Here is a 142,456-nt window from a genome sequence, read left to right as displayed (position 1 = left end):
AAACTGATTGTTTTTTAGTGCTTGTGCTATGCTTCAATGGCATCGTATTCAGTGCTTTTTTCCTAGAAAAAGCGGTGCCGGAACTCAAGTCTGATGATTCCTCATAGGGGCGAGGGTGTTCGGTTGTAATGCCCCGGTCCCAGTGCTGCTGCGGGACCGGCAGCGTTTTAAAGGGAAAAAAGGCCCTGGAACTCCATTCCGGTGTGGTCCACCAGAAAAAAGCCCTGACTGTATTTCTGTTGTACATAAGGGCCCTCAATCTGCACCGCTGAGCAGAACCCCAAGTATAGTGCCGCTGATTTCAGGGACGCTTCTCTGTGACCGATGGGCCTTTGATGTGATTCTCCTCTTGCTCAGAGATCAGACAGGAATAGTTCCATTAGGTCACAAGTACCAGAGAGGTAGCTGTATTAGTCTGTATGTATGAATACAATGAGAAGTCCTGTGGCACCCTATAGGCCAACCGATTTATGAGAGCAGAAGCTTTTGTGGGCAAAGGCCCACTTCATTAGATGCTCTCATAAATCGGTTGGCCTATAAGGTGCCACAGGACTTCTCACTGTTTTTCCATTAGGGCAGTGAGGTGCAGCTGGGTTCAAGTACATGATCAGGGCACCCTTTAAAAGGCATAGCACTGGCAATCAGCAGAGCAGGGCTCTATTTCTGGGTGTTCACCAAGTGTCCTGTATGACTAGGGTGAGCGAAAGCCCAAAGACAGATGTGAATGGGGATTGTGTGCTCAACAGCTATTAAAACAAGAATCAGACCTTAAATTGGACAACCTCATTTGATTCCTGGTGGTTTATTCAGTCCCTCTTGACATAGTCATGGCTGGGATGACTTAGGTGGGGTTGATCCTGCTTCAGGCAGGGGGCTGGACTAGATGACCTCCTGAGGTCTCTTCCAGCCCTAGGATTCTACGATTCTATGCCCAGCGTCCCAGACAGGTCGGAAGGCTGGGACCTTCGCCTCTGTGTCCGGGCACACTCGCTTCTGAGCTAGGGATTATGTTACTCTGCAGCAAGACCCCTTCTGAGCAGGGACACGGCAACTCTTCCACCCTGCAGAAGCAGGGATGCAAAAGGGGATTGGGTCCATTTGAGACAGTTCACTCCAGCTGAAAGCGCCATTGTCCAGAACCCTCCTGCTGTATTTTCATCCAAGGCACCTGAACCCAAGAGAGGATTAAATAGCTTTTTTAAAATCCCTTCCAATTTTCCAGCATGTTAACCCAGCGCTTATGTACCTGCTTTCTCCAGGCAACATCATCACTCATTCCTTCACAGACCAGACACGCTCCCTCTCCGCTGCCTCTCTCATTGCCTGTCTAGTGTAAACTGAGGCTACCTGCCCCGCTTGGTTAACTCACTTAATGAGACTCAGCTGCATCTTCACAGACCCAGACCAATTACAAAGCCTGGCTGAGAGACCGTTGGGACTTCAGAACAAGTTGCGAGGCAAATACTCTATGCCCTGTAGCTGCTAAAAGCTGCCAGACAACCCCACAGAGAGGGCCCTGGGATGGAGACTGCCCCATGGGGGATGAGGATGACCACTGGAAGCATTGGTTTCCGAGGATTTCCCCTGGAGGTTTTATGGAGCTCCTCTCATTTACGCAGTTTTGAAACTGAAGAAGAAAGGTAACAAGTAGCGCAAAGCTAACGGGAAGCAGGCAAACTGCATACGAAAAGAATCCTGATTCAAGCACTTATCAAGCAGGAGGGCCCACAATGTACAGCTGCACTTTGGGCCCTTACTCTCCTCACCTGGACTAGAACTGCCACTGAGTGGCCGAAGCAGAGCTAACGTGACCAGCAGTACATCTGCAAAGTGGTGGAGGGGGATTTAACCACAGTATCCCCTACCAAGCTAAATCTCCACAAAGCTCATTGCAAAGCCAAAGCCAGCCCTACAGCCGGATGCCAGGGCATCCCCAGGAAAGCTGAGCTGGAGAGAGGCCCCTGTGGTCTCCCCGGTGAGCCAAGCCAGGTTGCAGGGCTAAAGCCCATCACAACGCGCTGGACGGAAAGTGAACGTGAGGCACACGGCTAAATCCTCTCAGGCCACTTTGGGCCCTGGGGCAAATTGGGAGTAAAGCCCAGCTCCCTGTCCCTAGAAGGGGCAGGCCAAGGGAAGGAGGAGTGAGCCCTTAGTATGGCTCATGCTCCCTCCTTCCCTCAGAGCTGTGCAGAGAGGTGTTTCAAAGGGGCCCAGGGCTCTGGCTCTGGTCAAAGTAGCAGCAGCAGCGGCTGGAGCTCCAGGCTCCATGGAGATACCGGGCCCCTGTGGAACTACCCCTTTGGTCCCCGACACCCCCAGTTGCTGGGCCTGCCGACAAATAATTATCCTAATGAAATAAAAAGGCAAACACAGACCTGGACCTCTCGCGGGGAGGGGGAACTAGCTGGAACTGTTGTCTGCAAGTTCAATGTCAAAGGAGACACATTTCCCTGCTAACCGCTGTTTGCTGCTGTCAACTGGCAGCTCCAGAAATTGCTGAGAAGAGACAAGGAGATGTCAAGGAGGTGCTTTGCATCTCCGTTCCCCTTCATCTCCCGGAGAGCTGGAGGTGCACACCCTGCTCAGGATTGGCTGGCAGGGGGACAGGACTGGGAAGGTGGTGGTCAGTCCGCCCCACAAGCTGTGTGCTTGGCTGGCCGGCCACCCAGGAGAGGTTCAGGTGCCACTCAGCTGAGCAGAGTGTCCGCAGCCACATGCAGCTGGCAGCCTGTGGTTCTCCTGGTGGCGCACATCTGCCCAGGCATTGGTGCACATAAACGAGAGGGAACATCGGTGGCCCATGTGTGAGGCAGGGGACTGTGCATCTCTGCTAGCACCAGCCTGGGCAGGTTTGCATACCAACGTAAATGGCACATTGCTACAGTCCTTTGTTCTACCTGCCTGCACCATTCCAGCAGCAGGAGCAAGACGAACGCTTGCAAGCACCCTGGGCCAGGGGAAGTGAAATGTACGGCCCAGGGCTCATCACTCATATGTCACCAGTTCAAATCCAGCTGGGGAGGGGGTCACAGTGCAGAGCTGTTCCTGTTCACTCAGTGCATTGTGTGAAATGAGTTTGACAGGCCTCTTCCTAGTGCTCAGGCACTGACACCCTAGCAAAGGGGTTGTGTGTCTCTCAGCAAAGGGGCCAGAGGGACAGAATCCCCCATTTATCTTACAGATGGCCAGCGATGAGGCAGACTGGCGTGGGGTCAGTTGCACTTGCACTAGACACACTGATGTCAGGCTCCGGGACAGTCAACTCTTTCCTCAGCATCCGAAAGGTCCTTGTTTCTTTCTCCCCCTCCAGCCAGCCCCTGGCTATGCTGCTCTCTGCTGTTTCACTGTCTGGCCTGTCCACAAGCAGCAGCACAGGCAGCGTGCAAGCTGCAAGCCTGTGCCAACAGTTCCCAGCACGTCTCCTCGGATGGATTTGGCCTCTCCGTGTGCAGCGAACGTCCCTGAACAGACTGCAGTTTAGATGCTCCCACTCGTACAGCCTCTAGGCGAGCCCCTCAACTGACCCCAAAGAGCTGACACCAGAGCTGTGACTGGCCAAGTGAATCACGCAGAGTTGTCGGTGTCCCGTGATTTCCTGCCACAAGTACCTGCGTGAATTGGATGCTGCAACACCACTGGGTAAGAGCCAACAGCCCAGGATGTTGCGGGAGGTGAGGGGACAGAGCGCAGCCACAGCAAACGCCTTCAAAAGTTCAATGGCAGGACGGGGGCGGGAACCTGGGGGCTGGCTTACGGCTGAGCCCTGCCCTGGCTGCTGTGCAGAGCCCCACCAGCTTCCGAAAAGCACAGAGGAGGCTGCACTGCAGACAGCTACAACGACCCCAGAGCACAGGAGCTCATGAAATTCGCCCTCTTCCAGAACACACTCCAGCAGAGACGATGGGGGCGGGATTCTGGGCCGGGGAAAGGAGGAGGAGGGACACCAGCCACATGCCCCTCCTGTAGTCACTCCCCCCTCCGGCCCCTGCTCTGTCCTTGCCCCACCCTCCCCCACCTATTCCTGCAGAAGCACGGCACTGCTTTCCCACCCGCCCTTCCCCTGGCAGGCGCCACTCAGGCATGTGCCGCTCTGGACGTCGGGGATGGGCACTGCCCTGCGCTCACCAAAGTGGGGTGACAATGACAGTGAGTGCAGGACCCTTCTCGGGGGGGCTGCATGTGACCCCCCCCCAACCCTGTGCACCCTCACATCGCCTCTGCTGTCTAGGCCGAGGGTGATCTATATTGGCAAGGTCCCAATTTCATTGATTGAGGTCCCGACCTCAGAGGAAATAATTGAAGCCAAATGGTAACCGGCTCTCTAGTTGAGTTTGTCGGCAAAGCTGTTTGTGCAAGAACCCCCACAAAGGGGAAGAGCCGGGACCCCCCAGACGCGGGACATGGCTCCCTCCGTGAGCAGACAGCAAGGGCAGCGTCCGGTTGGGCCAGGACAATGGGCTGTGCCTTGAATGAGATTGCTTCTCTTAAGAATCACACAGAAAAGAGGCAATCACCAGGCAGGTGACCAGGGCTGGCTGGAAGTGCTCCCTTCCCCTGTCCGGGCCTGCCCCACCCTGAGCCTCCCACCTTCCAGGCACCCCAATCTGTATGGGACAGTGCCGGCCGGTCCCCTTCTTCGGGGAGAATGGGGAAAGTGCAGTCTGGTGCATTCTTCACTCTAAGTGCAGTAGGCAGACAAAGCCGGACTGACCCCACTGGGGGGGAGGGGAAGGGGGCATGCTACCCTCCCCGGTTGTGCCCGCTGGTGCTGTAGCAGCCATAGCGAGGTTCTTACTGCAGCAGCGTGGGGCCAGGTGAGACATGAGGGCCAGGGCAGGCTTCAAACCGATCCCCTCCTCCCCAGCCCCAGCCCCAGCCCAGAACAACGCTTCCAATGAACAACAAAAATTAACTGAGTGAGGGAGCTGCGTGATGCCGGGGACATCTCCCAGAGAGTAAATTATAAAGATTCAGGGCTCTGAAGCGTCAGAAGGTCCAGACTTGACCCACATCTTAACCACTGCTGCTCGACGCTCTGCAAGCCCGTCTCTGAGAGACAGGCAGGGCATTGGCCCATTTTAACCTTGCCCCTTTGTAACTCACCCATCCCAGGGGAGAGCCCTGTTCACTCTCCCAAGCACAGGAGCAGCTCCGTCCAGCCCTGCCTGCCATTTTTCCAGCTTTAGTAAGCAGGAGCCACAAGCCACAGCCCAGGTAGGAGCACATACTTCAGGCCCACCTGTTCCAGCAGGGTCCCTTTAATAAGCACCATTCATTCTTCCCCTCCCGAGACACCCCCCATCCCCCCCACCGGCATCAATGGAATAGCACAGGCGGCCGCTGGCCCTGAGCCTCGCTGAAGCAACTGCTAAAAAGCTCAATGAAGTAGTAAATAAAACCATCAAGGCCCTGCTGTCGCAGTGTCACATCCCAAGAGCAGCCTCACGTTATTTACTCATCAGTGCCTCGCTGGGCATTTCGACAGAGGCGGACGATTTGTTTCCTGTCATGGAACTACTGAGGCTTCCCTTTTGACTGGTGATGACAGTTACATAGAATCATACAATCCTAGGCCTGGAAGGGACCTCAGGAGGTCATCGAGTCCAGGAACCTGCCTAAAGCAGGACCAACCCCAAATACATCATCCCAGCCATGGCCTTGTCAAGCCGGGACTTAAAAACCTCTAGGGATGGAAATTCCATCACCTCTCTAGGTAACACATTCCAGTGCTTCCCCACCCTCCTGGGGAAAGTTTTTCCTAATATCCAACCTACCCCTCTCCTGCTATAACTTGAGACCATTGCTCCTTTTTCTGCCATCTGACACCACTGAGAACAGCCTCTCTTCATCCTCTCTAGAGCCCTCCTTTCAGGAAGTTGAAGGCTGCTATCAAATCACCCCTCAGTCTTCTTTTCTGCAAGCTAAACAAGCCCAGATCCCTCAGCCTCTCCTCATAGGTCAACCTCACTTCTTTGATTGGCTCCCACTTGCTTTTGTCTGGAAAGTGTAACTTAGAGAGAGGCAGATTTACTCGAGGGAATTAGATGTGGAGACCTTGGGGAGCTCAGGCAGACCTGCCCACAGTCTGCCACCACGGGATAAACACCAAAACCACGTGATGAATCACAGCCTAAAACCAGTTCAGTGAAGCGCTCGTGTGCCTCTAGGCTTTTCTTCCATGATTATCATGGGATGTGTAAACGGGGTGGGGGGGTGACGACAACATGGGATGTGTAAGGATTCTATTCCCCTGTGGTGCCTCAGTTTCCCTAGGCACACTATCAGTGCAGACAGGTGAAGAGAGTTTGGGGCTGATGACTTCTCACACATAGGCCACTAGATAACACCTTTCTTCCCCAGGAAACAGGACAAAGAAGGGAGGAGAGGCCTGGCTGGTTTGATGTGGAACTGGGCAGCTGGAGAGGGAGGAAGGAGAGCCAGGGCCCCCACTAGGGGACCCCTCCCCAAAATGGATTGTACTCTGCTCCTGTGCTGACAAGTCTGGGCCATGCTGCATCCCCCACCAACTATTAAACCTTCTGTCCTACCTGCTGAATGAGTCACATCTGATTGCCGATGGGTGGTGCCGGGCCTGGTGATCCCCACACTCCATGACGGGGGGCACTTATCAAGGTCACAAAACCAAATTCATTTGAACTCCTGCATCTACTTGTATTGCTGGCTTCATTAAGTGCAGGGAACTTACACATGCACCTAACGTTAAGCATTTATTTATAATACGCTTTGGAGACTTGGGGGTATAGTTTAGAATCATAGAAGAGTAGGACTGGAAGGGACCTCAAGAGGCCATCGAGTCCAGCCCCCTGCCCTCATGGCAGGACCAAGCACTTTCTAGACCATCTCTGAAAGCCATCTATCTAACCTCTCCATAAATAGCTCCAGTGATGGAGATTCTACCACCTCCCTCGGCAATTCGTTCCAGTGTTTGATCACCCTGACAGTTAGGAACTTTTTCCTAATGTCCAACCTGAACCTCCCCTGCTGCAATTTCAGTCCATTGCCTCTTGTTCTATCCTCAGAGGCAAGGAAGAACAAGTTCCCTCCCTCTGCCTTATGACACCCTTTTAAATACCTGAAAACTGCTATCATGTCCCCCCTCAATCTTCTCTTTTCCAAACTAAACAAGCCCAGTTCTTTCAGCCTTTCTTCATAGGTCATGTTCTCTAGACCTTTGATCATTCTCGTTGCTCTCCTCTGGACCCTCTCCAATTTCTCCACATCCTTCCTGAACTGCGGTGCCCAGAACTGGACACAATACTCCAGCTGAGGCCTAACCAGCGCAGAGTAGAGCGGGAGAATGACTTCTCGGGTCTTTTTCACGACACACCTGTTAATGCATCCTAGAATCATGTTTGCCTTTTTCGCAACAGCATCACACTGTTGACTCATATTTAGCTTGTGGTCCACTAACCCCCAGATCCCTTTCTGCTGTACTCATTCCTAGGCAGTCCTTTCCCATTCTGTATGTGTGACACTGATTGTTTCTTCCTAAGTGGAGCACTTTGCATTTGTCCTTATTGAACTTCATCCCGTTTACCTCAGCCCATTTCTCCAGTTTATCCAGATCCTTTTGAATTATGACCCTATCCTCCAAAGAAGTTGCAACCCCTCCCAGCTTGGTATCATCTGCAAACTTAATAAGTGTACCTTCTTTGTCAATATCTAAATCGTTAATGAAGATATTGAACAGAACCGGTCCCAAAACAGACCCCTGCGGAACCCCACTAGTTATACCAGAGCCAGAGCGCACATTCTCACACACTGCCCACCAAGCCCTGGATTACACTTCAAGGCTATGTCTACACTAGAGAGGTTTGCTGACAAAACCCAAGGAGCGTCCACATTCCCAAGGCATTCTGTCGACAGCGAACCTACAGAACACGGCCCTTCTGTCAACAGCGTTCTGCTGCTCCTCTGTGAGGCAGAGAACCTCTGACAGAATGGGCCAAGGAATCAAAAAAATTAGGCACCATTGAGGACCGCTCTTCTGAAAAAAGGGCCCACCGAGCATCTGCTTTCATCGTTTTCTTTTTACAAAACTTTCCAAAGGCGGCAATCTGCCTGAAACGTGAGTGGGAGGATCTGGCGCGCCTTTTGAAAGCACTCTTCCCCTTTACTTTCCAAAGAACGCTTTTTGTGTGTAGAAGCAACCGCTGGGTATTTCAAAAGACCTTGCGAGTGTAGACGCAGCCTAAATGGGTACCCAGACCAGCGCTTGCCTTTTTTATTTAAAAAAAAAAAACGACTCCCCTATCCCCGGGAAAACCGACAGCACAGAAACTCTGCAAGTGTGGACACAGAAGCAGTTGTATCAGAGTAGCTTTCCAACCACCCAGTCATTGTACCCTTAGCCATGCCCTCCTGCCTGGCCTGCCCAATCGCACCATCGAGAAACGCTGAGAATGAATCGCCGAGAATAACATTTGCACCAAAGGAGGAGGATCAGACAGTCAGTCTTTGGTGAGGACCAAACTGAAGCAGCAGCACTGACAGCAGCCACAGGTCCTGGGGCAACATAGGATGGCTGGAGGCCCAGCTTCACACCTCCAAAGAGGTGGGGTCAAAGGCATTCAGCTCTCAGCGCTCCCTACCCTATTCCTTCGCAGCCAGAGCAGTGCAACTGTGGCATTTCAAAGGAGCCCAGAGCTGCCAAAATAGAAGTACTAGCGGGAGTTCCAGGCCCCTTTGAAAGGCTGGGCCCTGGACTGACTACTTCTCTGTCACTGGGCCTGTGTATCTGGTATGTTCCTAGATCTGCAAACACCTGGCTCGGTTTAGGGGATTTTGCTTAGTTTTATTTTTCCCCACTCCTTAAAGAAAAAAAAAAAAAAAAAAAAAAAAAAATCACAGAATCATACAATTGGAAGGCTGACCGAGACCTGCAGAGGTCATCATGCATATATTTCTATGCACACACAGGGCTGTTTGCAGGATTTTAGAATCACTAATTGAGCTAGCTGAAATAATGTTCCAAAGTTGGATATTTTGATTTGCTCGGGTTAAAAAAAGAAAAAAAAAATTGCTGCTTTTGAGCGGCATAGAGTGATTCAAGGATTTCCAAAATTCAAAATGTCAATAATTGCGTTAAAACCCAGCTCTACTTGCACAGTCTGTGCAGGGCCCCTCTCTCCTCTCCTCAACATCCTTATACGCAGGCACACGCTCCCCACTGAGAATCAGGGATTCCCTGTTTGACGGTGCTGTGCTCCCAGGAGCTGTTAAGCTAACAGAGCTTCGCGCTGCTGCAGCTTCCTTTGGAGAGGAGCAATTGATTTTACCAGCGCCCTCTTCTTCCACTCCAAACGACGCGCACCACGACGAAGAGAACCTGGTGTTTGCAGCAGAGCAACACCGAGCCAACATGTCAACATTCTGTGTTTTTCCAAACAACATCCCCTTAACAGACTGCCTAGAGGGGAGACACGACAATGCTGCGGGGGCTGAAGATTTTATTACCGTAACCCTTCGATTTAATGGGCTAATTGGAGGGAAGGGGCATCCGTTAATGCCCAAAGTCCGTTCTAGCCGAATGGTTACGTTGTGTGATGATGCACTGACCTTCCCAGCCCATCACACACTCCTGTGCTCTGCCCCCCCATCCCTTTCCCCCTTGTGCCCCATTCTTCCCCTCGCACCTCCATCTCCCAGTTACCAGGAGAGTTCTAGTTCTAGTTCTAGTTCTAGTGTTCTAGAATTCGCTTACCACGCCTCCTTTAAGAGCCACGTTTGCTGAATTCACACCCAGCCCCACTTGCAAAGCAATGCCAGAGGCTACCAAATCAGAGCAAAGCCAAACACCAAACAACGTGTCAAGCTCAGTGACAGCCAACCTTCTCAATCAGTGTAATGTAGAAACGAACTGTGCACATTCAGCAGAAAGTTGAGCTCGCGGTGAAGGTCAGTTATTAAAATGCACATTCATTGACTGTTTAAAAGCCACAGCCTCAAAGGTTTGATCTGCATGGCCAGCTCCTGGATTTCTGTTACACCAGTGTAAAAATCAGGAGTGGGTTTAGCTGCTTTAAGGGGGATCATTCCCCTAATTTACACGGAAGTAACCAAGATCAGAGCTTGGTCACAGGAGATTATGAATAAAACTGAATGTTATAAAGCTGCCTGCTCTGCCAAGTCATTGCATGCTAAAAGCAGAATTAAAAGATGATCAATCATAAAAGCCACCCTGATTAGAATTCAACAGATCAAGCCAAAGTGAGTGCAGGGAATTCAAGTAGAAAATAAAAAAGAGAGGAGAGAAGGTAATAAAGAGAAGACCCAGAGACCTGCATCAAACACAGCTTTTAAATGATTTGACCAGAGGGGAAGGAGAGAGGGAGAGGGATTTAGAAGGCACGGAAGGAGGAGACAGGATTTCTAGACCCTGCAGCAGAGTTCGCCTCACCTTCTAACCTCCCATAAAACATTTAGACTCAAACACTGAATGATGGGCATGCAGGGAGTTGTCGAGAGGCAGCTTGAAGAGGGCTAAAAATCTAGCCCAGGCCCTTTCCTCTGGGGGTAAGAGAGACTGATGCACCACCACTGAAATCCATGCAAGAAAGACGCTGCTGTGCTGGCGGCACTGGACTTGGACTCTGGAGATGAGAGTTCTGTTCCCACCTCTGCCACAGATTCTCCAGTGCAACCCCAATTCAGTCTTCTCGGGCCAGAATCCAACACACGGACTCCTGCCAACAGCAGGCGCCTGGTTCATGCAGCCAGCAGCTCAGTTCCACATTTGTAAACTCCAGCAGGGGTGTGCAAAGTGGGAGGGTGTGAAATTCCCTAAGGTGGGCACAGCACGATCAGCCGCTGGGTCTCAGGCTCATTCAGAATGTTGAAATATTATTGGGTTTATGTATTTGCATTCACTTTTCCTCTACCGATTAATAAAGTTTTACATTTCACACACTTAGTTCCTTACACTGCTGAAAGGGTTTTTTTCTTCCCCCCACATGAACATAACCAAAATTTCCATCTGTTTAGATTACACTGGACAAGCTGGGGGAACCCTGCAAACTGCAGGGCTGAAAAGCGGGACCCGATGTAAACAGTTTGTTCACCCATGAAACAAAGGATCCCCATGATCCTTTCACCAATGTCCTTCCTCCAGCAGGTGCAGCACACCTGAGCCCCAGCCTCTGTGCAGGTCTGGGAGCATCACGGTCAGAGAAATAATTATTGTGCAATTCTCAGAGCACGTGGTGTTTGGAGGTGGGCTGGCAGCATTCAAGCTGTACTGCTTTCCAACCCTGAATGGTGGGTCTTCCTAGTGGTACTGAATGTGCCCGAGAGATGATAACTACATCCACCTTCTCCCAGTTCTGGCAGGATTTCCCCTTTGACCTCCCGTAATCTGTCATTTGCTCCCAACCTTTTCAGTAACACAGCACGTTTCCATGAGACAGACAATCCCACGGCACACCCACTGAATCAGCTGAATTGATTGCTCATCAACATCAGATTTACTTACATTTACTGTGGTTACCGTCTTATTAGAGAGGTTTGCGACACAGCTGTGCATGTAACAAGCTAAATAAGGATCAGATGAATTCAGGTTTCAAAGCCACCACAGAATACGCTGCCTTAGACAGCGAGTGCAGACACGTTTTCAAAACCTGCTCAATGCCGTGCCAGGGATGCTGAGTAAACAAGTAACCACTGGAAGCAGGATCCCCTCCCCACCAGCCCACTGGAGCCAGGACACGGCATTTAAACCACATCCCAGCACCAACAGGCTCCCGCCCTCCCTTCCCTCACCCCTGCCACAGCAGGGAGAGGGGGCAGGCTCCCTGCCAGCTCAGTTGAGAGCAGCTACCTCCCAGCGCGAACAGGGTCCTGCGAGGTTGGCATTTCCCCTCAGGGTGGCTCTGCTGCCTTGGTGCTTGAGTCTCAGTGGGCACAGGCGACGTCTATCCCCTCCACCCCACAGCGGCTCTGGAAAGAGCCACAGTGAGGGGAAATTGACAAAATTTCATGGCACACTTGGACAGTTCTCTTGGCACATGGGTTGAAAGCCACTGATCTATAGATTTAAAAAAAAACCAAAAACTCAACCATCTACTCCATAGAGTAGTGAGTGGCTCTTCCAATTTATGCGTGTCATTTGCAGCACCAGGAAAACATGAGAGCCATGGTCTGCACACAGCATTACTTGTGTGTATCACTGTAAACAAACAGGTTGCCATGATTCCTCAGAATGTGGCCGGGGGCGGGGAAACTGTCCTCCAACTTCTATTTGGATTGATTTCCAGATGAAGAGCGCATCACTGGTCTTGACCTGCGGGCAAATACTGGGCGCGGCACTGGAGCAGTTCTTTTTGTGGGCTGTGCCGAGAGCCACTGGTCCAAACAGCCAATCCTGCATATAAGGGGAACCATGTCAAGCCAGGGTATGCTGCAGTGCCCCCCACACCCCTATGGCGGCGGCAGCAGCAGTAAGGAGGCTGAAATCTCCGCCGTGGGCAGTGAAGAATGCTCTGTAAAACAGTCGAAGATGCATGGGGCTGCACCCTTACAGGCACATATCACAGCTAGCACCAGTCACGATTTGAAGCTAACGGAACAACGTTTGTTTCCGCCAGCCGAGAGTCTGGTCCGTGACGGGTCAGAACAAACACGGGTGTGTTCCCCACCCAAGCCTGTTCTGTGGAGCTAAAACAAAGTGAAGCTATGTCAGGGTTTGCCATTTGCACTCTTTGTTCAGAATCGAGCTCCACGGGGCTGCGGCCTGAGTGAGATCTCTTGGTCCTGCGACAGTAGAAATCTGATCAATAAAGCACCCCCCTTCGACCCGTGGACTGGGCCAGATCTCCAAACCAGAGCCTCCTATTCTTTTAGCACGCGCACACAGGACGATCATGCACCTCCAGTGGCCGAGAGATGCTGCTGGTTATTTAGATAAGGCAGCAAGTGCACCATGCAGGTGCAGCTGACTATGAAAGAGCTGCAGGTAGCAGAGTCCTTTCAGATTGAAGAGCAGTGCACAGAGAATGACGCCCGGCCGCCACTTGGCAAAATGTGCCGGGGGGATTCATCCACCAGACGAGCACACCACGTCCCCGCACGCATACCCGGCGCGTCCTGCACAAGTGGGACGTGACTATGCTGCACTTGCAGCCACAGGGGACCGGGTGCGAGTGCGTCACATGGGGAAGAGCAGACCACAGCTGCCGTGCAAAGCCTCTCAAAACATTGCAGGCTCTCCCCTTCCCACTACAACTACGGCCGAGGGGCCAGGGCTGGCTTTCTGTGGAGAGAGCGACATACAGCTCGTTGAGACTGCCCCCAACAGCCTGCCCTGCCATCTGGCAGATGCATTAGCCAGGGTCAACTGCCTGCTAACAGGGCCATTTGTCACCCGTTGTCCCCGCCGCCCAGGCCCAATGCATTCAGCAAGGGAGGTAGGGCTGTAATGCAGGCGGCCCTGGCAGCATGCCTTGCTCCGACTGCACAGAGATGCCAGGGCCAAGCTCGCTTCCTCAGGATGAGACAGCTGCAGGCTTTCCTGTCCAGGCAGAGCCACACAAGGATGTTTATTCAGGCTGAGGGTCTGTCTAGGTCAGCAGCTCTCCACCCATTTACTGCTGTGGGCCGCACATGCAGCTCCGGGTGTTACATGGGCTGCAGCCCCACAAAATAGATACAGGTTAAACCTCTCCAGTCCATCACCCTGGCAAGCTGACCAGTACCAAATTAGAGAATTTGCCAGAAGACGAGAGATCAGTATTGTCTAGCAGCATTACCAACACTACCACTCTTAGAAGACCCTAAGGGGTAAATTGCAGCTCAATAACAGCACAGAGCACTGAGAGCCCGGGCTGGTGGCTGGAAACAAACTTTATGGGACTGCAGGAAACTTGGCCTTACCCATGACAAGTGGTCATCCGGCTGACTAAAACCATGCCGGATTACAGATGTTGCTGGACTGGAGAGGTTCAACCTGTAGAGCCATGAGGATCGCACACAGGCTGCACACCAATCAGGCTGCCAGCAGCCTCCAGGCTGAGAACACTTGTTCTAGGTGGCACCAGCACTGTCCTTGGCCAGACCAGACGGGGAGGCCAAGGTCAATCTAAGAAGAGGGCCACAAGGTCATGAGAAGCTATTGAGCGACAGCAGCTTCAATCAGCCACACTGTCCCTCTGCCATGGTCTGGAGCAACAGCCAGAGCCAGGGCTCAGCAGGGAGGAGACAGCACTAGAAGCTGCAGAAGACACGTCAGATTCTCTTCCTCTCTTCTCCCACCCTCTTCTGCATCGCTCCCTCCTCTCCCCACACTTCCCTTCCTCTTCCATCACCCTCCTTTGCTCCCTCCCTCACTGTCCGTGCCACTGCACTGCCCCCGATTCCCTGTCCCACTCCACCCTCACCTGCTCTCACAGACCCTCCGTCACCCCAGTCTCGTCTCGCCCAGCTCTCCCGCCCTCCCTGACTGCGAGGGCACCGCAGCTGTGAAACACAATGAGGCTGAGAATTGTCTAATTCAATCTCTTCACTTTGTTCGGCGGGGACTACACCTGCCTGCCACTCCTGGCCTCCAGCCTTCAGGCAAAGCCCATCAGTTCAGGAAAGCCATTTATCATCTTTACAGCCGATTCAGAAGACGGCTCTGAAACGAACCACCCTGCCAACTGGCTGGAGCCTCAGCCAGTGCTCATCAGGAGGGTTCCATGGAAGCCAGACAGCTGTAACCTCTAGCTCTTACTCATAGATAGCAAGTGCTTTACAAAGGCCGTATCATCGCCCCTTGCAGACACAGATGCAACTCGCCTGGGGCAGAGCCAGAAACAGCCCCCAGGTTTCCCACATAGCTCTGCTCACTAGCCCAGTGGTTCCCATCCTTTCCAGTAACACAGCACACTTCAACAAGACAAAAGATTCCACGGCACACCCACTTTTTTCAGCTGAAGCGATTGCTCATAAAAGTCACATTCACTTCAGTTTACTATGGTTACAGTCTTACTAAAGAGGTCTGCCACATAACAGTGCATACAACAAGCTAAACAAGGATCAGATGGATTCAAGATCCCCCACAGAAAACCCCGTCTTAGACAGCGAGCACAGACACATTTTCAAAATCTGCTGAAAGCCATGCTGGGGATGTTGAGTAAACGAGTAACCATTGAAAGCAGGATCCCCTCCCTGCCAACCCCGTGGAGCCAAGACATGGCATTTAAATCACGGCCCAGCAGGGAGGTGGGGTGGGCCCCCCGCCAGCTCGGTCAGACCCGGAAGCAGCATTTCAGCTGCCTCCTGGCACGAATGAGGTCCCCTGGAGTTAGCATTTCCCTGCACAGTGGCTCTGCAAAGAGGCACCGTGAGAGGAAATTGACAAAATTTCGTGGCACACTTGGACAGGTCTCATGGTACACTGGCTGAAAAAAATCACTGCGCTAGCCCACACTGCCTCAGCCCTGCCGGTTTGCACCCTCTGACAGCTGGCCAATGGGCACTGATTCTGTAGGCCGCTCCACACGCTTGCAGTCCCCATGGATTTCAGCATGAGTGGGAGGACCAGAGATGAAAACCTTGCCTTGTATTTTCACTGCTGTGTTCATCAGCCTTGGTTTTATTAGCATGAATGAAAAGAGGCAGCTGCAGGCCAAGAGCAGAAATGGAAGCTATTCATTCAGACGGGGCTGGGGGAGGGGAAGAGCGACTTCTTTTAATTTGTAAAGAAAAGAAAATGTTCGGAAATTGTCCCCCCACGGCACAGTTCTTGAGTAAAAGTCACTGGAGTCTTATAGGAAATTATTAGCTGTTCTCCCAAGAGGAGCCGGATATTAAAAAAGATGAGCCTTGGTCAAGTTATTGGTTTTTTTCTTGCTACCAAGATCCCCAAAGAAAATGAGGGTTCATTTACATATCCAGCCACCCAGCACTAGCCCTGCACCAATTAACCATCAGTCCTGACCCGAGAGAGAGACCAGGAAACAAACAGGTAGAGAGAGAACTGAAGTAAAATAACGTTTCCTTCCCATTTTTCTGCCTCCCAGTTTTACCGCCTGTGCTGCTGCATACCTGTCCCATGAGCAATACAGCCTGGATACGCATGTGGTACTTCTTTATGCCAGCTGCAGCCAACCTGTGGAACTCACTGCTGGGGGATGTTGGGAAGGCCAAGACTATAAGAGGATTCAAACAAGAGCTAGATGAATATGTGGAGCATAGGTCCATCAATGGCTATTAGCCAAGACGGCAAGCTAAGTGATGCTGGAACCAGACAACAGTAGATGATGGATCACTCCCTGTTCTGTTCATTCCCTTAGAAGCACCTGGTATTGTCCATGGTCAGAAGACAGGACATTGGGTCAGATGGACCATGAGAATGGCCATGTGGGGTCAAACCAATGTATTAAATCTGGGACTTGAATATGTTGTTTTGAGTTCTGGAAGGTGAAGGGGGCAGGTTTAGAATCAGCTGGACAAAGTGGTGAAACCAAGGGGAAGTTTTCCTGAAGGCCTAGGAGCTCTCTGGCTCAGTCATGTTCATAGTTGCAAGGTAATCACCTGAACACTAAACTTCAACTGCTTGTGAGATACTCCAGTAGCAGTAGCTGGCTAGAGGGCCTCGCCACTGGGCCCTCTTCTACCCCCTTGAAGAACCAACTCTTTGGGACGGGAACTTTCAGAAGCAGAGCTGATCCCAAGTCACAGGGAGTCTTGCAGATGGCATATGGCCCACCTGAGCACCACCGGTGGCTGGCAGACCCCTGCCCCTTGTGCCTCTCGCATACCAAGTCACTGGAGCCACACACTTCCTTAGCCTCCCACCTCACTCCCAGCGCACCACAAATCACCTGATTCGCACTCTTCCCCCCCCGCCCCCCGAGCTGCAATGCCACCAATCAGCTGTTCGCTGGGATCCAGCTCCAGAAGGGAGGGGCAGAAGCAAGGACAAAGCCCAAATCAGGTGACTCACATGCTCCAAAGTGCTGGGAGGGAGGGACACGGACAGGTAAACAAGGGGCACTGGTGTGTGAGAAGTGCATGGAGGGGTGGTGGGGGGGGACAAGTGGAACCCTGGTGGGCTGTGGGCTGCTGCAACCCACTGAGGTGATGGGAAGCCTCACACAGCCCACCCACTATTTGTGGTTGCCTGACCCTGGTCTAGGGTTTGACTTAGGCCAGAACCACATACAACGAAGAAGCTGAATAACCTAATAAAGGCTTTTAGCAGCTCAACACTCCCTGCTTGGTCCTAGAGCATATTCACACTTCTCATCCCCAAGCCTGACGGTTGCTGGCCAAGGGCAGCCCCCATTTGCCAGAGCAATCCCCATACGAAGGGAGCTGCTCTGACCCAGCCGTCAGAAAGTGGGACTTCTCCCAGCCACCCCTCCCCAGCAAGGGAATTAGTTGTGTCGGCTCTAGCTTGGCTACTCCCCAAAGACAGTCTATGTATTAAAGGTGGCAAATAAACATTCGCGACATAGCCTAGGAGAGCTGCAATTTCCCTTCCTCCTGCCACACATACAGCCACACATCGTGCCTGCCTGAGAGCTGCATTGTGCTCAAGACAGATGGTCCCATCAGGTCACAATTCCTGTGGACTCAGAATTTATGTCTGAAGCCAGAAATAAATCAAATGCATTTTAAGAGGAGCAGAAATGTATATCAAGAACTAAATCTCAGCGAGGCCCAGAGAAATCACTTAGCTGCCTGCTGGGGTTTGCAGGAGGCCCCGGTACCATGTGCTAGCCTATGCCGGCAGGAAGTCGGGAGAATAGCTGCTGTGGGTAAAACAATGAGAAGTCCTACAGTACCTTATAGACTAACAGATTTATTGGAGCATAAACTTTTGTGGGAACAGACCCGCATTGTCAGACGCATGTGACAAAGTGGGTCTTTGAAAATGAAAGCTTATGCACCAATAAATCTGTTAGTCTATCAGGTACTGCAGGATTTCTCGTTGGTTTTGCAGATACAGGTTAACACAGCTACTCCTCTGACACTTGCTATGGGAAAAAGAATGAAGCAGACAGGGCTCATCACTGCAATCTTACCCAAATTCAGCAAGGGAGCACAACCACGTATCACAGGCTCTGGCTATCATGCCCCTGTGAACTCAGATGCAGCTGCTGATTTCAGACCCAAGCCTGATCCCAGAGCCAGCTGCCAGTGGGGACACCTCAGCTGCCCCTATCCACTCACTCTGGAAAATCTGTTCCCATGCAAAACCAGTCTACGTGCTGGTGAAGCCTTCTATGGAACTTAGTCCATGCCTTGGTTGGCTTTGTGCTCTGTGGTCAGGTCTATTTTCTGCTCTTTGAGACTCACCATCCTGCCTAACTCTCCTGCTTCTGGACTCTACAACTCAGGGTTCTCCTGCTCCCTCACCCCATCTCCTCACAGCACCAAGCCCCTTCTCTCTAACTTCCTCTCTGTCACCTCTCCCCACAACTCCTCTCTGCTGCTTGAATTGAGTCACGGAAAAACACACTGCTGTATTTCACACAAAGGAAGAGATACACATATACAAATAAATTGTAGTGTACTGTGCTGAGACAGGGCTTTAAATCATTAAGCTCCTGTTCATACACATCTTATGGCATCGTTTTTAAATGGTAGGAGCATGTCTCCAGATTTATGGGCCTCGTTAAGGTCTAATTTACATTAAAAAACCCAAGCACAGAGCATTCTTTATACCCTGGAGGTAAGACAGTCACAAAGAGGACACCTAATAAATTAAGAATGTTTGGATAAAACTTATATCAAAACTCTTACATATGCTAATTAGATGAAAGACTATAATTATGAGCTGAATTGTGTACTCACAGCAGGGGCTCTATGCAATAAGCGATAGACTGTTGCAACGTCCTTGAAGCCTGAACATATTGTGAGACTTTAGTTTCTCATAAATCTCTCTCTGCAAATTGTTTAACACCTACAGAGAACAGGGATGTGTGTCCTGTGGTTTGCATAAAATTTCATCTTTAGCGGGATCACCCCTCCCTGAAGGCACCTCTCTCACCTTGTAAATGACACTGATAGAAACAGATCAGTTTGGTAACTTTTATGGGAATGGTACTTCTGCCAATGCTGGGGAAGCACAAAACTCTCTGACTCTCTCTCTCCTACCCGACCTTCTCACCCAACACCAATTTTTAAATACCGGGGGGAGGGATTTAATTTGGTTATACAAAGCTGGGGGGCAATAGTGTTTGTGTAAACAGCATACCGTGGGGAGACTGCACTTCACAAACACGTACTGCCAACAAAAGCTATTCCCAGAGCTGTTCAATTCACAGGTCGCTGTCCATGGTGCTGAAAGATCAATCCCCGCCAACTCTGAATTAAACCAAAGTCTCCACGCGTGGTGTAGAATAATAAAGGCCTGATGTCACACTGTGGAGCAGGTTGGGCTTGTGATTACACCACTTGCCTAAAGGCATAGGAGGCTCTGCCACATAATTCATGGAGTGAGCTTGGCTCGGTCACCTATCTTTTGATGCTAATTTTGATAAGAGTTAGGAACCTAGACACTGCTGAGAATCTAGACTGGGATCAGAAACCTCTGGCATGGGTGCCAAGAGTGACATGTGAGCCAATTTTTCATCGGCACTCGAGGCCGGAGCTCAGCCCTGCCTCTCCTCCCCAATGCAGCTGGGAGCTTGATGGAAGACATGCTGCTTGTGGATTGACAAATGACCAGCCGAGGCCACCAACCACCACCTAAATGGTAAAGCTCTGCGTCTTTATTTAATTTATTAATGAAGCTGCTGTAAGTAGGACTATTAGTGACTTGAAAAAGTATCACCAGCACTCACACAAGCCAGAGAGGTTAAAGGGTCAAATTTCAGCACTCTGCCTTGGAAAGGTTGCTGACCCATGGTCTGTACCTTCATCTCTCTGCCCCTCAGCTCTGTGCAAAGGGGATGATGATTTTGTGCTTCCTAGAAGATCAGTTCTTTAAAGGACCATGGAAAATAAATGTAACCCCACCCCCCGTCAATAGTGCTGAGGTTTTAGTCTTGCCTGCGTGAACCAGAAGCAAGGCCACTTAAGGTAAAATTACTCTGTGTTTACAGAGCATGACAAATAAGCGGCCTATAGTAACGGGCCAAACAGAGATTAATGATTTGTATTACAATGCCACACAGGCGCACCAAGCTTCTATCACTCTGTAACACTCAGTCTCTGCCAAAGCAAACTTAAACCTTAGAGCAGAAGATGATCAAGGGGAGAGGCACACAGAGGTGGAGTGATGAACCCAAGCTCAGCTGCAGAGCTGGGACTAGAATGCTTGTCCCTCAACTCCTGCCTCAGCACCTGTGCCACAGGACCATGCTGCTTTTGCAGCCTTAAATTTAGCCTCTCAGCGCTTAGGTGACAAAATAACGCATGGCCCCACAGGAGAACTGACTTAATTCCTGCCCATGGTCTGCTCAATCTTATAGCCTTGGGCCGAGCGCTTATTCTCGAGAACTTGGAAGCCCTGAAACAGTCACTGGATTATTTTAATGCAGCTGGAGAGTACGGCCTGCTTAAAGCTCTGCTTCTAGTGTTGCTGACGAGCTTTTATTAGTACTATAAATAGTAAGGTTATTTAACAACATCAAATAAAATCGGATGCATTAGCCCATTACCTGGAGTTAACAAAGCAAAAGGAAGTTATTTTCTTTAAAAATATATATATGCTGAGCTTGTGGTATTATCACAAACCCTTTCTCCCCTCCCTGTGGTTCTACTGATAGAGACAGTCAGCAGTTTCTCTTTATGCAGATCAATACAACTTTCAAATGTGACCACGAGTGCCATTATTGCTTCAGTTACAGAACCAACCGTCACTTATTGCAACCTGACCCTTTATTAAAAAGCACCATGCCCGTTGCCCATTTTAAATGATGCCCAGGGGAAATCATTAATGCACTAATTTAAATCAATCTAAAGTGCATTTGCCTAATGACACGAGAGTTGTAAATAATCTATAAATGGTTAATTTATGAGAAGGCTACACCAGATTTTTGTTTGTTTTCTTAATTGGCTTTTCCTGGTGTACGTTATTTTCAAGCTTCAGACCCCAAACCTTTAGGTGAGAAGACATTAAACCCCCTTAAACAGGGGCCTCTGGAGAGCAAAACAAATGTTTCATGACCATTTTAATGGGAGGGTTTCTGTATCCAGCCTGCTACTTAGAGGAAGTCATTGGAAAAAAGGAGTGTTTTGTGAATCTCTCTGCACATTTTTAGCCTAAGCTGATTTCAGTTACATCCATAGTTATTTGATGCACTTCCCTCTCAGGCAGAAAGTTAACATGAGGCCTGTATGCAGCATATTTCCCACTCAAGACCTATTTTGAGGTGTCAAACAGGCCTAGATCTCTGTGCCAGGAAGGGGTGGGGACCACCAGCTCTTGTAAATTTTAGAGTGGCAGAGTTTCCACAGAAAATGAAAATTTCAAAGTTCTGATCTAGGATCCCAACTGCGACTTCTAGACTGGTGCAGGGAAGCTGTTTTACATGCACAATCTCTCTAATTTGAAGAGAGCCGTTTCTGTCGGGAAGGTCTCCAAAGCCTGGCCCTTTATAACTAGCCCATGTTGTTGTGTCCAAGTGTCTGATGCATCATAGTCCTTCAGTCTTGTCTTGCTCACACATGCATGCCAGAATTGCTTGTGCACTCATCCAAGCTGTCCAGTTGTAACTAAGCAACACAGCTCAGACTGGGAGTATTTATAGCCATATGAGGAGCAAAAATAAAAAAAATAAATTAAATAAAATAAAAAACACGGAAGCCTGAACAGCCAAGATGTGGGAGGAGACGGTGGCCTTCTCTTGGCTAGTCCACACCGTGAAAGAGAGGCAACAGCCACAGAACAAAATTTGTTGCAAATTGTCTGCTTGGCTCAGCTTCTGGTAAGAATACGCGTGCAGTCAGGTATGAGAGCTGAGGCTTTCAGTATTCTGGATGGGAAGGGAGGGCAGCACAATAATTCAATTTTCACTGTAATTAGAAACATTCAGCACATTATGAAACACAGGGTGCTCTGGCTATTGATTCTGTCTCATTATGTGCTTTCGAAGGGGACAAGAAGGGCAGGCTCTAGCCAGACAGCTGGACAACTAGCAGACCCAGCTGGGCTAGTCTGATTTGGGCCTAGAAGATAGATGGCTATAGTGCCTCAAGTTAGAAGCCTCAGACCCTAATTATGGACTGACAAAGCAGGGCAACTTTCAGGAGCACCCAGGACTCTGCAGATCCCTGTGAGGTTAAGCTCAGAGCCTCTCAACTCCTGGAGATGGACTTCTACTATGGGGCATCCACTGTTTCTATTCCACAGAGGTTCTCTCACCACAGGTGCAGCTGAGAATCATCTACCAGGGCAGTGAGCAAAGGGGCACACATGAACTGTTATTTCCCATCCTCTCCAAGAGGGAGAATTGGGTATTCAGGATAAGGGCTGGGGTTGCTCTTCCAAATCTTGCATGCTGCCCTGTGTTTTTGCTAGAGAACGTAAGGTCAAAAAAAAGAGCATCTTGCCCCTAGTGTTAAAAGTAGGGAGGTTTTTGATGACCCTAGATCTTGGCAGAGTTCATCCCCTAGTCTCAGACCAGCCAATGAGAGAACTCAACCCCCTGCACAGACAAGCTTTACCCTGATGGCAAGAAGGTCCATGGTGTCAGAGGAGCAGTACAGTAGATGGGACTACATACCGCCACACAATTATTCAACGTCAGAGCCTATGAATGCAAGATCACTGTTGCGGGTGCTGACCAAGACTTCTTTGTTCCTCTTCACACCCTCTCTCCAGCTAGTTTTGGGTCAGTACTGAGGGGAAAGAGGGACAGAGATATGTACGGCCACAAAGCCCTCACTAAGGAGGCCTCGTGTTTGAAAAAGAATTCAAGCTCTTTCCCACATTGTGTTGTCCAAAGGATCCGAGTTTGCTGTTCCCAGCAGCTCATTCAACAGGTCAGAATCTGCTCTCCACTCCCCTGGTAGAAATGCAGAATCACTCCAGGAGGATGCTCCAGATTCACTCCAGTTTCCCTGTGCTACAGTGGGCATCTCAGCTCTCCATGTGTGACACGAGTAATCACTTCCCCACCTTTTCTCCAGCTGGTCAACACCAGATCTGAGCCAAAGCCCAGAGAAGTCAATGGAGATTGCCATTAATTTCAGCAAAGTCTGGATCAGCGCTTTAGACTGTAAGCTCTTTGGGGGCAGGAATGGTCTCTTGTTGTGTTTTCATACAACACCCAACTTGAATGACATCTCTAAGAACATAAGAGCATAAAAACCACCAGACTGGGTCAGACCAAGGTCCATCTACCTCAGTGTTCTGTCCCCCTAACAGTGGCCAATGCTGGGCACCCCAGAGGGAATGAACAGATCAGGCAATCACCAAGTCAACCTTTCCCCGTGACCCATTCCCAGCTTCTGACAGAGGCCAACACCCATTGATGGGCCTATCCTCCATAAATTTATCGACATCCTCTGGCAAGAAGTTCCACGGGGTGACTGTGTTGTGTGAAGAAATACTTCCTTGTGTTGGTTTTAAACCCGCTGCCTACTAATTTCATTTGGTGGCCCCCAGTTTGTGTGTTAGGGAAGCAAGTAACTAACTTTTCATTATTTCCTTTCTCCATACCAGTTGTGATTTTATAGACCTGGGCACCCCTGCAATAAACACCTGAAATCTGAATCCATCCTCTCTGACTTAAGCATCACTCAGACGTTATTCATGGACAGACCAACAAAGCCCCCTGAGCTGTAGGCACATCTCCTGGGGCGGGGGGGGCGGGGAGAAAAACACAGAGCAACTTTAGTTCCTTAGATGCTAAGTCTCAGTATGTCCTAGGTATAGCCTGTTGAGAAGGCAGGTTCTGCAGGGTGGTTTGGAAAGCACTTTTTACACATTTCTTTTCCCTGGTCCTGAGCAGAATGCCTGTAAATCAGCCCAGCCTCATCTGCCAGCCAAGGATATGACCCCCAGATTTCTTTTCGCTAGCAGCTCCTGATGATGCTCTGGCAGGTCAGATGATGGATGTTATATAGTTAAAAGAAAAATTGCCAGTTGAATACCGGCCCTGGTCCCCTAGAGAAACCAATCCAGCCAGAAAAATCCTGCCTGCTGACAGGCTAATATTTTAAGTTAGGTTTAATAGGCTTCCCTGCCTTGGTGTGTAATGCCGTATCACTGGCCCAGCCTGGTCAGTGCTCTATCCAGGAGAGCAAGGGAAGGCTGGTTTCCACCTGCCACTGGTCTCCTGCCACCCAAGTCACTCCAGCATGTAGTCAGTCTCGTATGAGATCTTAGCCCCACCTGTTTGGGGCACTTCAGTCTCAGTTTAAGAAGAAACATGCTCATGGGGAGGGGGGAACCCCAACATGCTCATATCAGCCACTCCCCAAACCAGCAGGAGGAATAGGGGGTTGTGCGGGTGGGGAGTGGACAAATCATGGCCAGAGGTGCTGGAAGTAGGGAAGTGAACGGAGTACCCCAGCACCCCCTGACAAGTGGTTTCTATCACATCCAAGGCTTGCAGTTTGGCTGAATGGCTCTCATCACCCCACTACAAAAAACTGTTCCAGAGTCCCAGTCACACCTCCTCAGTTAGGTAACTCCCAAACACCCCCAACTGTCACTTGATTGCCATAGGGCCAGACCTCGAAGGCCACTGAAGTGCTTACGCTGTTCTCAGGTAACGTTTGGATGCAGCCCCTCGTTAACACTCCAGAACGAGCCTGTACCTAGTTATGGCTGGTCAGAAGCAGAGACTTCTAAGCCCAGTTAAACCTGTTTATATCCCAGCGACACTGTGCAGAGCTGAGCAGAGAGCCTGGGCGAGGGCTGATTCCACAGGGACGTTGCCAGCTAAACCATGTGCGCGCACACACACACACACACAGACACACACACACACACACTTAAAGTGATGCAAACCATTCAACACCTGTGGCTCACGGACTGAGTCTGCCTCCCAGAACTCCTTCCCTCCGCACTCCACCACACCGTGAGGTTTCACGTTAGGATTCAGGGTCTTAAATCCAGCATTACTTCAGCTCCGTTTCTGCTCCCCCTTGAGGTCAGTTCTCAACCCCTCCTCATCAGCGGCATAGGATCAAGCCCCTAACAAATATCAAAGCCAGCAAGGCATTTGCATTCTGTCCATGCACTGACCCAACCCGCAGAGAGAGGCCCTCCCAGCCCCACTGACCCAAGGAGGCGGGAGAACGGAGAGTCCCATTTGCGATGCAGTTAGTGATGGGCTCCTGTCCATCCCAAGGGGGGAAAAGCATCTCCGCGTCACAGCCCCTCCACAGAGCTGGCCCTGCCTTCCGCCTCCCATGTTCACACGGCTGGACCTGCAGACAGACCAGCCTGCCACAGACCAGCAGGCTGAGTGGCTTGTCACGCCCTGAGGTTTCCCAGCTCTGACTTCAGCGTGACCGACAGACGTCCCCTCCGAGCCAGAGCCCAGCTCCATCACAGGGAGCCCACCCAGCTCCGGGCTCTGGCAGCAGACCCCGCGTCTTCACCAGCTCCCACTTTTTCATGCTGACTTCAGTGAAGCGCCTCCTGGGGCAAGCGAGAGGAGAATCAGCCCCCTGGACTTGCACCCCTGCTCTATTTGGCCCCGCACACCTAGTTTCATGCAACAACGGAAACGGTTAGAGACCAGAAGGGCAGCTGACTTATCTCCCTCCCATCTCTGCTCCACGACCCTCCCTCCTCTCACTCCTTCCTCCTCAATCTTCCAGCCCTGCCTCCCCATCATGCTGCGCGGAGAGACGACAGGGTAACTAACAGCCTGTCGCAGAGGCAGGTGCATGGCTGGTACCAGGGGGCTCTATCGTGGCCTGCCCCTCGGCGGCGTGAGCGGCCTTTGCTTAGTCTCCAGGAGCGAGCGACGGTTTGATGTTTATTTTTCCTGGTGCTTGTTGAGAGGGAGAGGGGAAAGAAGAGACTCATCACCATCCATCATGAGCTTCATTGTTTAGTAATAAGATGTATTACCCCCTTGCAGCAAAATAACATTCCAGCCAGCGGCCCCATTTGTTACCATCGAGCTGCCTGGGACAGCTGTTCGTGTCAGTTCTGTAAATACGCTGTGCGCCGGAACGACAGCGCCTTTTAGAGCGCTAATAAATAGGGTGCGCGTGCTGGTGGGGGCGGGGGGCGACTCCGGCCGCCGCGCAGCTGCCTGGGGTCTTCACTCGGGCAGTGCCAAGCGCTCAGAGGGGACGTCTCTGGGAGGAGATGGGCACACTTGGGGCTGACCAGGCCCCTCACTGAGTCCCCTTTGACCGAGCCCCTAACCTCAGCTGGGGACAAGCAGTCGGAGCTCCCAGGGCTCTGCTGAGACTTCACCTCTCCAGGCCTCCGTCTTCCCCACATAGCGACAGGGTCTGAGCTTGCTGGGAGCGTGCCGCTGCCAGTGCCCCCGAACCTGCTTGCAGAGCCCGGGGCTGTCGTTGCTACATTAGGGTGGAGGATGTGTTGCAGCGAGGTGTTGTGTTGGCCCTTGAGCCCCCATGGCTTGGTGCCCAGCAGCACAGGGTTCCTGAATTCCCCCAACAAGGTGAAAGCTGGGTGCTCACCCTCCTCCCCTGCCTGCCCCCTTGGGGGCACATCACTTTTCAGCCCCTTCGCGCCCCCTGAAGGCTCATGTGCCCAGGGACAGGGGAGGGGCAGGCATGGCGGAAGAGTTCTGCCCACATGGTTTGCCCTCATTTCCATCAGCTCGTGCCAAGAGGAGAGACTGTGATCCAAGACCAAAGCCTCCTTTCACCTGCCCCCTGTAAATCACAAGAGTCTCCCCAGGCCTGGGAGGAGCCACAAGCCAACCGGGACAGCCAAAGCACACACAGGAGGGTGGGGGCAAAATCATGACTCTCATTCATTTGGGCACTGGGAACAGAGTCAGAGCAGCCTGTTCCCATTCACAGAGCAGAGGACATAACAACCTAAGGTGACCATCCATCCTGTTTTGGCTGGGACAGCCCTGTATTTCAGGTGCTAGGAAGGCATCCCAATTTATTTTAAACAAAGGGGGTAATTGCCCCATATTTAGCTGCTGCTTGGCTCCTGGCTCCCTGCGGCTTGGGGGAGCTGGAAGCCACATCAGCACAACTGCCGCCTGGCTCCCCAAAGCTTGGGGATGCCAGGAACCTCCCTGGCAGGGCTGCAGTCCCATTCCCAGCACACCAAGGCATGGGGCAGCCGGGAACATCACCCCCCCGCCTCGCCTCGGGGCAGCCACCGCCTGAGTAAGCTAACCATCCATCCCATTCTGGACAGGACAGTTGTATTTCAGAAGCCAGGGAGGCACCCGCGGAGTGGCCTCTATTTGGCCTAGGGAGATATGGTCACCCTAGAACAGCCAGACTGGGTCAGACCAAAGGTCCTTCTAGCCCAGGATCCTGTCTCATGCAAGTGGCTAACGACAGGCATCCCAGAGGATGGGACAAAACAGGGAATCACTAAGTGATCCCTCTCCTGTCGCTCATTCCCAGCTTCTGAGAAAGGAAGCCTTGGGACACCATTCCTGCCTGTCCTGGCTAATAGCCATCAATGGAGCCAACCTCCACCAACGTATCTAGTTCTTTTTAAACCCTCTTAAAATCCTGGTCTTCACAACACCCTCTGGCCAGGAGTTCCACAGGCTGACTGTGCGCTGCGTGAAGAAAAACTCCCTTTTGTTTTAAACCTGCTACCTATTCATTTCATTTGGTGACCTCTAGTTCTTGCGTTAAGGGAACACGTGAATAACTTTTCCTTGTTTACTTTCTCCACACCAGTCCGGATTTTATAGCCCTTCATCATATCCCCACTTAGTCTCCTCTTTTCCAAGCTCAACAGTCCTGGCCTTTGTAGTTTCTCCATTTGCCACTCCTTGCGGAGAAGCCGCTGACCATCAGCTCTCTCAGCAAGGGGCGTTGAACGACCTGGGGTGGGAACGGGATGGGATGGGAAAGGAAATGAGGCAGAAGCGTGACGGAGAATTCACTCCTGCTTGGCGTACTGCAGGCTGGGGCGGCAGGCAGCTCCCGCTGGCTGGTTCAGTGCTGGAACGCGCTGCAGGAAACAGCCACCAGCTCTTACAATAGGTCTGGCGTTGGCACACCCTGGCAGCTGGAACAGAGTCCTGCCAACACAGCGTCAGGGACAAGCCCCATTTCCTTCTGCAGCTGGGCGTGAAACGAGCGGTGACAAACAGCCAAGCTGCTCCAGCCATGCAGACTTGGCTTTTAAGATCACATTATGGCCTCGAAACAGCGCAACGTACCATCAGAAGCCAACGCTTTCCCCCAGCTCAGAGGAGGAGGGGCGAGCGTATATCCACCTCAGCTGCCGTCCTGATAGGTTGGTGCTATTACACCCCTGTACAGGGCATCAGTCACCTGAATATCACCTCCTTGTGGCCAGGTGTGGTGCAGCAGCTGTCTCCCCATCTGCTTACTTGCTCAGTGACTGCAGTGGTCTCTTCCCACCACGTGGCCCTCTGGCCTGGTCACCCTTTCAACTAGGGTCCCAACTTCTACGGGCAGGAGAAGGAATTTTGCCATTGATTTCAACAAGAGCTGGCTCTAGCCCTGCAGGAGGCTGCTTTGTGGCCAGCAGGTTCTCTCTCTGGAATCAGCTGCTACAGAACAGAACTGCAGGTATAACTGTTTCCACCCTGACCTTCAGCAGAGTATCACAGCCTGGTATCCACCTCAGACAATGCTGTCCAGTCCAGCAAGGGTCAAAAAGAGAGAGGCTGCCCCTAGTTCAGAGACAGCAGGCTCGCTCCTTGTTCTCAAAATAGTCTGTCACTGACATTCCCGTACAGAATAAATCCAAGGCTCAAATGCCTGGAGATTGTCCCAGCCCACCTTCTCAGCTCTTCTGCCTTCAGCACAGTCTGTTATCACAGTATTTCCAGCCAGGCACAGAAGTGCTGGGATCCATGCAGGGAAATCTGTTCCCACATGATTCCCCAGATCAGAGCTGGAAGGTGGAGGGCTGCCTAGTCCACAAAGCATAGGAAGCTCCAAGTAGCTACGAGACCTGCCCTGTACTAGTGCAGAGACGTGCTGGAATTTACAAAGGCTTCTCCAGGGGATTTCACTGAGATCCCTCTGAGGAGCAAACAGCCATTAACACAGCATCGTCCTTGCCAGGTTTCGTTTGTTTCTCTGCTGGAAAAAAGTCACACAAGCTGCACCAGCCACAGAGGTCCTGTCTTTGCACTCCATGACCAACCAGCAGAGCTTATTGCTGCTTTCCTATGCTGTCACCAGGAGCAACAAGGGGCACTTTTTTCTCCTTGTGCGGTTTGCAGGTGCTCAGAGGGGCCTGGGTCCTGCTCTCACTTGCGCTGTGCAGAAGAGACGGAACTCAGAGCCTGACAGTGACTCCCTAAGAGCTTACGACCTCTCCACCTGCCTCAGCCGTCCCGGGCTACCAGCGGCATTGCTGCCGCCACCGCCTTCCCTGACGAGGGCAGCACGTTGCCCATCACAGAGACTCCGGAGGCACAGCCTAGCATCGGGGCAAAGCAGCCGTGCTGCTGACCCTTCACAGACAAGCAGGGACAATCAGAGACCTCAGAAGATGATCTCGTCCAGCCCCCTGCTCAGAGCAGGGCCGACCCTTCCCAAGAGCCACCTCCCACTTCCCTTTCACCCTCCCTACTGCAGAATCCAACTGGCCCTGCTCCTGCAGCTGCATTTCACTGGCAGATTAAGCCCCGATCCCGCCCCCCCCGCCCATGCATCATTGTGGATCACTTTGGGATCCTGCCTGGGAGGCGTGCTACGGCCGTCCTCTCCAAAAGCAGCAGTGCACCCTGAGCCCTCCTCACTCACTGCCACTCAAGGAACCCTTGGAGGACTCCACAGCACAAGCTAAAGGCCCTGCAGATCTACCCCAGGGTTTACTGGATCTATTACTTATCCTCTCTCCGATTGGTTTTTCCCTGGCACCAGGACAGTTGAGCTCAGGGGTGGCCAGCCTGCAGCTCTGAGTGATGAAATGTGGCTCCCACTCAGCGCTGCAGGCCATGAGCGCCTTCCGCACACCGCACCCACGCTCCAGTTCTTGGCGTGAGCAGCACGTGGCAGCGGTTCCAGTGAGCCCCAGGCATTGGGTTAGGGCCAGGAGCGCTCGGGGTGCCTGGCTCTGGGGAAGGGTGTGGGATTTTGCTAGAGCGGTGGGGAGGGGGACGGGTGATGCCCAGCTCTGGAGGAGGGGAGGGCACTGAGCCATGTAATAGAGATTTATTTTTATCTATCAATATATTATATAGACACAGTCAATTGCATATCTCTGCATAGAAAACAAATCTATAATACGTGGCTCTTTGCATTCTGCTCAGGCCTATTTTGACTTAGTCTCTCACTGGTGGCCACTCCAGGCTCAGCCAACAATGTCGCAGCAGCTGGCCTTGCTGCCCCTGCCCGCTGCGTGCAGCGCCATGCCGGGCATTTCTGCGCTTTGCTGGAAGAACAATAAGCTGCCTGCAGCTTCAGACAAAAATAGAGCCAGGCATGCTGGACTGGCACTCGAATGTGTTGCAAACCCTCCAAGTTTCCCTACATTGCCTGCCAACTACGCCCCAACCACCCAAACCCACGTCCTTCACCCTTTCGTAGCCAAAGGCTCCCGCGCATGCAGGACAGCCGGAGAACAAACCCAAGGGATGAAAATGGAGAATTATCAGGGCAAGGTGCCCTCGACGCACCCCAGAGCCTTCTTGCTCTCCATTCAAAAGCTGTTTGTGCCACTGAGCTGCATCATCTCGGCAGCGACAAACTGCCAGGGAAAGAAAGAAAGTGACTCATCCTTTTGGACTGACCTTGGTGTCAGTTGTGAAAGGGAGCAGGTGCTTTGTGACTTACTCCGACACGGCTCACAAGCCACCCAGGGCTGTCTGAGACCCCACGACTGGCTGAATCAGTAGCTACTTGATGATAATTGTCAGCCGCTCTACCTGCCAACTCCAATGACTTCCCACCCCTGCGCCATAGGGTCCTGTGGGCGTAGGGAGCACAGAAGCGGGGTAGCACGCACCCACCCACAGATCCCCTACAGAGCTTGTGTACAGGTTTGGCTGCAGGGGATGATTACTGGAAAAAGTGGGCAAGTGAAGGAGGGACAGTAGGGTGAAGGGAAGGGTGAAGGGAAGAGTCATGGCTACTTTGGAGTGCTCATCATGAACCGCATGACGACCGGGAGCAGCGGGAGCCTGAGTGTCACCACTCTGTACGTCTCTGCACAACACGTGCGAATGCTGGGAGAAGAGCAAGAGGGCAGGGTGGAGGAGCTGGGAGAGGGACAGGGAGGGAGTTGGGCCCAATTCCATTCACAGGCACATTGCTGTCAGTTTGAATTAACCAGCAGAGTGAAACCATCTTCCCAGAGGGGGAATTCGCCCCTACCTGGAGAGCTGTCTTTGACCCCTTTCCCAGAGAGCAAACTGCGGGGCCCTCCCCAGGCTCCCGCTCCATCCAGCTGGGGTCCCCAGACGCACTCCACATTGACCAAGATCCCACTGAGCCCCGAGCCTGGCACTTGGCATGTGGCCTCCAGCAGCCCCCGTCCCTCCCGCCTTTGACAAACCAGAGTCTGCTCCAAGTTCCACCAGCATCTCTCACCCTCTCTAAGAGCCTCACTCCAGACTGACACCACTAAGATCACAGTCAGTCTGTCAGGGTTCCCGCTAATTTTTTCCATCCACGGGCAGAATACTTTGTTATGTGCACCCAGGCATGTGGGGCTGTGCATCACCAACAGATACACACGTTGCCCACTGCGGGCTCTCTGCTCACCAGCTGAGGGGCACCTGAACGTCTCCTGGACAGCCGCCCAAGCACTCAGCTTACAGGCAACGCTGGTCGCTGGACACAAGGGCTGTGCAGAGAAATCAGGAGTCCCCAGGGACCATTAAACGTGTCCCCTCCAGCTTCCTTCCAGCTCCATTCCCATCTGCGCCAGCACTGACTGCTGGACAAGCCCCTCCCAAGGAGGCAAAGCCAACAGCCCCGCAGCTGGTTACTGGGAGGAGCTGACAAAGGCTGGATGAAAACCAACGGAAGGGCCGGGCCCTGGATACAAATAAAGCATTTTGGGTGGTTCTCTGAAAGGATCCAAAGGAGGCCACGCTGCTCCCCTGGCTGTACTGGGAACAGACTAAGATTATTCAAAGCCACGGGAGCAGCAGCCCTGGACAATTGGTTTTTGGCCCCACGCTGGCTCTGGGCTGGGGTGAGAATTAACTAGTTTGATAGCGCACAGGGCATTGCTAGCCAGAGGGCCACCAGCGGGGGCTGTGCGCACAGAGCAGTTACAGATCCAGGTGTAAATTTCCAAGGCGCAGCTTCTTAGACGCACAAAGCAGGAACCCAGTTGCCCTGATGCAGGCAAGAGTCAGCTGGCAACGCTGCCACCACCACGCATTCTAAAAGACTGGCAGGCCCTGGCAAAGGACAAGCTCGCCAACTTCTCTGCAACTCAGCTGCTTCCGCCACCGTCACACAGTCATAGAAGGGACCTCAGGAGGTCAGAGACCAGCCCCCTTCCTGAGCTCACGCCAAAGGGATTCAAACTATGGCATGAGCCCAAACACCTCCAGTGCAACTCACCAATTCCTGGGCCAGCAGAGGTTCCCCATGTCAGTGCGGACATACCTCCGAGGCGCCCTCGTACTCTGACAACAGTTTGCTCCTAACCCATCGTCTCCCCGACAGCCCAGCACTCTGCCGCCTCCCTCAGTGAGTTGCCAGGGGCTCCTATTTAGTTTCATGGCACCAGGAGCTTTGATTAACGCAATAGCCACAACTGCCGGAGGCCTGGAGAGACTGCTGAGCCCAGCAGGTCCTGCTGGCTGCCAAGAGCTGCCTTTCCATAAGGGAAGCACGTAAAGCTCCGGAGACCATGGCACACCCGTGGCCGTGCCATTCCGCACTACACTCGAGGTCCCTATACTGTGCAGTAAGCAAACCCCAAGTCAGTGGCTCTCAGGGATGTCCCTGCTGGGGGTGGTGCCCTACACGGCCCAGCACGGGCACTTCCCCACGCCCCAGTGCGGAGCAGCTGCCTGGAAGCGGGGGATGAGGGGGCAGGCATCATGGGACGTCCTTTACTGCAGCGGTGCCGGGGCTGAGAGAGTTGGCAGAGGCGGGAGGGAGGTGCAGGCTGGAGGAGCAGCAGGCGGGTGCCCTGCCTGCCAGAGAGAAGAGGCAAAATGCTGCTCGTCTCCAGCCACCCACAGCGCACCTGCCCCTGCTCCCATCCTCCAGCCCCACAAACACCACTTGGTGAGCAGAGCGGGGGGCCTAGCCCTGAGGCGGCAGCTGGGGGATGGGCTGGAGGGTGCCGGAGTGCCCCCACTGAACCTGTGGAGGTGTGAGGGGGGGATGGGGGCTGCCGGAGCCCCTCCACTGAGCCTGTGGGGAGGAGGAAGGTAATGGGGGCAGCTGGAGCTCATAAGCAGCACACAGCTGCACAGGGCACAGTGAAATTAGCAGCACTGACCTGCCCTATCCAGCTGTATGTTTTGGATATGGGCAGGGACAGCCCTGCTCTGCTCTCAGCCTTTCCAGATGACTGGACTTCTTCCAGGAGGCTGATGTCTCCTGCGGACACTCAGGCTGCACCCCACTTACCAAATCAGACCTGGAAACGCAGAGGCACAGTTGCTGGAAAGTTGCTGACTCTCTCTTTTACCCCAGCCTGTAAATCTAAAAATCAACCAACCGGAGCATAAATATTGTTTACACATTTCAGTGTACGGTCTACAGAGCAGCAGAAACACACCGTGTGAAATGCTGGTTTGTACAGACATCGCTCCCGCTTTTTATGCGGCCTGTTGTAAAATGAGACAGATCTCTAGATAAGCTGATGTGCCCCTGGGAAGACCTCTGGGCACCCCCAGGCATATACTTACGCCTGGTTGAGAACCACTGATCTAAATCCTCCATCTCTCCCCATGCAGCAGGCCTGAAAGTCTACAGCAGCTTCGGGTATGTTTTAAGGAAACAGAGGTTGTTCTTGAATTAGAGATGAGAATGAATAACTCAAATCACCAGTGCACAGGCCTGCTGGTATTTAAGGCTGCTCGAATCCATTTGGCCTACGCGGCCCCCTACATTTATAATGTTCAGCCAGCTGCAGAATTAAGACTTGTTTTAAGCAACTTTTCAGGGAGGAGTTTACAGCTTGGAGAAGAGGGCAGGTGGGGGCACGACGCAAGGTCAGGGAGGTGGTTTGGTGTTGCAAGAGGAGGATAATTAACTGAGGATAAAATGAATCAACGGTGAACTGGCTAATAATCATACAACACTAGAACTGCAAAGGACCTCAAGAGGTCACAGAGTCCAGTACCCCGCCCTCATGGCAGGACAAACACCAAAATCCCTGGATTTTGCTCCTCTCAGAGCCACTATTTTCAAGCCACCTGCAGGCTCAGCCGGGCTTCCGTCCCACTCGATCCACATGTGGAAGATTTTCTGGCTGGCCTTGGGGGTACACAGCCTAGGCTGGGGAATGCAATCCTGCAGCAAGAGGTAGATTTTGCACCTTCAGAAGCAGGAATCAAAGGAGCCCTGCTTATGTTTCCATACCCAGAGAGCAGCCTCGCTATGGGCATGCTTGAAATGGAAGGAAGACAGTAAAACTGCAGAGTTTCAGCACATTCCAAAGGGAGTCACAGTTCTGAGGGTCTTCTGTAACCAGTCCCACTGATGGGAGTGGGAGGCCACAGGGGGCAATTGCCCAGGGGCCCAGTCTATTTAAAAGGGCCCAGGCCCCCCGAGTCTTTCCTGCAGCAGCCACAAACCTCACAGCATCCTTTTAAATCACTCAGGTGGGCCACAGACACAAGCAGAGCTCCACTTCGGGGAGCCTAGCCCCTGGCCTCACTCCTTCCACCAGCACCCTCTATGGCCAGACTTGTGAGACACCCCCCGCCTCCCCCACAACCAGAGCCTCCCCTTCCAGCCCCAGCCTGCTCTGGGGAAAAGCACATACTGCTGGGCTGGGCCTGGGGAAGGAAGAGACAACATAGCTGCAGTTGGCTTGGGGCTCCTGAAAGCAGGTGGAGGACAGGGCTGACTATGGGGAGAGGCTGCTCCAGGTGGAGGGCAGAGGCTGAAGCTGGCCCAGGGGGTTCTCCAGGCAATTGAGGAGTGGGGCTGCAGCTGGACAGGGTGGAGGGATTCACAGGGTTTCATTGGGAACAGGAGGTCGGGGCTCCAGGGATGGGCAGGGTCCACTGATTGTTCTGGCCTGGGGCCTACAGTGGCAGCCGGGGGGGGCCTGGCTGGAACAAGACCACGGTAGAAGCTCCCTGAGCGAGTGAGCAGCAAGTCTCTGGCTGCGTCACCAGGGAGAGTAACACAGCAGCTGTCTGCTCCCAGAGGCCGAGTCCTTCGAGACTGAAACGCGCAGGTGAGCGACCAGAGACACAAGCTTCAGCACTCGGTCAGAGGCCAAAGGCGGTGTGTTGCCAAGGCTCACCCACCATTTCCACCTGCCCCCGGCCCTCAGGAGAGGGGTCAGAGAGGGGCTGCCAAACCCTGCTCCACAGGCACCAGTACACTACTCTTCACCACTCGCCGGGGGACAAAATGCCAAAGCCTCTCTCAGCCCTGGCGCAGACACAGCTCCCATTGACATGGCAGACGTCCCCTGTTACCTCCTGGCTCAGCAGCCAGACACTCCCACAGAGCTCTCTCCGTTCCCCCCCAGAAATGCAACTCCGGGCACCAGCCCAGCTACCCCCAGCGCCTGGCTCCCACCCCCAGCCGTACACCCCAGCAAGAGCATCACTGCACCAGAACAGATTTCACCAGGGGAAGAGCAAAACAGGAGCAACTCACAGATACAGCGCAGCTGCACAGACTCCCCTCCTGGGGCCTCAGTTTCTCCATATCCCAGCAGCTCATCCTGTGGCTCAGCACCTGCCTCCTTTGCAAAGGTGAAGCTGCAGCCACGCCCTAGTCCTTGTGGGTGGGGCTTGCTCAGCGGGGGGGGGGGGGAGCCCTGGCTTTGGCCCCTCCCACTGCTCGCAGCAAGCCACGCCCATCTGTCTAGAAGTTCCTTTGACCATAAGTCCTCCTCTCATTTAGCTTCCTGGGACTTTCCACTGTAGCCAGGGGGTGGGGTGGGCAGGCAGCTTCACCTACCATGGCTGATGGGCTTGGGGCACTGCGTGGTGTATGGAGTTGAAACACTTCCCTGCCTGGGGCTTTTGGCACGGCCGGCTCCTTGTAATGACACAACCGTGTCCGTGGGCCTCTGGCTGTGTCCCAGCACTTCCCTGCCACGGGACAGTGGCGGGGGTCGGGGGAAAGCTGTAGCAGAAAGGGGGCTGGGGCTGAGTCTTTGGCACTGTGCATTGTTGGAGCTTATGAGTCCTCCTGGCAGGATGGCGTCTGGGCCACACACACCAGCACTCAGACTCATTATCCCGGTGACACTATAGGTGAGTGCAGACAGCCGGTCACTTGGTGGAGGATTGAGCATCTCTCCAAGGTCTCCACCCCAAGCCAGGGCTGAGTGCACCCCGGGGAGCCAGCTGGCCTGGTCTGCTGGCGTTCCCTGCCCTGAAGGGTTTGCGTGCCAGGAGGGCAGCAGGGGCAGACAGCTGGGTGAGCCACCTGGCCCTCCTGTGTGTTCCACTCCCCTGCTCAACACCCACCCCAGGTCTCTGTCCAGGCTGCACCGGGAACTCAGCTGAGCGGCACCTGAGGCTGCCTCATCCAGGTGTGTGAGCTGCCCCACTGCAGCGCTCCACCCTCTAACTGGGGCCTCTTCGCGTGTAGCTCCCGGTGCCTGACTGGGGCACTGCCCATACAGGTTCGAACGCTCAAAACCGGGATTCTCTCGTCCAGAACCAGCCATCATCCAGCAGGGCCACAGATGTTACTGGATCAGGGAGCCTGGCCGGGAGGTAGCTGTGAAAAAGGTGGGCAGCAGGCGGCCCTGTGCAGGGGAGACCAGGGGGTTGTGTCCCTGGGGCTGGCTCCACAGGAAGCCTCTGAAGGGCCAGTGGCTGGCTGGGCCAGCAGCAGGTAAGGGGGACACTCAGGCTGGAAAAGGGGTGGGGGAGGCAGGCAGGGGACCTCTTTGTCCAGCAAATTCCCTCGTTCAGGACGGAGCCTGTCCTGAGTTACTGGATGAGGGAGGTGCAACCTGTAGTGCTCTCTGCTGGGCTGCACTAAAGCCCTTTCTTCCTCAGGTGCAAGAGGGCCCCTGCTTCCAGCCGGGGGGGCGGCACTGGAGGACCATTAGCACTGGGGCGAATTCGCCTGCATCTTTGCTGCCAGGTGGTGGGGGAGGGGCACGTTTCAGCCTGAGTGAAAGCAGACCCCAAGCTCTCCACCGCCGCCCCTCCCCCGGCTGGGCTCCCCAGCTACCCTGGGCTTCAAGCCTCCCAACCCAGGTACGAAGTTTGTGGGGGGGGGAGGGGGAGGGCCTAAAACTCAGTAAGCGCTCAGCGAGCCCATTTCGCATCCTGCCAGGGAAAGGCGCCTGCCGAGTTCACCGGCCACACGGCCTGGGGGTCAGCACAGCGCTGGGCCGCAGCAGATCTACTGGTGGCACATCAGATGTGTCACTTGAGCTCACCCTGTGCCTCAGTTTCCCCATCTGGAGCAGGGGAAGCTCTATTTCACAGAGGGGGCTGTGACGCTGGGTGGAGGCTCACAAGGTGCTGGGGGATCGTTGGATGAAGCAAGCGGCTGAGGCTGTCCTCCCTGGTATGTTATTAGGAGTCGGATGGGAATGTGTAATGGGTTGGGTCAAAACCTCTTCCAGACTGAGGCGTGAATGGGCCCCCCCCCCGCCCTTCGGCTAAGACAGGTGTAAGAGACGATGAATGGGCCACACCCAAGGGGAAGCCTGATAAGGTCTGTCTACATAGCAATTACACAGCTGTGGCTGGCCCATGCCAGGCGCCTCCAATGTGCAGGGTTGTGTCATTGCTGTGTATGCTTCCAGACTCCAGCTCAACCCTGGGCTCTAGTGGCTTGCAGGGTGGGAGGGTTCCAGGGCCCCAGCTCCACCTGAACTCAGACTTCTACATAGCAATGAAACAGCCCCACGGCCCAGCTGCAGATTTGTCTTTGCTGGGCGGCCATAACCGTGGAACCTGCCCAGAAACTAGCACCAGGTTGGCAAAAGCTTTGCATGGATCTTGGGGGCCGCACCTGGGTGTGGGGAAGAGCGAATGCTGAGAAACTGAGAAATGAGACGAGAGGGAGAGGCAGGAACCTGGAAGTGCACCATGACCTTGGAAAAACCCAGAGAGAAAGAGAGTGCTACCACTTTGGGGGCTGGTGTTGGCTGGATGGATGGGCTTGGGGGGGGGTGTCTAAGCAAAGCCACTGCTCCTTGTCATCATGGTTTCCTTCTCTGTGGGGAGACATGGGACTTTCGTACGTTCCTTGTAACTAAACAAGACTGTGTCAACGAAAATACCAAACACCATCGATTTCTCCTTCCCACTGGAATGTCCCTAGGGCCCTGAACTCTGACTGGCTGCTCTGGTCAAAAGGGAGGAACAACATTTTCCTTCCTTTTGAAGAGATGGGCAATTTGGGGCTGGACATGAATGGGAGAGAGAGGAGAGACCTCTCCACGCCAGGGAAGCTCAAACCTGCCACGGGTGGTCTTCCAGAGGTTGACTTAGCACACCTGGTGGGGATGTGCTCAATTGAATTTACAGGGTGCTCCTGTTGCCCATAGTACCCCTGGCCCCTGTTAGGGGCAAGGGAAGTCAGTAGGCGCGCAGGCTCCCATTGACCTCCTTTAGTGGAGATGCCACAGAAGCCTGCGTCGCCTTTAGCTACGGAATTAACACAGCTGGAACTGCGTCCCTTAATTTGACCCTCCTCTGCCTGCAGTGTAGTCCTCAGGCTGCCCCAGGTGCTCCGTGACCAGCAGCTCTTCAGCAGGTAACTGGGTGATAAAACACTGGACAGCAGCCGACAAGCTCACGGTGGCACTCCAACAGTAAGACTCCAGTCACTGCATAGGGTGGTCATCAGCCACCCCTGCAGTGGTGTGCATGGAGCTAAGAGGCCTGTCTCTTCTTCCCAAGAGCCTCAACGAGGGTTGAGTGCCCTCCACCCGACCAGCACACTGCGTCAGGCATTATAACCAGCTCTGGAGTTTACCCAACAGGAGACCCTGCCCTCAAGGCCAGATGGGACCCACAGGCTCATTTATTGCAGAGGTTCTCAAACCGTGGCCTGGGAGCTCCATTCCGGCGGTCCATGCAGAGTTCCCTCTAAGCTACGCACCTGGGTGGCCACGCACAGGAGAATGGACGACCGCACAGCCATGGCTCCACTCACTGGGTGCCTGGAGCATGAACATGCAGATATGAGGTGAGATGGAGGCCTTGAGGGGAGTAAAGGGGATGTGGGAAGGGACAGCGAGGTGAGATGGGGAAAATAGGTGGGGGCAGTGGGGCAAGAAGAGGGGGGAAGGGAATTTGGGACATACAGGGAAAGGGGTAAGTTTCCGCAGTGCCAAGGCTGCAGCTGGCTGGAAGAGATGTCATCACCCCCACAACCCAGCCTCAGCTCAGTGGCTGCCGTGCCGGAGGAGGTATTAAAATATGAGTTGTGTGTTTGTCTGTAGAACAAAAGCAAGTTCATGATTAAGTTTTGGTTTTATGCAGTGCTTTTATCCCAAGGGCTTTACCACAGGTTGCTAACCACCCAGACAACGCTGGGGAAGATCATTACGTGACCCACCAAGACCCTGGGCAATTTTCAAGTGCTTTGTGGAAAAAAACTTGAGAATCGCGGATCTAGTCTGACCTGCACAGTGCAGAGCACACAACCTCACCCACCCATCCCTGTAATGGGCACAGAGCCTCCAGTGGAGAGGCAGAGGGCCTGAGATCTGCTTCTCACCATGACGCTTGGGGAGCCTCTCGCCCCCATGCAAGGGAGCGTCACACTGACGTGAAACACTAGTAAATTAGAGGGCAGGCTGGCAGGCCTGCTGCACTTGTGTAATGGTGAGGGGTGAATCTAGCCCAGGGTCTTTCGAAGTTTTCTGAGAGTGATCCCAGAAGCTCGGCTAATGTTGGCAGAAGCACAAGACAGAGGGACCAACGGAGGCGCCAGGCAGAATGTCAAAATCGTTTATTTACAACAGTCTCCAAAAGTCAAGGGACACCGAAAGTCGTGTGGGCGGGAGGGGGCCTACAAAAGTAACACGAGTACAGGACGTGGGGGATTGTGCTATGTCTCTTAGAGAGCCGACGCTCTCACATCTGCTCACGAGGTGAAACGTGCCCCGGCCCAGCCCTCTGCCCCTCAGCTTTCCCCCCAGCCTCGCTGCGCCACCACCGCTCACTCAGCCCCCACTCCCCTCTCTGTGCCCTCCGCGAAGAATAGCCTGCCAGGGCAGAATTGCCACTGCCCCAGGTGCAGGGCGGGAGTCGGCCGCTCTGCAGGACAGCTGCTTGTGCCCAATGGAGAGAGGAGACTGGATCTTGCTGGACCCAGCCTGAGGCACATGGGGAGTTAGCTGAAGTATCCCCCTTCCTCCTCAGCCTCTACTGTGTTAGCTCAGGCCCTAGATCTGTGGCACTGAGTCTCCACGCTCCCTGCGGATTACAATGTGTGAGCTGAATTGCAAATGCTCCCCCCGCCCGCCCCCAACATAATTTTAAAAGGAATAACCAGGAGGCTCAGAGTTTGCCCTGCATGGCTGTAAATCAATCAGCGCGGCTAAGCTGCTGCAGAGGGCAGGAGGATTTATGTCAGTTACTGTGGTAAATTAACAGGTCTTTTATAGCCTTCCAGGAGAGCTGGATTCTCCAGCAAGAAAACTCAGGGCCAAAAAAGGCTCTCTGAAGACAGGGAACTCATGACACAAGCCAACAAAGCCAAGATGGCTCCAGTAAAGCCACAGTCAGTGTTCCCCAAGAGTGACCCTCCCTTCCCTGCTCTCTGTTGGCTATGAGCTGTGTCCCTGCCAGCACACGCTGCCATGGTGTTTTCCCATTTCTTTTTGCAACTGTGAATTTTTAAGTTGGCTGTCTGGCATGGGCCAGGCCCTATGTCCCCCCAGGCCTGGGCCAGCACCCTGGGGCAGTGCATCTCTCTCTTTAGAAGGGAATTCAGGCACCGTGCCCCATTCAGCTCTCACAGTCAGAACCTGCCACAAAAGGGGCCCAACTTCAATACAGCTGCTTCTCACCTAGAGAGGGGCTCATTGCAAGTTACCCAGGGACTCAACGGTAGCACCAGTCCAGGAGTGAGCTCAGGCTGGGATTCTCATCTTTGCCACTCACGTAGCGTATGACCCGAAGTAAGTCATTTATTCTGCAAATGGACGGGAAAAAATCCACTCATGGATGGAAAATTGAGGGAACATTGGTCCTGACCCAACTTGCAGCCTCTAGGGAGCCCACTGTAATGCAATCCTTCCAGCTCCACCTGTGGCTGACTGGTAGGAGACGCTTGTTCACAGCTGGGAAGGAACCAGAGTTTTCAGTTACAGGCTGTTCTACATTTCTGGAAGGTTTTTCAGGCTGAAGTGAAATGAAATTCTGAAAAAAAAAAAATTCAGTTGGCGCCCACTGAAGTGTTTCATTCTGGGAAGGGCTAAACGTTTGGTTCCCAGGAGGGACTTGTTCTAGACTATCCTCCACAGTTCTAAAAAATTGTTTTGAAGCAGAATAACTCAGAACGGGCTGAACTCCAAAGGGGGAACCAGAGCATTTGTGCTGCGGAAGAACTCTTTTTTTTTTTCTGAAACACGATTTTGTCAGAAAACGAAACCAAACCCCATTTCTCTGCGAGGCTGACAGCCACCGCGGGCCTCAGGGCAAAATGGGAAGAGGACCTGGCTCAGTACCCACGAAAGGGGCAGGGCCAAGAGCGGAGGGACAGAGCCAAGGGCCGTGTCCCTTAGTGCCACTAGGCCTCAGCGCTAGGTCCCCCACAGATGCCTGGAGAGGTGGAGCAGCACTACCAGCACTTCAAAGGGGCTCAGAGCTCCGGCCACCATCGCGGCTGAAGTTCTGGGCACTCTACACACACCAACCCCAATGGCAACCACATGCCCCCTCCCTCCAGCCACCCCCATTGCCAGGCTGGAAAACATTTCACCTTCGAAGATCATCCTGCCAGCCAGCTTCCTAGTGCTTCTACCCCCGCCAAACCCCAGCTCCTCAGCAACTCGACTGAGCACACAAGTCCAGACAGTACAGGTACTGCTGCAGGACACTTCTTTCAGTCTCAGGCATCCGAGGACTTAATAGGCGTATAAGTGGTTTAAAAGCATTGCCAGAATTCACAAGCCCACTGCCTCAGCTTACCCTGCAGAAAGCCAGGCTGGGCCTATGCCCTAACGCCATGTGTGTCCAGCACCAGGCTGCTAGTGCAGCTCTCTGTCGTACAGCCACGACGTGAGTTCCAACGCCGTGCGTCGGTGCCCAGACTGTGGGTGACCCCGAGTCAGACTCATCCGCTGGAACTCTTCTGAGCAGGGATTAGGGTCTTCCTGCTTGCCAAGCCCCTGCAACCGGGATCCTGCCACGGTCGGGCCATGGCAAGAGGAAGAACAGTAACACCCACAATCTAGTCCCACCCTTGCCAGCCCTGCCACGCCGAAGTTACCTTCAGCAACGATCAGACACGCATGCAACAAGGACGGTCCATCTCTGTGCTTGGCTATGGAGAGCTCCCCCATACCGGCAGCTTGGGGGCCTGAGGGTCCCGCCATGATGGGCTATCTCACACCCCTGAGTTGTCAGACAACAGCTCTTCTCTAGGAGCTGCCTGCCCAATGCAGGTTGAACAGCTGTCTGCAGCTCGGCCCAGGCACCATGCTCCCCAGAAGTTGGTTTATCTGTTGTATCATCTACACAGCTACCAGAGCCCAATCTGAACAGCACCAGGCACAGCAAAGGGGAGGGCAGGGATGGCTGCTCAAAGAGGTGCAAACAGCGGAGCTGGGTTGCTGAGGTCTTCAGCTGTCCCAGACTCTCATCACGCAGAGCAGCAGTGGCTCTTTACTCACACAGAACAAATGCTGGCAGCCGTGCCAAAGGCTCACACCTTCCCCCTGCCAGCCCCACCAGCCTTCTGACTCCACAGCAGGTCTCTGCTGCTCCACGAGCTCATTCAGGATTTGCCATCACCAGCTGCACCCGCTTTGCATGGTTACCTACACTGAGAACACACCTGTCACTTTGAGAGCTGGGAAGGAATCTTTCAGCCACGGTCAGAAAATGCTCGTTTGGCCAAACCAAAGGTTTGCAGAGGAACAAGTCAAATTCAACAGGAAAGACTACCCAGGTCCACACCAGGAGATGGTGTGAGTGGGACTTGGCCCAGATGGGCTGGACAATCACCTGGGAGACCCTGGCTCAAGCCCCCTGGTGGAGCTGTTCTGCTGTGTTTCAGTAATTCACTATTCCTATGGCCCCCGCAACAGAGATGGGCTTGGGAGCCCCCGGCCTGTGGCAGAACGCTGGGATGGGGGAAATCACAGAGGTTTGCAAAACCCAGTTCCCGTCCAGCTCTAACAGCTTTCCCTGGGATTCCTCACTCAGGCTGTGGTCACTGACAATTCGAGCAGTGCAAGTTCTCTCAAAGGGGAAGAGGAACCTGCTGCAGACCACAGGGACAGAAACCCAACCAAGCCTCGTCACCCCTGCAGGCTGCTGCAGAGCCGTTAGGGGAGGGATACTGGGGCAGGCATGGAAGGGACAGATTTAGACCGGCATTGCTGAAGGGCTGGCATGATGTGAGCCAACCCGCCCTTGGTTCCTAGCACTAGGAGCAGCTCTTACAGGGCTGCACATCCCATGAGGGCAGCATCTGATCTGTCTGTGCATTTGCTCAAGCAAATGGGCCATTGTCTAATCTGTTACAGGAAATAAGGCAAAGCAAACCCTGGCTCCCTGGAGCCAAACGTGCACCTCAGCCACGGAGGGGCCATCTCCTCAGAGGCTTGGGAAAGAGGTGGAGGGTTGAAGGCTTTCAGGACGGTTTGGTTCCCACTGTTACGCACTTAGCGTAGTATTTGCTGACCGAGGCAGGCGCAGCCCAGTGGTGGGCTCTCCTCAGCTGAGAACAGCTGTTCAGACCTAGCCCTGGCTATTGTCAGACAGCAAAGTTTTAAACTCCTGCCCTACCGTAGGCTGAAGTGAAACCGCCGCCCCCCAGCCCCAGCCTCTCCGTGACTGTGTTTGGTACGTTGATGGGAGCCCAGTGAAATCTACGGGACTGCATGATAAAAGTGAGAGAGGCCCCAGACGTTGCAGCTGGGCCCCTCAGGGAAGAGCTGAGAAAAGCCAGGTGGTACATGACGATCACCAGATTTCAGGGTGGGGATAGTTAGAGGATAGCAGCTGTGCGGCCAAATGGGCAGAGCACCTGCAGTCTATTCCTGGCTCTGCCACTGGCCAGCTGAGTGGCCTTGTGCAAGTCATTTTACCCCTTGTTGCCTCAATTTCTCACCCCTCCCTCCCTGGGTCCTGTCCTCCAGACAGAGCTGTCCCTGGTAGGCCTTGTCTCTCCCTGTACATTCATACAGCACCTGACCCAATGGGACGGCAGCCAAGCCCATTTCTAACTTGTTCTGTTGCTGACTTTCACTTCCCCTGTCCTGTCTAACCTCTTCCAAAGCCACAAGCAGAAGGTCACAGCCCACACTGGATGGCAGCCAGCTGCACCCCACTCCCCTGCTGGACCTGGGAGGGGGAGAAAGAAACAACGGGACCCTCTCTGCCTTCAGGTCCCAGCCCATGCGTGGAGAGGCCCAAGGGGCCATCCAGCAATTAATTACATACCACAGTTTTGGGAGATTTTCAAGACCTTTGTGAGACACACACAAATGTACGTACTTACCCCCACACCATGCAGTGCCCCTGCTTCTGTTGGGTCCTGAGTGTCCTCCAACTCCCAAACTGCAGTGGGAGTTGAAGACATGAGGCAACCCCCCAGGGCAACCTGGAACCTCGCCAGATTGGACCCAAGAGATATCAAAGATGCCCAGCTGCTTTGTTTCAATTTCCAGGGGTGGCTGAGCTGCCCATCCCGGCATGCAGTTCCCGGCCACTACTCCAGCGGGAAGGACACACCCCAGCAATCTTAGATAGGCTGAAAAATAACAAACACACTGGGCCGACGTTGGCTCCGAGGTGCAGTTTGCAGGGTTGATACAGATCTCTGTCCTGACTCAGACACTCCACCCCACCCCCGGGAGTGACTTTCTCCAGGGCCTCTCTCTGCCACACGTACACTGGCCCCTTCTCCTCCCGTCTGATCGCTGGCTTGGAAACGAACCCACACGGACTGTAACTGGCCTCGGAGGTTGAAGCGTTTGCTCAGTTCAAGGCTTGCTGTCAGAGCGGTCACTGCTTTCGGGATGCCCTTGAGCTCCATCACGTCCACACACTCATGCTGCGTCACGTCAGCCCTGCTGCCTCCGGCACTCAGTGCAGCTCATGGGCACACGGAGGGCTAGTTAATTAAGCTTGGCCTTGGGACGACAGAGCAAGTTGGTGCTCAGAAAGCAGCACAGGAAATGGGGGAACGCAGCGCTGCTGGGCCGTGCAGCTGAGACGCAGAACCTGCCCCTGCTGAGTCTGAGCTAACGGGGAGTGACTAATGGGTCTGGGATTCAGCCTACGTCAAAGCAGCTGTGGCAGGAAGGGGCCACTCAGCTGCAACACAGCAATGAAAACCCTGGGCCCGATTCTGCTCTCGTCAGCAGGACTTCCCCTGCAGTAGAGTTGCTCTTAATTTTCCCCCACCTAAGGCCACAGATGGGCTGCGGTCAGAGCTGGGGGACCTCTCTGCGTGCAGATCACTCCTGAGCCACACAGGAGACAGCTAGGAGCTGATGGGGCAGGACGTGAAAGGGACGAAGGGCCTGATCCTGCAAGGGGAGGAGTGCTGAGCCCTCCTCGTCAAGCCAATGCGAGCTGAGCCCAGTGGCCTGAAATCCCATTTCCCAGGGAAAATCCTGCACTTCACAGACGCGGGAAGTGAACTGATCAAGGACTGCAACAGGGACCCGAGCTGGGACCGGGCGGCCTGCCCAGGGAGCGAACAGATGGGGGGAGCAGGCAGAGAGGAGATCCCAGCTCCCTAGAGGCCTACACTTTGAAAAGGGGTCATCAAATCCATGCAGCAAACTGGCCACCAAGGGGACTCAGTACCTGGGAACAAGCACTAAGCCCCATCCTGCTCCTGGGGCCATGGCTCCTGGTGAATGGGGTCTGGTGCAGATCCCCTAGGCCTGACCCTCACCCCTTCTGCCGGGGAACAGCTGTGCCATGTACCAATGCCTGCACTGCGTTCTTTCCACGGGGCCAATATGATGGAATCAGCGATGCCTAAAATGTACTTGCTAATGGTACCACTTAGCAATTTCATTTCACTTTAATACCAACCATCTGCTCTGAGCAGACTGCTGCCGGGTCTGCACCAAGACTGCCACGGAGGAATTAACCCCCTCACCCACCAATGGGGCGTGCGCTAGGTGGCTCATTGCTCCCAGTGGCAGAGGCCTGTGCTGGGAGATTGGAGGCCCGTGGTTCTCCCCTGGGTGCTGGGGTGAGGTGTTACACGTCACAGGTGCTGGCTGTTGTTACTGCCTTAGTGCCACTGCTGGGACCAGGGAGAGAGCGCACAGGTAACTGCCTTCCTGCTCGCTGCATCAGGGGCTGTCAGCAGGCCCAGAGTCTAATTGCACAGTGCTATGGAGGGAGGGAAGTGGTAGCATTGGCCCCTCAGCTGGTGTTTAGACCCGTGGAACACGCTCCACCATCGCCCCAGGGAAGAGGCCACCAGACCCCACACCTCTGCCCCCACCGTGGCTCACTTGGCAAAACAAAGGGAGCCCAGAGGTGGGGATGGGCCAGAGCAGGCAGCTGGGTCACAGTGGGCATCCTGGGTAAACGGGGAGGCAAAGAGGGCATGGGGGCAGGCAGAGAAGCTGATTGGCTTAGCTCCAGGCCTAAGGAACCAAATACCTGGCAGACTCATCCCCTGCACCCCACACAGGTTCAGGAAAAGTCACCCCGACTCCCACTTTGCTCTCAGCTCTGGGACCACCTCCAAAAATGACGTCCCGGCTGCTGGAGCCAACCAAAGCAAACAGATAACCCCACTGTGACAGGCAAGCTCAGCCAAGATCTCCCAACCCAGCCGAATGCAGCTGGCACATGCTAATGATCCCAGATGCTGGGTTTGAGGCCAGTGGGAACAGGTGCTTCCTTGGGGACCACCAATCTCTGGGCAGCCTCAAAACTCACTCCTCTCCGCGGACCAGACCCTCAGCAGGTGTAAATCAGCAGAAAGATTAGCCCAGGCAAGCATCAGGCCCAGAGGATGAAATTCACAAGGCCTACCTCTCACTTAAGTCCTATTTTGCAGGGCTAAGTGAAACATGGAATATGCATCCTACAGGGGATGGGATGCCAGGCTCTCCAACCCCTCCGTTCATTAGTGTAAAGAAAAAGGAGGAGCAGGCGGATTCCTCCTCTGGCACTCCCTTGCCTCTGTCCAAAATAAATACAAGTTCAGAGCCCAACCCAGTAGAAAATAAAGTGCCAGTGGAGTTGAAAAAACTTCCGGAAAAAAAGGGATCGTTTTTCTTTTTTTACCAAAAATATCCTTTAAAAAAACCAGGGAGAGAGAGGCGGAGGAGGCCCAGCGCAGGGACTACAGGGACGTCCCATTGGGGAGGGGGATCTTCACGCCACTCTGCAGCAGGGCCAGGCAGACGCACAGCCCCAGGATGCCAGCCAGGAGAACCCCTGCTAGGGCCTTGAGGAAGGAAGTCCTGCTGCGGGTGAAGGTGCTGGGCCCCAGGATGCCCAGCAGGGCGGTGCTCACAGTCAGGGTGTACAGGATGGAGACTCCTGTGTTGAGGGCCACGATCTTCCCGAACTTGGCAAAGGGGGCGATGATGCAGAAGAAGAGCGGGACCGTGGCGATCACCGTGGTGACGGCGCTGGAGACGATGGCCACGCCCACATGCCGGACGGCTTCGATGGTCCTCCACTGGCGGCAGGAGGTGGGGTTCTGCGGGGAGGGGGGCAGATGGCAGTGTTAGTGGGCTCATGCCAGCAGGACCAGGAGGGCTGGGGGCTCATCTGCAGGGGGGCTGAGTCACCAGCGCAGCTGCGAGCAGCGTAAGCTCCTTGCACATGGGTGCTCGGCCCTCACGCAGCTCGCACTGCACTGGTATGAGTCATACACTAACAGGCCTGCATATGGGTGGCACTCCCAGCACAGAGCAGCCCTGGTCTCAGTTACCCCCGTGTTACTGGAGGTACTCTCCAGATGCCAAAGGGAGTTACTCCAATTTGAGGGGGGTAAGTCTCACCCTTGCAAGGTAGATTCCCCCCCATCTAGCCCCAGCCTTCCCCCTCGAGGAGGAAAAGCGTGCTGTGGTGGATGGATGGGAGGGCTACTGCCCCCTTTTCTAGACACCCCAGTAGTCAGTTAACTAAATCGCCTGTAAAGGTTAAACCCAGAGACAGCGGGTCCTCTGTCGGCAACCAGCCAGGTGAGCCAATGGGAAGAGAGAGGGGGATTTTTGAATCAAAGCCGTTACAGGTTGAACCTCTCTCATCTGGCACCCTTGAGAACAGACCAGGGCCGGACAAGAGAATTTGATGGACTAGAGCAGATCAGTATCATCTAGCACATTACCACCACTTCCACTGCTGACTGGACCCTGAGAAGACATTTAGGCACAAATTAAAGCTAAATAACAGCACAGAGCACTGACAGCCAGGGTTGGTGCTTGGAAATAAACTTTATGGGACCATAGGAAACTTGACCACAGCTGGGCTAAGTGGTTGCCCAGCTAACCAAAATCACGCGGGATTACAGATGTTGCCGGATGAGAGAGAAACGGGTTAAAGAGGTTCAGCCTGTATTTGCTGTCCTTAGTGTGGCTAGAGGAGAGACACAGATGGCTGAAGTCTGAAGCCAGCGTGGAAGCTTTCAGTAATACCCAGGCCACGAGAGCAATCTTGGAACAACAGATATGTGAGTAGAAAGGACACGGTCAGTCAGACATGATCAGGTTCTTCTTTTTAACTTTGGGATTTCTCAGGCTGGCTGATGCAAGCCCTGCATCTAAACTGAATCCCAGAAAGGTGATTCTCTGCATCTTAGTCGCTCAGTAGCACCTAGCAACCGAGTACACTTAACAAGTGGGTCATCTTTGTTTGGTTAATAAAATCGCCTTTTAAAGGGCGGATTTGATTCAGGCGTGCAGGAAAGCAGAGGAGGGGCTGTGTGGTGTGTGTGCACCGAAGGCTGAGGTCACTATCAGAGATTGCAGTTTGTTTTCTCTTTGCTTTCAAGCTCTCCCCTAGGGGACGGTGGTGAGCCTGGGGTTACCCCACTGGAAGTCATCCCAAGTGTCTCCTCCTGGGTTCTAAAAAGGGGTATTTTGCACTTGGGTGGTGGCAGCTACCTCCCAGGTCAGGGAATCTGTGATCTTGGGAAGCTTCTAAGCAGAAGCCGACAGCGGCAACGTATATTTTAGATCTCTTGTGTGCCCCCGCCTTCTGCATTCGGAGTGCCGGGGGGGGGATCCGCCTTGATACACATGCAGGGCCAAAGATGCAGGAGAGGCACCTCCTGACCCTTCAGCTGGGCTGCCTGGAAGGAGATGGCCAAGTGTGGTGAGGCAGAGTCTACACCATGCTACATGGCCCACAGCAGTGAGCCTCAGAGCCCTGGTCCACTGCCTCAGGCTTGCAGGGCCAAAACCACAGCACAGCGCCTGGGCACTGAGACCATTCCCTTGTTTGGCCCCCAGTCAGAGCCGGAACAGTGAGGCTGCTATTTCTAGCCCTGCAGCCTGAGTCAGCTGTTCCAGTGTCTGACACTCAGGGCTGCTGCAGAGGTGCTCACAGTGGGAGGGGAAGAGAGGGTGCCCTGGGCTCCAGAGACCCTCCAGGCACAGGGATTGTCTTTGTAAGGGAGAGGCCTGTCAGAGGGACGCCGGTCCCAGCTGTCCAGCTCAGAAGCGTGCAGCAAAATGCTGCTATGAACCACCAACTCTGCCAGTCGCAGCACAGGCAATTCCTGTGTCAAAGGCCCAGGACACAGCCTGGGCACCTTGGAGCTCTGCTGGGGCCAGTCGAGGATGGGATCATCCCGCCCGAGTGCTGGCCCTGCCCAGGGAGGAAGCTGCCTCCCTGCAGCCTGCTCCCCCAGCACCACTTGGCCCGACATCAGCGTGAGGAAGACGCTGGGGCAGAACTTACCTCTGCCTGGTGGAGCGGCAAGTTCTCCCCTGCCAGCAGGTAGCCCTCCACCAGGTGCACGCAGTAATCGACAGAGGAGCCAACGAGGATGGAGAGAGAAATCGCCTCCACGGCTCCCATTTCCCAGCCGGCCCAGTACATGATGGTCACCACCAGGCAGACAACCCCTGCACGAAGAGGCCAGAGGGAGCATTAAGCTGAGCTGGGCTAGACCAAGAATGGGCTGCAAGGGCAGGGGGCATCTGTCTGAGCAGCTCCACTGAAGCAGCTGTGGTCCTGCACACCACGGTACCCGGCTCAGCCTCCTTCCCACCAGCTGATCCCTTCCTCCCCACATCAGACACACAGAGACGTTCAACTAGACTGGGGCACGCTGCCTCCTCCCATAGCACAGACGTTTTCCGACCGTCGGGCTGGAAAGCCAACGTCTCAACAAGGTTCAGGAAGCGACCGGCCCCAGCGTTTTCCATTTCAGCCAACTGACATACTGCACTTTGACTTGGCCCTTTTTAAAATACCTTTTGGCCTAATTAGCTTAAATTTCCAAAGTCCCTCTGCACCAGAAAACGGGAAAAGTCTCATTTTCCTCAAGTTGGGGTCTTCAAAAAGGACCATTATGCAGTCATTGCAGCTGCAAATCTAAATCTGTTCGGGGAAGTTAAAGTACATAAAAGAGGGTTACAAGGAGGAGGGAGAAAAATTGTTCTTCTTGGCCTCTGAGGATAGAACAAGCAGCAATGGGCTTAAACTGCAGCAAGGGAGGTTTAGGTTGGACCTTAGGGAAAACTTCCTGTCAGGGTCGGTTAAGCACAGGAATAAATTGCCTAGGGAGGTTGTGGAATCTCCATCACTGGAGACATTATAGAGCGCGTTAGACAGACACCTCTCAGGGACGGTCTAGACCAGGAGTGTGCAAAGTGGAGGGGGAGAAATTTCAAAAGGGGGGTGCACAGTGCTAGGCCTCCCTCCCCCCATGGCTTCCACGGTCTTCTGCCCTTCCTGCCTGCCCAGCCCCCTTCTCCCTGGCACAGCTGCAGGCAAGCAGAGCCGGGTGGCCACATGCAAGCAGCAGCAACTGCTGGTCCATGCGAAACCTGAGCTCGGCCTGCAGCCATGGCAGGCTGCTGGGGAAGCCAGGCAGAGGGCACCAGAAGGCCACCTCTGACCATCCTGTGACTTGCCCCAGAGGCAGCGGGGGTGGAAAGTGAGCCGTGGGTAAGCAAGCTGCAATACTCTGCTCCTGCCTTGCCCCACCCTCCTCCTGCTGCTGGCCCCCCCCAGCCCCGAGAGGGAGCCTTGGACTTTGTAGCCAACTTTGCCTGGGCGTCTCTGGATGCCGTGTGAGGGGGTGCCGGGGGATGCAGGTGTAAGCACTGGGCAGGCAGCAGTGTGGAAGGGGTGTGTAGAGGCTAAGGCAGCAGGGGGTGAGCCCCAGTTGTGCCTGAGGGTGCGTGAGGTACCCTGGACAGCCCCTTCCCTACCAAAGGCAGGAGCAAGGGTTCACCCTATGCTTGGGTTAGGCCAGGCACTGCCTCTCCTAGGAGACTTTTGCCTGCAGCGTGAGTCCTGCTTAGCACAACAACCACAATGTCTTAGTACAGAGGTGCGCCAAGAGGCAGGCGGAAAATTTCAGCACAAATCGGCCTGAAATCCCCACAGCCTCCACTGGCTCCTCCAGTCTCTGCTGCCTCCCCGCACGGCGTGTCACTTTCTGGAGCCTCAGCTCACTTCCAAGGCCATTGACAGGCCGGGGGCTCTGCTAATAGCTGGGACAAAAAGTGGGGCCCCAAGGCAAAAAGTTTGCTCACCCCAGATCTAGACAGTGCTTGGTCCTGCCGTGAGGGCAGGAGACCAGACCTGGACCTCTCGAGGTCCCTTCCAGTTCAAATGTTCTGTAGAAAACAATTAGGTGAAAAATCCCTGTGCAGCTGTGCTGAGAAACTCAGGGCAGAGCACCAGGGCTCCCGCTAGTTATTTCTACCCCTTGTGTGGAATAAATTTTGTTATGTGCACTGAGGCATGTGCGGATGTGCACCACCAGAAGGGACACATGCTGCCAAGCTGTGGGTGCTCTGCAAATCACCTGGGTGGCACCTGAACGTCTGCTGGGAGGCTGCCCAAGTGCTCAGCTTACAGGGAACTCTGATGAGCACCTAAATTATACTCTCAGATGTGGGGGCACTCAGGGCCTAGGGTGGTGAGGGACAGTAAGCAAGAGACAGATCGCACATGGGGCTATCCAGACGGACCAACCCCTGTCCATCGAGAGGAACCCAGGGCTTTTTTCCCAGCCGAACAGCGTTCTGCCACCTTTTTGGCTGGCACTGCCACTTTTAAAACCCAGCTGGGCAGCTCTGAGCCACACGTGGCTTTTTAAGGAGTCATATGTGGCTCCTGCCGCTGCTGCAGCTCATTTCCAGCTCACAGCGCCCTGCCATGCGGAAGGAAGGACTCAACAATTGGTTTAACAGCCGGCTGCGGGTGGGCTGAGGTGCAGGGTTAAGCTGCCAGAGGGCGGCTTGGGCCCTGCATGGGGGATGGTTACGCCGCAAGGGGGGAGGTTTGGGGTTTGAGTTCTGCTGCCTTTTTGCTAGCAAATAAAGCACTGGAGGAACCTATGGCAAAGAAACAGAGTCCACAAGGGAAGAGAGAGTTACAAAACACCCTGCGTTTGCTTGTTGGAGTTCTGAACATTTGGCTTCCAGAAGCAAGTGATGGTTGTGAGTCGCGAGTGGGAGACTTAAGTCATTTCAAAATGAGAGAGCTGATTTTTTTTTAAAAAGGGAAGTTTAGCAACATGCTCGGTCCATAATATCTTCAAACCGCCAGCCAGGGAGAGGGAGGCTATTTACAAATTTGTTTAAAATACTAACAAACCCACTAAAATATTCAGTGTTTATGATCCCCCACTGAGGATCTTTGGAAAGGAGAGTGATTGTTATGCAGCGCACATGGGCCTTAATCACATTATTATATACCAGAGGCAGGGATGGAATTTGTGTAGCTTTATATAAAATCAATAGAAGACACCGTGTAGTGAAAATGCTCCAGGAACTAGACCAGGAAATGCTGCATTCAGGCTGCGGACCTTTGCACACAAGTCTGGAATCTCTCCCATCCATGGGCAGAATAAATTTTGTTACGTGCACAGAGGCATGAGCGGCTGTGCACCACCACTAGGAATCAGGGGGTAAGCCCACATGAAAGTGAGATAAGAACTGGGTCCACTGGAATCACAGCTGTAAATCAGAGGGACTCCAATGGGCCTGACTCTGATTCCGACAGCAAAGCTGCACGGAGGAGCACGGCAGCGTCAACGAGAGACTTGAGCCCAGTCCAAGGATTCCTGCTGGTACTTTGGAACTGACCAGGGCTGGGGGCGGCTTACCCAAAATGCTGAGCAGCACCGGCAGCAGGAGGAGGAGGTGGGTGGTGAACACGGCGACGGCGGCCACGCAAATAACGAGCGAGAGGATGAGCCCGTACAGGGCGCTCTGCACCCCTGGAAGAGAGAGAGCAGCATGGCTCCAGGCCCAGGACGCAGCCGCTGCCGTGCTCCCAGCTGAGCGGAGCTGGGCCTCGGTGGGCGGGTGTAGGGGGCATTGCCCAGCTGGGAGTTAACTCAGATGCGAAGGGAGCGGGACACCAGAGTGGGAGTCGGGAGCCAGCTGGCTGGGTGTCCATGGGCAAATTTCTTCTAGTCTGGCCTCAGTTTCCCCCCCGCCTGGCTCCGTCTGGTCTCGTAAGCCAGTGAACTCCTGGGGGCAGGATCTTACAGGACAGATGTCAGTACAGCGCCCAGCACAGCAGCCACCTGGGGGATCGCCCGCAACATGCGAGGATAAGAAGGAAGTTGGGGAGATGTGACGGAGCCAGGGTGGGGGGAAGAGAGGAAAAGGTGCAGAGGGGCGACAGAGCTGGGGAGATGGGAGGATACAGGTGGCGATGGACAGGGGGGCGGGAGGGCACAGAGGGCAGCAGAGCCGGGGGGAGGGGGATGGCAGGGAGCAGAGGGGCAACAGACAGGGGACAGAAGAACACGGGGTGGCACAGCCAGGAGACAGGAGGACGCAGGGGGCGATGGACAGGGGTGCAGCACCTATGATCTCCATGAAGATTTGCTTCCAGTGCTCGCAGGTCTGGAATCCGCGCCGGAGAGCGGAGCCGTCGGGGAAGAGCTGGAGCTGCTGCTGCAGGAACGTCTCCCACTTGAGGTAGTCGGCGTAGGTCTGGAAGGACGACTTGCCCTTGTAGGTCGTCTGCGAGGAAGCCAGTGGCTCAGTCTCTGGAGTCTCTGACCCGACCCCAGTGTCTCCCATTCACCCTTTGCCCCGGCGGAAGAGCCAGCAGCCCGCGAGCGCCGGGGCCCAGCAGGAGGAGCAGGCCCGGGAACGTGGCGGCAAGGGACTGGGCAAAAGGACGCCAACGCAGCACCTCCGCTCTGCGCACGCCTGAGCGCCGACCAACGGTGTGGTGCCCCCGCTGCCCCAGCCAGCCCGTCGGGCGGCCCAGGCAGCAATCACAAGGGGAGATTGGCCATGCCGGCAGCAGGGAAAACCCTGGGGCGCTCGCTGCCGTCTGAGCTCAGCCCAGCCTCCTTCGTGGGCACCGGCGGCGGCAGTCAGACCCTGCCTCATGAGCAGCCCCCAGCTGGTCGACACCCACCTGGAGCGGGGGCCAGGACAGGGCTCCCTTGCATTTCCTCCACCCATGAGTGAGATAAATTTTGTTATGTGCACCAACGCATGTGCAGATGTGCACCACCAATACAAACCCTGGCTGCTGGCTGTGGGGGCTCTGCTAATCAGCTGGGCAGCACCTACATCTCTCCTGGGTGCCTGCCCAAGAGCTCAGCTTCCAGGGAGCACTGGGCAGTGCAGAATTACGCCTGCAAATACAGCAGGGCTGGTACTGAAGGCTGAGTCTTGGAGCCAGCAGGGTCGAGACCTGGACCCCACTGGAAGCCAATGACCCCGTCTGGAGAGCCGCTACGCCTGCCCCCGAACGCTGCAGCTTGCCTGCCTCCTGCGCCCCCGCAGCGCGGGCTGGGGCAGCTGGTAGCTAGCGGGGGAAGGGCTGGGGAACACGGACACCTCCTCACCGATTCGAAGGCCATGGAGATCCACTGCACCTTGCCATCCTTGACGCCCACTGCCCCGTGGGAGAGCTGCCCGGGGAGCAGGTTGGGCTCAGGGAGGTTCTTGCACTCAGGGTGCAGCATCTGCAGAAAGGAGGAGATGCTGTAGCCTGGGGAGAGAGAGGGAAAGAGCGGGGGGCAGGGGCGGGAGGGACACACAGGAGCGAGGGGGCAGAGAAGACAGAGTTGCAGTTCTTGCTCACGACCAGCTGCTTTTCCCATCACCTGCGGCTGCTCTGCCCTGGCTACAGACCCGGGTTCTGAGCCCCACGGAGCCTGTACCAAGCAGGGGCGCGAGCCTCAGCTCCTGCTGCCTTCCAAGGGAGCAGGGGGGTTTTAGTACCCCCCGGGAGCACAGGGTTGCGGGTTGGTGACCCCCTGTGATCTCTGAGCCAGGCCCTCAGCTGACGTGGGGCAACCCAGCTCTCCTGGAGTCAGTGTCGTACGCTGTGTCCCGTCAGCCGAGAAGCACCCCCACTCCCACAGCGTCAGGAGCCAACGCCAATGCCCCCAGGCGACGGGACGCTCCCCTCGCTGGCCAGCGGCCGGGCTCGGGAGCTCCAAACACGCAGCCGGCCCTGCCCTTGGTCACAGCGGTGCCCTGTCTTCCCGACGCCACAAAGTACCAGGACTCCTCCACACACAGGTCAACTCGCAGCTCCCTCCAAACCCAGCCCAGAAACCTGCTGCATCCCCGCTGCCTCGGGCCCCCTGCCCTGCTTGCACAGGGCCACCTTCTCCAGGTGACCTGCCAGGTGGGCGCCCACCAAGCAGTGCCACGTTAGCTGCTCACTATGGGACACCTCTGCTCCACCAGGGCTGGGGGCTGGATCCTGCCCCCCCCCGCACCAGGGCAAACTCCACTGACACCATGGAGCGAAGGGACTGGAGGCTCTCAGCTCCCTGACGGTGCTTCTAGGGACGAGGCCACACAGATACGCTGGGTGCCGGGAGGTGGAAGGTGCCTTGAGGCTGCAGCTTGTCTGGCTGGGGCCACTTCTTGATCCAACCCAGTTCTGAGCGCAGGCTGAGGTTAGCCGCCCCGGCGGGTCAGCAGCTCCACTGGGCCCAGTATCTCCCACTTAACACCCCCACCATGCAGCCGATCCCACAGCCCCAGGAGCAGGAGCCAGGCTCTTTGCAGCAAGCTGGACCAGCTCTCCACACGCCCACCCGCAGCTGGGCACCTGTCCCCGGGCTGGCACCGACGTACCAGAGGGCAAGCACTGGGCCCCGCCCGGCTTCACCAGCTCGGCGTTGCCAGCAATGGCCTTGCAGAGGCGGCACAGGTCGCCAATCTCTCGGAAGAGGTCGAAGCTGTCATCGTAGATAACGCTGCCCTTTCACAAGGAGACACAACAGCCAGAGCCAAACACATGAGGCGCCGGCCCAGCGCCGGGGCAGGGGCTGGGGCTGGGCCCAGGCGTGAGCTGACCACACCCTGACAACCGCCCCTTCTCCGTCCACCTCCACGCAGCCCCTGCCTGGGCACAGAGAACAAGGGGCATCCTCGCACCTGGAGCCCCAGTCCTGCCCTGGCAGCCAGCAGCACGGGCATGAAGAGACAAAGTGGGTGGCTGGCAGGTTAGCCTGGGGTGCCCCTGGACTCAGCCTCCTAACTGGCTCACAGCAGCACCCAGCCAAGTCCAGCGAGGTAACCAGAGCTCCACACGTGTCCCCGCTCTGCCCCCAGCCATCTCGACACACCGGACCCCAGCCCTGTCCGTGCCCAGAAGAGCGCCCCTTCAACTGGCCTGGTACAGGGCGAGTGTCACGGCCCTACTGGTGCAACCCGCTCACAGCTGTGTCACACGCCAGCAAGGGAGGGGCACCACCGTACGGTACAGCTGTGTCCACGCTGGGCGTTGGACTGATTCAATGACCCCGAGCCCACCACCGCCAGCTGGAGACAAACCCAGGGCAAGGCAGAGCCCAGACCAAGGGCCTCAGACTCAATTTCCCTGAGGTCCAGGGCCAGTCCAGTCCTCTCAGGGGGCCGGCAGGGCTCAGCGAGGAGGTTCCACGCGCTCCCCCTCCCCAACATCTCCTGCCCCCGCCCGTCCCTGCAGGTCCCCAGCACCACCACTGGTAGCACAGAGGGGCTAGAACAGCCTCTGGCTGGCTGGGGCGCAGCCCTGTGGCGGGGGAGGCATGTGCCGAGGCTGCCCCTGCCCTAGGATAGTTCAGCACGGCTGCCCTGGGCCTGTGGCGGCTGCCCCAGCTGTCATGGGGATGGGATGCGCCCCTACAGGCAGATTAGCCTGCAGGGCCCAAAGGGAGTGGGGCTGGCAGCGGGGCTGGGGGCCCCCACCACTTGCTGGGACACCAGCAGCCGGGAGCAAGCAGCACCACTCCGCCATCATCTCCCAAGCCAGCCCGCATGTGGCTGGGGTGCTGGCAGAGCAGCAGGCAGAGGGTAGCAGAGCAAAGGCGGCCGGGTTGGTCCACTTCCCCGCAGCTCCTGCTGACGTGGTGAGTGGGGGGAGGTGGGGGCAACCCCTGCTGCTGCCCCCCGCCCCCCTGCCCGTAATCCCTGAGACCGTGTCCCTTGGCGGAGGGGGCCTGAGGGAAGGAGAGGGCAGAACAGGGCCCAGACCAGGGGGAAGGTTACGGACAGGGACGCTAGTGCCAGCAGCCCTGTGCAGGCTGGACTGTGGAACTGCTGGGGCTGCAGATGGCCCCTGGCCAGGAGTTTGAGAGCCCTGTCCTAGAAAATCAACCCCCAGGCTAGAAAAGAGGCATGTGGGCAAGTGACCACCTGCTGGAGAAGCCCGGGCACAGCCTGGGGCTTTCACAGCAGGTCTGATCGGATGCTTAATGAGCCAACAGACCCCCTGCCCCTCCTGGAGCAGCAGCCCACACAGCTGCTTGTCTGACCAGCCACTCTGTCCCCTGGCTGCATTCCATGCTGAGCTGTTGGGAAGAAAACAGCGAGGGCTAATTACGCCCACGCTGCCCCTGCACTGCACTGCGGGAAGTAAACGGCAGTTACCCGGAAACAGAGGGGAGCAGGAGTTTGCTGGGGCAGCAGCATCCCAGTGTCCAGCCAGCAGATTTGGGAACTAAGCTACACAGGGACAAATCAGACTCCCTAGAGTAACAGAATTGTCTTTAATCTAATACCTCATTGCAAGCCAGACACCAGCTGCCAGCAAAGCCTCCCTGCTAAGCCTCACTCTGGGCCCCCCTCTAAAATCCACCACACACCCCAGAGCAGCCCCAGCTGTTAGGTGGCTGGATCCTGAGAAGTGTGAAATCATTTGGAGAAGGGGACCCTGGGTTACCTCTGGAGTGAGCTCACAAGTCAGGAACATGCTTGATTAAGAGCCTTATCCCAGCACTTCTGTCGCTGCTGGTTCAGCCAGTCAGAGGCAGGGAGCGGCGGCTGGAGTTTGGGGTGTGTGAGAGAATTCGGGGAGGTGGGGTTAGCCCATTCGAACGCCCTCCTGCGTGAGCTACCCCAGGCTTGCCCGGCCCGCGTGCAGAAAAGCGCGTGTACCATGTCTCCGATGACGTGGTTATCCGGGCGTCGGGTATGATTCACCCCGCGGATGCCAAACACCACAAACACCATGGCCCCCGTGTCTACCAGCGGCCGCACCGCTGGCTTCCCACAGCCGGAGCTCCCGCAGGGGTTAAAGCCCGAGGTGGCCGAGAGCTTCGCCTTGGGGGGCACTGTCAAACAAAGAGGGAGGGTTACAAGCCAGCGTGGCTCTGAGCCAACCCTCCACCCAGCCAGCCCTTGCCACGCAGCTACGGCCACCCGTCCCCAGCCGCTTGCCCCAGCTCACCCTTCTCGCTGGGCACGTAGAGGAAGCCTTTGTTGGGTCCGTCCGGGCTGGAGCTGAGCAGACAGCCCGGGGGTGCCACGCACACGCGGCCGTGGTAGGGGGGCTTATGCGACTGGGCGAAGTAGAGCTTCCTGCAAAGCAAACAGCAGGCGTGACAGGGAGCCCGGCGCTGCAGCAAGGCGGGGCGAGAATGCCGGCACAAGGCAGCTCAGGGCAGCAGTGCCCTTAGGACTCAGGCTTAGAGGCTTGGCAACAGAAAAGGCACTGGGATGGGAGGAGAGGGAAAGAGGGGACAAGAAGGAGGGACGGAAGGAATCTGGGGAGAAAGTGACTCCGAGGAGCTGTGAGTCTGGGCCCACGGGAGCAGGGCGGCTGCACTGCCCACAGCCCCATAGCCAGTGGGAGACGAGACCAGTGTGGGATTTGTCTCTGCCTCCCACAACCCTCCATTTGCTACACCGACGCCATCCACGACCCCACCTGGCACCAGCCGCCTTTGCAAAGGTGGGAGAGATCACAACAAACTCCTGATGTCGCAGATGTCCCAGGGCAGGGCACTGGGAACATGGGCGGGCTGGGGAGACCAACCTCAGACCCTCCTGTTCCAACACACAGGCCTCGGGCACTGGAGCTAGACTTTCCACTAGCCAGAAGTGGCAGCGCTCAGTGTTTCTCAGCCAGGGGTAGGTCTCCCCTTGGGGGCACATGCACTCTTCTAAATATTTCCCTACTTTTACAACAGGCTACACAAAAATGCTAGCAAAGTCAGTACAATCTAAAAGTTCATACAGACCATGGGCTTATCTACACTCCCATGGAAGACTGACCCACTCCGGATCAATCTTCTGACATTTGACTTCATGCATCTAGTCTGGGTGTATGAAATCGAGCTCTCAGGGGTCACAGTCAGTCAACCACTGCATTCTGCACAAGTCGTGAGGAGTAAGGGGGCACGAAGGGAGAAACTCTCCAACTGACTTTCCCCTGTATAGACAGAGAAGGCTAATGGCATACTGGGGTGCGTTAGGAGGAGCGTTTCCAGCAGGTCTACAGAAGTTGTTATTCCCCTCTGCTCGGCACTGGTGACGCCTCATCTGGAGTACTTTGGCCAGTTCTGGCCCCCCAGTATGGAAAGGATGTGCAGGCACTGGAACGAGTCCAGTGGAAAAAGATTCAGGAGCTGGTACACACGACCTATGTGGAGAGGCTGAGGGATTTGGGCTTATTTAGTCTGCAGAAGAGAAGACTGAGGGGAGATTTAATAGCAGCCTTCAACTTCCTAAAGAGGATGGAGAGAGGCTGTTCTCAGTAGTGACGGATGGCAGAACAAGGAGCAATGGTCTCAAGTTACAGTTGAGGAGGTCTAGATTAGATATTAAGAAAAAACTATTTCACTAGTAGGGTGGTGAAGCTCTGGAATGCATTTCCTAGAGAGGTAGTGGAGTAAGTCCCGGCTTGACAAAGCCCTGGCTGGGATGATTTAGTTGAGGCTGATCCTGCTTTGGGCAGGGGGCTGAATTCAAATGACCTCCTGAGGTCCCTTCCAGCCCTAGGATTGTATGATTCTAAGTTAGCCGAGCGCAGATGTGTCAATTTTAGCTACAAAATCAGGGTGGCTAGAATTGCATATCTGCAATCAACTTCCTTGGTCTAGTATAGACACAGCCAATGACTTGTTTCTATTGCTTCATATGCCTTACACTGAAGTGCAAGCACGACATTTCTATTCCAATTCATTTATTTACTAATAAGATGGGAGAAAGTCAGCAAGTTTCCACCACTAGTCTTCTGTGATATTTTTGCATGTAAAGAGTTTAAAAGAGGTGTAATTTGGCAGTATGCAAAAGAAACCTGACTCCTGAAAAGGGCAAAGTAACCTCGAAAGGCTGAATGGAACTTGTTTTAAGACTTCGGATTACTTTTGGACCATGTTTCTCAACCGAGGCACGCATACTCTTAGGGGCACATGACAGAAGTCTGGGGGCACTTATAATTTTTTTTTTTTTAAAAATAAAAAAAGGTTGAGAAACACTGGTGTAGCCAAAATGGGCTCTGGGGCATAGCTGAGTCATTCCAATTCCACCCAGCAGAGGGCAGCAGTGCACAGCACATAGCAGAATTAGACCCATTTTCTTGGTGAGGAAACCGAGGCAGAGAGAAAGGAAGCTTCTCGCCCACAGTCACACAGCACATCTGTGGCAGAGCTGAGAAGAGACTTGGGAATTCTCCCTCACAATGCCCATGAGGCAGCACCACTCCCGGGCTAATGAGTATTTCTGGGGACAGTTACCGTGTTCGCTGCTGCTCCTTGGCCGCGACGTAGAAACTGAAGTCGAACTTCCAGCCTCTCCTGGTGTCGCAGGACAAGGTGGTCATCATCCACTTCCGGGGGCTCGTCTGCTGAAGCAGCCCTACTGTGGACACACAAGCGGTCAGCTTCTTGGTGAAGTTACCGAAAGGAACTCTATACACCTAAGCAATGGATTAACGAAAACAGACACTTAACCGCATGGTGCCGCAGCGCAGCCAAAGGTCAAAGAGAGGTTAGCATCAGACCCCCCCGACTGCCCTGTTCCCCTGGGTCCTCACTGGACCAGAGAGAGATGGTACTTCAGGGGGACACTAACCCATTGCCACACAGACCTCACCCGCCCACGCCTCTGCCTCCCACGCCCACCCAGAGCACGGGGAGCTGGTGCAGCCAGAGACGGTGTCAGGGAGCCCCCTCACACTTCATTTGGAGCTGTGGCTGCTGGGCCCAGCTGCAACGTGTGTGTGGGGATCGGGGGGAGGAGATCTCCCCGGAACAGGCTGCGGGCTCCTCATGCAGGCCTCACTCAGCCCCTTAGGCCGGGATGGAGCCATTCGGCTGCCCTGCCTGCTCCTCGCAGCACACCGGCCATGGACAAAGAGCGAAAACCCAGCCCACTACTGGGGTCTCAGTACAGCCTGGGAACCTCCATAAGTCAGTGCAGCTGAGGCACCCCAGCCAGGTCAGATCTGCCCAGTAACCCTCGCTGTCTCCTGCCTGCTTGTGGCTCTGGTCTGAACAAGGGCCCATTAACCTCCCAGTATTGACACATGGCTTCCCAGCAATGCCGGGGTGGACACAAGCAGTATCCTGGTCAGTGCCAGCGGGGAAGCCAGCGCTGCGAGCTTCCTCACAGCAGTGCCCTGTTGATCCTGTCACCTGAGCTCCGCTATCTGCCTGCAGAGCAGGAGGCTGTCACAGACAGGCACCTCACACAGCGCGCGACCTAGAAGGGACCACCGCCCGCTCGCCACTCACCTGGAAGGAGGGCACCTCCCCGTCTCCCGGGGACACCGTCTGCCAGGGGGCAGGAACACTGGCGTTGAGGGAGAACCTGTAGACAGCCGGCCTGCCCTGGGCTCTGGACTTGGAGACATACACAGTCCACTGGGGATCTACAAAACACAACACCGCCACCCAGCTGGGGGTGAGAGACGCTAACGGACGCCAGGGGAGGGACTGCGGAGGGGCACTCGGTCTTCTCTCCCCGGCACCCGCTGGCCATGGTTCTGCATCGCCCCGGCACGGCGCCTTTATTAACGTGTGGCTGGACCCTGCCCTACCTCCACCTGAGTCCCAGGGCTATGACGCTCGGGGCCTGGCCTGCTGACTAGCCCATCCTCCAACCGGGAGAAGGCAAAGCACGGCCCACGGGCTGCATACGGCCCACCAGGCCTTTGGATCTGGCTCGAGGCAGCTCAGTGGGACCCTGGGGAGGCTCCCTGCCTGCTAAGCCCCACCCCACCATGCTCAAAGCCGACGGCTGCCAGGGCCAGCCTGTGCGTCTCTGCAGCCTGTGTTCCCTGCCCCACCGCCATCCTCACAGCCCCTCAATGGCCAGAAAGCAGCCAACGGGAGCTGCAAGGGCTCCCACAGCCTGCCACTGCCCTCCCGCAAGAGTGTGCTGCCCTGACACGCTGGCCCCAGGCGCTGCCTGCTTTGAATGGTGCGGGGGGCTGTGTCAGCCAGGGAGCCGCCTATTATAAGCATCTCATGGCCAGAGCCTGCACATGGCACCCCAATCGCTCCTGCACCCCAAACCCCTTCGCCTGCACTCTGAACCGCCCTGCACCCCAGACCCCTTTGCCTGTACCCCACTCCCTCCTGCACCCCAAACCCCTTCACCTGCACTCTGAACCTCCCTGCACCCCAGACCCCTTCGCCTGCACCCCAATCCCTCCTGAACCCCAAACCCCTTCGCCTGCACGCTGAACCGCCCTGCACCCCAGACCCCTTCGCCTGCACCCCAATCCCTCCTGCACCCCAAACCCCTTCGCCTGCACTCTGAACCCCCCTGCACCCCAAACCCCTTTGCCTGCACCTCTCCTTGAATCCCTGCCCCAGGTCAGATCCCTCCCAAACCCAAACTCCCTCCCAGAATGCCCACCACAATCCCCTGCCCCGAGGGCCCTCCTGCACCAAACCCCACACCTCCTCCGCTCATGTTCTAGGAAAGTGCAGCCCCTGGCCACTTACTCATCGGAAATTCCTGCCCAGCCCTGGGAGCAGGCTGAGGAAACCAGCGGGTTTAATGACCTGCCCCAAGCCAGGCAGTGGCCGAGCAGGGAGGAGAACGCAGCTGTTTTGGGTGCCCAGCCACATGCTCAGACCATGAGACCACGCTGCCACTCTTAAGCTGCTCGCTCCTGGAGCCATACCGTGGCTTGGTAGGGGGTGTCTGCAGTGACACCCCTCATCGGGCTGCTCACAGCTCCACCTTTGCCACGCTGCTTCCCAGACAGGCTCTGGGCCCAGCCAGAAACCAGAATGGCCACTGGCCTGGCCCCTTGGGTACTTACCCTGCTGCACAGCATCAGCTGCGCCCCCCCGGCTCCCTCCTGGGGGCCCCGAGCCCCGTTTCTTCTTCTCCAGGGAGGTTCGGATGTTGCTCTGCAGATTGTGGGGCTTTTCCTGAAACAAGCCTGTCCCACAAGGTTAGTCAGGGAGGAAAAGGAGAACAGCATTGTCAGACCACTCCCTACCCCGGGCTGGTAACACACCGGGACCTCTGTGTGCTCGGCCTCCAACCAGCCCCACTCCGGCGCTGGTAACACACCGGGACCTCTGTGTGCTCAGCTTCCAATGAGCCCCACTCCGGCGCTGGTAACACACCGGGACCTCTGTGTGCTCGGCCTCCAACCAGCCCCACTCCGGCGCTGGTAGCACACCGGGACCTCAGTGTGCTCGGCCTCCAACCAGCCCCACTCCGGCGCTGGTAACACACCGGGACCTCTGTGTGCTCAGCTTCCAATGAGCCCCACTCCGGCGCTGGTAACACACCGGGACCTCTGTGTGCTCAGCTTCCAATGAGCCCCACTCCGGCGCTGGTAACACACCAGGACCTCAGTGTGCTTGGCCCCCAACCCCTTTAGAGCCCCCTTCAGGAAGTTGAAGGCGGCTATCAAATCACCCCTCAGTCTTTTCTTCTGATGACTGAATAAGCCCAAACCCCTCAGGCTCTCCCCATAAATCCTGTGCTCCAGCCCCCTAATCATTTTTGCTGCCCTCCTCCGGACTCTCTCAAATGCATCCACACCCTTTCTGTAATGGGAGACCCAGAACTGGACACAATAGTCCAGATATGGCCTCACCAGTGTCAAACGAAGGGGAATAATCACCTCCCTAGATCTGCCGGCAGAGCTCCTACCAATGCACCAATACGCCGTTAGCCACCTTGGTTAAAGGGCACCCTGCTGACTCCTATTCACTTTCTCATCCACTGTAATTCCCATGGCCTTCTCGGGAGAAGGTGTCCGTGGAAGGCAAGTTTCCATAGAATCGCCCCAGCGAGATCCTGGCTGAAGTGGGAATTTCCCCCCTGGGAGGGGCAGGACAATGGGCTCCCAGCGACAGACTGCCCAGAACACCTGCAGGTTGTTCTTTCCCTCCCCTGGCACCAGGGGCCCTGCCCTGCACAGCAGGTTTGGAGAGACAGAACAGCAGCCTTGACCTGCTCCCGGTCACAGACAAGGACTTCACAGCAACAAGCCCCACTTTCCCGGGAAATGGGCGAGTCCGTGGGCAGCCCCAGTTGTGCAGAACAGGGTAGTTCTTGCTCACTCGTGTGGGCTAACACCAAACACCGAGGGACCATTTGTTCCCAGTCCCTGGGGCTTTTCTTCCTGTGCCTCTGAGCAGGGATTGTGTGAGAAACAGGATCGTGTCCAACAGGGCAGGAATCACCCTCCTGCCTGAATTCTCTAGGGGTAGGTCCACACTACAGGGTTATTCCAGAGTTGTTATTCCAGAATAATGTGTCTACACTATGGGAAAGCCGCAAAACAAGCAAAACTTATTCCAGAATAGAGTGTCCAATAGAGCCTATTTCAGATGAGAGCTCCTGGAAGCATGGCCCTAATCTCAAAAACTATGTCTACACAGCAGCATTATTTTGGAATATCTATTTCAGAACAGCTTGTTTTGAAATAGTCCCTATTCCCTATCTGCGCAGCCCCTATTTCGAAATACCTCTTTTCAAATAGGCGCTATTCCTCACGCAATGGGGTTTACAGAATTCAAAATAAGCCGACCACTATTTCAAAGTTACTCATAGCAGTTTTGCTGTGTAGACACTCACGAAGTTACTTCGGACTAGCGGCTGTTATTTGGAAATAGCAGACGCACCCTGGGAGGCCAGCAGAGCAGAGGGAAGGGAGACAGGACAGCCAGCGAGGGCTCAGAAGGCAAGAGAAGCGGCCCTGCAGAGAGGTTTGCAAGGGGAGAGCAGATGCACTGCGGCCATTCGCCCCATCCCTGCCGTGCAGGACCCTTTAAGAACTCTCACCTGAGCAGGTGATGCAGGAGATGCCCTCGGCGCTCAGGTTGTATTTGAGGTCCAGGAGCACCTGGATGTTGGTGTCGGGCCGGAAGAGGAGAGGCGCGCGGCTAGCTGGGCGGAGGCGGCTAGCGAAGAATATGGACAGGATCAGGACCGTGACAAAGACCCCTGCAATGAGAGGCACAGCCAGCATGTGGGACTGGGCACACACACAGCTCTCCCTTGCATGGGCCCCAGGGCTGTCCCTTGTGGGGTGCAGAGTGCCAGGGGTTCCCCAGGGAAGTAACAGGTGCTGAATGCAGAGAAAACAGCAGTGCCGCCTCTTCCCGGGCTGTCCTGGGTCTGGCAAAGCCCAGAGGGGAGCCCTGTGCAGGTGGAAAAGGGCAGCGTTCTCGGCCACCATGGAGCAGCGTCTCCGGACTCACGGCCACTCCCCTGCAGAGCAGGAAGAGGGGAGGTCCGTGTCCCTTCTGCCTGTGCAGCCAGTTGCACACGGCCAGAGGAGGGGGGCAGCAATGCTGTCGGCAGCGGCAGCCTCCCCTCGCCTTTAAGGAATTCTGGGAACGCTGCCCAGTTATGCTCGGTCAGATGCACCCTCTGGCCGTCCTTACCAGTGATCCCTCCCCTTCCCACCCCTCCATCAATGGGCAGAATAAATTTTGCTATGTGCACCAAGGCATGCGCACCACCAATAGAAACTCACGCTGCCTGTCACAGATGCCCTGCTGATAAGCTGGGCAGCCCCTGAATCTCTCCCGGGTAGCCGCCCAAGCACTCAGCTCACAGGGAACACTGATCCTTACCCACAATGACCCATCTGCTCTTCCCTGCAGACCACAGTGCCCAGTGCTGGAGGAGCTCATGCAGGTGGGTGATCAAGGGACCCCTCTGGACCATCTCAGCTGGAAGCTGCAGGTTCTCTGGCAGTGCCAACGCTAATGGCACATCCCCCATCTCCAGAGCCACTAGGGGAGGAAAGGACCAAAGCAGGCTCAGCGCTTGGCTCTGCCCCCAAGCCCCTTGCGGGGCACAGAGCAAGGCTCCAAGCAGGAAGAGAATTGTCACCTTCTCCTGCAGCCCAGAGTAGCCAGGGAGAGGGACAGACTAGGAGGTATTCCTGGAACTTCAGTCAACCTCAAACCCACTGCCCAGGCTAGAGCAGGAGCCAGAGCCGCGCAAGGCAGCCACTCAAGCAGCCTCTTGCATACAGATGGAGGCCTGCAGCTCTCATCTACACTGCGGGTGCAGCTGCAGGCGCTGGCGTGCACGGTGCTGCACTGACTCGTAGCACTTAAGCTGACAGAGGGCAGGAGGGGACTGGAGATGCAGAGAAGGAAGTCCCTGCCCAAGGGCACGTGGCAGGATGAGAAGTCTTCTTCCCCAGTCCTTGTCCAGATCCCTATTCACTCAGGCACGTGCCACCCTGCTGAAGACAGCAAATCAGCCCTGCAAGAGGCCTCCTTTGGAGGAAAACCCAACAGCTGAGCTGCAGCACTCAATGATCCAAGCCTCCAGAGACTGCAGAGCGGGGCTGGCGGCTTCCCAGGCTTTCTGCTCTGGGTTGGGATGTCCTGGCCACACACCGTCCCACTTGGGGTTTAGCATTTCCAAGCTTACTGCCGGTTGGAAGCGAGAAGAAGGGAAAACGCTACACGGGCTTGTTTCCGAACCTGAGAGATTTGGCATCTGTGAAGGTCCTGAGTGAGCATTTGATTTCCAATATCAACTCGGCATCCTTCCCGTGAGCCCTTTACCGGCATTTCACTCGACTCACAGCACCCTCCTGGTGCAGGGAAATGCCTTTATCCCCATTAAGGATGGGGAAACTGAGGCACTGAGTGGCACCCGCTTGCCCACGATCACACATTTAAACCAGAGGCAAACCGGGACCAGCCCCCAGTGGTCCGAGTCCCAGCCCTGTTGCTTTACACCCCAGCTCACCCTTTCCCCACTTCGGTCTCAACTCTGCCATCAGTCCAGCACACACGTGGCACCAGGCAGGATTTCACCCTCAGCCTGAGCCAGTATGCCCTGCGCTGCAAGGACCGAGCCAACCTCTATGGCTCCCTGTTGAGGGATCAACCCACTGCGACCCAGGGCCTCAAACAGCCACGTAGGAAATGAGGCCCCATCCTGCAAGGTACTGAGCCGCTCTGCACCCACTGCCTTGGCTGGGTGTGGGGTGCTCGGCAGCACCCCAAGCAGTGCACGCTGTACTCCACAATGCTGGGGTTTGGCAGCCCCCCCTCCCCGTGTCTCACAACAACAGCACGAAACCCACAGCACAGTCCCTCGCAGGTTTACAAGCAAACAGCGATTCCTTCATCCTCCTGTCCCCAGTACAGGCTGGTTGTCCCTGCACCCTCACCCCCAGGCTGAGCCCCCCGGGTTTTTCTGGGACAGCGGGCGCCCTGCTCTCTTTAGCTTGGAAGGTGAACGGCGGCATTCAGCTGCCCTCTGACTGCCACATGCCACCTCTGTACCCATGAAAAGAATCAGCCTCTCCTTTGCAATGGGCAAGATGGTGTTTTCAAAGCACAGCCCCCCCGGCCGCCACACAGAGCCACGTCCGGGCCCCGGGAGCCCTACAGGAAACTGTCCTTCTGTTGAGTATGGCTCAGGGCCAGGCAGGATGAGCTACTTCCATAAATTACCATCCGGCGCAGCGCTGGCATATTGAGGAGGTTCAGCAGTTCCACCGGGAAGCCAGCAGCGCGGTAAGAGCAGCCTGACCTCTGCTTGTTCTGGGGCTGGTGAATTCACCAGCACGGGGAGGTGGGGAGAGGGGTTAGCAGGTGCAGGAAGTTTCAACCTGCCAGAAGGAGACAGCAGCATCCGACCTCTCAGCTCCCTGGTCACCAGCCCAAGTCTGCCACTAGCCCCCCAGGCATGTGTCAGACGGGGACTCTCCGGGGCTCTGGGAGGCCCTTCCCAGAGAAATACCCATCACTCCAACTAGGGCAGGGCAGTACCATGAGGGCTCCTGAGGTCTCCTCCCCTCTCTGAGCTCATGCAAGTCACCACCCTGCTCCGTGCCTCAGTTTCACTACCTGGGACATACAGATCAAAAACACAGATGCACCACCCTGCTGGCTGTGAGGCCTCGCTCCCTGCGGCTGTGAAGTGCTCAAAAGCCTCAGACCCAGAGCACTCTAGCAAGACACAGGACCTTTTGCTCACCCAGTGTTACGTTGAAGACCACAGAGGGGACTGGGATTTTAGTTGCAGAGGGCCTTACCCATCAGGAGACTTGTACTGCTGCCCAGGTGGTCTAGGTCAGATGTTGTCTGGGTCTCTTCCTAGCCGAGTTAGCTACTCTGGCCAAAACTGAACCCTACTAACAGCTGCCATGGCTAAAGCATCAACCAGCCAAGGACCTCACAGGCATTAGGGAATTCAGATTCACAGCATCCTGGGAGGCAGCAAAGGAGCATTAGCTCCAGTTCGTGCCTGGGGAAACTGAGGCACAGAGTGACCAGTGACTTGCCCCAGGTCACCCAGCAGGGCAGTGGCAGAGCTGGGAGGAAAAGCCAGGATTGCCACATCCATGGGGGCTGCTCTTTGTCCCCAGGATGGGCTGAAGGGATTCTGAACACCTACCCGGCTCCTCCTCGACGCTGAGCAGTGGGATGTCATCATCGAGGTAGGGGAGCGACCCTTGGCCTGGGCCAGTCGCCTCCTCCGAGGCGAGGAGCAGGTCGTCGGCAATGGGCAAGGCGCTTGTCTTCCCGCACTTCTGACTGCAGCTGGATGGGGAGGGAGAGAGGCCGCGTCAGGAGCTCTGGCTACACCCCTTGTTGCCCGGCCCCCTTCTGAAGAGGAGAGGAAAGGGCCAGCAGCACAGCCTGTCCTCATGACTTCCTCTGCTGTGCACTCCTGCACCAACTCCTCACGAGCCACTGGGCTCTGTGTGTGTGTGTGTGTGTGTGTGTGTGTGTGCGCGCGCGCACTCTGTGTGTGTGTGGGGGGGAGTGTTCCCAGTGCCAGTTTCCACCCGTGCGCAGGATAAATTTTGCTACGTGCACCCAGCCCCATACAGATGTTCACCACCAGTAGAAACACAGTCTGCCGGCTGTGGGTGCTCTGCTAAGCAGCTGGGCAGCACCTGAATCTCTCCTGGGTGGCTGCCCGAGTGCTCAGCTCACGGCGAGCCCTGCTGGCTGCCGGGGAGGGGAGGGGATGGGAGGATGCACTGAGCCTGGGCCGTCTGTCCAGATCTTCTGTCTAAATCTCGGGACAAGTTCTCTGCAGGTGTAAATCGGGGTAGGGTGGGGAGACTCAATGGGGCTGCACCTACTGAGACCAGCAGAGAACCCGGCTTCCTCCAGTTACAAAGCTGAAGTCACTCTGCAGCAGCTGCCCTGAGTCTACACAAGCAGAAACGAGAGGCAAATCCGGCCCTTGACACCTGGCCTGACCCCGCAGGTAAAGAATAAGCCTCCTAGGAGGAAGCCGCCTGCCCTCGTACCCAGAGAGCAGAGGGGCCCCCAGGCAGAGTGGAGGCAGTGTGCATAGGGTGAGGTTGTTGCTAGGGACAGGGTCTGTCTCCACTAGGCCCACAGTCAGCTGGGATGCATGGTGCTCGCAGTGCCCGACAGGGCCTGGTGCTCACATGCAATGGCATTTCTGAGGCTTTGGTTGCTCCACCTGCCCCTCGGGTCTGGAGAGGAGCCTCAGGAGGTGGCAGCTGCTTTGAGACAGCCAGTTCTGACCCTGATCCTGCAAGGCCTGGCCTTGCCAGTGCTGAGTGCTATGGGGCAGCTGCTCCAGCCATCCCAGGAGGCAGCGATACAACCACAGCCGCATGGTGCATGAGAGCTGAATGCACCAAACACCTCCTTGTGGCTGCCCCAAGCCAGGGCTAGGGGAACCCAGTAACCAGCTGTTCCATGGAATCTGTGCCCAGGCTGTAGCCCCCTCTCCTGGCACAGGCAGGCTGCTGAGGTGGTCCACCCCCTGCCACTGGCAGAACAGCCTCACGAGGACTCTCACCTGCTCTGACAGGTGCTCTCCAGGGGCGACACGTAGAGAGTCCATATCCCAAGAGCAGCCGGCATGGTGAAGAGCACGGCCACCCAGCAGCAGGACACAATCAGGGACATGAAGAGGCCAAAGTCATGCACGGCCGGGATCTGCAGAGAAACTTGCAGCTAGGACAGAGGGGGCAGAGCCCAGAGTCATCCCCGCGGGGGCCACCAAAGGGCGGGGAAGCAAACGTCAGAGGAGGCTGGGGCTGGGGACACCAGCTAGTTCATGCTGCCCAAAAGCCATGGGGCCTGCAGCCCCTGGGGAAAGCCGAGAGCTCCGCTAGCTTCAGCCTGGGGCTCAGAACCACAGCACTGCAGACACTGCCCATGTGGTCAGGCTGCTCCCAGGGCAGGCACCTTCTGCACTGCGCACAGGCCTGGGGGAGCACCCCCGTGTGCTGGGCTCTCTGCAAACACAGCAGAGGGAGACAGGGCTTTCCCCAGCGGCTCTGTTCCTGCTCCCTCCTTGTGCCTGGGGAGCACAGGGCTGGCAGGGAGAGCAGCCCCAGTGCGCCCCAAGCGGAGGGAAAACCTGGGGTGGACACGCTGGGATTCCTCCCTCTGCACCAGGGCTCCCCCAGATGGCTGAGGGCTGGAGTCCGGAAGGAAAATGTTCACCATCTCTTCATGGAGGCTCCATGCCAGCGCAGCTTCCCACTGAGCCCCTCTTCACAGCCGGCGCTGGGTGACCCAGCCCAGGAAAGCCGGGCACAGCTGGCAACGGTAGCCACATGCCCCTGTCGCCTGCCAGGTACAGCATGTGGCACGTGCCCCATGCACACCACCTGGGCTCTCGCCCACCCGAAGCAGCAGGAGAGCATCCTGGCCTGCAGCGGGTCAGTCTCCGGTGGGAAAAGGCCACAGGGAGCATCTAGAGGCGCCTGACATCTCCAGAGTAGGCCCGTGGCTCTCCTGTGGGCGGGGAACCACTGAAAGGCCGGTGGCAACAGCTTCCAGCAGGTGGCTGAGACAATGGGAGAAGGGGAGCTACGGAGCCCTGGCACACCTGGGAGAAGACGTTGGCGGCGTACGCTGCGGCTGTGGTCAAGGAGGTGAAGAAGGTGGCCTTCCCTGCCGTCTGGATGGTGTGGATCATGCGCAGCTGCAGGTCCTTCAGGTGCGTGGCTTGGCGATAGGTATTGATGAAGACAAAGACGTCATCGACACCTGGGGGAAAGGGGCAGGAGAGAGTCAGAAACGCCGCTTGCCTGGGGAGATGCACAGGGCCAGATCCTCGGCAGGTACACAGCATCACAGCTCTGGTCCAGTCACTGGGGCCAGACGGACTCTAACGGGCCGGGCACGAGGCCCACTGACGCATAACCAGCCTGTGCCTCCCCGCACCCAGCGCCCACCAGGGCAGGCACAGACCCATCTGCAGGCTGGCGGTGGGGTGGGGAGCGCTGGGGCACAGCAAAGAAAGGGGGAGGCTGGGAAAGGCTTACCGATCCCGACAATGACGAAGGCGGCCACACCATTGAGGATGCCCAGGTACTGGACCCCAAACACCACGTGATACAGGAACAGCGCCACCAGGCAGCTCAGCCCGATGCTGGCCAGGCCAAAGAAAGACAGGAACACTGCGGGAGGAGAGCCGTGGTAGGAATCCCTGCACAGGAGCCGTCCACCCTGGCCCTGCCTGGGGTGTGGGCACCTGGGCCTGCTCCCGGAAGAGCTTTCTCCAGGCAGGAGGTGCCTTGCTCAGGCAGAAGGGATTCCAGCTCGTGCTGGCTTGGGCAAGGCCTGGTGGAGGTTTCCAAAGGGGATTTAGAGGCACCCAGGGCCTGAACTCCAGAGGTGCTGAACCCCTTTCTCCTGCCCATGTCAATGGGTGCTGCAGGCATTCAGCACCTCTGGAAATTAGACTCAGTTCAGGCACCTGAGGGCAGAGGCTGCTGTTAACCTTGTCGGCCTCAGTGCCCCGAAGCAGCGTGGGACGGGTACATCAGCAGGGCCAGACAGTGGAACAGGGGTCAGCAGCTGTTCCCAGGTGGAGTGCCGAAATTTGACCTTGTGACCGCTATATACCCTCTGAGTGCCAGTGATCCTTTTTAGCGTCACTAATAGTCCTACTTACAGCAGCTTCAATAATAAATCAATAAAGACGCAGAGCTTTGCCGTTTGCGGGCGGTGGGCAGCATTAGCTGGTCTTTGGTTAATGCACAGGCAGCCTGGCTTTGAGCAAGCTCCTGGCTGCACGGGGGAGGAGGGCAGGGCTGAGCTCCCGTCTCGTGTGCCGCTCTTGGCACCTGTGCCAGGGGTTGCTGACCCCTGCGGTGGAACATGGAGCTTTCCAGCAGGTCAGCCCTTGTCTAGGTCAGTCGGGAGAAAGGCCCCGTTCTGGCTCGGCTGCAGTGCGTGGAGTTACTACAGAGTTGGGGTGAGTAGAAGCTGCTTCTCAGGTGCCCCTCCCCCCCACAGGTGCCCTTCCGACGATCCTCCCGAAAAGCTCTGCCTGAGACAGCTCAGGTTGCATCTCTACAGCTCGGGGAGGCCTCTGCTAACAGCACCGCCAGTGGCAGCAGGGTGAGAACGACCAGCCCAGGGACTCTCCTGTGACCTGAGGCAGGGACTTTCACAGGCTGCTCCGCTTTAGAGGCGGGTGGGAGGGTTTGAATGCGACCTACCCGAGCAAGAGGTGAGGATGTAGACCAAGGCTGCGATGCAGCTACTGCTGATGAGGGCCAGCAACATGTCGTTATTGAACGTCCGCCTCACTTCGTAGTCAAACAAATCCGTCCCACCGTACAGCACCTGCACTTTGCTGGGGTGAGGGGAGAGGATCACACCACAGGCATCTCCCCCAAAACCCAAGAGGGAGTCACCCATGGCAAGAACCAGGGAAGCAGCCACGTGAGCAGAGCGGGTCAGATTGCAAGGAGGGGTGGGTGAGGATTGCATCAGGCCATCACGAAGAACAGGGCTCAGATTTTTAACATTCCTCCCCTGCCTTGTGGTCAGAGGTGTTAATAGAGTTTGTGTCGTCAGTAAACAGCTCCCAAAGCTTCCAAAGCCAGTTCCAGCTGGAATCTTAAATCACTGCTTATTATATTAAGCGCAGATCTAATAGCTGGCGGATGCAGGCACAGCCTGGGCCTGTGACCTGCTGCATGATTTACCAGCTGCTGGAAGCTGGTTCTGGGCAGAGGTAAATGGAGATAATTAAACCCAGGAAGGCAAAAGCTCTGCGCCACAGGAACATGTCTGTAATTCAGGCTTTTTGAGGGCTTACATGCACCCCCCTCCCTCTTCCCCTTCCTGCTCTCACAACTGCAACCAGTGTTCCCTGCAAGCTGAGTGCTTAGAGGACTGCCCAGGAGAGATTCAGGTTCTGCCCAGCTGATTTACAGAGCGCCCCCAGCCTCCCAGCAGCAGCATGTGCTTTCAAGGGTGGTGCACATCTGCACCTGCCTCAGTGCACATAAAATTTATTCCATGCACAGATAGAAAAAAAATTAGCCGACACGTTCATTGCAACCCTTCCCCAGCCCTCCATGGAGAAAGCTTTCCCGCAGCTGCTGCAATTTCTGAGCAGGCTTGGCCTGTCCATGCTCCACTCCATGGCTGGCGACCAGCGTCCCCGCAGGCCAGGAGAACAAGAGGTCAGACCAGACTCAGACCAGGGGCCCACTGCAAAGCATGTTTCCAAGCCACCTGGTTCTCCGGGACCACTCCCCTGTACTGACCAAACACCTCCCCGCTAGATCTGTAGCAAGGTTCCTCCTCCACATGCTGGAGCCCAAACTCGACCAGCTGGCTCCCAGCAGCCCAGAACTCCAGGCACACAAGCTCATGTTTACTAGGCCAAAGCCTGGTCTGGCTGGCTCTGGGAGGGGTCAGTGGCATTCCCCCAGCCTGACACCAGGAGCAAGAGGAGAGTCAGGTCTTTAAATTGTTGCCTTAAATAAGGCTCATCCACCCTTTGCACAGGCCAGTGCCTCATCCAGGGCCAAATTCAGACCCAGCGTGAGCAGAGGCAACAAGCCAGATGGGTGCAGGATGAATGCCAGCCAGAAGCAATGCAGGAGGAGAGCCACGCCAACCAAAATTAGCGGCTCCCTATCCATCGCCACCCAACTGAGCCAGCCCCTGCAAGGAGGGCAGCCTCACCAAGGGCAGGTCCCGCTGTCACCTGCACTTGTGTTTCCTCCCAGGAACTCCCCAGCCTCAGGCCAGGGACACCCATACAAGTGGTGCTGCAGTAACTACACCTGTACAAGCTGTCTAGTGTAGGGCATTGGGGCTTAGTCCACCCCATCGCAGGCACCTTTATACTAGTCAAACTGCATCCACTCCAGGGGCTGCATTGGTATAATCAGAGCAGTAAAAATTCATTCAAGCCACTGACCCAAATCATTCGACCCAGATGAAATTTGTGTGCAGACCAGGCAGCCAGTGCAGCTACTACTGGCAGCTCAGAGCAGAATCTGGCCCTCTGGACTGGAGCAGCATTTGTGCGGGAGAGTCATTCTGCATGGCTCTGCAGGATGGGCTGATCCCTGACTCCTGTTCCAGCTGGTGCCGGGGGAGGCCTTAGCTCCTTGCTCCATCTCCTACCCACTGCGGGGGCGGAAGGAAGCTGGTTTAACCCCTTGTGCACCTAATGGTCCAGCTGCTCCTCTAAGGTAAGTGAAAGAGCCCCCTGCCCTGCCCACTCCTCTCCAATCCCCTCCCTTCCGGCAGGGTGCTAAGGCCCCCAGGCCATGCACAACCCCCACCACCTCACCTGGTGGACTGTTTGGCCAGCATTGCCACATATGTGACCACGAAACTCTGGAACTTGCTGCGCTGCTCGTCCCACCTGTCCTCCACTGAGTAATAGCTGGGCAGGGGTGCACCGAAGAGTATCTCGCTGCGGAGGAGGGAGCTCTTCATGTTCTCCGCCGACAGCCCCTCATCCACGTACCAGTAGAACTCCGGGTGGGTCATGGCCAACTCCAGAGACCCTGCAGGCGAGAGCAGCCCAGAGCCCAGTAGGTCAGCAGGGCTCAGCCCATGGGGACAGCCTGAGGCTGCCAGAGCTGAGCGCGCTCCCGCCCTCTCCGATCCGAGAGCAGACGGCTCAGGAGGATCTCTCCTGTCCATCTCCAGCCTCTGCTCACAGCCAGAGAGCCACCCAGCCAGAGGAGGCAGGCCAACCAGAAGCCTCACCACCATGCTGTCTCCAGGCAGCTGCTTCACCCACCACCTACGCCACCTGCACTGGGAGCCAAAGGGCAGCCACATTGGCATCAACCACAACTGCTCTGAACAGGGTCCTCCACCTGTTTCCCAGACAGTTGACCTGAGAGCGTCTCCTGAGCGGGGCGATACATGGGACACCCAAGCCACCTCCACCATTGGGTCACCCAGCCCAAGGGGAGACCAGGAGGGAGCCTTCGGAAATCCTGCCTCTGTGGCAGCCCCACAGGCTGTGTCGTGTAACGGGCTCAGAAGGGGGAGTCAGGAGTGGCAGGTGGGTAACAGGGGGACCCTCTGCAGCACCAGACACTGTGCAGGCCAAAGGCCATCGTTGACCGTAGGGTTGCCATGGGCGATAAATCAGGTGGATCCTCCACCCAACTCAGGGAGGAGCAGAGATTCCCGGGCATGTTGGAGAAGACAGTCCTACAGAACAGTGTTTCCTCCAGGGCACTGCAAGGAACTGGGTAGCCGGGAGTCCCAAGCCAGTGAGGTCTGGGCTGCGGGGCGTCCAGGAGTCAGGCTCCAGCAGCAAGGACTGAGCTTGGAGCAGGGACCCGAGAGCAGAGCTGCTACAAGCGCTGGAGCAGACGGAGTAAATCACTTGCCTGCTCCCTGTACGCTGCTCCTCCTGGCTGGCTGTCAATCGGCAGCATATGCCGGGGAGACAGATGGAAGCTGCTTCCCACAGCTCCATCCCTCCCACGCTTTCGCAGTGATTCACCTCCTGTGATGCTGAAACCCTCCCCTGCTGGGGGGGCGGCTTTCACCTCGTGGATCTGCGGTGAGGAGGCAGTGCTCTGCCTTCCTGCCCCAGCACTGGTTTCCCACCGGAGGGCAACTCCTGGGGAGTCATTGCAGCTCCACAGCAGCGGGCAGACGAACGTTGCCGGCGCCAGCTGGGCTGAAGAGTCCCCTTTGCTGTCCAGCCCCAAGCCCGCAAACCCCCTTGCCCAAATGCAATAAACCTAGTGACCAACACTCAGCGAGACGCAGAGACCACTGCTGAGGTCGAGATGCCCAGTCCACCTCGACTGGGCTAGGCCAAGATGTGGAGCCTCGGCCGATGCAGACGCAAGAGCAGCATCTCTTGCCGAGGAGCTGAGAACGGCAGCGGGGCTGCGTTCGCGCAGGTAGCAGACAGGGGTCAGCCGGCCCAAGAACACACCTCCGGGCTCCAGGTGGATTTGTAGGCAGGCCGGCTACCTCTCATGACCGGGCTCTGCAGCACGCTAAGCTGGATGAGAGCTCCTGTGAGCACCTCTGCAGGAGCTGGGAATTGCCCCTGCCCCCAGCTCGAAGTGACAGACTCCCCTCTCTGTAGGGGGCCTAGCACACAGGGGCTCACCTCCCCGACTGGGATTGCTCAGCACTACGATAATTGCAGCAGCAGGTTCGGGACTCACGGTCTGACGCAGGGATTGGGCAGATGGAAGAGGGGAGAAAGGGCCTGATCCCTCATCACGCTGCACCTCACGCTGGCGTTACCCGTGGTCTATTAAAGCAAATTAAGCTGCGCCCGAGGCTGCGTACGCCCAGGGAAGCCCCAACCATGACCCCACAGGCTCAGAATCAGAACTCCAGCTGCCCCATCTCCTGCCTCCCACCCCCGGCTCCGCACCCAGCCCCGCTTGCTGGACGGCAGCGAGCCAGCCAGAGAACTCCAGAAGAGCAGGGGGCAGCCACGCAGCCAGCGCCTGGAGAGACGTGGGGCTTTCCTCTCCGGCCGGCGGCCTGGCTGCCCGCTGCTCCTCCATCCGGTGCTTGTGTCACCCACCGCCGCCTCCAGCTGCTGCCCCGATGCTGTCAGTGACCCTCCCTCCCTGCCGTCCTCCAGGATTGCCAACTCTCCTGGGCCGGACACCACTGCAGCAGATTGCACTCAGCCTGTCTGGCCCAGGAGAGCTGGCAACCTCGGGGCCCCATAGATTCTCACCCCTCTACCCATGGAGTGGCTGCTGGGCTGAGTAGGGCACCAGCACTGGTAGGATGGCCCTACAGTGACAAAGCCACCAGGCCAGGATGGGGAAGCACCAGGGGGTGGATGGAAAGGCAAAGGGAGAGCCGAGCCCCAGACCCCACAATCCTCAGCAGCCCCTTCCACAGCCAGGCCAAGCCTGCCCCAGTGCATCAGTTCCTCTTCTAGCTGGGCCCACAACATGCTAGGCACTGCCCAACCGTGCCAGGAGACCCAGAGCCGGAGCACGCCTCAGCCCTAGGCTGGCCAGCTCCCAGGGCTCACCTCGGATGTCGGCCAGGTCCTGCCCCATGCCGTCGTAGTAGATCTTGCCCCCCCTTTCGGTGGGGAAGAAGTAGGTCAGGAGGGAGCTGGGAGGGGAGCAGTATGAGTAGGAGCCCAGGGGAAGGTCCTTCAGCACCTCGTGAGGTTTCCAGCAGAACTCCCGGAAGCGGGGGTGGTCCATGATCTTCCGCTCGATCTCGTGGATGGTGAGCAGGCGCTCGGAGGTGAAGATGTTGTTCTCGGAGTCCCCGCGGGCCAGGAAGATGAGCTCGATGCGCCAGTGGGCGTGCGCCTGGGTGTTGGTGCTGACGTAGGTGCTGGAGTAGTCCCAGTGCGGCGCACCCCGGGCGAGGCGGGAGGTTTGGTTCCTCAGGCACCATTGGCCTTCGGGTCCCCTGCCGCCCCCGGGCGGAGCCGCGCCGCGCTTCGGCCTGGCCGCGCCACCCAGCCGAGAGGCGTTGGGGTGCAGCTGCTGCAGCTGCTCGAAGATCAGCCTCTGCAGCGTCTCCGAGGTGAAGTCGGCCAGGTCCCGGCGGTTCCGGCCCCACGACCCGAACTGGGACCTGAGGGCCAGGGTGAGCGCGTCGAAACGCTGCGAGGACTCGTGGTTCCTGATCTCGAAGGCGTTGTAGGAGATGTCAACGTCCAGGGCGGGGTAGTACAGGAACATGACGGCGGCCAGGCCGGCGGGGATGGCGCAGCCCACGAAGAGGATCATGCTGGCGCAACATGGGTTGGTGAAGAGCCAGCCGAGCACGCTCCAAAAGCCGGAGCTCGGCAGCGTGGCTGGCAGCGGCCTGCGGTTCCACTGGCATTTGCCACACAGCTGAGGACCCTCGCTCCCCTTCTGGGGGCCGAAAGCAACCTCCTCCTCTTCCTCCTCCAGCCAAGCGTCCTGCAACAAGGGGTCGTCCTCCGTGTCCATGGCCGCCGCCTGCACCGAAGGGGGAGAGACACAGGAGTCAGCCAGGCCCCCTGTGGGAGGGAGGTGTGGCTAGGCCCACAGCACCTCACAGGGGCTGGGGGCAGCAGAGGACCTGCCCCAGGGAGCGAGTCCCAGCCACGACCTAGGCATTGAGTCCCACCCTCCCGGCCCTGGCCCGGGGCAGCAGAGATCCTCTTTGTTTGGATGCCCTGGGCTAGACCAGCCCTGCCTCCTCGCTAAACTCCCACCACAACCAGGTGGCACCGGGCCCAGCCCCACCCACCCCCCGCCCGGCATTTCGTTCACAGGAACCAAGAGCGGCCTGCGTCACTGCCCCATCTTCTGAGGTGTCGGCAGATCACCCCCAGCCAGCCAGTGACTCCAACCGCCTTCGGCCACAGAGCGGAGGGAACCCTCCGGGCACACAGCCCCAGCCTGGATCGCCGCAGCGGCGTGCCCAGGAATAGGCGGTACCGTCAGATGAGCGCTGCCAAGGGCTTCTCTCACCGAGGGGAGGGGCGGGGCGTTGCTTTTCCCTACATCGCATCTGCACCGTTCACCCTGGGCCTTGGGCTCCGTCCCCTCGCCTGGCAGGTGCAGGAAACGGGCAGCCAGACCAGGAGCTCTCTGTGAAAAACTCTTCTAACTTCCTGGAGACAGCTGCCACCACATGGTCCACAAGGGTAAAAGTGCCGGGCTCCTTTGCCAGCAGCTGCACCGACACTTGGGCCTAGAACAGCCCAGCCTCGGACCCCCCTCAACCACTAGCCCTGGGAGTCAGTCCCCAGGGGTTACAGCATGACTCTGCATCCCTTGCTATGGATGAACTGGAAGCTACAAGCACTCCCCATGGCTAAGGTTCTCTGGGAGGCAGTCTGCTCACGGTGGGGCTGAAGACAAGGACACTGGAGCAAAGCAGGGGAATGCTTTCATAGAATCACAGGGCTGGAAGGGACCTCAGGAGGTCATCTAGTCCAGCCCCCTGCTTTGAGCAGGATCAACCCCCAATAAGTCATCCCAGCCAGGACCTTCTCAAGCTGGGACTTAAAAACCTCAAAGGATGGAGAGTCCACCACTTCTCTAGGCAACGCATTCCAGTGCTTCACCACTCCCCTGGTGAAGTAGTTTTTCCAAATATCCGACCTACTCCTCTCCTTCTGTAACTTCAGACCATCACTGCTTGTTCTGCCATCTGTCACCGCTGAACACCATTTCTCATCCTCCTCTTTAGAGCCCCCCTTCAGGAAGTTGAAGGCTGCTGTTAAATCACCCCTAAGTCTTCTGTAAACTAAACAAGCCCAAATCTCTCAGCCTCTCCTCACAGGTCTTGTGCTCCAGCCCCTTAATCATTTTCGTTGCCCTCTGCTGAACCTGCTCCAGCACATCCACTTCCTTTCTATACTGGTGGGCCCAAACCTGGACACAATATTCCAGATGTGACCTCACCAGTGATGAATACAGGGGAACAACAACCTCTCTAGATCTGCTGGAAATGCTCCTCCTAATGCACCCTAGTATGCAGCGAGCTTTCTTGGCTACAAGGGCACACTCTTGACTCTTATCCAGCCTCTCATCCACTGTAATCCCCAGGGCCATTTCTGCTGCACTGCTACTTAGCCAGGCAGTCCCCAGCCTGTAACAATGCCTGGGATTCTTCCGTCCCAAGTGCAGGACTCTGCACTTCAACTTGTTGAACTGCATCAGATTATTTTTGGCCCAATCCTCCAATTTATTCAGGTCACTCTGGACCCTGGGGCTCCAAACACTAGGGACACTAATGGAAGCCCGCCTCCCATCCCCTCTTACTGCTGGAGCCAGGCCCAGAAGCAGACAAAGCCTTGCAGCTGGGACCAGAGGAGAGCTGGCTGGAGGCAGAGGAGATAGGTGAGGCATGGGAACAGGTGCAGGTTTCCAGGCCAGCCTCCCCAGCCCCCGTAGGAGTGAAGCTGCCAACCTCACAAATGTACTCCGCACCTCCGCCTCCAGCCCAAGCCTGTAGGAGCGGCAGATGCTGGGCCCCTCTGGGGGCCAAGCCCTCACTGAGTCAGGCTGAGCACCCCCCAAACATGGCCTTCAGCAGCAGCTGCTGTTGAGAACAAGGGCCTGAGCATCCGGCCCCCAGGCTGTGAAGCTCTTGCAGCGCAGGGCTGAGCCTGCCCCCAGGCCACACGCCAGCAGCACTGCCAGCCCACCGTGGGAATGGGTCCCCCGGGGGCTGCTCACGGGGCCATCGGGGCCACGGGATTCCAGCCTGAGCGTGATGTGGCAGGGCAGGCCCAGTGCATTTCCCATGGCTGGGATCACAGGGCTGAGAGGGCATCAGGTGGCGGCTGCTGCTGCAGGGGGAGAAGAGGCAGAGACAAGAGGGGAAAGGGACGTGGAGAGGACCCCAGCAGCAGCTGCACCGGCGGCTCTGCACGTCCGCTAGGTTTGGGCAGCGGTTACAAGAGGCATCGAGCAAACCATCCCCACCCCCGCGGCCTGCAGCCCGTCCCCTGGCTCCGTGGCCACTGCACCGCAAGCTGCGGGGCACGTCCTAGGGCAGGAGCCATGGCTGATGCAGCGTACAGGGGTGGGGGGCGTGGGGTGGGAGGAGGAAAGCTCTGGAGCTGGGGCCGTGCACCTCTCCCCGCTTCCCTGCAGGAAGGCAGCGAGGGACAAGGGCTCCTCTCCACCACACCTGCAGCCATCCAAAGGAGCCCACAGAGGAGGGGCCCCAGATCGACGGCAGTGAAACATACATGAGAATTTGGACCGGAGCCAAATTTTACAAGGACCCTCCCATAATCCTGTGTCTCCCAGTCACACCTCCCCAGACGCACTGGTCGCGCCAGCCTGGCCGTTCCCATGTGGCACACGGCCCTACCCAGCCAGCCAGGAGCCCTGTACACTAGCCCAGGCTCAGTCACTGGAGGAGACGCTACCCTGACTTACTGCCCCCTCCTTCCCCATCTCCCCCCACTGCCTCCCTCCCCCTTCCCCGCCAGAGAAGCCACCAGTGACTCCAGGACTTGTCACAACTTGTTAATTGTTCCGCCCACCTCCAGCGGGAACAGCGGCTCAGCGGCAACACACACGGGCACGTTCCTCGCCTGCCTGCCTCCGCCAACCCGCCGGGATCCAGGCAGGAGAGGGGGCGCTTCTACCTTGGCCAATTCCCACCCCATTCCTCCGCCCACGCTCTGTGCTCCCAGGGTGCAGGAGTGAGGCTGACGTCTGGTGGAGTGTCCCTGTCACCAGCCACTGAGTGTGCATTGGAGGGTGCAGGGGGACGTCTGCCTCCAACACTGTGCTGCTGCCTGACCTGAAAAAGGCACAGCTCTAGCCCCATAGGCAGGAAGCAGAAAGGAGCAAAGGGGCGTCTCATTGGAGCCTCCAGGAAGGTCCTGGCCATGACAGGGGGAGTGGGTCCCAGCTGAGGGGTTAGTCAAATGCCAGCGTGCACATTCCTAGGCAGTCAGGGCACCCCGGACGAGCCCACTGCACATCCAGGCGTCCCTCCACGGAGCAAAGCCAGAGCCTATTAACAAGGCTGAGCAGCCAAGCGAGGGTGGCACATCCGACCTTTTTCTAATCAAGCTCCACCCAACTGGCATCAATGTACAAGTGCTGGACAAACCCTGCTGCTGACACAGGCGGAGAGGATGCTATTTACATGAGCATCAGAGAGGTCACCAAGTTAGTCTGTATCTTCAAAAACAACACACAGTCCTGTGGCACCTTACAGACTAACATATTTTTGGAGCATCAGCTTTCATGGGCAAAGACCCACTTCATCAGATGCAATCAGACGAAGCAGGTCTCTGCCCACGAAAGCTTCTGCTCCAAAATATCTGTTAGTCTATAAGGTGCCCCAGGACTGCTTGTATTTACACACAATTACTTCTCACCCCACTCCTCTGAACTCCCTTCGCACTGCCCAGATACCCCACGTGGGCCCCTAATTCCCCCCCACCCAGCAGGAGAACAGCAGAACCCAGCCAAGGGCAGGTTTACAGCTTTTTTAAAAAATAATCTTAGTGGGAAAGGGAGGACAAGAGCTACAATCGCTCTGCATTTATTGAGCTTAGGAGGGGAGGAAGGAAAAGCCAGTAATCATAACCAGAAGTGGCTGTGTGTGCTGAGGGAGGGAAGCGGGGAGACACACAGCCTGTATAAACCACACCAAACTTTCTTCTTTTTGAGCAGAGCCCCGTAAGCTGCAATCTCTGGCCACATCCACACTACAACGTGTGGTCTACTGACATCACGCCAGTGTGCACCCACTAGCTGTTTATTGCTTGCACCAGCGCCGGGGGTACTCACAAGCGGCTGTGTCAATAGAAAAATCCCCACAGGAGGGGTAGGTTTTCTAGTGTGCCCCATGCCGCAGGCTGGTGCCGGACTCCAGGGACATTTTCGCAGCATTTTGTGAGACACCAGCACCTCGCCCAGGGATTTTCTAGGAACGGAGGGTCAGGTATGCACAGGACCACTTCTTGCAGCCTGTTACGTGGGGCACTGGGGGAGGGCTGTCAGGTTACTGATGTAGTGGGAGTGCTGAACTTAAGAACAGCCCTACTAGGTCAGGCCAAAGGTCCATTTATCCCAGTGTCCTGTTTTCTGACAGTGGCTAGTGCCAGGTGCCCCAGAGGGACTGGGCAGAAAATCATCAAGTGATCCCTCCCGTTGCCCAAAGCAGTCCAAAAATTGCACAGGTGCCAAACGTCTCTCGTCCTCGCTCCTGTGCAGTTATCGTGCACTGCGCTGCCCTGGCTTTCACCCACTTCCCCCGGGGGGGCCCATTCCGGGCAGGGTGGAAAGGGGCCTGTCTGGGAAGGAGAAGCAGGCAGAGGGGACGACCCCGGTGTTGCTACATGGGGTCTCTTGGCACTTGTGATGGGAGCAGCCTTATGGCCATTCTAGTCAACCCCTGCCCCATGCACGGGCTCAGTAGGCGCATGGGCACAGCGCCTGTTTCTGCCAACCCGCCACTGCGGGACCACCCCATGGCAGAACAGCACTAGTGCCAAGTTGGCACAAGTCACGGGAAGAGGGGTCTAGTGCCCAGTTGGACCCCAAGAAGCAGCCCACGTACAGCACCGGGCAGTGGAGATTTGAGTCCTGGGCTTAACCCACTGGTTCCAGCAGCCATAGCAGTTTGCCTGCATGAGCCACCAGTTCCCCGGGAAAAGTCATGGAATCAGGAGGTCATCTAGTCCAGCCCTCAGCTTCAAGCAGGTTCAACCCCCAATAAGTCATCCCAGCCAGGACCTTGTCAAGCCGGGACTTAAAACCCTCCAGGGCTGGAGAATCCACCACCTCTCTAGGCAACACATTCCAGTGCCTCACCACCCTCCTGCAGGCTGAGCTGCTCTCATGCGGCAACATCCGTAAGGCAGCATTATTTTAGTTAGGCCCACGACCAATGATCATGGGTGTGACCAAGTTTCCCACAGCCCCACAAAGTTTGTTTCCAGCCACCAGTCCTGACTCTGCATGTTCTGTGCTGTTATTGAGCTGTAAATTTACCCCTCCCTGTCTAAGGGCCCAGTACGCAGTGGAAGCGTTAGTAATGTTGCTAGACAATATTGACATCCTGTGGTTCGGCAAATTCTCTTGTCTGACACCAGGCAGGTCCCAAGGGTGCCAGACTAGAGAGGTTCAACCTGTAGGTGGAAGTCTGAGCAGGGCCTGTGCCTTTAAGGTGCAGCCAACATCAGCCACCCCCAGCTGGGTGAGGTGTGCTCCTGTGCAGCGCCTTCCTCCTCAGCCAGCAAAGTGCCCCTTCAGGATAGCAAAAGAGGGAGAAAGATGCAGATTCAGCTGCACGGCTGAGCTCAGAGAGACCGTGCAGAAAACTACCTGCCCTGGCGAGCGGGGTGGGGTGGGTGAATCCCTGGTCAAGCAAACAAAAAGCCTTTGTGATTCCTCAGCGTGCAGCCCTGTGCACCAGAGCCAGCCACAGTTCAGTTCCATTCATCCTCTGGAACAGCTGCCTGCGTCAGCCTGCTTGCCCCCCGTGGGAGGGGTGGGTGACGGGGGCACAGGCCTGAAGGGATCAAGAACCTGAGCCCGAGTAAATGGGTGCAGCTTCCCTGAATACCATGGGGCCAGTCATGCACACTGGCACCAGTGCAGGAGCTGGGCTGCACCTTGCAGGCCAGCACAAGCAGCTCGGGGGAGATGGGTGTTCTGGGTCTGGGGCAGGCCCTGCACAGAGGGCCAGGGCCACGACTGGGACTCCTAGGCAAAGCTACCGTCAGTTCCTGGGCTGGGGTGCAGAGAAGTCATGGCTGCTCCCTGGACTTGACCTCTACTTTTGCAGACAAAGAGGCACCACGACAGCAGCCAAACCCTCCCCCCTCTTCTTGCTGTGCCCCATTCTCCTCACCTGCTCCACGCCAGGGGAGCATCATCTGCATCTGAGCGGAGGGGGGTGTCAAACGCTAGCACCAGGAGCTGACACTCTGCAGCACGGACGCATCCGCCAGCCCAAGGGGCAGGGCCAGGCAGAGCCAAAGGTGGAAGCAGTACTCTCAAACTTACTTGAGTAAAAGTGCAACCGCTTTTACTTCTGGATACTTGAGTACATTCTAGACGTGCATGCGTACTTTTACTCAAGTAGTTTCCCAGCGGCACACCAGTAATGTGTACTTAAGTACATGCATACCCCAAGCAGCTGCACTTTTACTCAAGTAACTTTGCAAGTACTGCTTCCACCTCTGGCTCTGCCTGTCCCTGTCCCTTGTGCCATAACTTTTTGGGGTACTTTTCTGCCCCTGGGCAGAACTAGGCCAATGGATCCCTTAGGCCTGAAATCCACTCGGACTGTAAAACCCAAATCTCACCACTCTACCTGGGAGCAAATCAATTGGTGTCTTGTTGCCATTTACCAGGTTGATTAATGGGTCAGTTAATTATTAAGGGGCAATAGAGCAGGATAACTAGTCCTATAGCTCTGCAAGGATACCCAACACCCAGCACACAAGAGGATGGGCCAAACAGGAATCAGCAGGAGTTTTTACTAATCATGTGACCGGGCAGAATCTGAGCCCACTGCCTGTGCCTCCAACAATCTTCAAGGACAGTTAAGTCTTCACACCCCGGCTCAGCAGCCCCACAGCAAAGAAGGACTTGCTGGTGAGCTCTGAGATATAATGCAAGACAGTCCCAAGTCAGGGAGAGGCAGCAACAGACAAGGAAGCTCGTTACACTCGACCTGACTAATTAATGCCGACTTCCAGAGGAGAAAATCGTTGCTCGTGTTCTGGTTCCAATTACTCGGTTGTCCTGGTTATGGGGAAAAGGGAACCGCGCAGCACCCCAGTGAGACAAAGAGAAATGGCGACAGAGGCAGAAGGCCAGGACTGGGAGGGAAAGACAATTTCTTTAACAGGCGAGATCTCAATAGACAAAATAATTAAACGTCACATTCACTGCTCCCCACGGGCAAAGCTTCCGGAGCCCAGCTTGGCCTTCTGAGCCTGAATCTGTATTCCTGAAACTTCACAGGGCTGCTCTAGGAGGCAGCTTTCAGCCTCTTCCGTCACCTAAATAAAGTCTCCACAGGGGAGCTTTGTGCCTTCTGCACAGTTTGCAAAGGCATTTGATCAGCTTCCAGCTCAGACAAGCAGCCACAAGGCTGGAGGAACAGCGACCCCAGCCCTGTGCTGGTGAGGTCCAGGGCCCACAGTGGCCTCCTTTTCCCCATGGCCTGCGTAAGTCACGAAGGCTGGTGATGCCCTGTGAAGCCTGTTTGCCTTGTCGCTCCCCTTTCACAAGACAAGGCAAACAGAAGGGAAGCCACATATTCTGACTGGCCTAAATAGGAGACACCCAGTGACAGATTTTTCATACGCGTTGAGACCCCAGCAGCATGGGACATGCCCTGTTGTCATTAACGGGGATGCTTAAAGTCAGGCACATGCTTCAGTACCGTGCTGAATCAGGGCCCAGGTCTGTCTTCAAACCCTGTGCTGGTGTAGCTCTGCACACCTCCCGGGTGTGGTTCACCGTCCCATGTAGTGGCACTGAGACCACGGCCAGAGAAATGAGCCTCCCCTCCAGCCTCAGCCGAGAGCCAGCTGGCTCACAGCTCACGTGGTAGAGACTCATGCACTAACCTCTGGAGGTCCCAGGTCCCACCTGGCAGTGCTACACTGGTGCCACCCATCTGTCCTAGCTGGGTGTTGCCGTGCAGGGTCTCTCCTGGTACTGTGAATAGGCGCTGACTTTTGGTTTTCCCAGTGGGTGCCCCACATCTCCCAGCCCCACACGCCAAACCCTCTGTGGAAAGCCCTTCCCCATAGCCTCTCCCACCCACTGCTCACTACTCTCTGCCCCCTCCTGCTTTAAGGGCAGAGAAGAACAGGGAGCAGGGCTCGGGGCCAGCTACTGAACCAAGGCAGCAACCCCCTGCCAGCCCCTGGGTGCGAAGCTCCCTGCATTTCTCCTCCAGGAGTACTTGGCCCTCTGCGCACTGGCAGAGTTGGCACCCCCAGTGCTGTATTATACATATCAGCAGCGAGGCGTTCATCAATTTTCTTTCTTGGCTCTTTCCCTTGGCTCCAGCTCCTTTGGGAAGAGGCGCACAAGCCCCCAGGCGCTCTGCAGATCCACACGCCATTCACCCGCCCCAGCAGCACGCTGGCGGCCGAGCCGCCGTGCAACGAGGCGAACACAGGTGCATAGGGAGCAAAGGCACAGGAAAGGGTTTGCACCGGATGTTTCTTTCCCACAAAGCCACCATGTCCAATATGTTCACCACTCCCCACGGGTGGCAAATAGAACACTGCGTTGCGGCGGATACAGGGGTGGCCAACCTGGGGCTCTTGGAGCCTTTAAACGCGGCTCCTCCTGAGAGCGACACGCAGCGAGTGCAGTCTCCCCCCTCCACGCGTGTGCCCCACCGCTTGGTGGGAGAAGCACAGGGCGGTGGCAGCTCCGGCAGTGGCCCCTGCAGCCCTGGTGAGTCACCAGCGTTGGATTCCAATGGGGGTGGAGGGCTGGGAGTCCCTGGCTCTGGGGGACGTAAATAATCATCAGTAAAAAAAAAGAGAGAGTCCAGTGGCACAGGCATTTCCGATAATATTAACAAATGGATCTTTGGGGGGTGGGGGCATGCGCCTGGGGGAGGGACAGCTCAGTGGTTTGGGCATGGGCCTCCCAAAGCCAGGCGGGTGGGTTTGATCCTTGAGGGGGCCCTCTGAGTCTGGGGCAAAATAGATTTAAAAAAAAAAAACACAACAAAAAACAAAAAACAGCCGGGATGGTGCTTGGTCCCACCAAAAGGGCAGGGGACTGGACTCAGTGACTTGCCACGGTCCCTTCCAGCTCTATGAGCTGTGTGACTCCCGACACATTACTGACTACGAAATACTTACTGCTATTCTTCTGTTATTTACTCAAGTTTTGTATAATAGAAGGGGGCAAATATGGAAAGACGACAGCCGCCAGTGGGGCCCTCTTTGAATTCCTATTGGACACCGCTGTTTTAAAGGGACCGTCAGCAGCCCTCTGAAGACTCAAGGAGGGCAAGGGGGGCAATCTGCAAGAAGGAAAGCGGACTCATCTCCTAGCCCTTCTGCAAAGGATCAAACATACGCACACTCCTATTTAAGGCCATCTCTTAACCCCATGACCATCTCCATCTTACCTCTGCCCTCACCTCCTGCAGCAGCATGCCCGGAGCCCAGCAGGGAAAGCTTTCGTCCTAGTTAACATCAGCACCACGAGAGATGGAAGAGGCCAGTGAGATGGAAGGTCCTGTCTCCATCAGGCAAAAAGCCCGGTTGGAGGACCTGGAGCTTTCACCCACATGCAACTGCCTCACAAGCAGTGATTGGAAGGGTCTGTAATTACAGACAGAAATAGTATCAGAAAAGAGCAACAGTGTTGCCAAGTCAAACCCTGTTAGAATGAAGTTGTTTTTGGAACCTTAATCCTTTCTCTTTGTCTTCCACACAGTCTTTAACGTCATGGTCAGGTACTTTTGTACCACAGGTTCTCCCCTGGGTCAGTGTACTGGATGGGTGTGGCTCACCCAATGAGCAGTTTTTCCACATGCAGTCCCAGGCAATGTTCCTTCTAATCTTTTCCATCCAGGAGCAGCATATTTGTGTACGTGCTCCAACCTGCGTGAATATGCGCCACCAACAGAAACACAAAGCCTAGCTGTGGGTCAGCCTTTGACTTTCTCCTGAGGGACTGCACAAGTGCACGGCTTCCAGGGAACACTGGGCCCGGCTCTTACTGACACTTATTTGCCCCCTGCATGTTGAGTAGTAACAGAGAGAAAGCCGTGCTAGTCTATATACTATCAAAACAAAAAAGCAGTCCAGTAGCACTTTAAAGACGAACAGAATAATTTATTAGGTGATGAGCTTTCGTGGGACAGACTCACTTCTTCAGACCACAGCCACACCAGAACAGACTCAATATTTAAGGCACAGAGAACCAAAAATAGTTATCAAGGTTGACAAATCAGAAAAATTGTTATCAAGGTGAGCAAATCAGAGAGTAGAGGGGCAGAAGGGGGAGGAGGTGTCAAGAATTAGATAAAGCAAAGTATGTAAAAGAGCCCCTATAATGAGCTAGAAAATTGCCATCCCGGCTCAAACCACAGGTTTCAGGCTACAGCTTGGACGCGCCTTTGCCAATGCACCTGAACCACGTAGGACCAATGGGGGCCTACAGCTGTGATTGCAGATAGACGCAGCGGAGCTGGGAAGTCCAGGGAGAATGGAAGAAAGCTCCATGGAGCATGTGAGAACAGGGATTTCTGGCTGTTATAAAATCTGTGAAAAACGTGGGTAGATTTGCAGAGGGACAGCAAGAGACACACCCCGATGCCAAGCCCCTGCCGGCCAAGTGTCGAGTCACTCCTCCGAAGCGCGAAGGTGTGAGTGCGTCACAGAAAAAGGCGCCAGCATCGGTTTTTTTCCCAGCAGGGGGGAGAAAGGCATTTTTTTTCCTTTTTCACAAGAACAGCTGACTCATTGAGCTGAAATTAAAAAAGAAAAATAAGGATCCGCCTGAGGCAGACACTCAGCATGGAAAATTTCAGCCAACATGATTCAAATCTGGTCAAGTTTGAAAAAAAAAAAAAAACCCCTAAAAGCAGGGTTTTATATCTCCCCATTTATGCACAGGATCAATGGGTCATTCACGGGACTGGGAGGCAGGAGATTTGGTGTTTGCTCCTAGCTCTGCCACAGATCTGCTGTGTGACCCTTGGGCAAGTCACTTCACCTCTACTTGCTGGTCTTGTTTATTTCTGCCTCTGGGCCGCATCTAGCACCAAGGCGCCCTGATCTCCCCTGGAGCCTCTGGGCACTACCCCAGCCCAAAGAATAAAACAAAGAGCAGACTATAATTGCTCCTCAGCCAGATCGTTTTACATCTTTGACGACACCTGCTCTTAAGAAAATTAATTGTGTGTCTTTCTGGGATGATGGGAGTGTTGAAACACAGCCCCCTCAGGCAGCATACAAAAGCCTTTCTGCTGTGCTTCTACCATCTGGTTTAGTGCTAAAGCCCCACTGGCACTCAGTCTTGTGTCACAGAGCATTAGGTCCACCCAGCAGCTGGCTCGGCAGACTTATGTTTGTGGGGCTGGTGCTAGTGCACTGAACATAGCTGCATAGACCTGCAGCAGGCGTGGATGCTCAGGCGAAGCCACACAAGTTCAGACACGGGAGTGATGCTGGGGGGCTGCCACAAGCCGAGCTAACCCAAGCCTTTGTGGACAGGTTGAGAGCCTCCCTCCCAGCAGTGGCATACACCAGCGGGGTGTGACATTTCATAAGGGAGGGCGCAGCCCCATCGGCTGCTGGGTACCTCCGGCTCATCCATCTCTGTAAAAATGTTGCAATACATTATTGGTTTTATGGCTGTGTATTCACATTTATACACTGATGAAGAGCAGATGACAATCTACAGCCTCATTTTCTTACACATACCAGAAGCATTTTTTTCCCCATATGAACAGAACTGAAATTTCCCTCCGTTTGGGTTACATTAGACGGGTTGGGGCCCCAACTAATTGCAGGGACAAAAAGTGGGGCCTGGCATAAAGAGTTTGCTCACCCCTGGTGTAGCCAAACACCTGCAGGCTTCCTCCAAGCAGGGCCATGGAGACAGAGCTCCTGCGCAGCTTAGGACGTAATCAGCTGAGTGACAAAGCTGCTGGGATGGTCTCCCTGTCACCATGCGAAGCACTTGGCCAGCGGTGGTCGGGCCTCGCAGGAATAGGCTTGTTAAGGTTGAGCGGGTTTTGGCGCTCCTTTCTCTGCCCCTCGCACTCCTGCCTTTATAGCCCCACCCACCCTGCGAATGCTGTCCATCATTCGCACAAGGTGAGTTGCTCCAGGACGGCAGCTCACATGGCAAAATCCTCGTTTAAGTCCTGATTCCCCATGCTCCCGCTCCACCCCCGGCCTCAACTAGGTGATGTGCTCTTGTCAGCCCCTCCGGGTCATTTATTATTCCAGCCCACGCTTGCCGGCTCCCCAGCTGACGTCACCATGGGCAGCAACGCCGCTCTTTGCTCAGCTGCCTTCTGCCTGCTGCTATGCTCTGACCTAGCTCCCTGGCACCTGCTTCTCACAGGGCTGGCGAGGGAGCACGGATGAAGGGAGGAGGGCTGTGCATCGGCCTGGCTGCAGCTGCCCTGCAAGAGCATGCTCGTTAGTGCACGGCAACCCTGGGGCTAATCAATACACGCTCAAAGTTCATAGTTGAGACCCTCCCTGTAACCTGACAGTAGGGAGAGCAGCCTCCACCTCCAATGTTCCCTCTTTCCCGCCACCCCCATCTGTGGGTGGAATAAATTTTATGTGCACAAAGGCATGCACAAATGTGCACCACCATAGAAACACAGGCTGCTGGCTGTGGGTGCTCTGCAAATCAGCTGGGCGGACCCTGAAAATCTTCTGGGCAGCCGCCCAAGTGCTCAGTTTACAGAGAACACTGTCCCCCCTCCCACCAATAGAGCAACCACTTGCTTACCAACATGCAGGGCAAAGAGGAAAATCTGTGGGCCTGATCCTTCAGCGGAGGCCGTTGCTTTGCACTACATCACCAGAATCGTCAGCCCTTGTGCTTAACTCAATCCACCGAGGCAAAGATCACAGTAGGGGCCTTTCTGCCAGTCCTCCAGAAATGCCCATGTTCTCCGGCCATGCCTGCATAGGGTGGTGAAGATGGGGTCTGGCCACAGTACCCGCAAGCCAAACCTGGGCCGTGGGCTCCCCCCATTTTCCTTTTCACACGGGAACCCAGCGGTGGAGTAAAGGCACAGTGTCACCGCCCCCCCCCCCGACCCCCGGTTTTACGGCAAGGTTTGGGAAAGCCCCAGCTGCAGTGTCACAGGAACACAGGAGAATGCATCCATGAAAAGCCCAGAGAAAAGGTGGAAAAATGTGACTGCCAAAAAGCTCGGCAAACAGGCGGGGAAGAGAAAGTGATCCGAAACTTCGTTGGTTGAAAAATGCTGATTTTAAAAATCAAATTGTGTGGGGGGGGCGGGCGCAGATCCTCTTATCTGAGCACAACGGAGCGCACCGAGCCCATTTTGTTCTCCTCCTCCCGACCCGCTCCCTGTGCCAGTCGGAGGAAGCCCAGGCGGTACATCACCAAAGACTTCAATTCCACTGGGGGCCAGTCTGTGCTGGGGTTATTTGTACTGGAATATCCACAGCACCGGGCAAATTCCTCCAGCAGGCCTGGTCTACAGGCTGAGCCTCCTGCAGCACGCAGGCAATGCCGCCCCTCTGATGCTGGGACACCACAGTGCAGACTCTCCCTACATGCCGTGAGGAGTTTTTCCTGCTGCGCTAGGTCACTCCCCTCCCCAAGCAGCAGCAGGGAGGTCATGGGAAAACTTGCTTTGTTAATACAGCCGCATCCGCGCCAAGGGTTAGGTTGGCTTAAGAGGGGTGGAAATGCACTGCACCAGTGTGATTCAAGGCTTGCAATGGCACAACGCATTTACACCTCCTGCTACAACAATCCCCCTACAGCCCTCTGAGCCCTCAGCCATTGCCTCATGTGAGCAGCAACCCACCTCCACCACACAAACCAAGGGTTTCCTCTTTCCCTTTGTACAACCTCTTCTCCCTTTGAGCCAGCTCTGCCACTGCCTCGTGGCCGCTGAGCTTCCCTGGGGCAGGCGGCCTGGGAAGACGTTAACTGGGGAGGGAGGCGCTTCTGAGCCACAAGCCTCAGCAATCCCTCATGCCTGACCCAACTGCCCCTCCGGTCCACAGGAAGAGGAGGTCTCCCTTTTCTTGCTGTAGTTGCTGGACACCAGACATGCCAGACTCTGTGGTCAGAGGGAATGGATCCCTGGGCACTTTCCCAGCACTCAACACTAGGGCATTTCCCACCCCGCAATCGCCAAGCGCTTTGCCCAAGGGCAGAGGAGCTGTCCTAGCCATTTTACGGAGGAGGAAGTAGAGGCCCAATGAGGGGGCAGTGTGTTGTTTGAGGACTTATACACCATTCGTGCACTGAACTGCCTCCCCATGACTGTGGCATCTGCGCACCCCACCGTCTTTAATGTAGTCATCCTCACTGTGCTCCGGTGATGTAGGAAAATGCTGATACCCGTGTTTTACAGAGGGGAAACTGAGGTACCAAGCAGCTGAGTCATGCAGGAAGCATGTAGCAGAGCAGGAACCAAACATGGTTTTCCCCAAGTCTGAGGCTGGGGCCTTACTTCCTGGTCCAGCCTTCCACTTGGCTGCCCCAGTAACGTCTGGTGCCCCTGCATTTAGTGTGCATCGCCGGTGTTTCCTTCTGCTGGCTGGTCCACAGAAGACAAGAGCCTCCTACTTCTGCCAGGCAGTGGAGTAACCCCAGGAGCTGAAGTGAGGGTGACTCAGTGCTGATGTCCTGGGGCGGGGGCGGTGGGGGGGGTCACTGGGACAGGGATGTTCTCTTTGGACTCTGGAGGGTTGTGTCCTACATTTAGGTCCTGGCAGTCTAAGCAGCCGCCTGTCCCCTTCGACATGTGTTCAGCCAGCTGCTCCCCTCGCAGGGAAACCAAGCCCCAAATTAGATTAATTAGCGCTGGTTTCTCATCTTCCGAGGCTCGGAGAGAAATCTGGAAGCAGAGGCGGAAAACCCAGAGACTACAGCGCCTTGGCCCCCGCAGTTGTGGCCACGCGCGGGAGGGAGGCAGCGCCATGACTCACCGCACACTTCTCCAGGGACAGGGGTGGAAGGGAAGGAGGCAGAAGATGCTCAAATAGCCCATCTGCAGCTGCCCAGCCCGACAAGGGCTTTGGGCTCCAGCCAGCCATGCAGACGCTCACATTAAGTGCTCCTGCAGCTCAAGGAGCACATCCCGACAGACCATTCCCTGAGACGCCCCTCTGCAAAGAGCTACTCCCCAGCGCCTGGCTGGCTAGAGCCTTGGGGTGGGGCAGGGCCTAGCCTGCTGCGCCCAGGAGGGCCAGGCAGGTAGATGAGAAGGATTACGCTCCCTTTCCATACCCCGCCCCCTCCGCATCCCTGAAACCCGCAAGCATGGTGCTAAGTTTGTGCTGATTCCCAGCAGTACTCAGTCAGATGCTTCCCCCGCTGTGTTTGAAAGGGCGCGGTGGAGAGGGGAAAACAAATCACCTGCGGGGAGCCTGGGTCCTGCAAGAACCACACTGACTCCAGTCTAGGCTGCGACGTGTGATGGTGCAATCCTCCTACCCAGACAGGATGGGGCTTGGCAGATCTGAGCTCACCTGGGATCTCCCTGCTAAACCAGCTCAGCAGCAGCTAGGGATGCTCCCAGCTCCCCTTCCTCACACCCAAAGGGTTACAGGGGAGTCTCCCAAATCCAGCCACAGAGACTTCCCCTAGCACCGACCCGTGTTCCCTGTAAGCAGAGTGCTTGGGCAGCCACCCAGGAGAGATTCACATGCTGCCCAGCTGATTAGCAGAGCGCTCACAGCCAGAGCCTGTGTTTCTAAACAGTGGTGCACATCCGCACATGCCTCAGTGCACATAAGATTATTCTGCCTCTGGATGGAGAAAGATAGAGGGAACATTGGCCCCGACACGATGCAATGACCTACCCCGAAAGGAACGAACGAAGTAGCAGCTGAGGGTATCTGCCTGGGGACCCATCTCACACATGCCCTCAGAGAGCCCTTCATAGGCTGAGATGCCGCTTCCCTTTCTCCTTATTTAAGGCTAGAGGCACACGTCACCATTTTCCACAGGGGCAGCTCATGCAGAGGACTGCAAGCCAAGGCAGACCTGCGTTCTCTTCCCGACTCTGCCACAGGTTCTCACGTGGCCTTGGGCAAGTCACTGAAATGACTATGTGGTAAAATTTCCACCGTCAAGTCTGATGCGCTCATGCCTCTCTTCATTCCAGCCTTCCCATGCTGGCCCCTAGCTGATGTTTGCCCAGGCTGTACAAGGGGAGGACAATTCCTACTGGAGCCGATGGGAACTGTGGATGTCAGGCTGCCGGATTGCCTAGGGCAGCAGAAATCACTGGCACCTGGGACAGAGGAGTGGAATGGACAGAGGCGGCAGCAGCGGGCATGGGAATTCCATGGACTATATGGGGCCAACCTTGGTCTGGTGGAACTCTATTGACTTCACTGGAGTCAGAGGGGGGATGAATTTGTGCCAAAGATTTTAGGTCAGTAGAGAAGTTTTAACCTAGTCAACTAGAAACCCCAGGAGACAAAACAAAGAGAGAGAAGCTTTTCCAGTGGAAAGTCTTCTCTGGTGTACTTTCAATGCCACTCCTAGCCTAGTTCTCAGTTACTGGGGTCTAAACACAGTCCAGTGCTTTACCGTGCAAATTTGCTGACAAACTTGCGAGTCACTATACAGTGACTGTCACAGACGCATTTGCTCCGTGTAGCTGCATCAGATTTATAAGGAGGAAGCTTCTTATCTACAGAATAAGCAATTCCATCAGGCATAAAACGTTTTCTTGCTGCCGTATCATGCTCCCAAGAGGTGCTTTATTGCTGTACGTAATGCTGCAGGGTTTTTATTGAGCTCCATCCCCTAGCGCACAGACACCAGCGACCAAAAAGAAATAGCAACAAAGACAAAATCTGCTGGCCAAGAAACGCACATGGCTCCCCAGAGCTGAGATGTGGGGGTTCGGAGTTAGGGGTGGCAGATCTCAGAACTTCGAATTCACTAGGCTATAAACATAATGGACGTCAACGTGCATGTCAGACTCCAAAGAGACTTCAGCGAAGGGAGTAAAATCAGAATCATGGGACTGGAAGAGACCTCAGAAGGTCATGGAGTCCAACCCCTGCTAAAAGCAGGGTCAATCTCAACTAAATTATCCCACTGAGGGCTTTGTCAAGCCTGGACTTAAACATCTATGGATGGAGATTCCACCACCTCCCTAAGTAACACATTCCAATGCTTCACCACCCTCCTAATCAAATAGTTTTTCCAATATCCAACCTAGACGTCCCACTCCGTAACTTCAGAACTCCCAGAGATCTCTATTTAAATGTAGGTATGGATCTCTGTACAAGTCTGAGGCTAGTTAGAGTACAAGCTACTGCAAAAAAACACAAGGGGTCTGGAGACCCCAGGATCTCTCCTCCACAAGCCCAGTACCAGGGTGTTCTGAGCCTGCAGCAGTGGCAGTAGGCACCATAAAGAGCAGTGTTCTACCTGCTTCAAGCAATTGCTCAAGCTCTATGGGATAATGAACCTGGCTTTCGAAACAAGCTTTGCCCTGGGTTATCCAGGCTCAGAGCCCCATTTAAATGGGGTCCGCTGTTTTATTGAGTCACTTCCATGCTCTTGTGGGCCTGTCCGCCTTTCCATTTCAACTCAGCCAGAAAAAATTGGCTTGGAGATTAAATTCGGCGCACGAGTGTCAAAGCAAGTGCAGGGGGAAGGAAGAGAAGGAGGAGGAGGAGGAGGAGGAGGAGGACGACGACATTTCAAGAAAAGCTGTTTGGGTTGGTTTTGATTTGCAAGCAGAGTGAGGCTTGCACTTTGCTTTGCTTCTCTCAGAGGCCTTTTAAACCCCCTCCCTCTCCACCCCCGCCGCTATTGCAGCCCCTTCTTCCCAGGGAGGTTGTCTGATTTGTTTCAATGAAGAGAACAAAACCATAATCCTTTGATTCAGGGATGTGGGGGCTGCATGTGTAAGTAAGGGGAAGAATCAGGGTTTGTCACAAACTCTCTCCATAGATTCTAAACCAGCATGAAAAAGCCGATCGCTTCCAGCGCCTGGTTATGACTGACAAGGGCTAACTTGCCAGTACGTCCAGATCCCTCCCAGAGCAGCTGACACATCGCATTTCTGTATCATAGCCTCTTTTACCAGAGACTGGGCAAACCTTGCAACCCCCCCAGCAACCCCCTGGGGAGGTTGGGGTGATTACACCCAAGTGTGAATGAAGACACTAAGGAGTAATCTGATGAGGTTCAATAGGGACAAGTGCAGAATCCTGCACTTGGGACGGAAGAATCCCAAGCATTGTTTCAGGCTGGGGACTGACTGGCTAAAGAGCAGTGCAGCAGAAAGAGGATCTGGGGATTACAGGGGATGAGAGGCTGGAAATGAGCCAGTGCGCCCTTGTAGCCCAGAAGGCTAATGGCATACGGGGCTGCACTAGGAGGAGCATTTCCAGCAGCTCTAGAGACATTACTATTCTCCTCTATTCATCACTGGTGAGGCCACATCTGGAGTATTGCTTCCAGTTCAGTACAGAAAGGATGTGGATGCACTCGAACGGGTCCAGTGGAGGGCAACAACAACAAAAAAAAAAAAAAAATAAGGAGGCTGGAGTCTCTCCTCATAGCTCGTGTGCCGAGAGATTTGGGCTCATTTAGTTTGCAGAAGAGAAGATTGAGGGCCGAGTTGATAGCAGCCTCCAATTTCCTGAAGGAGGGCACTAATGAGGCTGGAGAGAGGCTGGTCTCAGTCGTAACAGATAGCAAAACCAGGAGTAATGGTCTCAAGTTAGGGGGGAGATGTAGGTTGGATATTAGGAAAACCTATTTCACTGGAAGGGTGATGAAGCACTGGAATGAGTTATCGACACGGGGGTGGCATCTCCAGTCCTAGAGGTTTTTAAGTCCCAGCTTGACAAGGTCCTTGCTGGAATGATTCAGTTGGGGTTGATCCTGCTTTGGGCAGGAGGTTGGACATGACCACCTCCTGAGGTCCCTTCCAGACCTAGGGCTCTAGGACTTGCTCCTGCTCTCCCTGAATTCAGCCAAAGTGTCCATCAACTTTAATGAGGACAAGCTGAGGCCCAGCAGATGATGGCTAAAACCATCAAGGAGCCCCAGATCCCAACAGCCTCTATTTTAGGGTTCCCAGCTCAGGATCGCATGACTGATTTGCAAAAGCGATGCTGCTCATTGCTCCTGTAAAGGGAAGCCCAAGAGGAGGCATCCAAAGATGGGTGGCCCATTTTTGATCTACTGACCTACACAGTGATGGGCCACCTAGGCTAGCGAGGGGCCACAAAAGTGGCCCTGCTTCATTTCAGTGGGCTGCAAGATTGTCGTAACCAAGATGGTCACCGGGATAAGGTAGATTTGCTAAGTGCACTTGCTGCCTAGAATTTCCAGGGTGTGCCAACCGAGCCATAGAGCACTTGGATTGGATGCAGAGGGAGCTCACAGCTCCCACAATCCCTGTTGTGTGCAATCAGCATGTACCTCTCTTCACATGCCCTGGCTTTACATGTGTGTCACTTTAGTCATACAGTAGAAAAAAAAATTACGTGGATGACAACCAGCAGAATTTGGCAACCTTGGACAGGGGCAAGAGTAAACAGAATGTCTCATGGGCCACGCTTAAAACCCTGATGGGCCACAAGCATTCCATGGGCTGCAGTTTGCACACCACTGACCTGTGTGACCTGGTGGTATATTCTAACCAGAATTCAGGAGACCGGACACCCCCAGCAGCAGAGAGTAAAGCAGTAATTAGGGAAACCACAGGATGCAGAGACTCAGTGTTCCCTGTAAGATGTGCACTTCTGCAGCCACTTGCTGCCCGGCTGATCAGCAGAACACACAGAGTTGCCTTTCGCTTTGTAGTGGTGGTGCACATCCACACATGCCCCATGGCACATAAAGATTTGTTCCACACTTGGATGGGAAAATATCCGCACACGGATGGAAAAAGTTAGAGAGAACATTGCCAAGGCCCAAAAATTCTTCTCTGCTGTCACTGCACAAACCTAAGGCCTTTTTGGTACTGTCAGAGAGGAGCTGGCATGTCTCCTGCTGCATATTTTTGTAGCTAGACTGTGAAACAAACAGCACATTGGACCAAATGATCCTTGGACTGAAAGTGCCATGGAAATGTCATTTATTAAATTCATGGTTGGCCTAACCAGGTGCAACTCCATTAGAGTCAGTGGAGCTGTGCCCACTTGTGCCAGTATCCAAGCTAGGCTGTAGCATGGCAAGAAACTTCCACTGAGAGGGAGAGAGAAAATAGAAGAGAAAGAGAAAAGCCCCCACAAAGGACACAACTCAGTCACATGATGCTGGGAAACACGTCTGACCACTCCACAGCCATCGCTATGGCTGATAAACTAGTGTGCCCTCTTATTGTTCCCATCCATGGGCAGAATAAATTTTGTTTTGTGCACCAAGATGTGTGGATGTGCAACACCAATAGACACACATGCTGGTGGCTGTAGGTGCTAATCAGCTGAGAGGCCCCTGCATCTCTCCTGGGAGGATGCCCAAGTGCTCAGCTTACAGGCAATGCTGCTCGTAACCCCGATGGACGTCCTGGCTAGGAGGGGCATCCACTCAAAGAGAACACCCAGGTGCAGAGAACAATTGAGCATCCCACCTCTCTGCATCTGTGCGGAACCTTGCTGGGCAGCCTGGGATCAGCCAGCATTCCCTCTCCTGGAGGCTGTGAGAGACACAAGGGCCTGGGCCCTGCTGCAGTGGCCATGTAACCAGTCAGGAGGAAGCCAAGGCACAGGTTGGTCCTGATTCTGATGGCAAGGTCCTGTGAGCAGTCCTCTCACTCCCATGTATGCAGTGCAGTGTGATGTGGTTCAGGACCACCCTCCTCCCTTAGTGGCACTGAGCACTTTGCAAACAATGGAGCTGATTAATCCTCACTAGCAAAACTCACCATCAGCCCCCTTTGCAGGCCAGGAAGGAGACTTGGGCAGGGTCAGTCAGAAGAACTGGGATCTGAACTCCACAGCCAAGGAAGAGTTCAGACGGGGCTCATGTCCCAGCTACGTAAGTGCCTGGTGAAGAGCTGCTGAGAAGGAAGACATCCCTGAAAACCAGTACAGTAAACCCTCGAAATACGTGGCTTCAGGTTGCACATGACTCACTTTAATGCAAGTTCAGCGCAACTTGAAGCTGCTCTACAGATGTCAGCCTGCCTAGTCGCCCATAGCTTGCCTTGCTGCCTGCAGCTAAGAGCCTTTCTCCCTGCCTCCTCGCAGTGGCACCACTGTCAGGCTGACAGCTGCGGGTGGGCGAAGGCAGAGAGCACCAGCCAGGAAGCTGACCAGCCCTGGGGGCCTGGTCATTTTCACAGCTCCTGCAAACCCAAAGGAGTCAGGAACCAGTTTCTCTCCCCCTGCCCGACTTACACGAAAATGTGAGTTACCTGGGGGTTGTTGGAACACAACCCCCACATAACTTGAGGGATTACTGTGCTCAGGATTCTGCTACACAGCAAAGCAAAGGCTGGCTTCTGAGCTCACACTCCACCACATAAACCCAGAGTGACTCCACAGACATCACCCCATCTGCACTGGAGTGAGCGAGACCAGTGTCCAGCCCCAGCTGCAGTAACCTCCAAGCTCCAGAGTGCAGAGTGTGTGAATAAATGATTCTCACCTCTGACTCCCCAGCAAGAGGCAGCCGCTACTTCCAGCTATCACAAGGGGCGATTGTTGGAGCCTCTCTTCATCCCCTGCTCACGCAGCCGGCGCCCCACCTCCACAGTGGCTATGGAACGTGAACTGCCTTCATTTCGGCAGGAATGTTCTCTATTAACAAGGTTTGGCAGAGATCAGAAATGAACAGTGCCAGCTCACGAGTTGGATGCCTTCAGGCAGATGGTAGGGAAAATATTCCAGCCTCACTTTCTGCCCCCACCTCCTCTCCCAGCAAACACAAAACTCCAGACAAGGATAAAGCGGCAGAGGTCCAATCCTGATTCTAGTGTCCAGCATCAAATATAGGTCCAGGTCGCCAGGGCCCAGACATGCACATCCTGCTCTGAGCTCTGGTCCCAGAAAACCCTGACTCCCTCGGCTCTCTCCAGGCCTCTGGGCTGATCCCAAGGACACAGGACATGTGGAGGTCTTTGCTGCTAGTCTCAGGAAGGAAGACAAGGATGCAATGCTGCTCCCATTAGAGGCTGGGGATGGTGCCAATGACAGGAGGATGGGATCCTACATTTCAGGGAGGAAGGGAAATCAGGCAGCATCCAGATTAATACATTATACTATGTGCAGCTCTCAATAATGCCAGCAGGACTCGGATATGAGCTAACCCCTGAAGAGGGGGGAGGCTGCACAGCATGCTCAGCTTCCAGCAAACTTCAAAGCTGCCATGGACTCAGGTGGTCATGGCAGGTGTGGGTCTGACCCTGCTCCCATCCAGTCAGTTGCAGCTTGGCTGCGGACATCAGTGAAGGCAGGTGGGGCTCCCGGAACCACATCCCACTCTGTCCTCTAAGGCGCTGAGCAGCCAGCTCCCCATGACGTCAAGATGAATTGGGAGCACTCAGCCCACAGGGATCAAGTCATTGTTCTCCCTTAATCAGGAGTCTCCCGGATCAGGAAGGCACAAACACCAGACAAAGATGTTTAAACTCTAACTCTGCTGCTGTCCCCATTCACTCCAAAGACCCTATGGAAAATAAAGCCAGTCCAGGTGCCTTCGTAGGCAGAAGCGGAGGCTGGTGAGCGCAATATAAATAGCTCATATTCAGCAATAACCAGAGCCCCGCTGACTGTCATCTTCCCACCCTGTGTAACGCTAGCCAGCTGGCTGGCCACTCACACCCACCCAAGGACCAAATTAATATCACAATAGGAAAGCTGGATGTTTCTACAGAACGGGGCCAGAAACGAAGCGAGGCTCAACTCTTTCCTCTCTGATGAGCAACAAGTCACAAAGCCACAGCTGTCTATGCGGCACAGAAGTCAGAGTCGTCCTACCAGTCCCTTTTTGGGAAGAAAGCCGTGGTACCGATTTATTCTGCCAGTTCCCAGAATAGCACCCTCCCATGCCAGCGGCAAAGCCGGAAACCCAGAACCACAACGCCATGCCAGCCACCTGTTCTCCAAGCCCATTGACAGCCCCTTCAAGGGTGAGCTTCCTACATCTGATCTATGGGAGAATCGAGAACTCACCAACCCAAAAGACACTGCAGCAGTATTAGGCAGAGCCACCCCTATAGCCTGTCCCTCCTCCAAGACAAGTAAACCAGCTGTGCTACCGACAGGTGCTTCTTCTCCCCATCCCAGTGATCCCTGTAAGCTGTTATTGGGGGTGGCCACCCAGGAGAGATTCAGGAGCCACCCAGTTAGCGCACCCACAGACACTCACAGCTAGCCGCATGCGTTGCTACGGGAGGTGAACATCTGCACATGCCTTTGTGCACCTAACAAAATTTATTCCACGCGTGAATGTAAAAAAAAAAATTCAAGGGAGCACTGACCGATTCCTGCACCAAAAAAAAGCAACTGATTCCCCATCGCCTGCCCCTCCATTCATCTTCCCACGCTGTGGGATGCTGCTCTCACAAGTGACATGAATGTGCTGGGTCTCTGTCACAAGCCTGGTAGACAGATATCCAAGCAGTTGTGCTACACTGTAGAGTGTCAGTCTCTGGCCCTTTGCTTTCCACCCTGACCACCAGGAAACACAGGGACGAACCCTGACCCCATTAAGCTCTGCTGGGGGGCAGAAAAAAAAAAAGAGACGTCACCCACAGTTCAGCCAGATAGTGGCCCAAAATCATCATAATTCCCCTACGGGGCCTGCTGCACGTGCGTCACCAATACTGCTGCCGCAGAGACTGTGGGGCATAGGCCAAAACAGGTCATTGTTCACAGGGGATAAAAGACCTTGGATGTACCTCAGCTGGGAACCTGCTCAGCTACCTTCAGTAGCACAGCCTATGCCAGCCACAGAAGGGTTCCGGTTAATGGAACCGTTGCACAGCTTTTGAGCTAACCACCCCTGCTGCCACCGGCTACCTGAAGAGTGCTGGTACATGGCCTGAAACAGGGCCCAGGAAGGAATGGACCAGGGACTCCAAGCCTAATGGACACCATAGGGCTCAAGGATTTCTGTGCCCCTCCAGGGCTGAAGGGAAGCCTGAATGGGTCACAGAATAGTATTCAGAGAGGGAAGAGCCCCTTGGACACCACCCCCCAGACTACACAACCCCACTGAAACCCATAGCAAAACTAACCTCTGTGAGAACAGGAAGAGGCTCAGACAAGACGTAGCAGACATCAGCCTTGCATTAGGAATGGAGTCCTGTTGCAGAATACCTCATCGCCTTCCAGGGAAGACATCTGTGCAAGTGCAACTAAACAATCCACCCACCGAGCGTCACAGCCCTCCACAGTCTTTTCTCAGGCCTGGGTATTGGAATCAATGGGAGCTATGTCTACACTAGCCCAGAAGATCAACCCAATCTTCCAGGGCTTGATTTCACACCTATGGTAGGGACACAAAAATCGAGCTCTCAGGGGTCACAGTCAAGCTCTGTACTTCTCGCGAGACATGAGGAGTAAGGGATGTCTAGAGGAGAAACTCTCCCCGCAGTCAAGTAAGCCGAGCACAGATGGGCTGATTATAGCTACGCAATTTCTGGAGCTAGAATTGCTTATCTGCAGTCAACTTACTTTGCATAGGGTAGACATAGCCTCACTGTATTTTCTCACTTTCTCAAGCAGTTCCAAACGCAGAGAGCTCAAGGACCCTGGAAGTGTCTATGGGGCTCATCTGAGTGTTCACCTACACTTTCCAGAAGATCAGTGCAGCAGTGGTTCGATTTAGCGAGGCCACAACAAATCAAACCGTCAGGGCTCCACCGTTGACCCTGGTACCTCTCGCAGTCTTGAGGCGTCTGGGAAGTTAATGGGGAGAGTTTCTCCCATCAACCTCCTGCTGTGGGGACAGCAGACTAAATCTGTTTCCAATAAGTCAACTCCAGCTATGCAATCCACGTATCTTAAAATTGATTTTTTTTGTTGTAGTGTAGACCTTGCCTCAAAACACATCTCGTCAACCAGCCCAACAGCAGATTCTAGCACCTGTTGAGTGCAAGACAAGTCCAGGGACTGGACAGCTCAGATGTTATAATATACTCAGCAATAAGACAGTGGAGATTTGTTAAACAAGTAAAAGAATATTGGGAGGCCAACCCTGTCCAAAGAGGGAACCCCTTTCTAAAGAGTTGGCTGTTGCAGTCAGGTAGGAGCTCATAAACGTTTCACTACCTAGGTGTCTACATCTGGGGGGCCCTGATTTAATGAACAGAAAATAGTCTAACAACTAGTCTGGTCTTCCAGATCCTTTTCCAAACCCCACTAGGCTCCATATGTGTGATTCCACTGGCTTTTATAATGAGTGGTATTAAATCTTTGAACCTTTCTAGTCCAGCACCCTTGGAACCTGATCAGTGCCAAACCAGAGCATTTGCCATACCACAGGAGGTCAACATTGTCTAGCAGCATTGCCCATACTTCCACTGCGTACTGGGCTCTTAGAAGACATTAAGGGGTAAATCAGAGCTAACTAACTAACAGCACAGAACAGAGAGCCAGGACTGGTGACTGTAAACAAACTTGATGGGACTATGGGACACTTGGCCACACCCATGACATGCCAGACCAAAGAAGTTGCCAGACCAGAGGGTGCTGGACTGGAGGAGTTCAACCTGTATTGCAGAGCCAACACACCCCACCCAAGGATAGACTCCCAGTGTGCTGCCAGGCCCTGCACACTACCAAAACAGGTTCTGTTTTCAGAGTTGAAGGAAGGACAGAGGAGCACTGGGGGACAGGGGATGTGGTTTAAGGACGTGCTGAAGGCGCACATGAAAAAGTGCCACATCGGTGTCGACGCCTGGGACAACCTTGCCCAGGACCGTCCCCAGTGGAGAGCAGTAACCTGCGAGGGGGTGGCACAGTCTGAGAGGTCCCTGCACAGTGCAGACACAGAGAGCCAGAGAAGAGGAAAAGAGCAGCAAAAACTGCTGTGTGGCCCTCCGACAGGTAGTGACACCTGCCCCTGCTGTGGTCAGATCTGCAGTTCCAGAATTGGGCTGATCAACCATCAACGGACTCATAAATAGGAGGGTGACATGAAGACTTCCTACTCTTTATCAAGTGGCTGCCAAGGAGAAGGAGCCACACACAGTAAGAGACAGTCCCTCGGCCAATGAGTTCACAAACTGCTAGGCTTCAGAAGAGTCACCGACCTTGTATTACTTAAAGGGGAGGAATGTACATGTTTTAGGCCCCAGTGCAACAAAGCACCGAAGCACATGCTTGAATCCAGTCTGATTCATTCACATACTTTACTTCGAGCTCCGAGCAGGTACCTAAAATTAAGCATACATTTAAATGCTTTGCTGGACTGGGATGGAATACAAGATCTGTGACAAAAATCCATCATTGAAAGAATATGGAGCTAAAAAGGTATCATGTTATTCTGAGACACCTACTAATTCAGTCTCTCAAAGTCTTACAATCTCCGGTGTCTGGAGTGAGAATCGGATCTGCTTTTCCTCTCCAGGAGAGGTTTTTAACTCCTCAAAGGGATGCTCCCAAGGACTAGACTGCTTCTATTTTTGTCACCAGTTTAGCATCTTTATTTCTTCCCCTCCCACAGAAGAGGCCCTGCAGATCCGACACAGCCACAATTAGAGATCTGCGGCTTGTTTTGACAGATTATTTTTAAAAGTGCTGTATTCCCTTCTCCCCCCTTCTGATGCAGCGTCTAGTTACTCATCTGTCTGTATGGACTATTCTACCTGACCGTGTGTGTGATGCGGAGCTCTCACAAGAGCTGCCCTCATGGGGCAGCAAAGGCACATGAATGACAGCACCACATACTGTATATACCGTTATCGATGCCCTTACAGTAACCGGCATTCCCTGGGTCAGAAAGGTAAGGGAGCCACAGCGGGAACTGTAGGCTGGAGGACTCCAAGCCCATGCTTGACAGATTCTCGATCAGGGCTGCAGAACCAAGCTCAGCTCCAACAGAAATCAACAGAAGGGAACAGAATTCAGTGGTAGCTAGACTGAGCTTTTAGCACCCGCCAGCACTGTAATGAGCGCGGAGCAAGAGGGGCACTCGCCCTGGGTGCAGCTCCGGCCTGTGCGGGCAGCTTCCAGGAGCTAAGTGGTTATCCCCTCTCCTGTGCTGCAGGGCTCTGTCCCCAGGGAAGAGGCAGGGGCTGGGCTGCTCAGCACTTGGGGCTGTGCTTCCCAGTCCCACACTGCTGCTACTGCCATGTGCATCAGAAGCCCGAGCTGAGCCACAGCTGCTCCCCACAGGGTGTGTGTGCAGACAATGCAGGTGGGGAGAGCCCTTCACCAGCAACAGGCTGGGCCTGTCAGGGGGCTGGATCCAGCGCTGGGCAGCCCCAGGCTCCACCTACCCCAGTTCTGTAGCTGCAGCCTGCAGATGAAGTGAGAGAGCCCTGGGCAAAGGGCTGGGCTAAGCAGTGGCACCATCTGCTGCAGTGCAGGGCAGAAAGGTGACAGGGATGCAGGTAGAACTGACAGCAATCACGGGATGCATAAAAATAATCACTAGAGACATTTTTTAATTTGGGGGAGGGGGATACATAAACAATATGTGGTCCTGGATGCCAAAATATCTAGTAATGGCACTGGTGCTCACACAGTTATCTTCATGTCCTTCCTGTCGTTAATTTAGAGCCAGGTTCTGCCATGTAAGGGGGGCAGAATCTGGCCTTTGGAAAAGATGCTCATGAGGATTGTGACCAGATGGGGAGAATTCACCTGGTGTTCAACTCTGGAAAGATGAATGAATTCATACATCTACACACAAAATAAATAGAGACAAGAAGCAAATGGGCCCAATCCCAAGATCCACAACTCCCACAGTCTCTTCTGTACGTCAAGCCAGCAATGGTGTCAGATTCTGTACAGCTGGGGATGCCATACAGATCTCTCTCACTCAAACCTGGCTGGCCAGTGTTCTGAAAATATCTTAAAGGATTACTAGAAAAACACACAGAAGAGAGGAGCCTGTTACCGAGTACCTTTCGTACCCAGTCCTGTATCTATAGTTAAAGGCTTTTAAACAAACAACGGATAATAAAATAAGCCCATAAAGCACATGAAAGGAGAATCATACGCTCTGCACAGAGAAACAAAATAGTTTGATTTTTTTAAATGAATTAAACTGTTGAGTTCTAATTTATGTCATTGCTTGATAAGATTAGAGGATTATACCAACTCTACGTTAAATGCTCCCTGCTCAGAGAGCCATGCCAGGGCTTATCGTGCGTTAGCACGTACTGAGATCGCAGCAACATCAGTCAGAGACTTGGGACTCGGTGTACAAACGGCTCCAACATCAGAAATAAGAATCACGGCTTATCCAGATATTCCACAGGCAGCCAGGGCAAGGAGTACAATCCCTCGCCAGTTTCAGGGATGCTTATTCACTGGGAGCTTGTACACAAGAGGGTTTTGGATAAGCAGTGGGCTTTTCATCTTGGATGACTGGCATCATGAGAGGATTTTGGAGGAGAGGAAGCAGGGAAGGGGGTTGAGCTCACTGACATGCTCCCACACCCTCTCCCCCAATTTACACCCACAAAATGGACATCCTTACATAATCTCTCCCATTACCACACATCCCAGCCCTACTCCCATATGCTTGCCTCATGCAAAGCATTAAACGGAACACCCAGCCTTTCTGATCTGCAGGCAACGAACGCTAAACACCCATCTGTTCAGAGTTCTCTCCTCACTGATCCTCTCCTCTCACCTGCCTCATGGGGTTGTGGTACTTAATGTTCCTGCAGCAGGAGAACTTTGCACGGACCAACCACAGGCGTACAAAGGAGCATGTGATTTTTGTTGTGTGGCAAAAGCATTTCCTTAGGTAACAAAACCTGGGACCAGTTCTAGACAAACCAAGTAGAGGCTCTGTCTGGGTTAATCACTCATTTAATGCCACACTACTCAAAACATTAAATCTAGCTCTGCGGCGTCCAACACCCTAGCCACAAGAGGCTATTTGGCCCATTGAGTGTGGCTAGTTGGCTTGAATGATAAATATATTTTCTGAATAACAGGGTTAGTTTGCTATAGCCGTAGACACGATAGTGAACTGGCTGGACACCATGGACTACATGCTCAGGGTTTCCTGCCCTTACTCAGCATGAGCAGGGCCTTAGCACACTCAGATCAAAGGCACCAGTCACTGTAGGGAGGAATGGCAGATGCAGCCCACAGAGCTGGGACTCCCTAGAGTGTAATGAGTGCCCTCAGTTTTGTTACACCAAGGATGAATTTGGCCCCACCTACAGCAGAAACAAAATTATATTTTTGGTTGCGGTTCATACCTGGAATAACATGGGCATTATTTCCCGGTCTCCAGTGAAGACAGCACATCCTGTGCCATCCAATATTGCTTTGGGTCATTTGTCCCTTCACTTTGCCCAGTGTGAATCTTGGGGAAACAGTAAAAAAAAATCACTGCTGTCTAGTTTCCCCTTGAATGATTTTTCTATTAGCAAGAATTGCCCCCCCCAGTGAAGCGTTCCTCTCCCAGGAACAGCAATCTTTGCGGGGGGGGGGGGGGGGGGGGGGCACGACAGATGTGGGGCAGGGAGAGAAATCACTGAAAAGACCAATTCCATCTGCTGTCTCTCTGACAACCCCACATCTGTATTATTCCAGGCTCTGGGCCTACCGGTTTATAAGCCTAAAGAGAGGGCCTCAGCAAGGGGCTAAAGAGACTGCCTTGCAGATTCTAACCTCTGAAGACGTTCGGAGTATGATAAAAGAAATCCAGCTATTGAAACATCTTCCCACAACACAGTTACTGTGTTGCTAGGTTTCCCATCCACACGCAGCCTAAAAAGGCAAGCAAAGAGCAAAAGAGACACTGCCGCTGCAGAGAGCTTCATCTGTGCTTGATGGGGGGGGCTGGGAGGAGGGATGCGTGGGATGGAGGGGTCTGGACTAAAGTTTGGGGTCATAAGAAAGAGCAGAACCAAGTTCCAAATGCTAATCCCAATTTTGGTTAAACCTTTTTTTTTCCTCTCTTTTTTTCCTGAGTGGTAAAGACAGGGGTGTGTGTGTGTGTGTGTGTGTGTGTGTGTGTGTGTGTGTGTGTGTGTGTGTGTGTGTGTGTGTGTGTGTGTGTGTGTGTGTGTGTGTGTGTGTGTGTGTGTGTGTGTGTGTGTGTTCTTTTATCTGCAGCATGCTCAGATTCAAGCACAATAGCAGCAAATTGGTAGAATTATTCCCCTAACACACACCTACTCACCCTATTTCACTGATCTTGCGTTCTCCAGATTCAAAACCAGGCATGCAACGGCTTGGTTTTAAAAAGCTCTTATTTGCTGGTATATTACATTAAACCCTAACAGACTGGGTTCAGCTGTCAAGACAGTATCCCAGTAATTGCAGAAGCACAAGCAACATAATTGACATGCTACTGCCGGGAGCAGTACAAAGATAGCTTTGTGCGGGCAATAAATGGAACAGGACAGAGCCAGAGCTCAGTGCAGGGCATATGTAGCATCCTGCAGCTGTCCTAATGGAGCATTTTCTCTCTCATTCTCTTATGCCCCTCATTCACTAGAAACTGCTTCCCTAGGCATGCTAGGGGCAGATTTTCAGAAGAGCCCAACTCCAAGCAGCTCCCTTTGTTTTCTGTGGATGCCTGGCACTTTGGGTCGCTCCTCGCTCTTTAATAACAAACAGTAAATTCCTGGGAGCAGCTGCTTTCTCTGCCCTGTCTGTGCGGCACCTAGCACCGTGGGATCTGGTCCACGACTCAGGCTCCCAGGAGCTACAGCAAAGCAAACAATGCACAACTGGCACCAACAACTGGTCTAGCTCCGGGGGCAACATGAAGATGCAGACAAAGCCGGTCTCTTGGGTTGTGGACACACCACAGTCAGCCCAAGGTCAGCAGAACCCACCTTGCCAGACCTGTGTTTGTTATCACAGGACTTGGGCCTCTATGCTGGCGTGGGAAGTGTCAAACTCCGGATCCCCCCGCCCCAGAGCTCCAGCCTCTGCACTGCCTTATGCAGGTGAGAGTCCAGCCACCCACAGCCCACATGTCCCACTCGCTCCTGGTCACCCTGGGGTGCTGGGAAACTGCACTCTCCACCCAGCTGGGGAGGCCAGCAGAGGTCAGCCCCGTTGCGGGACTTGCCTCTCCCCTGCAAAGCACCAGGGCTTGCACCTGGCCTCAGGCTCGGGCCCTCCAGCCTCGTGGTCCTGAGGCCCAGCCTAGGCTGGCGGGACTCGTGGGTTCAAACCCGGGGCTCACACCGCAGCGCGCCCGGGTCCTGATCTCCCTTCGGGTTAACGCTCCCGCCCAGTGACCCACGGCGCTCCTGCGGGCTCCGGGGCAGGACCTGTCCGGGCTGCGCCTCAGGAACGGCCGGGCACGGCGGGACCCAGCACCTGCACCAAGCCGCCGCGCAGCTGGGACGCGGCGCCGCTCCGCCTGGAGCCCACGGAGGGGTCCCCAGCGCACGGGGAGCGCGCCCAAGCCCCCGCCCTGGGAAAGTCTCCTCTGGGGCGCTGGGGAGCGGATCCTGCAGCCCCAGCGGGCAGGGAGGCCGGTGGCCCGGAGGGACCTAACGGCTCCACCGGGGCTTGGAGCCGGGACACCCGATCGGGCACACCTGGGTCCCGAGCCCCTGGCACCGCCGCACCCCCGGTGCCAGAGCTGCGGCCGCGCCCCCTCTGCCGCCCTGCCCAGCCCCTCACCCCCGGCTGCTGCACCCTCTGGCCGGCCTCCGTCCCTCCCCGTGCGCGGCGGGGCGCAGCGCTTACCTGGGCCCGGCAGACGCCCGGGCCGGGGGGATGGAGCTCTTCTCACCGGGCACCTGGAGCGCTGAGCTGCCCGGGGACCCCGCCTCCCCTTGCTGCCGCGGGACCGGAGCGCGGGCTCCCCACCGCCTCCTCGGGCACCAGGAACGCAGCGCCCCGCTGGGAGCCCGGAGCGCCCGGCTTCGTCGTCGCCGCCACCCAGTCCGCAGCGCCGCCCCCCGGAGCGCACCGGCCACCGCAGCCTCCCCAGCCCGGAGCGTCTCCCAGCAGCCGGCGGCCGCCGCAGCCTTTTATTGCCGCCCCGCTTTGTTTTGGTCTCGGCTCGTACCATCGCGCGCCGGGCTGCCGGGGGGAGAGCAGCCCGCAGCCCCCGCGCGCCCCCCCCCCCCCAACTCTGCCCGCGGCTGTGGCGCGCCCGGGTACCTCCCTGGCCGGCCGCGGCCCGCGTGCGCCGCGCCTAAGGCGCCTGTGCCCTGGCCCGGCCTTGCTCTCCCCCTGCCGGGACGGCGGCATTGGTTCAGCCGAGCTATATATCCTGCCGGCAGAGCTTGGTGCGCGCCACTCGTGAGCTGCGGGTGGAGGAGGCGTGCGAGCTGCTCCCCTGAGCTTAGCCTGCGCTTCCTCCGTCTGCGCCTTACCCAGCCTGCCCGCCCCCCGCCTGCGCACGGCAGCCCGGCTAGTCTTGGCGGCTCCCCAGCAAAGGGGGGAAGCCTTCCCCTGCTCCCCACGACCTGTCAGAGGGGCATCAGGCCTTCCTCGTGAAGCACCTGGCTGTGGCTCCCTGAAAGTCTCTGTGCAAGACCAAAGCCTCATGTCCCCTCTTGGTTCCGCTAGCCACACTTTGCACCAGCCACTTAGTACTTCATTTGTGCCAGGGCTCAGCCCTGGCACCTCTGGGCCTGTCAGGTCCTAGCCCTGGTCCTCTGGGCTTGCTGCGTCAATTATGCATACAAAAAATTGCATGGTGACAAATATCAGAGAGGTAGCCCTGTTAGTCTGTAGCTCCGAGAACAACAAGAAGTCTTGTGGTACCTTATACACTAACATATTTTGGAGCATGAGCTTTTGTGGGTGCAGACCCGCTTCATCAGATGCATGAGTGGGGGTGTGGTTTCAGAGGTGTCTCACTGGGACTCCACTCTTTAAATACCCCTCTGAAACCACTCCCCCCCTTATGCATCTGATGAAGCGGGTCTTTGCCCACAAAAGTTTATGCTCCAAAATATCTTAGTCTACAAGGTGCCACAGGACTTCTTGTTGTTCTCCAAAAATTGCTTGAGCTCCTGTACCTCTTTCATTACAAAATGAGCCCCACCTAGCCCCTGGCTCAGCTGTAAAGGAGGGGGAGTTTTCCACTTCTGCCTTTCATCGGGGATGCTCAAACCCATTTCCAGCCTGGTGAAGGAACCCCACAAGGCAGCTGAATGTTTGGAAATTTGCCTGAGCCATGCAATGGTTGAGGCATAAAGAATGGCTGATGGCCACAGTGGATTCCAGAACCTCCCTTTAAAAAAAGAAGGCAAGGTTATTGGCTGGAGGGGCAATGGACTGATAACGTTTTCATCTGGTCTGCGTCTTTTGCCCAGGTCAATTTAGGAGGCCTTACCTGCAGATAACTGTCCGGATCATTAGCACATGGGAGCCTTCCCACTGCTTCCTCAGGAAAGGCAATGCTATGCCTATTTGATAAATGGGGAGACTGAGGCACAGAGAGCTTATATGCCTGAGCCAAGCTCTAATCAAAATTCCTAGATGTGAGGCATGCTAGAACTCAGCTCTGCTGGGCTTTGGGCATCAGATTCTCTCTGCTCCCCAGTATTGTGAGGATTCCCATGTTAAAGTTGTACAGAGCTTTGAAGGGAACAAGTGTTTTTATTAATGGCCACAGTTGGACGCTGGACACTGCCAAAACAGAAGCAGCACCAGAGTGGTGGCAGTTCTTATTTACACAGCCTCTCATTTCTATAGCAATGTCTCTCCCAAAGGGAGTGGACAGCAGTAAAAGCAAGTGGGAGCACCCTCTGCTGGAATGAGAGCCCTGGTTGCACTGTGCGTCTCTCTGGTATATCGAGCGCCCTTTCCCTACACTGCACTGGTTCCCCCGGTCAGACCCCCTCTATTTCAGAGGGTGGCAGAGAAGCCAGAACCTGAAGGACAGAGAGTTCTAAAGCAGTGAGCCATTTGGCAGTAGGCACAGAAATCTGCTTGTTGCTGGGGAAAGTGAATTTCTCCTACATCTGCTGACCTAATTAATAGAACGACCTGAGAACAAAGTGAGGGTGGTGGATAGCTCAGTGGTTAGAGCACTGGCCTTGTGCAGGATTGTGAGTTCAAGGGTTTGGGGTGGGTTAGATTTAAAAAAAATCTGTCGGGGGTAGTGATAGATCCTGCTGCAGTTGTCTGGTTTTCCATGCTCTTAAAAGGTTTAAGAAACACTGATCTTTAAGCAGCCCTGTTTTCCATAAGACTATTGTGTCAGCAGTACCCACTGCTAACTACTGAATGACACATTTAATGGGGTGGGGTGGGGGGAGACTGTGGTTATTAGCCCAAGTGGTGGAGACAGCCCTATTTACAGTCTTGTTCTCACTAGGACAGCTACCCACGCTGCATAGCTCCTCCCATCTCCTGAGCAATGGTCACTCACCTTGGGGGTTTGGATCTATCAGTAAAGAGAGGTGGGAGAGAAACAGGGTTCTCCATCAGCTGTGCACTTGGGTAGTGACTCAGGAGAGCTTCAGATGCCACCCGGCTGATGAGCAGAGAGCATCCACAGCTAGATTTGTGTTCCTGCTGGTGGTGTACATTCACACATGCCTTGTTGTACACACAAACGTATTCTGCACATGGATGGAAAAGGTGAGAGGGATCATTGGAGGGGAGGTAATTGACAGCGGGTGGCGTAGGGAGAGCACAAGAAACTGGAGTCTTCTATAGTGGGGGTTCTCACCCTTTGTCTTTTTGAGTGCCCCCAACACACTATCAAAACACTGCAGCCCACCTGTGCCCCAACAACTGCTTTTATGCATGAAAAAGCCAGGGCCAGCATGAAGAGGTAGCAAGTCAGGCATTGGCCCTGTCAAACTAAGTTGCCCAGGTGTCTGCTTCAGTTCCAGATGGTGGGGCTCAAGGCCCTGGGCTTCAGCTCCACCCAGTGAGGCTTCAGCTCTCTGCCCTGAGCCCCAGTGGGTCTAACACTGGTTCTGTGTGGCAGAGCCCCAAAACCTGCTCATGATCCCAATAAAGCCCTGGCCCCTTTTTGAGGGCTGCTGATCCACAGCACTCATAGGAGGAAGGTCAGTGTCACTTGGGTCGACACTCTAGAAAATTAGGTCAGTGTAAGTGCATCGCTCAGCTGTGTGAAAAAATCTGCTGCCCTCAGCAGTGCAGCTGAGGCTGAGCAGTGGGACAATTCTCCCCTTGACCTAGCTACCGCCTTTGGAGAGGTGGATTGCCTACAGCGATTACCACTGGTGTAGGTAGCTTCTTCCCTGGAGCATTGCAGTGGTGCAGCTATATCACTGCATCATCATATGTACACGAGCCCTCAGCCCAGGACCTGCAGCACTAGAGACAACATTTAACTTTCCCTCCCTGTGCAGTTCCTGGCCTGTCTGCTGGGATCACTAGTAGAGTGGGGCGGATGCCCACCGAGGGGAGATCACGTCACACAGGCAAGCACTGGATGGCAACAGCTCTAAATTCATTCTGGCCTACGCCAGATTGCAGGCAATGAACTCAGAGTGTAAATCTCCATTTTATGTCCAGTCCTTGACTCTGTGTCTACCAGGACCTCTGATGCTTTCTACACAAAGACACCCAGCCCCTAACCCATTGCACAGAGGGGCCAGCCAGGAGCATCCAGAGAGTAGCAAAGTAAACTGGGAACAGATGCGAGCCACGTGCTCTGTGCAGGTGATCTCTGTGGAAGGGATTGCACCCTTTGCGGTGTGTTACCCCCAGAGATGAGGAAGCTGTGCAGACAAAGCCAAACCAATCCTCAACTTTGGGCAAGGTGAGCAAGGTGGCTGCCTCGGGCCCTGCACCTCCCCGTGGCCAGGTCCCACTGTCAGCGTGCTGCCTTGAGGCCCGTAAACTCTTTGGCTGGGCTGGCGCCAAATGGGGATTTAATGAGGCTCCTGAAATAACGAAGAATCACATCCCACCAGCTTAGTGTCTGTCTGCCAGGGATGGAAGTTTCTGCAGCCCGTGGGGGATGGCACCTGTGCTGAAAGCAGAGAGTCTGTGGAGAGTGAGGGGGGTCAATGGCTCTCCTGTAACTTTCAGGAATGTGAGCGGAGCCCATGCTGATGCGAGGGCCAGTGATCAGAGCTCAGGAAATAACCCTGAACCATCACTCTGTGGTGCACGGGCATCAGGCCAGCACAGTCCTCCTCAACAGCAACTCTGCCAGCACAACCCTGCAGTCCAAACCACCCCCTCTAAACCCTGTCTCCCCCTTAGACCCTCACACAAGCTTTCCTGGTGCCACCTGCCTGAGAACACACACCGCAGCCCACAGATGTGAGCCCACTGTCACAGGGCAGCCCACAGCCATGCACATCACAGTCCTTCCTATCACTTCCAATGCTTCACAACAACACACAAACCCTGGACGCTCAGGCATTAGACTCATGTCCTAGTTTCCACAGGGCAAATGTGTGCAATACACAAAAACATCCTTTCCCAGCACACAGGTATTAGAACATGCGAGGTGCGTACACAGGAGAAACCCCACACTCTCCCATACTCAGAGATATTACTACTGTACCACATTTCTCAGTGACCTCAGCTACACCTGAGAGCACACATTAAGAGGTTCACAGTCAGACATTCAAACACTGCCCAGCAGAAGCACAAATTGTATCATATGCCATAGCCCCCATATTTAGCCACCCACTGGTATCAGAAGCACTGCAAACCTTGTAATATTTACGACTACACACCCACACATCTAGGTAACCGAGCTGTATTTTAAACACAGTGCCAATAAACATACTGTACCCACAGAGTAGACCTGTAACCCAACCAGCATTCCCACACGCTAGCCTAATCTACACACACACACAAACCCAAGCAATCCTGTAGCACCTTAAAGCCTAACAATGTTATTTATTAGGTGATGTGCTTTCCTGGGTAAAACCCACTTCATCTGAGACAATCTTAATCCACATTGACGATACACATACACTGGGCGCTATTAGCACTGTATGGCAATCTTTGCTGAGAACATACACACACCCACAACATGCACAGAGAGACAAGAAAGAAGACGACTGTCAGCTGATTAAAGAAGTGTTGAAACATTGCTAAAAACATAGTCAGGATTAGGGAGGTGGGAGCTTAAGGTTTCTAAGGCTGTGTCTACACTTGCATTTGCTCATCAAAACTTTTGTCTTTCATGGGTGCTAACCCACCCCCCAATCCCCACTAAAGGACAAAGTTCTGCCGTAACAAGCACTCTTGGCAGAAGTGTCAACAACCAGCGTTCACACACACTGACTTTTAGTGACCAGCCTGAATGGGGATTTAACCAGGCTCCTGACATAAGCAAAAATCGCATCCCACCAGCTTCCATCGCTGTCCGCCAGGGATGGAAGTTTCTGCAGAGAGAGTGGCACCTCGGCCACTTCTGTTGAAAGTGGAGAATAGCTTGTCACCAAAAGCAGCCGCACGCCCAACCAGAAGCGCTTCCCAGCTTCAAACATTTTCTACCTCCAACCTCCTTGATCCTCCCCACCCCCACCTGGGCCAGCTGCTGTGCTGAAGTGAAACACTGCTGGGTACTGGGCAGGCTTGTATTTACGACTTTGTTTTGAAAGTCTGTCTGCTCATCTATGCAGAATGAAACTATCCAAACAATCTCGCCTGTTCAGGTGCTCATTACCAAAGCATAGGCACCACCTGGCAGGCTCACTCAGGCCTTGTAAATTTTATCTGCAGGGGGTGGGGGGACGTTCAGCTTCCACTAGGTCTATGACTGCCTGATTGCCTGCAAGGCTTGTACGCAGCCAGAAAACTGTACTGAACGCTGGGGCACATCCAAGCACCGAACCTTATTAAACAGGCTCCGTGGGGTGGGAGCCAGACACCAATGGGTGCATGGGCCCATGCAGCCTGTCTGTGCGCCCCTGGAGTGTACACAGAGCTACACACCTTCACACAACTGAGTGTGCAATGCCTGCTGGTTGCAAGGAGATGATGAGAGAGGAAGGCGATGGTCTGCACCACGAAGTGCAAGATGCTGTGTGTGTGTGAGCATGAAAGGAGCAGGCCGGGCTGAATTCTGGGCTCAGCCAGGCTAGTGTCAAGCAAAAGTAGCTCCAGGGAAGTCAGTGGCATCACTCTTGGTTTACACCACACCAACTTAGAGGAAAGTCAGACCCAGGGTGTCCCCAGTGCTGCTATTTGAATAGCTCTTGCCACCTGCCAATCAAATAGACAGCGCTTGATGTTTCTCATGACTGCAGCTAGCACTCAAAGCAAGAGGGACAGAAGAGGGAATTTGGCTGTTTGTTTGAGCAAAGCCATAAGCTTAAGCCAAGGATGAGATCATGGAGAAAAACAAGGAGTCCAGTGCACCACACACCGGACAAGGAGAAAGGGCCCCAGCCACAAAGAAAGGGAGTTTCTGCTTCCTAAGGCAAAGGGTCCCTGGGGCCTCTGCAGGTGTTTCTAGCAGAAGCTGGGGGCCACTGCACACACCCAAAGCAACACCGAACCAAGCAACAAAGCCTGCTGACCTGGGACATCTTGAAAGGGAGCAGGAGCCCTGCTCAGAAACCTGCTTCTGGTGCATGTTTCAGTCCCAGTGCAAAGGCAGGGGTGGCGTGTGCATGTGCATGTGCGTGTGCATGTGCGCGGGGTTGGGCTGGGGGTTCTTTGCCTCCTAGCATCTCCCTGGCCACAGTTTCCCCCTCCTGGCCACTCATCTTTCAGATGCAGCAAGATGGAGAGTGAAATTCTCTCTGAGCCCAAAACACGGTGCGGCAGTGCGGGCTTCCCTGCATACTGCCCGCAAGTGTCAGCCCTCGCTGGAGGGACCCACGTCCAGCAGAAGTGGGGCACTCAGTCTCCACAACTCACTCAGTCCTGGTACTCTGCTGAGAGTCTCAGTGTGGCCACTGGTGGTTGTGCCATGGACCTCTATGCCCTGGGAACCACACTCAATGCAGGTACCAATTGCTCACTTAACAGCCAGCAGGTGGGAACCACTCCTGCCACAGGCTCAGATGGGGCCAGCCTATTCTGCAGGTATTTGGAGCACCCAGCGTAGGCTGAGAGCTTCTCAAACACAGAGATAGTCCCTTCCCCAGAGGGCATTCAGGGGACAGCCTGGAACTGGCCAGTTCCCATCCTTAATAGGATAATACATTTGCTGTATTTCATAATACAGGGTTAACTGGTCTTTTTATCACTCAGGTCTTGTGTGGGAGAGACACGCACCTGACAATCCAGTACAGCCTCCCAGTGGTGACTAGTCCTTCCCAATGAGTTTGGTCAAAGACAAAACCTCCTGAAGCCTGGAGAGTGCGGCTCAGGGATGCACCCCAGAGAGAGCATTGGAGAAAGAAAGAAAACAAGACAGAGAGCGAGACCAAGCAGGCTCCAAACCCCAGCTGAGTTCAGGGCATTTTCTCCTTGCAATTAAGTCAGTTTAATGCTTTTATGCGAGTTGTTTGTTTAAAAGACCTTCGCCACGCTGTTTAATGGAGTTTCACCAGCACTCCCTGAAGACTCTGAGACACCATTAATATCCCACGGCTCCCATCCTATCCAAACAAGTTCCCCACCCCGACGCATTTACCCTCCCCAAAGCATGGAGCACAGCAGTGAGCAGGTCTGTCATGCTGTCTGCACTTGCTTTTCCACTGGAGTCTTGAAGCCCCAGGATGCAATGAATATTCATGGCCCAAACATTAGCAATAAGTATTGTGCAATTTGGCCCCACATATATTTGAGAACAAGAGCAAGAGAGGGAATTTTTATTCCTGAGCTCTGGGAACAGCTGAATCGCATTTTCCTGGTGTTTTTAAAAATGCAAATCAGTCTCTGGATTTTGAAAGACACTGAAAAAAAAAGACCCCGACGCAGCAAAGCTTTATCCTCTCATAACAAACTCCAGATTTACTGAGCCCTGTGTGTTCTAGGGAGGCCAGGAGATCTGAGTCCTGTTCTCAGCTCCTCCACTGGATCCTTGGCCAGCACTACCCTGCTCTGTGCCTCAGTTTCCCCATCTGTACTCAAAATAGGAGGGAGTTTACTTCTGCTTATTATTGAGGCATATCTGTCACAGGTTATTATGACCTAATAAAGAAATGTAGTCACGGAGTACTTTAAAGACTAAGAAAGTAATTTATTAGGTGACAAGCTTTTGTGGAGCAGACCCACTTCCTCAAATCTGGAACAGTCCTGTTTTCCAGAGCTGAAAAATTGGGTCTGTCCCACAAAAGCTCATCACCTAATAAATGATTTTGTTAAAGTGCTCCATGACTGCTGGTTTGTTTTGTTAGAATACAGACTAACAAGGCCACCTCTCTGTGACTAATAAATAAACGTGTTAATCTTTAAGCTGCTACAGGACTGCTTGTTATTTGTGAAACTACAGACTAACATGGGTTCCCCCTCTGAGGCTATGATGAGACTGCAGCCAGTGGAGGAGCTGTAGAAAGAGTGCAAACAGGACAGAGCAACAGCCAAAGTATTTTCTATAGGTTTGACAGGTCTGTCTCTACTGGCTCCTTTCCCTCTTATCCACCCTCCCGTCTCTTCACCTCAGCATCCGTGCACTCCTTCCCATGATACACCCTGCTCTTCTCCCCTGTCCTGCCCTAGCTGGCCTTGTCCTTCCTGTTTCCGTTCTGCTCCCCCAGCCCTTCTCCCCAAACAAAACCTTGGAAGTGAGTGGCCATCATCTTGAACCCTCTGCTTGTGTTCTGGTCTATCCCCTCCCCTGGGGCTGTCTTGTCTATTTAGAGTGCAAATCCTTTGAGCCCAGGCCTGTATCCCGTTCTGAGTCTGTAAAGCCCCTCACACAATGGGCCTCTGATCTTGGCTGCTTTCTCTTCACGACTGTAATTATCATGATTACTAATAATATACACTCGCCCACCAGGGAAAATTATCACCAGGCAGTGAAACCTGCACTAAGGACTGCCTCCAACAGGCAAAGCCTTCTCCTACGCCTCCACATGGACCTGCCACCGCTTTATTTCCCTTTTAGTTAAAAATTGACAAGGAGCTGCTGAGAGGCACTGGGACCGGGTTGGAATGAACAGGAGCATGGGGGCTGAATCTATCACAGACTTGCCTCTCATGGAATTGTAGGGCTGGAAGGGATCTGAGAAGGTCATCGAGTCCAGCCCCAAGTGACTGGCCCAACTAAATGATCCCAACCATGACTATGTCAAGCCAGGACCTGAAAAACTCTAGGGTTGGAGATTCCACCACCTGCCCTCCTGGGCCAGTCACAGAACTGCCCCGTGACTCAGTTTCCCCACCTGTTGGAGGAGGATAATAATCAGCGCTCAGCACATGCTGCGTACCAAGTGATCTCTTGGATGGAGCTGCTGGGCTGGTTTTGAGGAGCCCCATTGTGAGTCATCAAATGGCCGATGCTCCAAGACGTAGGAGTGGAAGAGGTAGTAGTAGTAATATCACAGTAATGGCAAAGGGGATAGAGCCCGGAAGGGGCACAAAGGTGGATGCACAAATATGGTTTTCAACTCAATTTTTTAAAAAAAATTATTCATCTGCTTAGCAAAGAAAAGCAGCAATCGGCACAGGCTCTGGGCAGGCAGGCCAGGCCAGTGGGCAGAGCATCCAGAAAATCTGGGATCTCATTCACACTGTGTTGCTGATCTCCCTCTCACTCTTTCTCTGCCGTGTCTAGTGAGCCAGTGAGCTCTTGGGGACAGAGACTGTCTTGTCCTATGTGTCTGTACAGCTTGCAGCACAAGAGGGGCCACATCTCCCTGGGAGCCTCGGGGGCTGCTGCATTGTTACAACAGCCACAAAACAAAACAAAGTCTGATGCAACAAAAGACTGAGAGGCTAATTCAATGAATTTCTAAACTGCTTTGAAATCCTCCAGTGGAAGGTAATAAGAACACACAAATGGCCATAGTGGGTCAGACCAAAGGTCCATCTAGCCCAGTAGCCTGTCTGCTGTCAGAAGCCAATTCTGGCTGTCCCCGGGGGGACGAACAGAACAGGGAAATCATCAAGTGATCTATCCCGTCACTCATTTCCAGCTTCTGCCCAACAGAATAGAATCATAGAACCATAGAATACTAGGACTGGAAGGGACCTCAAGAGGCCATCTAGTCCAGCGCCCAGCCCTCATGGCAGGACCAAGTTCTGTCTAAACCATCCCTAAACCGTCTATCTAACCTGTTCTTAAATACCTCCAGCGATGGAGATTCCACAACCTCCCTTGGCAATTTATTCCACTGTTTGACCACCCTGACAGTTAGGAACTTTTTCCTAATGTCCAGCCTAAATCCCCCTTGCTGCAGTTTAAGTCCATTGCCTCTTGTTCTATCCTCAGAGGCCAAGAAGAACAACTTTTCTCCTTCCTCCTTATGACTCCTTTTTAGATACCTGAAAACCGTTATCATGCCCCCCCTCAGTCTTCTCTTTTCCCAGCTAAACAAGCCCAATTTTTTCAGCCTTTCTTCATAGGTCACATTCTCTAGCCCTTTAATCATTCTTGTCACTCTTTTCTGGACTCTATAATTTCTCCACATCTTTCTTGAACTGCGGTGCCCAGAACTGGGTACAATACTCCAGCTGAGGCCTAACCAGCACAGAGCAGAGCAGAATAGTAACAGTGATGGATAAAGAGCTACCAATGCAGCATGCTGCCAAAGGATGCTGCAGATCTTGAGCTGGTGACAGAGGCCTGGCTACTTCTTATATCACTGCTGTGGCACAAATGTCTTCTATTCTCTCATTGGAGGCTCTAACTGTAGGTGCCTGGAGTGAAGCACAGACAGCTCACTTGTTGCCCCCCGCCCCCCACAAACCTGTGTGACATACTAAGAACCCACTCGAGACAAGTGAGTAACTGTGTCATCCCACCCTGTAGCCTTGGGTGCTCTTTACATGGCTTTGCTGTGGTAGCCTCCGTTCTTGGACTGGTCATAAGAACATAAGAACATAAGAATGGCCATACTGGGTCAGACCAAAGGTCCATCAAGCCCAGCATCCCATCTGCCGACGGTGGCCAATGCCAGGTGCCCCAGAGAAGGAGAACAGAAGACAATGATCAAGTGATTTATCTCCTGCCATCCATCTCCTGCCCTTGTTATGAAGGCTGGGGCACCATACTTTATCCCTGGCTAATAGCCATTTATGGACCTAACCTGCAAAAATTTATCAAGCTCTTTTTTAAACCCTAATAGAGTCCTGGCCTTCACAGCCTCCTCGGGCAAGGAGTTCCACAGGTTGACTGTGCGCTGTGTGAAGAAAAATTTCCTTTTATTAGTTTTGAACCTACTACCCATCAATTTCATTTGGTGTCCCCTAGTTCTTGTATTATGGGAAAAGGTAAATAATTTTTCTATATTCACTTTCTCCACACCATTCATGACTTTATATACCTCTATCATATCGCCCCTCAATCGCCTTTTTTCCAAACTGAAAAGTCCCAGTCTCTCTAGCCTATCCCCATATGGGACCCATTCCAAGCCCCTAATCATCTTAGTCGCCCTTTTCTGAACCTTTTCTAATGCCAATATATCTTTTTTGAGGTGAGGAGACTACATCTGCACGCAGTACTCGAGATGTGGGCGTACCATAGTTTTATATAGGGGAAGTATGATCTCTTTTGTCTTATTATCGATCCCTTTTTTAATAATTCCTAACATCCTATTTGCCTTACTAACTGCCGCTGCACACTGCGTGGATGTCTTCAGAGAACTATCCACTATAACTCCAAGATCCCTTTCCTGATCTGTCGTAGCTAAATTTGACCCCATCATGTAGTACGTGTAATTTGGGTTATTTTTTCCAACATGCATTACCTTACACTTACCCACATTAAATTTCATTTGCCATTTTGCTGCCCAATCACTCAGTTTGCTGAGATCTTTTTGTAGTTCTTCACAATCCCTTTTGCTTTTGACTGTCCTGAACAACTTGGTGTCATCTGCAAACTTTGCCACCTCACTGCTTACCTCATTTTCTAGATCATTGATGAACAAGTTGAACAGGATCGGTCCCAGGACTGACCCCTGGGGAACACCACTAGTTACCCCCCTCCATTGTGAAAATTTACCATTTATTCCAACCCTTTGTTTTCTGTCTTTTAACCAATTCCCGATCCATGAAAGGACCTTTCCTCCTATCCCATGACCACCTAATTTACATAAAAGCCTTTGGTGTGGGACCGTGTCAAAGGCTTTCTGGAACTCTAGGTATATTATGTCCACTGGGTGCCCCTTGTCCGCATGTTTATTAACCCCTTCAAAGAATTCTAATAGATTAGACAGACACGACTTCCCTCTGCAGAAACCATGCTGACTTTTGCCCAACAATTCGTGCTCTTCTATGTGCCTTGCAATTTTACTCTTTACTAGTGTTTCTACTAATTTGCCTGGTACTGATGTTAAACTTATCGGTCTATAATTGCCAGGATCTCCTCTAGAGCCTTTTTTAAATATTGGTGTTATATTGGCCGTCTTCCAGTCATTTGGTACCAAAGTGGATTTAAAGGATAGGTTACAAACCACTGTTAATAACTCCGCAATTTCACATTTGAGTTCTTTCAGAACCCTTGGGTGAATGCCGTCTGGTCCTGGAGACTTGTTACTATTCAGCTTATCAATTAATTCCAAAACCTCCTCTAATGTCACTTCAATCTGAGTGAGTTCCTCAGATTTGTTGCCTAAAAAGGCTGGCTCAGATTTAGGAACCTCTGTAACATCTTCAGCCGTGAAGACTGAAGCAAAGAAATCATTTAATTGCTCCGCAATGGCACTGTCTTCCTTGATCGCTCCTTTTATATCTTTATCATCCAAGGGCCCCACTGCTTTTTTAGCAGGCTTCCTGCTTCTAATGTATTTAAAAAATATTTTACTATTGTTTTTTGAATTTTTGGCTAGCTGTTCCTCAAACTCTTTTTTGGCTTTTCTTACTACATTATGACAGTTAATTTGGGAGTGGTCATGAACACTGAAGGCACGTCTTCACTACAGGCTGGATCAATGGGCAGGAATCAGTCAGCTGGGATCAATTTATCATGTCTAGTATAGACATGATAAATTGACTACCGAGTGGTCTCTTCTTGACTCAAAATGAGAAGAGTACATGGAGTCAAGGGAAGAGCATCACTTTTCCACTCAGCACCATAAAGATACAGCAGTAAGCAGAACTAAGTACACCAACTTAAGTACATTCGTTAGTTTGATGGCCAACAGCAGTATAAACCAGGCCTAAATCACTCCCTTATGTCTGTGGGCACTTGCAATCTGCTGGTAAAATCCAGCAGGCTTTTACCGGCCTCAGTGATACCAGCATACTCCCAGTCCCAGATGTTTCCCCAGAAATGTACACCGTGTACTGCCCAGGGCTCTCCTGGACATATCAAGCTCATATATAATTCAACATTTCATTAACGGAAATGATGTGCACAAATCCTGTGACCCCACCCAGTGTTTGAATGAAGTGTTTGGGAAATAGGCGGGTGTGGATAAAACTAATGTATTAACTACAAAGAGAGAAATTGCAAGTGGGCCAAAGTAAGGAGACATACAAGTCAAACATGATTACACGAAAAATGAAGATAAAACAGCACCTACACCTATGTTTAATTCAAAGCATGTTTCACTCACCAAGTGCTCTCAACGGTCCTACTGGAAAAACTTCTGGGTCAGAAGCCATAATTCTGTTATACAACTGCATCCTCCTGGAGCAGTCCATCGCCAGGACAGAGTGTGAGAGAGGGAAGGAGAAGTGCTCTGGGGTTTTTGTCCCTCACTTTTATAGTGTCTGTCGTCCTCTTCAAAAACATTTCAGCTGAGCCCTAGTCTACGCTACAGAATGTCTTTGGGATAACTCTGGTTCCCAGAGGTGTGAATAATACACACCCCAAGCAACATAGTTCTATCTCTCCAAGTGACAACATAGTTGACAGGCACGATGTCTGCCGAAGAGCTTCTCTTGCAGGCCTAGCTAGCACTTCTCATGGTAACTAAACCGATGGGAGAAGTTCTCTCCTGTCATCTTAGAGCATTTTCATTAGAACATTACAGGGCACAGCAGCATGGGTGCAGCTGTGGCAAAGCCATGTAGACCCGCAAGAAGTTTCCTGGGCAGGGGATCTCCTGCTGGTTTTCCCCACCTGTCAGAACCTCTTTACTACTCAATGACTCTATTTACTGTTTAAAATGCAAATTAAGCAGAGCACACTTGGGTTTAAGACAGACCTGTCTGCCAGCTTCTGTCTGGGGAGGGCTGTATTCCCTGTAAACTGTGCACTTGTGCAACTGCTCGGGAGAGATTCAGATGCCACCCAGCTGATTAGCACACAGCTAGATTAGCACACAGCTAGCCCACGGCTAGATTTTCCTTCTACTGGAGGTGCACATTCGCAGAGGCCTCGGTGCACATTAGAACATTTATTCTGCGTATGGATGACTTTATTCTGCACAAAAGCTGCCCTTGAATGGAAAAGATTAGCAGGCCCATTGGCCCCAATCTCCCATGCCTCTCCCCACTGCTCATCCTTAGGACAGGTAATGAAAATGGCAGGGCCATGGGTGTTCCAGCACTCCTGCGGAGAGTTCAGCGCCAAGTTCACTCTACAGAGGCCACAGAACAAGCTCTCAGCTGGTAATGGCTTTCAGTCATTACCCACAATAGATGGATGTGAACTTGGGACCCAGAGAGGAAGAGCTTGCTAGTCCATTACCCATCCCTTGAGCCACCCTTTCACCCCAGAGAGAAAGCTGTTAACTGAGTTACTCAACCGCAATTTCACTGACAGTGACGTTCTAGCAGCTACCTGACCTAAATGCAGTAGCATTGCAGATTGCCTCGACTGGTGTGCGCCGCAGACTGATACATTTCAAACCCCTCAGAAAAGTCCCTGCTGAATGGCAGAAAAGAGAAATATGTACATATGAAAGGCAGAAAACCCATATGAGTCATCCAGTGTTAGAGAGAGAAATCAAACCCAGAAAATGAGGACATTCCAGAACTAAGGGACATCTTCCAACCAGGGATTGTAAAGCTGGAATCCCAAATCCATATACAAACACCTAAATATAAGTGGCCCACAGCTCCCTTTGACTTCAATATTAGTTGTCAGGGCTCAGACCTTCTGAAAATCACAGACCACACGTGTAAATGCCTATATCTGAAAGCAGGGGCTTGAGCTGGCTGGAAAATGTTTCATTTCCCTTGGAATTCTCAGAAATTGTGGTTGAAAATCTAAATATGTCTCTTGGGGGCTGAAATATTTGGGTGTTTGCATTTCTTGACAAAAATTAATCAAAATCTTCCACCAAAAGGTGACACTTTATTTGAAAAAAAAATTAGTCAGAACCCCACTTTTCTGTTAAAAATAGTTTAAATTAACATTTTTCAACTAGCCCTGATAGAAGCCTAACTTTAGGTTCCCGGATTTGGAAATCCTGCCCTTGATTCCCAATACACTCCAGCTCTCATTCAGAACAGCACACGCCACATTGGTTTCAATGAGACTCAAGTAGGTGCTAAAGGATGTGATTAACGTTAAGCACAAGTTTAGGTAGTTTGCAGAACTAGAGCCCAAGAACCTGGTCCCATGCTCACTGAGGCACATGACAAGAGTCCTAGTGACAGCTACAAGGCACTTGCCATGTGTTTCACAACACAATCAAATTAAGTCTAATGTTCTAAGTCTGACGCTTGACAAAGGATGGCGTAGGCACGTGTATCAAAGTCCAGCTGGTGGTACTAGAAACTTAACCTCTTGGAATGTTCTGACTTCTGTGTTTCTCAACCTTAATGCTCCAATAACAATAGGTTTGGTGTTTCTGAAAGAAAGAAAGAAGCTTTAATACAATCACACCTGATTTATGCTTTCTTAATAGAAGCATCCTTAAACTACATTCTCATAACCAACTATCCCTAATTTGGTTCATCTTAACCTGTACTGGATCATGATGCTGCACTCAGAGAGGCTCTGGGTGAGAGGCCTCTTCTCTCCTACAGACAACCAACATCAGGAAAACTCTCACTAGCAACCACAGGTCGTACCACAGTAATACTAATCCTGGAACTTTTCCTTGCAACAAACCCCGTTGTCAACTTTGTCCACATATTTATTTTGGAGACACCATCACTGGACCTAACCCCATCAGTTACAGGATCAGGGGCTCATATTCATGTACCTCAACCAATGTGATATATGCCATCATGTGCTAGCAATGCCCCTCTGCCATGTATATTGGACAGACTGGACAATCATTTTGCCAAAGAATGAATGGACACAAAACAGATCCGAATATACATAAGCCTGTCAGCGAGCATTTCAGTGGAGTGGACCACACTGTTAAAGACCTGAGAATATGCATCTTAAAACAAAGAGCCTTTAACACCACATTACAAAGGGAAACGTGAACTAGAGTTTATGCTCAAATTTGATACTTTGTGATGTGGTCTTAATAGAGATAGCAGTTACCTTATGCATTACAAAGACAGCTTCCCCATCTTTGATATTCACAGTGATCTCAGGCATGTCACTCAACTAAATTGACACCTGCAGTAAGTAATTTTCTCTCCCCCCTCCTCCTCACACAGCCCCCCACCGTCTGTCCTATGTATCTGATTTGTCAGTTTTCATTTGAATAGTTTTTGCCTGGATCTCTCTGTTATATAATGGTCATGTCAATTCACACTCAGCACCATTTCCAGTACTGCACTATCTCCAGATCTGAAGAAGTAGGTCTGCCCAACGAAAGCTCATCACCCAATAAACCATTTTGTTAGTCTTTAAGCTGCTGCCTGACTGCTGGTTTGTTCTGTTGGGATACACACTAACATGGCGACCTCTCTGTTACTGCCCAGAAGATGGTGTAACATGCAGGGCTGAACCTGATGCTGTAAACATTCTGGGAGCTGGGGAACTTCCTGCAACCTGGGGCTGCATTTGCTCTCTCCCTGAGGACTATAAAACAAACGCTGCTTGACACTCCCAGCCTCTGCCCTCCCGGACTGACGGCAGCACAAACATTTCCATTAGAACTTGTGAAGAAAGAGTGTCTGGGCCTCGCCTCTTGCATCATTCCAAAGCAGCAGACCCAGTTTGGCTCAGACATTCCAATACATGTTCACCTCTGACCAGACAAAGGACAGACAATTCCCGCTCAACCAATGGTCCCTCTAATCTTTTCCAGCAGTTGGGTGCAGAATAAATTTTGTTTGTGCACCAAAGTATGTACAAATGTGCACCACCAGCAGAAACAAAAAACCCAGTTGTGGGTGCTCTGCTAGTCAGCTGGGCAGCATTTGATTCTCCTGAGTGGCCGCACAAGCACTCAGCTTACAGGGAATGCTGGCCCCCAACTGGGTTGAGAAAAAACAGTGTGGGGCAAGCAGTGTGATAGTGTTTGCTGGCTGCAGATGCTGTCACACAGAGACAAGGGCCAAAAGCAGCCCTTAGTTACACCTCTGCAACTCTGTTTCCTTTAATGCAGCAGAATAGGAGTGAGCTCATTAGGCCAGGACATACCTACATCCCTCAGGTAAAGGACTCTACTCTCAGATTGCCATTGCTCTGCACCTTGCAGTCATGTGGTCATTTATACCGGTGTAAATTGAGGGAGCGGGTGCAGATAGCTACCAAATCACAATGGCCGTGTTTCACAAACCCTTTGCACTGGTGTAAATGACTATGCCCCACACAAGGCAATGAACGATCAAGAGACCAGTGCTCACACTCTGCCAACACTTTCCAAACAAATTTGGCATGCTGGGTACACATTGGAGGCTAAGTACTTGAAAACCTGGCCCTGAGCTCTTTGGAAAATCAGACCCCATGTCTTCCTATATGGCTTTACAACACTGGTCACATTTTGGGTGCTAGTGCAACCTAACTCAGACATCATAACAACACCCCTGACTTTCAGAACAGCTGAGCACCACCTCCCCAGAGGAGGTCAATGGGACCTGCAGGTGTGCAGGACCTATACAAATCAGGCTCACTAATCCAGCCATAAATTAGTATTGCCTCCAGTACTCCCGAATAGTGGTGTGTTTCCCCCACCCATGCAAACTCTGCCGTGATGCACAAGGAGAAGAAGGTTTTGCATTGTTCAGCATCTCTCTCCAAACACCGCTCCTTTGTGTGGTGTGTTTATTTCATTCTCGTGGGAGAATTTCAAATGAAAAACACCATGGGCCAGGTTCACTGTGGGCGTAAAGTGACCTGGCTCCACTGACTTCTGCAAAGCCAGGCCAGTGGACTCCGGCAGAAGATGTGGCCCCTGTATAACTAAATAAGTAGTGGGAAGCATTTTGCTTGGTAACTGTGTGACTGATAAACCTTTGTCCCCATTCTGCAAGAGCTGAGACTGAGTTCTCAGCCACAGCTATTCATACACTGGGAGACTAAGCAGGCAACTGCTCCTTTCATTTCAGTGTCCTTCCATCTCCCCAAGAAAAGCAGCCGTCCTCAGCGGATGAGATGGAATAAAGGCCCATAGTGTTTTCTGACCCGGCATCAGCAGGAAATACAGTCCAAACCTGCTGCTTATGCACAGCCAAACCTTTGGTTTCACTTCCTGCAAACATTGCAGTTCACACGGTAGGTTCAGCTCAAAGTGCAGAGCAGGGAAAGGGAAAACTGTGCTACAGGGGAGGAACATAAGAACATAAGAATGGCCATACTGGGTCAGACCAAAGGTCCATCAAGCCCAGCATCCCATCTGCCGACGGTGGCCAATGCCAGGTGCCCCAGAGAAGGAGAACAGAAGACAATGATCAAGTGATTTATCTCCTGCCCTTGTTATGAAGGCTGGGGCACCATACTTTATCCCTGGCTAATAGCCATTTATGGACCTAACCTGCAAAAATTTATCAAGCTCTTTTTTAAACCCTAATAGAGTCCTGGCCTTCACAGCCTCCTCGGGCAAGGAGTTCCACAGGTTGACTGTGCGCTGTGTGAAGAAAAATTTCCTTTTATTAGTTTTGAACCTACTACCCATCAATTTCATTTGGTGTCCCCTGGTTCTTGTATTATGGGAAAAGGTAAATAATTTTTCTATATTCACTTTCTCCACACCATTTATGATTTTATATACCTCTATCATATCGCCCCTCAATCGCCTTTTTGCCAAACTGAAAAGTCCCAGTCTCTCTAGCCTCTCCCCATATGGGATCCTTTCCAAGCCCCTAATCATCTTAGTCGCCCTTTTCTGAACCTTTTCTAATGCCAATATATCTTTTTTGAGGTGAGGAGACCACATCTGCACGCAGTACTCGAGATGTGGGCGTACCATAGTTTTATATAGGGGAAGTATGATCTCTTTTGTCTTATTATCGATCCCTTTTTTAATAATTCCTAACATCCTATTTGCCTTACTAACTGCCGCTGCACACTGCGTGGATGTCTTCAGAGAACTATCCACTATAACTCCAAGATCCCTTTCCTGATCTGTCGTAGCTAAATTTGACCCCATCATGTAGTACGTGTAATTTGGGTTATTTTTTCCAACATGCATTACCTTACACTTACCCACATTAAATTTCATTTGCCATTTTGCTGCCCAATCACTCAGTTTGCTGAGATCTTTTTGTAGTTCTTCACAATCCCTTTTGCTTTTGACTGTCCTGAACAACTTGGTGTCATCTGCAAACTTTGCCACCTCACTGCTTACCTCATTTTCTAGATCATTGATGAACAAGTTGAACAGGATCGGTCCCAGGACTGAGCCCTGGGGAACACCACTAGTTACCCCCCTCCATTGTGAAAATTTACCATTTATTCCCACCCTTTGTTTTCTGTCTTTTAACCAATTCCCGATCCATGAAAGGACCTTTCCTCCTATCCCATGACCACCTAATTTACATAAAAGCCTTTGGTGTGGGACCGTGTCAAAGGCTTTCTGGAAATCTAGGTATATTATGTCCACTGGGTGCCCCTTGTCCGCATGTTTATTAACCCCTTCAAAGAATTCTAATAGATTAGACAGACACGACTTCCCTCTGCAGAAACCATGCTGACTTTTGCCCAACAATTCGTGCTCTTCTATATGCCTTGCAATTTTACTCTTTACTAGTGTTTCTACTAATTTGCCTGGTACTGATGTTAAACTTATCGGTCTATAATTGCCAGGATCTCCTCTAGAGCCTTTTTTAAATATTGGTGTTATATTGGCCGTCTTCCAGTCATTTGGTACCAAAGTGGATTTAAAGGATAGGTTACAAACCACTGTTAATAACTCCGCAATTTCACATTTGAGTTCTTTCAGAACCCTTGGGTGAATGCCGTCTGGTCCTGGCGACTTGTTACTATTCAGCTTATCAATTAATTCCAAAACCTCCTCTAATGTCACTTCAATCTGAGTGAGTTCCTCAGATTTGTTGCCTAAAAAGGCTGGCTCAGATTTAGGAACCTCGGTAACATCTTCAGCCGTGAAGACTGAAGCAAAGAAATCATTTAATCGCTCCGCAATGGCACTGTCTTCCTTGATCGCTCCTTTTATATCTTTATCGTCCAAGGGCCCCACTGCTTTTTTAGCAGGCTTCCTGCTTCTAATGTATTTAAAAAACATTTTACTATTGTTTTTTGAATTTTTGGCTAGCTGTTCCTCAAACTCTTTTTTGGCTTTTCTTACTACATTATGACAGTTAATTTGGGAGTGTTTATGTTCCTTTCTATTTTCCTCACTAGGATTTGACTTCCACTTTTTAAAAGCTGCCCTTTTCTCTCTCACTGCCTTTTTAACATGGCTGTTTAGCCATGGTGGTTCTTTGTTAGGTTTCTTACTGTGTTTTTTTATTTGGGGTATACATTTAAGTTGGGCCTCTAGTATGGTGTCTCTAAACAGTTTCCATGCAGCTTCCAGGGATTTTAGTTTAATTACTCTACCTTTTAGTTTCTGTTTAACTAGCTTCCTCATTTTAGTGTAATTCCCCTTTTTGAAATTAAATGCCAGAGTGTTTGACCGCTGCGGTGTTCTTCCCAACACAGGAATATTAAAAGTTATTATATTGTGGTCACTATTTCCAAGCGGTCCAGTAACAGTTACCTCTTGGAGCAGATCCTGCGTTCCAGTCAAGACTAGATCGAGAATCGACTCTCCCCTTGTGGGTTCCTGTACTAGCTGCTCCAAGAAGCAGTCATTTAAGGCATCAAGAAATTTAATCTCTGAATCCCGTCCTGAGGTGACATGCACCCAATCAATATGGGGATAATTGAAATCTCCTATTATTACTGTGTTTTTTATTTTGATAGCCTCTCTAATCTCCCTCATCATTTCAGCATCACTATCACTGTCCTGGTTAGGTGGTCGGTAATATATTCCTAATGCCATATTCATATTAGAGGAACGAATTGTTATCCATAATGATTCTATGGAACATTTTGATTCCTTTAGGATTTTTACTTCATTTGATTCTATATTATCCTTCACATATAGTACCACTCCGCCACCCGCACGACCTGTTCTGTCTTTCCGATATAATTTATATCCCGGTATGATAGTGTCCCACTGATTTTCCTCATTCCACCATGTTTCTGAGATGCCTATTATGTCAACTTCCTCCTTTGATATGAGGTACTCCAGTTCACCCATCTTATTAGACAGACTCCTAGCATTAGTGTAAAAGCATGTTAGAAAACTACCACTATTTATATGTCCGCCTTTCACAGACGCGTTGGATTTTTTTATGCACGATTGTTTCACATCTGATCTTGCCCATATATTATTTCCCACGTTCCCTATCTGACTAACTTCTAGGGAATCCCTGTCTATGGAGCCTCGTGTAAGAGAAGTCTCCGTCCGATCCAGGTGCTCCCCCGCACCAATCGGCTTTCCCCCACCTCTTAGTTTAAAAAGTGCTCTATGACCTTTTTAATGTTTAATGCCAGCAGTCTGGATCCACCTTGATTTAGGTGGAGCCCATCATTCCTGTATAGGCTCCCCCTACCCCAAAAGTGTCCCCAGTTCCTTATAAATCTAAACCCCTCTTCCCTACACCATCGTCTCATCCACGCATTGAGACTCTGAAGTTCTGCCTGTCTATCTGGCCCTGCGCGTGGAACTGGAAGCATTTCAGAGAATGCCACCAAAGATGTTCTGGATTTCAGTCTCTTTCCTAGTAACCTAAATTTGGCCTCCAGAACATCTCTTCTACCCTTCCCTATGTCATTGGTACCAACATGTACCACGATGACCGGCTCCTCCCCAGCACTGCCCATAAGTCTGTCTAGATGCCTCGAGAGATCCGCAACCTTCGCACCAGGCAGGCAAGTCACCATACGGTTCTCCCGGTCATCACAAACCCAACTATCTATATTTCTAATGATCGAATCCCCCACTACTAAAACCTGCTTCTTCCTAACAGCTGGCGCTCCCTCCCCCGGAGAAGTATCCTCGGCACGAGAGGATACATCACCCCCCTCTGTAAGGAGGGTCCCAACTATGGGATGGTTTCCCTCTGCTCCCCTTGACTGCTCTCCTTCCCTGAGCCTTTCATCCTCCGTAACAGCATCAGGACTGTCAGATTGGAGGTGGGACAGCCCTACTATGTCCCGGAAAGTCTCATCCACAAACACCTCTGCCTTCCTTAGCTCCTCCAGTTCAGCCACCCTGGCCTCCAAAGCACGCACTCGGTCTCTGAGGGCCAGGAGCTCCTTACATCGAGCGCACACATACGCCACCCGCCCACAGGGTAGGTAGTCATACATACTGCACCCGACACAATAAACAGGATAGCCCCCACTCTGCTGCTGGGCTTCTGCCTCCATTTCCTACTCTAGTTATATATGAGGGGTTAATTAAATGTTTCAGATAGAGGTTGTTATAAAGGATTTAGTTTAAGGGCAAGAGAAGGGCAGCAGAAGTCACTGGCTCCCTCCAAGCTCCCCCTCTCCAAACTCCCTCCTGTTAGCACGCACCCTGTTCGCCAGCACCCGGTCGCAAAGCTCCCTGGTCGCTCACTAGCAGGGTTTAAGTGCTCGGCCTCCCTGATAGCTCCTCCCTCTGCCTGCAGCTCAGCCAATCAGCACACAGTGTTTCAATTCAAACCTAATCAGCTTCCAACTGCCTGCCTGCCTGCCTGCCTGAGCACACGGCCTTTCAAACAAACAAACACTCAGCTCAGCACTCCAAACAAACTCCAAACTCCAAACAAACAAACACACAAGCCCCAAACCTCCAAATATAAGCAGCCACTTACCCCAAGGTGCTTTAATTTGCTCCTTCCTTCTCCTCCTCCAGGGGAGCCTCTCCAAACTCCCTCCTGTTAGCACGCACCCTGTTCGCCAGCACCTGGTCGCTCACTAGCAGGGTTTAAGTGCTCGGCCTCCCTGATAGCTCCTCCCTCTGCCTGCAGCTCAGCCAATCAGCACACGGTGTTTCAGGGAGCAAGGAAGGGGCGTGGGGTAGCTGGGGAAGGAAGCCTTGGAGTGACACCTAGACATTATGGTGACTGGTCATATAGAAATACCAGGATAATGGCTGAACCTGAGTGAAAACAAGCTAGAGAGAAGAGAAAAGCGGATTAGGCACGAGATTAGCTCAATGTAACTAGCTAACCAGATCACTAGTGATCATAGATAGAGATCATGTGTAGCTCTATAGAGAAGACAAGCCATCAAGTTAGATAAAGATGGGAGTGTGAGGACCTAGAGAAACAAAGCCGACTGATCAGTGAAACGTGGCCACACACACAGAACCAAATTGGACACTTGCAAGGTTCAAACTTCCTCTAGTTCCTGCAGTACAGGAGCCCTGGGTCGCTGCCTGGCTTTGGATTTATTTTAGAATGGTATTTCACTGGACAGCCTGGAATGACTTGTTACAGAAAGAAATTGGACAGCGGGGGAGTGATGGATATTTCCTACGTTCAAAGCTGCTTTGAAAGATCGATGGTTTAAATGAAAGGAGAGACTACTGCAGAAAACTCCAGAAAAGTCTGAAAAACTCCAAAACTTTTAGAAAATAAGCTCTAGAAGGCCAACCATCTACCCTAGTAAAATAGCCTGTTTCTTCCATCCCACGGTGAAAGGTCCTGTTGGCAGCTAGAAGGTCACAGCAACCATATGCAGCATGGTTACTACCTAGTGCTGCGAGGAGCTGAAAGAGGCCTTTCCTTTATCTCCCACTTCCCATAGTGATGCTGCCAGAGGCTGACAGGCAGGTTAGGAGGGAGATGTTGCTGGCTGATTGAATAGCTATTGTCTCAGGGAAAGACAATAAAGGAAAGCACTCTAAGCATCTGGTACCTAGATAGCTATGCTGATGGTACACAAAAAACTCGCAGGAAGACATACAGACTGTGGTGCTTTAGACAGAGGGTGCATGGCTGGGATTGAACATGGATATCTAAGGAAACTTCCACATGTGAGAAAAAGGAAAAGCAAAGGAAGGAAAACAGAAGGCACAGAAACCTGCTGGGCCCATGTGTTAAAGACTGATCAGGCCCAGCCAGCCAGCTCCTGCAGCCCCTGTGCACAGGCAGGCTCCATGTGCTGCCCCCACTCTGCAGCTCCCATTGGCAGGGAACTGAAACCAATGGGAGATGTTGGGGCGGTGCCTTCGGGCATAAGGGCGGTGTGCAGAGCTCCCGAGCTGCCAGGACCTGGCGGCTACTTCCTGGGAGCACCCAGGGCTCTGCTCCCACACTCCAACTCCCTGCTAGAGCCCACACCCCCAACTCCCAACCCTGAGCCTCCTATTGTACCTCAACTCCCTTCTCCTTGGCCCCACCCCAGAGCTCCCTCCTGAACCTCAAATCCCTTATCTCCAGCACTACCCCAGAGCCTGCATCCTCCCCTGGAGCCCTCACCTCCCTCCCTGCCCTACTCCCGATCCCCCCTCCTCTCCCAGCCTGGAGCCCCCACCTACACCCCAAAGCCCTCATCCCTGTCTCTACCTTGGAGCCCGCACTCCCAGGCAGAGTCGTCATCCCCTCTGGACTCCAGGCCACTACCCCAGCTCAGACCCCTCTCCTGCCTGCTGACCCCCTTGTTCTGACCCACATGCACAGCAGAGAACCAGCACCCCACACACCCCCTGCCCCAGGCTGGTGCAAGAGACTGAGTGCAGACAGAGGGGCAATAGAGTGATCATGGGGTGTTCAGTTTTGTTCCATGAAAAACCCTTCTGTGGACACGGAAGGACAACACGTGCTGAGCACAAAGGGTCGACAAGCGGAGTCACTAACCAAATCTACTGTCACCTCACCTGCTTTGCTCACCTGCCCCTTCAGAAGGAAGGCCCCAGCCATTGTAAAGAGCAGGTAAAGAACAGCACCGGAAACAGAGAGAGCCCATCTGACAATGCAGAGCCAGGTCCAAAGCATCACAAGATAGAGCTACCATGATGGCCCTGTGGTGGAAGACTTCTGCCTTTCCTGGTCAGTCCCAAAGGGACTGGGAATGTGTGGGTAGACGTGGGTTTCTCTCACCACCTTTTTGTGATTTCAGTGCATTCTACTGACCTGCAAGAGGATCAGGGCCCTGCAGCTGCCTAGAGGTGATGGACAGTCCCCCTGCAGCCTCTCAGTCTCCTGTGGGGTAGGGAAAGCCTATTATCCCCATTTTACAGGGAGGGCAACAGAGGCACACTGACTTTTTGGGAGAGGGAGCCAGTGCCAGGGCCAGGGCTAAAACCTAAATCCTCTCCCTTAACCACTAGGTGCCGTGTCCTCCCTCTGTAGCTGGAGTGAGAGCAGAGCCCTCCAAAGATACACCTGCTGCATATGATCAATTTGGGCCTGGAATCCCAGAAGTCTTTTCTTGTGGAGAAAAAATTCCACTGATTCAGCAGCACCAGAACATTCTGTGAATCTGTGGAGGTGCAAATTGCACCAGGAGTCCCCAGCCCCTTGGAAACAGGGAAAATCAAATGAGTTCATCTTGACATTTTTCAGCATAAAACCTTTGTTCTAACATTTCCGTTCCAACTTAAAAAACAAGCCAGTGAAACACTCGGTACCGAAACAATGTTGTTCTTGCTGCTTCAGTTCTCCGAAAAGTTGGACATTCGCTGATGTCATTTTGACCCAAAGTGACTTAGTTTTCAAAATTGCCGCCCCATCCCAGTGCCCATTTCTCATCCCGTTGTGAAGGTAACGCTGCTCCAAGCCCGTGGACCCCTTCGCAGGCTCCTGCAGAAGGGCACGAGGGCAAGCGACAGACAGCACCACAGCCCAGCCAGTCTTAAGCAACAAGCAGGAACAGGGATGGTGACATGCAGCGGCTGCTGGAGCTGCCGGCTGCATTAGCAATGACTTGCTTCTGCCCCGCCTGCCTTGCGCTCTGTGACTGGGGCCTGCCTAGCCCGGGTCTGGACCTGGGGCCTGTGATTCCACTCAACCTGGAAACCAAACCTCACAACTCTAGGCTCTGCCACCCGCTCCTTGAATGAACAATAGGGACTTGACAAAATCCAAGTTATTCATTGTCTACAACAATTAGCCAGGATGCCTGGGCCTACAGGCACCTTCGTGGTTAATGAGTGGGAGCCAATTAGAGCCTCATGTATATTCATGGGCTTTCATCCATATTCCAAGAGTGCTGCTCCTCTAGCCCGCTCCCCGCCCCAACCCCGGAAGGATGGGAAGTTTCCTTTCTTTCCCATTGGACTGAAGCCAAATATTTGAGTGCACTGGGCACATCTGAGAGGGCAGGATTGGACCACTGGGATCCCCAGCTCAGGGTCACTGGGGCCCAGTTCGCAGGCAGGGCTCACTCCCTGCTGTGTGAGAGGAGACAAAGGAGAGAGACAATTTCTATTCTTGCAAGATCTTCTGCTGTGCTCCTGTGTGCGGTGCCCAGGTCACAGAAGCAGCCAAGCCACAGATTCTCAGGCAGCTTTTCTTCTCTCTAAAGACCTCACAGAGCAGGAGAGCTGCTGCTGCCACGCGCACCATGGCACAAGGAGCTAACCCCAGTGGAACCAGGCCTTCCAGTCCCCTAACGCTCAACACCAGAGGCCTGGGACTGATCCAGTGTTCCCTGGAAGCTGAGCGCTTGGGCAGCCTCCCAGCAGACATTCAGGTGCCACCCAGCTGATTAGCAGAGTGCCCACAGCCAGCAGCATGTGCTTCTACTGCTGGTTCACACCCCCATACGCCGTGGTGCACATGACATTTATTCTACCCCGGAAGGGAACCCTGGTCTGATCCTCCATGAGTGTAAGTCAGCGCAGCTCCGATGAATGACAGGGAGTTATGCAAATGTCCACCAGCAGAGCCCCGGCCTGTAAGTGCTGTTGTGTTAGCACCTTCACGAGGGAGGAATTAAAGATTGACCAGCCCCAGCCAGCCAGCTCCAAAGGGCCTTTAAAGGGGCAGTCGGCTTCTGCATGGAGAATAGCACCTCGGGGGGAAAAGGCCAGGGTGCTGGTGGCCTTGAGCGAACTGTGCTGCATGCTGGGCGCATCTGGTTACAATGCTCCCTGGTGGGCAGCACAGATGTGGGCAAGCCAAGCGCTATATGTGGAACAACCCGGCCCAGAGGGTCTGTGAATGCTGCTCCATCCACGCTCTGCACCCCAAGCCGCCTAGCAAAGAGATCCCTTGAGGGAAGGCAGCTGGGATGCCATCTCTCAGCCCTACAGTCTAGAACCTGGTGAAACCTCTCTGTTCTCAACAGGGGGAAGAAGCTCCCAGAACACCGGCCTACACAGGACTTTCAGCTCTGCGTCAGTGCAGAAGCCAGCTCTGTCAGTCCCTGGATGTGATGAAACCTGAAGGCACAGATCAATTATTGAGGAAATCACACGAGAGGAGTTGCTGGGAGTCACCTGGCAGGAGGCCAGAGACAGAACTGAACAACTGCAGAACATCCCCAGCCACTTGGAGTTCCCAGAGTCCTCTGGGCCCTATCCATAACCACACTCTTTATGAAACATTCTGGGCATGGCTTGGTTTTGGACTGTTCTGCTGAAACCCCTCTGGGTCAATCTGGCATCAGATCAGGACTGGTGTAGAGAAAGCGAATAAAGAAGAATTATTCATTCCTTCCCATAATATAAGAACTACGGGTCACCACAGGCTAATCCTAGGATTGGAGACCAGCCTTGTGCTTTGACTGCTGCAACATTTGTAACACGAGCCTCCCACCTATTTCTGACTCATCACTCTTCACTGGAGTGGGCCATTCTGTTAAAGGCCTGAGAATTTGTGTCCTGCAACACAGAGAATTTAACAACAGATTAGAGAGGAGATTTCTGAGTTAGAGTACGTGTTCAAATTCAACACATTAACACGTGGTATGAACAGAGACATCAACTACCTCACGCATTACAAGAACTGCTTCCCTTCCTCTGATGCTCATAAATTATTTCAGACAGCACAATTAACATCCCCCCACCTCTCACCCACTTCCTTCAATCTGATTTGATTTGACAGTTTTTATTGCAATTTTTTTTCCTTTTGGTCCCCTGTACGTATGTATGTCAGTCTGTACTGGAAATGAAATTGATCTGAAGAAGTGGGTCTGTCCCAGGAAAGCTCATTACCAAATAAAACCTTTTGTTAGTCTTTAAAGTTGCTACTTTTCTGCTGCTTTCTTTCATCCTCCCTCAGCTCTCTTCCTGAAACGATCCTCGCTTGGCAGTTGGTGGGGAGGCATGACCTAGTGGTCAGAGCTAGCAGCCCTGACTAGCAGGAAGGTTGTTCTTAGGGGAGCCCAGTCTCTCCCACTCCAGTCCAGGACACTCTGGGGCTCCTAGTGATCTGGAAACTGAGGAATGCTGCCCTCCCTGAGCCTCTGCCCTCCCCAGCTCAGACCAAGGCTTCTCCACTGGTGTAAGCCAAACCAAGAGAAGAAGAAGAAACTGCCAGGGCCATATGCAAGGGAGAAGGAACCGGGTTGGGTCCACCCTGCCCTCAGTGAAGGCCCTTTGGAGCAGTTATCTTAGTGATTTCAGCTCTTCCACTGCACTGCCGGAGCTGTGGGTCTGCCCCCTTAGGAGTTGTTCGCCTGTCCCAGATGCAGCACAGGCTGTAGGCGTATCAGGGTGAGGCTGGCTGGGTACAAAGTAATCTATTGACCCTTGGTGGTCCAGTGTGGGGTCTGGACACCCATCACCCCCCACCGGGGCGGGTGGGTTGCTAGCTTGCTGAGCCGTACCTGATGCCACCCCACAGGCTGCTCAGACAATTGCATGGCAAGGTGCCTGCTTTCTTTTCTCCTGAGATGAGAGTCTCTCTACGCGTCTCCCGTTGTCACAAGGGCCTCCCAACTCCACCCTGCTCCTTTGCAGAGATCACACCCAGCCCCCTTCTCCCAAACTAGCTCCCATCTGTGCTCAGCTGAGCAGCTCCTACTTCCAGAGAGTCAGGAAACGCTGAGCTATAGCTCTGTGGGCCTTATCAGAGAATGGGCCACCAGCTCCTGGGGGGCGATTTGACCTCTGGAACACGCCACGTTACTGTTTACGTGGGCAAAGTGAGGGGTTAGAAATCAAGACGTCCTGAGCAGGCTGCCCACCAAATACCTGTTCAGGTGGGGTCCATTTACTATGGTGGGTCCAACTGTTGATTTAGGTGTCAGTCACTGATTTGTTGCCATGATCCAAAGTGGGTTATGCTTCAGCCCCACCTTCAGCCTGCCAAGTGGCTACTTGGTAGCAACCTAGCTGGCAACAGACAGTATCCCCGAATCGGAGGCCTTGTGTCATCACGAACATCCACGCACTATGGCCATCAAATGCTCCCAAGGCAAAACGGTAGCGTTTCCTGCCCTCTGTGCACAGCTGTAAATGACACCATGGACAAGGCCTGACAGCTCCACCCCTTGCATTGAACCCTGGCGCAGCATCACCACATGCTCTTTCAAAGGTGCATCCCACTGAGTGAGTGGCTGCATTCCAACAAGGACAAAGAGTTTCCTGAACTCCTCCGTTGTCTGGGAAGCATTTTGGAAAGAAAAGGACTACACAAAAGCCAGATCTTGTTACAGGATTCTCTTCCTAGACCAGATAAACAACAGAGCCTTCTCCTTCGAAATCTGCCACATCAGAAGAGGAAAATGGAAAGTTGTCCTGGCACACTGAATTGCCTATGTACAGGTTTGCAGATAAAGTTCTGAAAGATCTGAGAAGCCAGGGTTTCTTTATGTACTTACCAGGCCCAGATCTTGCTGACCAAATGAAAAAAAATTCATTTGAGCTTAGTGGAAAGACAGTTCCAAAATACAGCCCATGAATCATGCGGCACAATGCCCAAAACATGCCAGTTATAATGAGGGCATTTGCACCATTTTACTGTTTTCTGACATTTGCAAAAAATGTGCGGCTTTCTGGTTTGTCCTTAACTTCCTGAAACGAAACAGAACCTATGAAGAGTGCCGCAGCTGTGCTTGATATGGCAAGTCTAAGGAAACACGTGGCCTCTGTTCATACATTTTTTCAATCAGAACAAAGAAATGCCCCAGTAAGCACAGATCTCTGCAGCGATCGCACCCTCAAGGTTCCTGTGTGGAACGCCTCCTGTTCCTTCCCTGCTTCTTCCTCTTTCTTGGGCCCAAATTCAAAGGTGATACAGATGGTACAAACTGGACCGTGGTAACCAAGAGGGAGTGCATATAGCATACTTGCTAATGGGACAGGTAGGCAGGGCTGTGGCAGGAGGAGCAGCTAAGGGGTCAGTAAGATCAGGCCCCTGGGTGACTCAGCAGGCACACAGCATCAGTCAGAATTTAATCTCCATCACTCTAACCTAAAGCCCTGCCCAGCCTCAGGTTCAAGCCCATTCTTGGAGCCGGAGTGCTGACCCTTTCCTTCCCAGCTCCCCTCCCAGGCTCCCTGAGAGCCAGTCCCGTTAGCCCCTGCCCTGCGCCCCTCTGTGGGTGGAGGGAAGCTCTCCCTGGAGAGCAAGGATTGCCCCTATGACATGTAACATCCCTCACCTTGGTTAGTTTCT

The 142,456-nt window shown here is 53.8% G+C and overlaps 1 protein-coding gene across 1 annotated transcript; it reads right to left on the bottom strand.

The window, feature by feature from the left end:
• Positions 1–47,646: 47,646 nt before the first annotated feature.
• DISP3 (dispatched RND transporter family member 3) lies at positions 47,647–111,483 on the bottom strand. Its single transcript, XM_074975716.1, has 21 exons — positions 111,371–111,483; positions 78,419–79,352; positions 75,722–75,941; positions 73,623–73,759; positions 72,441–72,575; positions 72,002–72,162; positions 70,961–71,100; positions 69,569–69,714; positions 66,772–66,933; positions 65,975–66,136; positions 63,990–64,112; positions 62,449–62,585; positions 61,450–61,631; positions 59,160–59,290; positions 58,868–59,043; positions 56,582–56,708; positions 55,333–55,478; positions 54,331–54,490; positions 53,620–53,733; positions 50,232–50,398; positions 47,647–48,024 (listed from the first exon to the last, which is right to left on the bottom strand). The coding sequence occupies exons 2-21, from the start codon at positions 79,341–79,343 to the stop codon at positions 47,662–47,664; spliced, it is 4,014 nt and encodes a 1,337-aa protein (XP_074831817.1). The 5' UTR covers positions 79,344–79,352; positions 111,371–111,483; the 3' UTR covers positions 47,647–47,661.
• Between the last annotated feature and the right edge of the window lie 30,973 nt (positions 111,484–142,456).

The sequence above is a fragment of the Carettochelys insculpta genome, chromosome 23 (assembly GCF_033958435.1).
Source record: "Carettochelys insculpta isolate YL-2023 chromosome 23, ASM3395843v1, whole genome shotgun sequence".
Taxonomy (NCBI): domain Eukaryota; kingdom Metazoa; phylum Chordata; order Testudines; family Carettochelyidae; genus Carettochelys; species Carettochelys insculpta.
The sequence above is the reverse complement of the archived record's forward strand: the minus strand, read 5'-3'. Positions and strand labels throughout refer to the sequence as shown.

What these genes read in the sequence shown, in the direction of transcription:
- DISP3 (XM_074975716.1), bottom strand. Translation starts at nt 79,343, where the DNA reads ATGGACACGGAGGACGACCCCTTGTTGCAGGACGCTTGGCTGGAGGAG. An exon ending in AAGGAGCAGCAGCGAACACG is followed by an intron (nt 59,291 to 61,449) that starts GTAACTGTCCCC and finishes TTTGCTTTGCAG; the next exon opens with GAAGCTCTACTTCGCCCAGT. An exon ending in TGCCGCTCCACCAGGCAGAG is followed by an intron (nt 48,025 to 50,231) that starts GTAAGTTCTGCC and finishes CCCTCCCCGCAG; the next exon opens with AACCCCACCTCCTGCCGCCA.